This window comes from Lepidochelys olivacea (genome assembly GCF_965140295.1).
Source record: "Lepidochelys olivacea isolate rLepOli2 genome assembly, chromosome: 5".
In the NCBI taxonomy this organism is placed as follows: Eukaryota; Metazoa; Chordata; order Testudines; family Cheloniidae; genus Lepidochelys; species Lepidochelys olivacea.
Genome location: NC_140415.1, coordinates 84,162,858 through 84,274,390, shown reverse-complemented (window position 1 = coordinate 84,274,390; position 111,533 = coordinate 84,162,858). Strand labels below are relative to the sequence as shown.

General features: G+C 41.1%; 1 protein-coding gene across 1 annotated transcript; it reads right to left on the bottom strand.

Moving 5' to 3' along the window:
• Positions 1–35,359: 35,359 nt before the first annotated feature.
• Positions 35,360–88,118, bottom strand: SPTLC1 (serine palmitoyltransferase long chain base subunit 1). Its single transcript, XM_084627856.1, has 15 exons — positions 87,983–88,118; positions 81,829–81,936; positions 78,672–78,766; positions 73,789–73,882; positions 71,269–71,341; positions 60,116–60,248; positions 56,139–56,268; positions 52,848–52,937; positions 52,041–52,148; positions 48,282–48,377; positions 47,882–47,978; positions 46,923–46,977; positions 40,557–40,674; positions 38,499–38,572; positions 35,360–37,032 (listed from the first exon to the last, which is right to left on the bottom strand). Exons 1-15 carry the CDS (start codon positions 88,094–88,096, stop codon positions 36,939–36,941), a joined length of 1,479 nt encoding a protein of 492 aa, XP_084483982.1. The 5' UTR covers positions 88,097–88,118; the 3' UTR covers positions 35,360–36,938.
• Between the last annotated feature and the right edge of the window lie 23,415 nt (positions 88,119–111,533).

Here is a 111,533-nt window from a genome sequence, read left to right as displayed (position 1 = left end):
GGCAGAGGGGCATTGCTGGCACATGATGGCATATATCACATTGGTGGATGTGCAGGTGAACGAGCCTCTGATAGTGTGGCTGATGTTATTAGGCCCTGTGATGGTGTCCCCTGAATAGATATGTGGACACAGTTGGCAACGGGCTTTGTTGCAAGGATAAGTTCCTGGGTTAGTGGTTCTGTTGTGTGGTATGTGGTTGTTGGTGACTATTTGCTTCAGGTTGCGGGGCTGTCTGTAGGCAAGGACTGGCCTGTCTCCCAAGATTTGTGAGAGTGCTGGGTCATCCTTTAGGATAGGTTGTAGATCCTTAATAATGCGTTGGAGGGGTTTTAGTTGGGGGCTGAAGGTGACGGCGAGTGGCGTTCTGTTATTTTCTTTGTTAGGCCTGTCCTGTAGTAGGTGACTTCTGGGAACTCTTCTGGCTCTATCAATCTGTTTCTTTACTTCTGCAGGTGGGTATTGTAGTTGTAAGAAAGCTTGACAGAGATCTTGTAGGTGTTTGTCTCTGTCTGAGGGGTTGGAGCAAATGCAGTTGTATCGCAGAGCTTGGCTGTAGACGATGGATCGTGTGGTGTGGTCAGGGTGAAAGCTGGAGGCATGCAGGTAGGAATAGCGGTCAGTAGGTTTCCGGTATAGGGTGGTGTTTATGTGACCATTGTTTATTAGCACTGTAGTGTCCATGAAGTGGATCTCTTGTGTGGACTGGACCAGGCTGAGGTTGGTGGTGGGATGGAAATTGTTGAAATCATGGTGGAATTCCTCAAGGGCTTCTTTTCCATGGGTCCAGATGATGAAGATGTCATCAATATAGCGCAAGTTTTATATATAGCAATATAGCAATATTGCGCTATATTGATGACATCTTCATCATCTGGACCCATGGAAAAGAAGCCCTGAGGAGGGAGTCTACATAGCCAGACAATCCTGCTGTCAGGGTGCCAATGCCTGAGATGATGGGGAGTCCAGGATTTCCAGGTTCATGGATCTTGGGTAGCAGACAGAATACCCCAGGTCGGGGTTCCAGGGGTGTGTCTGTGAGGATTTGTTCTTGTGCTTTTTCAGGGAATTTCTTGAGCAAATGGCATAGTTTCTTTTGGTAGCCCTCTGTGGGATCAGAGGGTAATGGCTTGTAGAAAGTGGTGTTGGAGAGCTGCCTAGCAGCCTCTTGTTCATATTCTGACCTATTCATGATGACGACAGCACCTCCTTTGTCAGCCTTTTTGATTATGATGTCAGAGTTGTTTCTGAGGCTGTGGATGGCATTGTGTTCTGCACGGCTGAGGTTATGGGGCAAGTGATGCTGCTTTTCCACAATTTCAGCCCATGCACGTCAGCGGAAGCATTCTATGTAGAAGTCCAGTCTGTTGTTTCGACCTTCAGGAGGAGTCCACCCAGAATCCTTCTTTTTGTCGTGTTGGTAGGAAGGTCTCTGTGGATTAGTATGTTGTTCAGATGTGTGTTGGAAATATTCCTTGAGTCGGAGACGTCGAAAATAGGATTCTAGGTCACCACAGAACTGTATCATGTTTGTGGGGATGGAGGGGCAGAAGGAGAGGCCCCAAGATAGGACATATTCTTCTGCTGGGCTAAGAGTATAGTTGTATAGATTAACAATATTGCTGGGTAGGTTAAGTGAACCATTGCTGTGGCCCACCATCAACCTCAGCCTGGACCAATCCACTCAAGAGATCCACTTCCTGGACACTATGGTGCTAATAAGCGATGGTCACACAAACACCACCCTATACCAGAAACCTACTGACCGCTATGCCTACCTACATGCCTCCAGCTTTCACCCAGATCACACCACACGATCCATTGTCTACAGCCAAGCTCTACGATACAACCGCATTGGTCCAACCCCTCAGACACAGACAAACACCTACAAGATCTCTGTCAAGCATTCTTACAATTACAGTACTCACCTGCTGAAGTGAAGGAACAGACTGACAGAGCCAGAAGAGTATCCAGAGGCCACCTACTATAGGACAGGCCCAACAAAGAAAATAACAGAACACCACTCGCCGTCACCTTCAGCCCCCAACTAAAACCCCTCCAACGCATTATTAAGGATCTACAACCTATCCTAAAGGATGACCCAGCACTCTCACAAATCTTGGGAGACAGGCCAGTCCTTGCCTACAGACAGCCCCGCAACCTGAAGCAAATAGTCACCAACAACCACATACCACACAACAGAACCACTAACCCAGGAACTTATCCTTGCAACAAAGCCCGTTGCCAACTGTGTCCACATATCTATTCAGGGGACACCATCACAGGGCCTAATAACATCAGCCACACTATCAGAGGCTCGTTCACCTGCACATCCACCAATGTGATATATGCCATCATGTGCCAGCAATGCCCCTCTGCCATGTACATTGGTCAAACTGGACAGTCTCTACGTAAAAGAATAAATGGACACAAATCAGATGTCAAGAATTATAACATTCATAAACCAGTCGGAGAACACTTCAATCTCTCTGGTCACGCAATCACAGACATGAAGGTCGCTATCTTAAAACAAAAAAACTTCAAATCCAGACTCCAGCGAGAAACTGCTGAATTGGAATTCATTTGCAAATTGGATACTATTAATTTAGGCTTAAATAGAGACTGGGAGTGGCTAAGTCATTATGCAAGGTAGCCTGTGTCCTCTTGTTTTTTCCTACCCTCCCCCCCCCCCCAGATGTTCTGGTTTACTTGGATTTAAACTTGGAGAGTGGTCAGTTTGGATGAGCTATTACCAGCAGGAGAGTGAGTTTGTGTGTGTATGGGGGTGGGGGGGATGTGAGAAAACCTGGATTTGTGCAGGAAATAGCCCAACTTGATTGTCATGCACATTGTGTAAAGAGTTGTCACTTTGGATGGGCTATCACCAGCAGGAGAGTGAATTTGTGTGGGGGGGTGGAGGGTGAGAAAACCTGGATTTGTGCTGGAAATGGCCCACCTGATGATCACTTTAGATAAGCTATTACCAGCAGGAGAGTGGGGTGGGAGGAGGTATTGTTTCATATTCTCTGTGTATATATAAAGTCTGCTGCAGTTTCCACGGTATGCATCTGATGAAGTGAGCTGTAGCTCACAAAAGCTTATGCTCAAATAAATTGGTTAGTCTCTAAGGTGCCACAAGTACTCCTTTTCTTTTTGCGAATACAGACTAACACGGCTGCTACTCTGAAAACTGGTCCAAAGACTGTTAGACAAAACAATGTAGAAAAATTTCCTAAATGCATCCTAGCAGAGAGTTCTTTTCCCAGAACCTCCTCCCTGGGTAACTGCAGGAGAAGTTGATTTTTCCACACACATACCAATCCTCCCCTCCACCCCCCACGATTACACTTTACAGAATTAGATGCAGTGACTGTTCTGTAAAGAGCAATTATGGATAATATATTTACTGAATTTATCAATTAATTTATCAAGGGACAGTCAATACTGAGAATGAACTACTGTACCGCTAAAGAAAATTGCACCAGTTTAACTAAAAATTGTGTTTTAAACTGATTTTGTTAAACCAGTACAAAAGGCTGTGCGGACACCCTTATTTCAGTTTAAACCAAGAATATTTTGGTTTAATTTAATCTTTAAATTGATTAAGATTCAGTTTAAATTAAGTCACTCTTAAATGAAGAGTGTCTACGTAGGAATTTGAACTGGTTTAACTAAATCATTTTTAAACCCAATTAAAATTAAACAGTCAACTGACGGCCTATACATAAGACCTAACTCCCCCTATATTTTATCCTTATACAGCTGAGCTTTCTTTGTTATATACACTATGAAGCAGCAAATCCAAATGCATTTACTTTCATGTATAACTCGTTTTCATTATGCACATGTCCCCATAATAATAAATAAAATAATAACATAAATAAATACTTTGCCTTTATTCAGTGCTTTTCATCTGTGGATCTCAAAGCACCTTGCAAAGTAATTAGGATATTGGCCTGAAACAAGATCCTGTATCCAAATAACTCTGAATTTAGCGATTGATCAGATTCTGATGGAAATCTAAATGAAATATCATTATTCCCATCTCACATAGGAAACTGAAGAACAGGGAAACTTGACCAATTAATGCAACGAACATTTGTATTCAAAGGCATATACAACTAGGTCTCTTTGACTCCAAAGACATGGTTTCATAATATTCCACTTATGAGCATACTGCATGCTCTGGGAGAATCAGTTGGTAGAGCTAAGCATAAGAAACCACAGTATAAATTCCTTCTCTGTATAGCAAGAAATATGTGCTGCAAGCACAAAATGGTACATTTCTTCTGGGTTTGCTCACCCTACTAATTTAAAGTATTAGAGCATTCACTTGTGTTCTTTAGCATATGGTCCCAAACTGTTCTCTTGCTATTTGATTACGAAAGATCTGTGCATGGATTTATTTGAATGACCAAATGGTTTGAAAATGTGCCTGATAGGAGCAGTTTAAAGCAGTAGGTGGGGCTAGTTGGTGGATACTTATTTGAGAATCTGATAAAAAATTGAACAGATTCCTTTTACCATATTACTTCTATATCCCATATTAACTATGTTTTAAGGAGGCTTATGAGCTCTGGTGTGACTCGGGCTTCAGTTCATAAAGTTTCAATGATCCCATAATCACTTCCAAAATCCAGAGAAAATCTAATTCATGCACTAAATCTACTACATAAATCAACGCCTGGTTAGGGGCCCAATATTTATGCTCATGTAATTAGGCCCATGGAAGGCAATGAGACTACTTGCACAGGAAAGGATTGCTTCTATGCCTCAGGCTTGCTGAATCAACCCCTAGCTCTTCACGTGTAGTTTTCATTAAACAGTTGGCAAGTACCTGCCACATAATTCAACTAAATCAATGAAGTTTCACTAGAGATGAATTTGGCTCCTCATTCCTAAACACAACCTTTTCCCACCCCCACTAAGAATGTATGACCTCCACAATAAAAGTTATATTTTTATAGCTTTATACAATGGCAGTATTAATTACTAATATATTTTAAACATACACTACATACAAAAACAAAACTCTAGTTTTATGTTAAAGTTTTCAGAAGACTCTACTAGTGGTAATAAAACTCAGAGAGATGTGACCTTCTTACTACATTGGAAATGGAAATATTTTTAACTTTACAAACTTCAGGCTAACAAAATGGATGAAATTGTTCCCTGTGCAGAGGGTCAGCTCAAGGTCTAAGTACCAGTTAAGTGCCACGTAAGTCCTCAGCATAGGACTTGAATGCTACATAGGCCTTGTGCATTTCACCCACTGTGAATTATGCTCTATGTAATGTCCCTATTATTCAGAACAAATTTGCAGGTTTCCCACATTTTTTTAAAGAGACATAGAAATTACAAAAAAAAAAGGAGTACTTGTGGCACCTTAGAGACTAACAAATTTATTTGAGCATAAATAGTCTCTAAGGTGCCACAAGTACTCCTTTTCTTTTTGCGAATACAGACTAACATGGCTGCTACTCTGAAACCCATGGAAATTACAGTTCTCAATATCGACCAAAATATGAGACTGGACAAATTATGTTAATTAGAAAGCATTTTTCTTACAGAAGTGTAATAGTGATATATTTTTGTAGATAACTACATATTTTATAGCAGATTACACATAGTGTACATTAAATATTACACACACACACACTTGCACTAATTAGTAAGTTAGCACAAAAGAAATAAAGAAAAAAAATTGCAGGAATCTCTCGTCTCTCTCTCTTCTGCCCTCTCTCTCAAGTGCACACACAGGGCAACTGTCTCCATGTTTCTTTCACCTACATAAATATACCACACTGACCACAGATGTTGGTCAGTCTCATGCAGCCAACAGATGCTGACAGGCATTCATGTCATTATAAGTGATATGTTTAAAAGTGAACACATTATATCTCTAGAATTTCCCCTTCCTAAAAAATAAAATAAAATAAATACAACTTTTTATTATTTTTAAAGTATGCTCAAGAAATGTTCAAAGAGACAGAGCTTGCCCCCATAATTCATAGGTGATCTGGATTATGAAGCTCTGAGTAGTATTTTGCCATCTGAACCCTCTGACACTCATAAAACCAGAAAAATTGAAAAAGGGGGAAAAACTTCATTCCATCTCCTCAATGTCAGTTATTACTACAAACAATGCAACCAAAGAATTCCTTGCTGATGCTCAAAACTGAACACAGTGTAAGATCAAGCTTCTTTAATAAGGGCAAATAAAAAATTGAAGTGCCCCAACCTGGAAAAAAAATTTCCATTTAGGGCGAAAGTCATCCCTGGTACTCCTCTGATTTCACTGAAGAATGAGTTTGTCTGTTTTAATCCTCCTTTCCCCAAATAAAAATAACTTAAAAGAAAAGGAGTGCTTGTGGCACCTTAGAGACTAACACATTTATCTGAGCATAAGCTTTCGTGAGCTACAGCTCACTTCGCTTTCGTGAGCTACAGCTCACTATGAAGTGAGCTGTAGCTCACGAAAGCTTATGCTCAGATAAATGTGTTAGTCTCTAAGGTGCCACAAGCACTCCTTTTCTTTTTGCGAATACAGACTAACATGGCTGCTACTCTGAAAAATAACTAAGATACTCTTTTTAATGTGATTCCCACTATAATTAGTTGTTGATTGTACTGAAAGACTCCTATGAATCTTAGTGCAAGTTATCAATCTTAGATATTTCCATGGCCCCCATTACCATAGTATCTCAGTCTTTAGTGTATTTATCCTCACACTATCCCTGTGATGTAGGGGAGTGCTCTTTCTCCCCATTTTCCAGATGGGGAACTGAGGCACAAAGAGGCTATGTGACTTGCCCAAGGTTCCACAGGAAGGATATGTCAGAGCAGGAACTTGCTTCCCAAGTCCTAGGCTAGTGCCCTAATGATTGGATCATCTTGTTTCTCTCACCAAGAAAACTGAAATACAAAAAGAACTTTTGTTGTTCCTAACTTAGATGGGTACAGGGTCAGGACTATTACAGGTCTAGATACCATGGAACGATATACAAGAGAGATGGTAAAACTAACTAGAAGTGTATTGAAAAATATACAGGAGCTCTACAACTTAAAGAACACACAGAACCAGATTTTCAAAGGAGCTCACAGCCAGATTTTAAGTGCTCAGCACCCACAATTAGAGCCAGAGTTTCAAATGGATCTTCCCCATTGTGGGGTGACAGAACCTAGGCTCCAGACAGAGCCTGAATCTCTACATTGCAATTTTATAGTCCTGCAGCCCAAGACCCACCAGCCCAAGTCAGCTGATCTGGGCCAGCCACAGGTGTTTTATTGCAGTGCAGACCTACTCTTATTTTGGTGCCTAAATGAGACCTGAGCTCTTTTCAAAGTCTGGCATCAGTTATGGATGATGGGCACTTTTGAAAATCTGTTCCGGTCTCCGGACCACGTAAAACAGGAATAAGAAGTTGTCTACTCCCAGGAGTCAGAAAGAGGTCTCCATATGACAGAGCTAACATGACCAGCCTTGTAAAGGTGTATCAAAGTAGGCCACAGCTTTGGAAAAAATAGCTTGAGATATCTAGCTGACATTCCCAAAAAGTTGTACGAGTGGCAAAGTGCAGGAGAAAATAAAATAAAAAACAAGAATTGCAACCTAATATTTATCATGCCCAAGAAAGCAAGTTTGTAGTAACTTTTAATGGGTGTGGTGGCCAGGAAGTGATCAGAACATGTGACAAGCCCAGCCAAACAAAGAGAAATTAAATATGTGGATTTGTCAGTCAGAGATCAATTGGGTGGTAAAGCAGAATTTCCCCTGCTCCGTCGGGCACACATAAGACAGCAAAAGCAACCATGGATAAATATCAAAGACACAAAAGACATCGCTCGTGGGAACATCCACACAAACTAAAGCTGGCCGTAGTTGCTGCTTTCTGTGGCAGTTAAGTGCTGTTGGATCTGAGTCCATTTTCTGATGTGCTTTTTCTTGCATTTTGTGATGTTTTTGAGGAAGTCATGCCACATTTTCTTCCTCTCTCATCTTATTCCATCCACTTTTATTTAGCCCACAGCCTCCTCTATTCCTACTATTTATTGTTCAAATTTGATTTTTAGTTAAACAGCCCCTGAAATTGACAAGAATAGGTATGTGTGCAGAAATAAAGCTAACTAATCTTTTTTTCACTGTCCAAGGAGAAATGCAAAAAGTAAACAAACAGCATGAAAATAAATTGGGCAGCTGGTTAACCCCACTGACATCAGTGGGATTAGGACTTCCCTTAAGAGTCAATGGAAGTCAAGCGACTAACTACCATTTGTGCCTTTGAAAATCTCCCCTCTGAAGTGCTATATCTAACAGGTTTTTTTTTAAATAAATAAATATATTTGACATGTTTTTGGAAATGTTAAGGTTTTTATTGTATGTGGATCTGCTGGCTTCTAGTTCTCCTCTTGCAGTTTTACCTACAGCATATTATTTTGTCCATTTTCATCTGCTTTGTCTTACTATATTACTTTCCCCTTGTCTATGCACAATGCAATACACATAAGCATATGGCTCAGAGAGAACAGATATGTGAGAGGAAACCATAAATTTCAGTTCACTCTGTCTTCCTTCTTGTTTCCCTTCCCAATCGTGAAGTCAGAACAATCTGAACAGCTATTTTAAATTACTTTGTACAGACACTAAGGTGAAAGAGCAACTGCAGAAAAAAACAGTCAGCTTTATCCCTGCTGATATGCCATTGATTTTAATGGAAGTACACCAGCAATTAATTTAGTCCCAAATAGCTAAATATTATCATTTCTTGTATATTAAAATTATGCAGTTAATAAACATGCAGTTCTGTGCCAAGATCTCCCTTCTGTATGGATACCTCTGCCACTCACACTCCCTTCTATTGCTCCTTTTACATCTTTGCCCCTCTTTCATTCACTAAGTGGCAAGACCAGAAACAAGCAGCAGTTACAGAAATTATGTGTATTGTCTATCAGGGCTAAATTGTGACTTCACAATCTGCCCTGAGTAAGGGAAGGCAGCAGCTGCTCCATCCAGCAGATCAGACAATAAATTGTCACTCAGAGTCACAAACTGTCCCCTGCTGCCTCCTTTCTCTCCAAAGGGTGGGGCAAGAGTGGAGGGGAAGTATATTACTTCACCCCTTTTTGTCTTCCCTGAGACCTGACCAGCTGTGTGTGTGGAGTGGGGGCAAAGTTAGGGCTCCTCTCACTCTATTCCCCTCTGCGTCCTCTCTTTGGTCACAGCTGGAACTATTGGGAAAGTTGCTCCTGTTCTCCCATTACATCAAGAATCACAATCTGAGCAAGATCAAGGAAACCTGGCCTTATCCCTTTACTCTCTTCATGACTGAGTAAAGACTCTGACAACTAAACCCTCAGTGGTTTTAGTTGCTGCTGGTGAGACCCTAGTTAATGTTGTGAAAAGGTTTCCATTGTAACCCTCTTGTCACGGAGTCACCGGGCAATCCTTGGAACTACTCCATATGAATCCAGTCAGGACTCTGGGGGAGCGTGCCTCCTCTCTCTGAGCATACTGTCGCCAGGGCAAGAAGCTTACACAGCTTCGACCTTCCTGGATCTGACCTCAAAGCATTCAGCATCCCCTTCCACACCCTGCACTTCCTGCAGCAAGTCCACCTGGGCGGAGCTCCTGAGGAAGCCAGAGGGCCCTGCTCCCTAGCTCCGCAGTCAGACGTGACTCTCAGCCAGCCAGTAAAACAGAAGGTTTATTATTCAACAGGAACACAGTGTAGAATAGAACTAGTTAGCACAGAAATCAGTGACTTTCAGCCAAGTCAGGCCAGAAGCCCTGGACTCCACCTCCTCCACTCACCCCAAGCAGACTGCCAGCTTCCAGCGACCCAACCTCCGACACCCCCGTTGCTCCTTCGCCTTCTCTTGCTTCCCGGGCAAAGAGTCACCTGGTCATCACCAGGTTGCATCCTCCTCCTAGGTCTCAGGTTACGAAGGGCACCGGTCACAGCACACATGCAGGCAGCTGGAGCAGCCTCACATGCCCCAGAAGTCTCAGCCAAAGTCACACACCCCTATTCCCACCACTGAGGTACTGGTGCAGCACACAGGGAAACTGAGGCACACACAGTATCCACGCAAAACAATAAAACTCACATAGGCTCAACAGTAAGATGTGCATAGACTTACATACAACATAACAAGAGAAAACCCCCACTTCGTCACACCTCTCTTTCCACATGTTCATATCTTTCCTGAACTTCACCTTCTGTGTTGAATTTTTTTATGCTTGGCCACAGCCTCAGGGCTGGCTCTAGGTTTTTTGCCGCCCCAAGCAAAAAAATTGCCATCCAAACCTCCGAGAGCACAACTGCCCAAGCAAGAAAGAAAAAAAAAAAGGGAGTGGCCGGAATGCCACCCCTGGAATTGTGCCACCCCAAGCACGTGCTTGCTTTGCTGGTGCCTAGAGCCGGTCCTGCACAGCCTGAACATGGTATTTGTATGTATGGGAATACAAAGTTGAAGCAAGATACCATCATCTGTGTTTGACTAATAAGTGAATGGGGGAGAAAAAAATCACTTTTCCCATCAGAAAATAGATTTATATGCAGATGATGTAATATTATTTTAATCTGTACCAAATATTTCCCTAAAATTAGTATCTAAAGAAATCAATCACTTTGGGAAAGCATCTGGATTTAAAGTAAATTATGCCAAATCTAGCTATAAATTTACCAGACTCTGATAAGTAATTCCCCCAGAAAACTGTTGTCTAATGAGACAGGGTGACTTGCTCCCTTAAGGGGAATGGGACCTAGTGGTCAGCTCATAACTTTAGGATGGTAAGGGGCATGGCCCCTTTAAGAGTCTGTAAGTGAGCTGATGTACAAAGGCTGAGGGTATAGGGGGAGAGATGAACTGGTCCTGGGAATCAGTTGTGCTTGGAAGGAATCCTGCTACTGTATCTTTAAGGGCCTGGGACTAGGAACCTTGCAGAGTGAATGGGGCAAGGCTCCCTTCTCCCAACCAATTGGGATGAGCTTTGGGAAGAGGACCAGCATATACCCTGCGTCTTCCCTCATAGCAAGACAGACATCATCAGAAGAAGGTTCCAAGCTGGAGAATGAATTTGAAAAAGGGGCTCAGCTGGTTAAAACTCTGCAGCTGGCCTGAACCACTGATGGCCTATGGTGGAGGAAACTCCTGCCTTAAGGAGGAAAATTATAAGGACAGTTTGGACTATAGCCTAGTGTGTGCCAGAGAAGCTGAGGAAACACCAAGAGCAGAGACTCTCAGTAGTAACTGGCTGTGAGTAACCACCCAGAAAACCAGGATCTTGGAGGAGACAATTAGAGGATTGAATCAGAGGAACAGCCTGCAGGGCAAGCGTGGTAGGTAGCAGGCCAGGGACACATTAAAGGGTTAGGGGGAGACTACACCAATGACTTTATACAGGGTCTTGGCCTGGAACCAGAGAATGGGTGGGCATGGGTTCCCGTACCAAACCCAACAAGAGAATTTTCTTAAGGCCTTGAACAAGTGGACCACACATAAAGGGAACAGGGACTATATGCCACTCAACTAGTGCTACAGGTCTCCTGAATCATTGAACTCTTCAGTACCCTGAAAGAGGAAAGGAGTATCAATAATCCAGCCATAGGGCTATGGTCAGGACAAAAGACTAATACTAAGTGAGCTAGATGGCGAGGGGTCTATTGGAGGATGTAAAATGAAGCGGGCTTGCTGTGGTGCTTGGTTTTGCTGCAAGCGGGCACCCATGTCAGAAGCCAACCAGTTAATGGGTACAAATGAGCAACAAATTCTACAAGATATCTGGGAATTCAAATATCAAACAACCTAGAAGAGCTCTATGATTTAAATGTCAAACCACTACTTCATCAATTGAAAACAGATCTGGAGTGTTGGGGGAAGTATGTAATTTCTTGGTTGGGAAGAATAGCCACAGTCAAAATGAACACTTTGCCAAGGACATTTTTCTTGTTTCAAAATCTTTCTGTAATCACCCCAGATAATCCTCTAGCAGGAATACAGAGAATGTTGTTAGAATTTATACAGAATAAGGAAAGACTGAGTGAGTGCAGACGCTTTATACAGACCCATTAAACAGGATGGACTAGCTGTTCCAAATATTGTACGGTGCTATCAAGCCAGCCAGCTCAACATACCAGGGGACTGGGAGCACTCTAACCCACCCAAAGACTGGATCGTTGTTGAACAAGCAAACAATAGCAGTATAAACATGCATAGGTTACTATGGATTAGTAATAATTAAAAAAAACACTCCAGAAATGTATACACCACCTTTAGCACACAAAAATTCTGTATGTACAAAGAGGCTGAGTTAATGCCATTGGTGAAATTTTTTTTTTAACTGACACCTTAATTTTTCTTTAACATAACAAATAATAGCAACATACTTCTCTATAGTATACTTGAAGAATCCCAGTATTTACTATAGTACATATTGCATGACTAAAATGCAGACATCTCTATGTGCAAACTGGGATACAGAACACTTCCAAGCAGGAGTGAGGAAGAAGGAATTGTTGCCAGAAACTCTGGACCAAATCCCTTTAACAAAGAGTTATAAGATGTTCAGCATTCATAATAGTGCAGACAGGATAATGACATTTAAGGTCTTAGCCAAAAGACACCTCCACCTCCTGCCGTTTCCCTTCTCTCCCCATCATAAATGAAATGGGACTCATTTATTTGCCTTCAGTAGGATGAAAAGTCAATATGACCCTGCCAGGATTTGAACCTCTGGTTCCAGTAAGTCTGTTTAATACTAATGGGAGTTACATGCCTGTATCAATGGAAGGATATAGCCCCCAAAGAATCCATTTAAAATCAAGAAGCTGTTTTAAAGATGGAGATTTGTATCAGAGTATTCTACAATAACTATGCAAGGATTTCAACTTGAACCACACTTAATGGGGTGTGTCTTCATTCAAACCATGTGTTATCCGCTTGGCATGTAAGGTCTAACACTGTTGCTGTCTGCATTTATTTTAAACTCTGATGAAATATATTATAAAAAAGACTTGAACAATGACAACTAAAATTTGTTGGGAAGACTTGAAACAAAGAGTTGAATAAAGTTGAAAACTTATGGAAATAATATAAATCCGAAATGTTATAAAGAAAAATTTAGTATCCACATGGGAACTACCCTATAATCTTCTTGGCAGATCCTAATCGGACATGTCTAACAAAAGTAATATAACTAGCTTCTATATAAACAAAAACATGCATACCTTCCACCAAAAGGATTAAACATTGAAGTTAATGTACTGTTAGGAGTACCATATATAGAAATTTCATGGCAATGAGCTTTATAAAGAATGTGCAGAAGAAGAATGGAACTATTTCCAATACACATCTATTTAGATGGTCATCTTACTAACTTTATTTTCCGTGGTGGAGAATGTATTTATACTAATATTTGCAATGTAATTCTATCAGTTTTGCTCCATGCAGCAACTATTTTAGTCTTTTTAAACTTCAGGAGATACTTTTTTGTCCAAGACATATACTGACAACTATATAAGCCTCTCAAGAACCTGCCATATTTAAACTCCTATAAAGTTTTATTAGTAATGCCTACGTATTTTATCATAATTTCCTATTTAGACAGGCCTGTCAGAACCCAAGGAGGAGTTCAGATGAAGTAATTTATTTCCCAGAGTGATCTAAAGAGCAACTTAAATTACAAAGCACAGACAGTGCATGAAGGGCTAACTAAAGACACAAAACTTGGCAATAGAGTCCTCTTTCATAACAATAATTTGCACTTATATAGCTCTTTGCTTCTGAAGCTCTCATAGTGTTTTAGAAACATGTATGAATAAAACCTCAAAACATAGCCTATGATGTAAGGAAGCATTATTACAGTAGAGGAAACTGAGGTATAGGCATGTTTAAAAAAACTTGCCCAACCTCCCATAGAAAGGCTGTGGCAGATTCGGAAATAGAATCCACATCACCTGTCTTGTACCTTAATTGGAAGATCAGCTGTACTCTCTAGGAAAATCCTTCCTTCTTTCAGCAAAAGGTGAAGCCTCCTCCATGCCTTAGAACTATACCTGATCTCATTCTGATTAGCTTTAACATCTTGAGAGCCACAGTATGGGAGGGGGGAGGAAGGGAGAAATATATGGAACCAAGTAAGAGTTCAATGCCGTATATTTCATACAAACTGTATCCCAAAAATGCTTAATAGAATTAAATATAAGATAGGGAATACAGTTACTTTGCAAAACAGCTGTGTAAAGGCACTGGGTAAGATTCTGTGCTATGCTTCTTAGAGGGAGAGCGGGAGTTAAAGTGGTTTTAAATTATCTTTGCATAATCTCATCCCTGGGAAGCTGCTGGCATAATTTAGACAGTATTTAGGAGCTAAATTACAGCAGCCTCCCAGGCTGTCCTAGGGGTGGCAGAAGAACTGACTAGAATCTTTACAACACTGTATACTGTAGTGCCACCCTGCCTGCTATGCCAGGGCTTGCAAGGGAGAGCTTGGAGGTTAGCCTGGAGTTGTCTTCTGCAGCCCGTGCATTGGGGGAATCATTCCCAAATCAGAACTTGGGCTTTTAGGGCCCTTGAACTTGGTGAAAAAGGAGCAGAGCAGGGTAAGGATCTCACTCGTGTGATTAATTAAAACAAAACATTCATAAGGCCATTAGTGAGAGGCAAAGAAAAACAGAGAATGATGAGCAAGGAAGAACATATGTTTGGGAATAAAATCTGATAAAAAACAGAGATGAGATATAAGAAGACTGTTGCAGATGGTAGAATAGAACACTTTTGCATTAACTCTTCTGATAACCTCCCCACAAAGAAAGAAAGGGGACCAATGTTATAGGGACCTGACATAAATGTCACTGAAATCAGTAAAAGTCTTTCCATTGACTTCACTGATCTTTGGATCAAACCCTTTGTGAGTAGAAGGAATGGGAGGGGAATAGTACAGGAGTACTTCAACCTGCCAACTATCAAATCTGGGACACATTGTGATACAAAGACCCAACACACAAGATCTGTGTGGAATGTAAGTAACTTTCTGACTAACAGTAGGGACATAAGGGAGGTATGGGGACATGTTCTTTGGGATAGGTTGGAGCAAAGCCATGGAAAGGTTTGGAAACAAGGAAAGCAACTTTGGATCCTAAAATGAATGGGAAACCAGAAGAATAATATGAGGCTGGAGGTGATGTGGTCATGCTTCTTGTAAGTGTGAGAGGACAAGCAGTAGCAATCAGCACATGCTGGAGTCCAGAGAGCTGGCACTTCAGGAGGTCATAGTTTCAGTAATAATGAAAAAGAAAATGGAAAGTAAGGCATAGATTTCAGAAAATGTAGAAATGAAATTGTGGCACACAGGGGCAGTGATTTGAAATGTATGACAGCTGTATCTGAAGACAAAGGAGAGCGAAGGGAGGAGTGTTCTGGGTGACCGTTGGTATCCGGTTAAATGGTAATGGAGGCAAATAGGAGGTCTGCGTTGAGGAGTGATAGATGACATGGAGTGTTGACAGAAGATGCTTCTTCCCTCACTCCTGCGCTCCAAAAGAGGCACTTCTGTTTTCAAGACATCTAATTGAAAGAAGCTGAAACCAAGGACCTAATTCTGCCTCATTTAAATCAATGGCAAAAGTTCCATAGGTTTCAGTGGGAGCAGGATTTGATCCCAAGCCGTGAATATAGACACAAATAGTGACAGAGACATTCACAGTTGAGTGTGATCAGTATAAAACTGGTAGTTAAATGTAGAAATGAAATGAAGGAAGGGCTAAAGAACGAGAAAGGCTCAGAATTGAAGACTGGCGGCAGTGTTAGCATAGATATGGTGCTGTCATCATAGAAAGAGTGCTTTACTAGGCGGTAGTAGAACCACAACAAAGGAGAACAGAGGCTCCCAGTGGAGATATGGAGGAGAATGGAATGCTTCGTAGTGCAAAGGTTGCATAGACAATTAAGCAGAGTGAGGAAGAAATAGCATGCGATTGTCAGCAGGATTGAGGCTATTAATAGAGTGTTTGAATTTTTCAGTTGCATAGGCACAGGTATTGAACTATCCAAATCTGTGTATGAAAATGCATTCATACAATGGAAGCTGGGTTGAGAGCCTTCTGAAAATTGGGGTCAAAATTCCTTCTATTATATTTTATTGTGGTCTTTCTCTAGCTTTCATCACAAAGACCAAATATCCGATTTCCAGGCACGTACTAGTATCTAGACAAAGATAAAGCGTAGGGCAACAGTATGTTAATTTATCTTCATAGTTTCTAGGGGCAGGAGGACAATGCATGTGGGGCATGCCGTTATCACATTATAAACCACTCCTTGACATGCATTATTACTAATTTTTTCTTACTTGTCTTAGCTTCAACATCCATCGCTCTATTAATTGGCCAAATTCATCCCTAGTGTGCCAAATGGATTTGTACTCCAAGGCCTTATATCAGCAGTGAATTTAACCCAATTTTCCCTATCATAAGGGGATTTATATAGATTTTTACTTTGAAATTTTCTCCATTTCCTCATGTATCATTTCTGGGAAAGATAATCAAATAATAAATAACAATTAACAACAGTATAGTTTACCTGAGCTTTACCTAATGCTTTGTCTTCTGCTTGAGGAGTCTGGAGGGTAAAAGGACACCGACAAGCTTTCATGCGTTCTGGACTGCTGCATTCTTCCACCAGTCTCTTTGAAGAAACATTTCCCCTGTTTGCTGTATTTATACCATGTATACCACAATATGGTAATTCATTTTGGCACTCTAGTGCTGCAGCATAAGGATCCTTAAAGATCAGTTCAGTGGGGCTCTCTATCTAGCCACAAAGCACAGCACCTCCACACGTTGCCCCAGATTGGACATGTGCCAGAGCAGGATTAATGTGAACTAACATCTCCATGTTAGATGAAGACAGTGATACTGCTTTTGCATCAATGGATGTTGCATCATTCCTGGATAAAGGCCGTGGAGGGTTAGCTTCAAGGTACGGTAGCTGGCACTAAAATGTTAATATTTGCCAACAGACACCACACTGTTTTCATCATTACTTCCTGTTCCAAGTAACTGTTGGCCTCCACACTGAAATATAAAGCAATGTGTATTCCAGCCTGATCTTTTTCATACTTAGTTTAACATTCAAGAACAACCACTGACTCCAAAGAAAAATATTATAAACTGAAATGACTATTGCTGTTTAAAACTGTTCAAAATCCACAAGTGACACAGAGGAAAGAAACATCTGTACTACTGATTGGAAACGTAATGCCCCTAAACAATTGAAAAGTTGTGCTGTGCCTTCATAATCCATTAGGAACAAAGAGCTGATTTTTCTCATTTCCTAGGTTTCCTCATGTCGTTTCCTAGGCGACATGAGGGTCCCATGCCATATCCCAATGCTTTAAAGTCCTGATTATCATAATTTAGGAAAGCATCCTCCCCATTCATCATTATCTTCAGCACATCAATGTTTTAATTATCAGTTCCTGCAGTCTCAGGTCAAGAAGTTTCAAATGATACAACCTTGGCACTTACTGGATCCTGAATCTCATCCAGACACTTCTCAAAGTCCTCTTGAATCTTTCAGACACTGTTTGAGCCCGTGCTATAGACTGGGATGGAATGGATGGGAAACTAGGAGGCTTTGTGGAAGCTTGTGACAGACTTGCTGATCTCTTTAGCATGTCAGTGTTTTCTAGTCAGGCATTACACAGCACACCTCTGTCTCTCCAACTACGACCATCATCAACACAAATTGCTAACAAAGGCATCTTTTAAAAGCAGGAAAAATATCAGTTGCATGCCATCTACCAATATGGCCTACCTGTGTAACCTTCAGTCCCATACTTTCTTTTATGATCACAGACTTTCTTTCTATCCAGGACTTTTCAAAGTCTGCATGGGAGACTTTGGACCACACTGAACAGCATCTGAACAAACCATGGAAGATGCAGCTACTTGATGCACAAGTGGAAAATCAAAGGCTTTCATTTGTGCAACTGTGGTGAGCAAATCAAATACATCATAACACAGTGCCCCAAATATGGATTCTACAGTGAAATGGATGATATCCATAGCACCACAGAGGAGGCCTTGAAATGGCTTACGGACCTACAACTGCAGCTGCAGAATGTTGCTCTACAGATGCAATGCGTGCATGTGAGGACTTTTCAGAGTTTATTTTTCACCACAGGCATAGGAGGGAAAAGTACAATTGAAGACATAGTTTGGGTATGAATAATGACTTGTAGACAACTGTTTTTTATTTTCATTTTTGTTTTCACTGACTGAGAATGTAAATTGAACTTCAGTGCTATTGTGCTTTGTTCTCGCTCTCTGTGTAGAAATGTGTTCTGCATTACAGTGCATGGATAAACTAGAACAGTCCCAAATATCACCCCTCAGCTTTTGTATAGCACAAAAGCCAAGAAAAGATAGAGAATGTGGTTTTATGACCAACAGATGGTGTAATTGGTATCATAGATGTTTTTATGTTAAGGGGTCAGAGGTTCAGCCTCCATCTGGAGCCTTCTCAAATCCACTGTATATCTAAATGATTAAAGAAGTTACACTGGGTCAAAACATAACCATCTGCACACTGGGGAAAAATGTGGCTTTCTCCATTTTAGCTGTTAGACTAGTTAGGCTTTTTGTACTCCCTGTTGTACACTTTACACTGATCAATATACTGATGATATACTAGCCTTCTGTCTCGCAGAATCATCCAACATCCATTATTTCTCCATATCCTCAAAGACTAGTTATCCATGACACACCTTCTGAAGAATAAAAAGTGCAGCTTTCATTACCTTTATTCTGATCTGAACTAATGAATGAACAGAAAGAAACATTACAATTATATTTGCAATTGGATGTAGAAGTTAATTTTGATGTGCACCAGAGTCAGCCTCGTCTAGTGAACTAGATATGTGTCTAGGACCCAGCAACTTTCAGCTTTCTAAAGAAAGTCTTTTTCTCGGTCTTGGTTTTCTCATCTGTAAAGGAGATAGACCCCAGCTGTAAAGTCTGGCTTAGAATCAGAACATCCTCAAAGGTGATCAGATACTATAGAGGGGACAGGGCACACAATGACCTGGATGGATGGATAAATAAATCTGTGTCTAAAGTTCAGGCACAGCTCTTAATTTAGTTCTCTCTCAGGGGGCTTGTGAGGTTTAGTTTGTTAGCAAACTACTACAGGTTTGAAGATGTAAAACCCTACAAGGGCTAAGTACAGAAGGTGGGTGAATTTCTGGCCTCAGCAAAGTAAAGGGCAAAACTCTGATTCCAGTGGGCCAGGATTTCATCTGTTTTTCTTCATCTCTTGCCTTATACTGTTACGTAATTTTGCTGCATCACTAAATGGTTGTCACATTTACCCCAGTAGCAGCCGCATTTCAATGGTGATTGAAGTGATTCGTATATGTATAGCTTGTGGAATTATTTTGTAGGATCTTTAGGATCTCTTTGAATGAAAGATGCTGAATACACTTGACATTATTAATGCTAAATTACAAATTAAATGACCCCTTACTGTTTTTGATTTGTTGGTTTACAGTACACCAGTGATGCTATGTGTTGTTCCTAAGGAGGGTACATATACACACAGCTACTGTAGGAAAGCATCATTTGGAAATTTTATGTCCTGTTGTCCAGAAGTAGTAATAACTTGATGTATTTTTGGTGAAAAGGGACATGAACGCTTATCCTCCAGGAGAATGTTGTGAGGCAAGTAGTGGATGAATTTAAAAGGGCAGACTCCAGCACCTTTCAAATATAACTGCACTAGGTATTAGAAATGTATTAAAATGGAATTTATGTTATGAAAGCTTAGTGCTCACTTATTACTTGTTTTCTGCCTGAGTTAAAGGTGTAGACAGAATTTTCAAAACAACAGTTTACTCAGAAAACTACCTCTGAAGCAACAACAGACTAGGATTTATATTTTTTTCAGAATATTAACAAGAAATGTAAAGTTACCATCTCATAAAAATCCTGTGACTGGAATATGATGCACCTTCTTGATTTTAGTTTGCCCTGAATAAAACAAGAGATCCTACTCCATTTGGTGTCAATCAATTTTAATACAATAAGACTATATTAAGAAAGCCTTGAATAGGTATTTTAAAACTGACCAAAAAACTGGGCAAAGGGGTGTGGGAAATGGGAAACAAGGATCAGCTATTTCAAATTAAATGACAGAATTATGCCTACTGTATTGCTTTGTATCCAGCTGCTATCATTGAATGCCACCATTACTTAGATTTAGGTATGTTATGGGTGGAGGGGGGATGTGGATGTGCATATTTTTATCATAGTTCCAATTTTAAAGAAGGTTTCAGAGTAACAGCCGTGTTAGTCTGTATTCGCAAAAAGAAAAGGAGTACTTGTGGCACCTTAGAGACTAACCAATTTATTAGAGCATAAGCTTTCGTGAGCTACAGCTCGCTTATGCTCTAATAAATTGGTTAGTCTCTAAGGTGCCACAAGTACTCCTTTAATTTTAAAGAAGTGTGTGTGTGTGTGTGTGTACCATTATGCCGAATATAGTAAAATGGAAGCAGCAACTTTAGGTGTCCATATTTGAAAATCTTGGCCTTCAAATACATTTCTTTTTCTCTAGCTTTATTTTTATTTATTTATTTTAAAAGGCAACAAACATCCTGCACAAACATCTTTCTTTCCTTCCCCTTCTTTTGCTCTGTCTCTCCCTCTCTGTTCCCTCTGTGAAGAAGCTCATGCTCTATGGGCTGGGGAACATCCAGTGTTGTTTGGCTTCCTGGGCCAGATGGCATATGGTTTTGCAGCATAGCTAAGTGCCACAGAAACAGAGAAGAGAAGCTTAGGCCTGCAGGCTATTTCCCGAGACAGACTGTAGCCCAGTACGTGAGAGCTGTTTTTGTAACCAGTTGTAGTCAACTCTCCCAACCAACCCCCTAGGCTTAAGCTCAAGTGGCTCACCTGAGTCTCCACTCCGCAGCCACAACATCCATGCTATTTTTAGAGCGCTTGCTGGAGCCCCGTTATTGCAAGTCTGTCTACCTGAGCTGGGAGGTTCATTCTTGTGGAAGCAGGGACAGAAACTAGGTGCCTTTGAAGGAGCAACCCACTGCTTAATCTACACCAGCACATTTGCATAGGGTGATGACAGATCCAGATCCATGCAACTTTCTGCAATTCCACTGCTCCCCTTTGCTCCAGGCCACCCAGACAAATGTAGGCCCTGCCAAGGTGGCTGCCTTCAAAGTTAAGAAGGAGGGATATAATCACTGAATACCAATTTGAATATGTCTTAATGTCTTCCAAATATTTTTGTTTTGCTTAAAAAATGCTAAATGTCTAAAAGATGTTTAGTGCCTACTCTGGAAAGTTTTCAAAGGGAAGAGGGGGGAAAACTTTGAAAAGAGAAGAAGAAAAAAATAAGATTCAGAAAGATCTGAACACAATCAAATTGTGTATGCTGCGTAATGTGAAGGGAAAGTTCTGTTCAGGTGTGTGTATTTGCATGGGTTTACATGATATAATGTATTATAAATACAAAGACCTACACTTCCAAATTCATAAGAGTAGTTTGGGAAAAAAGTCCACAATCTACACAGCTGGAACTAAACTGCTGTAGTGTTCACAGATCTGTGTCTAATATGCATAAAATTAGAATGTTCAAACAATCAATACAGAATGACACAGAGGTAAGAAGCAGAAGAACAAAAATGAACAGACTTAGTTAACTTCTCTCAGATAATTTTTCACGCTGACATTTTAAAAATGCAAAGTAATAAACAAAAGAAACAAATTGCAACAAGAAGCACAAGAATTGACAAAACAGATTAGAACAGATTTCAAATCTACCATACAAATGCCTATTCAGAAAATTTTAAAACTTGGTATCATGAGAACCCATGTATGTATTTAGAGACTACTTACTAAAAACCTTTTTGAAAAGTAGCAGTATAGCTATGGGGGAATAATTTTCATAACATGGTTTCTTTGCTCACCTCTTTCTGTTCAAATATCTGAGAACAGCTCAGGAATTTGTTATTCAAAACTATTTTCTGAATAATTTCCAATAGTTTGTGATGTGTAGCTTGTCTGTGAACATTCTGAGGGTTTGCTATAAAAATCTGAGCTATTTTGATTGGACACAAGTCACATGGTATGTTTCTGTTCTCTGAAAATAACTCTTACAAATCAGAGTCCCCATGCAAATACTTAAGAATCTGAAGTTTGCTTTCTGTGAATATTCTCCAATATTCATGGTTTCCAAAGTTATTAGAATATTCACTGGGAGCAAAATTCACTGTCATGCAGAGGGCCAGCAGCAGGCTAAAAAGTCCTACGTACATCCAATTAAAACCCTCAAATTAGGGCTTAAATGAAATGTAAGTAAAGCATGGGCTTTGTGGTCACCCTCCACTCTGGGATGAATTTCACCCAAAATGAACACGAAGTACACACACAGCCAAAGCTAATTCATTTACAAATTATAACTTAAATCATGGCAGTATTTTTTTTTAAGCATTCATCCAGATCTTATGATGACTGACTGTACTTAGTAGACATTCCACCATCTTACCTCATCACACCCAAACCTAGCAAAATTATTAAAGGGAATCAAATCATTGAGACATTTGTCTCAGAGTAACCCTGCAGTCTTATAATTGTTGTCCTTGCCTTCCTCTCCTCTCCTCACACCCTTCAATGTCTGTCTGTCTGTCACATGTTTGTAGTCTCATGTTGAAGTTAGATTGTGTGTTTTTCAGACCGGGAACAATGTTTTCACTTTATAGCATGAGATAGCTAGCACATTTTTGGATGCTTGAATAATAGTAAAATACTTGATCTGATGGAAGACGTATTTTGAAATTGAAGCTGGTTTTGAAATACGCAAATAGGAAAAGCTCTTTTGGCCCAAGTGATTAGCCAATATTCAAGACCTTGCTGGGTTATTTTCATCAGGAATAGAAATTGGGGATACAAGGTAGGTATTTCTTTGGTGCAGTCTTGTTTACTTACAAACAATGCGCACAAAGTCCTGTTGCCCTGAATGCTGTAGGAACAAACAGCAGGCAGTTAAAATTCAAGTCTGCCTTTGCAGCAAGTGCTGTGTCCACAAGAAACTATCTTTCGTCTTCCTCCCAAGGCCACAGTCACCACTAGTTCATTTGCTTCATGCCTCACGGACTCACAGCTGCAAACAATGAACCCCCTAGCTCCTGCATTTTATGATCAAGCCCAGGGAAAGCCCTCAGCCTACACAGTTTAGCCTATGATTGGCCTTGTCATGTGACCTTTTGCCTTGGGCAGTGGCTCACTATTGTTTCCAGCTATCACTACATAATACATTTAATTGCTTCCATTTAGCCTCAAAGAAAAGTGCTTAGCACCCTCATCAACTTTAACAAAGTCTGAGATTGTCTATTGTTAGCCATTAACACCTCCCAGTCTAAAAAAAACCCAGCTTAAACTGACACTATTTAGAAATAGATTTTTGTTTCAGAGTAGCAGCCGTGTTAGTCTGTATTTGCAAAAAGAAAAGGAGTACTAGTGGCACCTTAGAGACTAACCAATTTATTTGAGCATAAGCTTTCATGAGCTACAGCTCACTTCATCTGATGCATTCAGTGGAAAATACATTAAGGAGATTTATATACACACAGAACATGAAAAAATGGGTGTTATCATACACACTGTAAGGAGAGTGATCACTTAAGATGAGCTATTACCAGCGAGGGAGGGGGGAGAGAAAACCTTTTGGAGTGATAATCAAGGTGGGCCATTTCCAGCAGTTAACAGGCACATCCGAGGAGCAGTGGCGGGGGGGAGGAGGGGGAAAGGGGGGAGGAAAGGGAAATAAACATGGGGAAATTGTTTTACTTTGTGTAATGACACATTCACTCCCAGTCTCTATTCAAGCCTAAGTTAATTGTATCCAGTTTGCAAATTAATTCCAATTCAGCAGTCTCTCGTTGGAGTCTGTTTTTGAAGTCTTTTTGTTGTAATATAGTGACCTTTAGGTCACAAATCGAGTGACCAGAGCGATTGAAGTGTTCTCCGATTGGTTTATGAATGTTATAATTCTTGACGTCTGATTTGTGTCCATTTTTTTTTTTACGTAGACACTGTCCAGTTTGACCAATGTACGTGGCAGAGGGGCATTGCTGGCACATGATGGCATATATCATATTGGTAGATGTGCAGGTGAACGAGCCTCTGATAGTGTGACTGATGTGATTAGGCCCTATGATGGTGTCTCCTGAATAGATATGTGGACACAGTTGGCAACGGGCTTTGTTGCAAGGATAGGTTCCTGGGTTAGTGCTTCTGTTGTGTGATGTGTGGTTACTGGTGAGTATTTGCTTCAGGTTGGGGGGCTGTCTGTAGGCAAGGACTGGCCTGTCTCCCAAGATTTGTGAGAGTGATGGGTCATCCTTCAGGATAGGTTGTAGATCCTTGATGATGCGTTGGAGGGGTTTTAGTTGGGGGCTGAAGGTGATGGCTAGTGGTGTTCTGTTATTTTCTTTGTTGGGCCTGTCCTGTAGTAGGTGACTTCTGGGTACTCCTCTGGCTCTGTCAATTTGTTTCTTCACTTCAGCCGGTGGGTATTGTAGTTGTAAGAATGCTTGTTTGTCTCTGTCTGAGGGGTTGGAGCAAATGCAGTTGTATCATAGAGCTTGGCTGTAGACGATGGATTGTGTGGTGTGGTCTGGGTGAAAGCTGGAGGCATGTAGGTAGGAATAGCGGTCAGTAGGTTTCTGGTATAGGGTGGTGTTAATGTGACCATCACTTATTAGCACTGTAGTGTCCAGGAAGTGGATCGGTCCAGGCTGAGGTTGATGGTAGGATGGAAATTGTTGAAATCATGGTGGAATTCCTTAAGGGCTTCTTTGCCATGGGTCCAGATGATGAAGATGTCATCAATGTAGCGCAAGTAGAGTAGGGGCATTAGGGTACGAGAGCTGAGGAAGCATTGTTCTAAGTCAGCCATAAAAATGTTGGCATACTGTGGGGCCATGCAGGTACCCATAGCAGTGCTGCTGATTTGAAAGTATACATTGTCCCCAAATGTGAAATAGTTATGGGTGAGGACAAAGTCACAAAGTTCAGCCACCAGGTTTGCCGTGACATTATCAGGGATACTGTTCCTGATGGCTTGTAGTCCATCTTTGTGTGGAATGTTGGTGTAGAGGGCTTCTGCATCCATAGTGGCCAGGATGGTGTTTTCAGGAAGATGACCTATGGACTGTAGTTTCCTCAGGAAGTCAGTGGTGTCTTGAAGATAGCTGGGAGTGCTGGTAGTGTAGGGCCTGAGGAGAGTGTTTGTTTGTGTAGGGGAAATCACTCAGATTCTGGGCCTTTGCATGCCAAATTTCAGCCTGCATTGAATGTGCATGTACTTTGGTAAATACTATGTCTAGTGGAAATATGCATCTGACCAAAACACTGGCAGTGTAATGAGACAGTATTATAATATGTTCTTTAGGTGCTAAGGGAGATATGTCTTCTAAGATGCAGTCTACTCCTACTGTGCTGGGTAATTGGAGGCCTCCAAACTTATTTTTCTTGTAGTCTTATTGTATAAATTGCAGAAGCATCTAGAAATCCCAGCTGAGATTGGGACCCATTGTGTTAGGCATCATGCATACATGTAGTAAGAGACAGTCTTTGCCTCCCAAGAGATTTTAATCTAAATAGGGTGGCAGTCACCCAGATCTAAATAGATCTCTTCAAGAGTTTATAATCTAAATGGATATCTTAAGTCTGAATTTTACCTCTTCCCAAGTTTTAGGCCCACACACCATCCAGATCTCCATGCTTGTGGTGGTTCTGTGTCCAATATCCACTCCAGGTGTCATAGTGTCATTCCAATTCCACCTCCTCATTTGGCTCCAACATCAGTGGGCTACAGCAGAAAAAACTGTCTTCCCTCATTGCCTTCCCCTGCTTGGAAGGGTGACTTCAGTTCTACCTCTTAGCTTCCCAGTGTACACATGTGCCTAAGTGGGGTGTATGAAGCCCCATAAACAGGTGAGGTGGGAAGGTTGTGTAACACCCTCATGAGTGTTGGACAGTGGATCATGAGTACAAGAAGATGGGGAGATGTGATCACAGCTGGCAAGAGAGTTGGGTGCAGGCCCATGCTACATTTTCAAAGGGCCCCTCAAAAGGTTGCTTTGTTACTGAGTATCTCTGATTTCTATATGCCTATTTTAGAGTGATTCTAGTATAGAGGCCAGGAAACTAATGTTTGAACAATCCGGTTAGTAGACCTATTTTTTATTAGCACAAAAACTGCCAATGAACATAAAACACAAGACATGTTCCCCCAAATGTTTCCTTTTATTGGGACACTGAAACAGTTTAATGCTCAAATGCTTTGGGTTAACCCTAAATATTCTCTTTTTTTAAGGAGCTTTTACAGCTCATGTACATTTCTTGTATCTTAGGATGCAAAATACTTTTGCAGTAGCAGCTTCATAGATCAGTGAATGCCAACACCCCGCAACCTAGTTTAAAATAATAAAGTCCAGATGGAGTGACAGAAAGGAGACAGTACACTATTCTCTGCAGTGACCTGGATCATATTTCAAAAGTGTAAAATCAAAGCTACTCAGCCATACCTTCACTTCATTCTTAATATTTTCCTTATGTATTTCACCTCCCATCCAAAAAATAATGATCTCTACCATAAACAGAAAAGGGAATTGCAGATTTCCTTAAAAAAATGAAACTAAATACAATCACTTATTTTCAAATGTTCAAGTAAATAATCTTCTTTGTGTTTATAATCTTTGAGAAACTGATGGCGTTAGGTAGCATGGAATTATGAATTTTATACTGTAAAGATAATTTTGCAAAAGGAAATTATCTGGTTGCCATCAAAAAATACCCAATCTATATTACTGATCACTGGCCACTTTAAGAGGACAACTTCAATAACTCACTATTGAATTAAGATTTTATTTTTTTCCCTAGAAACCAGATGCTAAATTTTACTAAAAGTGTTAATGCTCATTATTCTTGATCAGCTACTTTTAACCTATTTTTATGGCACATCAACCTGCTATCCCTATTGAGGTGAAACCCTCAGGGCCAGAACCTTAGCTGCTGTAAAAAAATCCAAGAATCTGGACCTTTAACTGCAAGAGAAGCATTGAAGTTTAGGATGAGGCTCACATGGATTTCATCTTAATCCCACCTGAATTTGATGAATGCTTTTCCATGTACTTTAATGGGAACAGGACCGGGTCCGATGTATGTTACTTGAAGAAATACGCCTTATGATGAAATACATGACCAAACTGATTTATGCAAATATAACAACAAAACACCTTTGCCCATAAAATTGTCTGTATATGGTTCATGCAAACCTAAAATACTGAAATATAAAGTGTCCCAACTAAATATTGCAATCTGTTAACTTCCTAGTGTGAAAAGCTTAAACAGATTCACCAACCATCATTATCACCATTCCCTTGCCCTGGCCTACATAAAGAAACAGGGCTAGATTCAAAAGAGGGACTTAAGAAGCCTGTTGCCTAATGGAATTCACAAGCCAAGTCAGGGGCCCAAGCATAGTATGGGGAGAGTTAGGCAGCTAAAAAGGGATTCATAGAAGCCATCTCACTGACTAGGGAGCTGCCTAACCTACCGAATAGGAACTGCCAAGAAGAGGGGTTGGTCTCACAATTAGTTATTTTTCTAAAAGATCTGCTCTAGGAATTATTTTTGGGAACTTCTATGGCTTGTGCTATACAGGAGATCAGACTAGAGGACAATGGTCCCTTCTGGCCTTAAAAATCTATGAGTCAAAGGGAATTAGGCACCTAAGTCTGGCCCAGAGGGAGTTGCCTCCCTCCCTTCAGGATTCACAAGTATCCTGAAGTTAGGTGCCTAAGCCAGGTCAGTCCTTTCTTATAGCCAGAGGTGGTGGTGGTACGGCTTCTGCCAGCAGTGCACCGCCCCTCACACCCAAGAGTCCCGTGGTTAGAGCATTCAGATAGAATGTGGGATACACAGGTTCAAATCTCCACTCTTCCTGATCCAGAGCAGGGACTTGAATCCAGGTCTCCCACATCCTGTGGGAGTGCCTTAACTACTGGGCTTTTGGGTGTGGGGAGGCACTGGTAGTAGCAGCAGGACCACCATCTCTGCCTGTAACAAAAAACGGATCCAGTGAACATTTAAGTGTTTCATACAAAGTGGAACAGCTTCAACAGGGGAGAGTCCCACACTAGAATACCCTCCATTAGGCCAATGGTCAGAGTTCATCTCAAAGGAAAAACGGGTAATGGAACGGACATGAGCAACACATCTCAAAGAACAACAGTTACGAAATGTAGGTACCCATTTTTTTCCTTCGAGTGCCTACTTTTGTCGATTCTATTCTAGGTGACTCACAAGCAGTATCCATGGAGGTGGGCTCGGAGTTCACGGCCGTGTGGCTTGCAACACTGCTCTAGTGAAGCCAGCATCATCATAGGCCTGCTGGGTAAGTGCGCAATGAGACGTAAACATGCAGATAGATGACCAGGTAGCAGCCCTGTAGATATCTTGAATCAGCACTTGGGCCAGGAAGGCCAATAACAACGCTTGTGCCTTAGTCGAGTGGGTGGTTACAATCGCCAGTGGAGACACTTTCGCCAGATCATAGCAGAAAAATGGATTAAGGCAGTGATCCAAGATGAAATTCTCTGGGCGGACACTGGAAGACCATTCATCCTGTCTGCCACTGTGACGAACAACTGCATCAACTTACGGACCGGCCTGGTCATTTTGATGTAAAAGGCTAGTGCTCTCCTGACGTCCAGAGAGTGTAATTTGCATTCCTCTTCTGACTTATGAGGTTTTGGAAAGAAGACAAGCAAGTATATGTCCTGCCTTGTATGAAACTGTGAAACCACCTTGGACAGGAAAGTCAGGTGTGGTCACAGTTGGACCTTGTCCTTGTAGAACACCGTATAGAGCGGCTCCGAGGTAAGCACTCTCATCTCAGAGACCCTGCGGGCAGACATTATTGCGACCAGGAAAGAAACCTTCCAGGAGAGGAGGAGAAGGGAATGGGAAGCCAGAGGCTCGAAGGGGAACCCATGAGCTGCAACAGCACAAGATTCACATCCCAAGGAGCGACGGGGTCCCAGACATGGGGATAGAGTCACTCCAGACCCTTAAAAAAATTAAACATCATATCGTGAGCAAAGACTGACCTGTCCTGAAACAGAGGGTGGAAAGCTGAAATAGAGGCCAAGTGGAACTTAACTGATGAAGGCCCTAGAGCTTGAGATGTGGAAGGTAGTCCAAGATCGACTGCAGCAAGGCCTGCTTAGACCAGATACCCTGATCCGAGGCCCAGCACGTGAACCTCTTCCATTTGGCCAGGTAGGTTGCCCCGGTGGAGGACTTTCTGCTACCCAACAGGACCTGCTGGACAAGGGTCGAGCATTCCTGCTCTTTCCTCATTCAACCATGCAGCAGCCAAGCCATCAGGTGCAGCGCTGCCGAATTCGGGTGTAGTAGACTGCCATGGTTCTGGAACAGCAGATCCAGCCAGAGAGGCAGCTGCAGCGGGGTGGCCACCAAAAGGTCTGGCAGCATGCCGAACCAGTGCTGATGAGGCCAAGTTGGGGCTATCAGGATTACCTTCACCTTGTCCTGTTTGACCTTCATGGGGACTCTGTGGATTAGTTGCACTGGCAGGAAGGCAGACGTTAGAGCCCCGACCACAGGAGCAAAAAGGCATCTGACAGGGAGCTTCTGTCAATCCCCTGAATCAAGCAGAACACATGGCACTTCCTGTTCTGTTGGGACACGAACAAGTCCACCCGAGGAGTCTTTCACCCCGCCTTTGGAAGATCACACTGACCATTCATGAAGAGAAGGACCTGCTGCGGTGATCCACTAACATGTTCCTGGCCCCGGGGAGGTGGCTAGTCATGAGATGAATGGCACACTGCACACACAAGTCCCAGAGATGGACAGCTTCTCAGCAAAGGGCTGATGACCTCGCTCTGTGCTGCTTGTTGATACATAACATTGCGGCCATGTTGTCTGTCAAGACCTGTACCACCTTGGCCTTCGGGTGGGGCAGGAAAGCCTGGCAGATCCAGCGAACCGCTTTGAGCTAACATTTATGTGGAGGGAACGATCGTCCCGTGACCACCAGCCTTGTGTGCTGAGATTGCCCAGGTGGACTCCCCAGCCCAGTCCGAGGTATCGGAGACCACAGTCAGCGACAGGGACGGGGCTGCAAAGAGGCCTCCTCACAACACCAATCAGGGATCCAACCACCATTCCAGGGACGACCGTATGTGATCCGGCACCCTGACTACTAGGTCTCGATTGTGCCTGTTGGGGATGTAGACCAACAACAACCACGCTTGCAGTGGTCTGAGATAGAGCTGGGCGTGATGGACCACTTAAGTACATGCTGCCATGTGGCCTAACAACCTCAGGCTGGTGCGAACAGTGGTGAGCAGGTGAGCCCTCACATGAGAGATCGGGTCTGACATGGCTTGGAAATGGGCCTCTGGAAGGAAGACTCTGGCCTGCATGGAGTCGAGGACTGCCCCATGAATTCTATCCATTGCACCAGTATTAGCGTCGATTTCTTTTTGTTTATTAACAGGCCCATATCGTGGGAGGTGGAACATACCAGATTGAGGCTCCTCTGCACTCGATCCTGAGATCTGCCCTTGATGAGCCAATCATTGAGGCAACAACAGAGAAGTGGTGTGAGAAGAGCAATGACATAACCAGCATGCCCCACACAGTTCAATATGGCTACTGGCCTTGCTGCCAGGTCAGCACTGTGAAAGCTGAGGTGGTCTCAGGCACCCACAAGGGACACTGCTGTTGTAGTGAGAGGCCGAAGTCCCGTTCCAATCCGGATGAGTCCCCTTCTGGTGGCCAGGGTGGAGCCAGAGAAGCTTTTGTCTGGCAGCTGACCGTAGCCAGGGGAGAGTGATGCCTCGAATAGGAAGACTGTTTTTCCAGAGACCAGTGCCGAGAGCAGGGAGATTGTTGCCATGCTGCTGATTGGTCCTGCAGTCAAAGGGAACGATGCACCAAAGGAGATCTAGGCCGAGGGATTGGCTGGATGATCAGTGCCAGAGGTATGGCAAGAGGTAGGCAAGCCATGCTGTGCTGATGGTGACCGCAAGCATGATGCCAGTGCCCTAGGTCATCTAACGAGCGACCTAGGCTTTGGAGACAGGGAACACCACCTCTTCTCTGATAACCGGATGGCGTTCAACTGCCCTCTGGGGCAGTCTCAGGGCTGGCTTACCCCCATGGGGAGCCTTAGCCGGATCCAATGCCATGAGCAGTACCAGCAGTGCCAGGAGAGCACTCTGATCCCTGGATGCCAGGAGAGCCTCAGATGTGGACAGCCGCGCCAAATGTCTGGGCCCCTACCACTCCCGGGAGTCGGATCCCAAGGGGGGTTGGGGAGTCTGGTCCGAGAGGTATTGTGGCTCTGGAGAGGTCAGGTGGCCCAAACTTGGTCCTTTGCCCAACACCCCTTTGATCTTTCTTGCTTGGTGCAAGGGAGTCTCGCTTCTTCAGCTGCTTCTTGGGCACCGGTGAAGGGGAGCAGTGCAGTGCACTGTGTACCAAGGCAAAGGTGCTGGGTGTAGAGTCAGAGTGGGAAGACTCCAACACCGGGCAAAGTGCGCCCTCCATGAGGAAGGCCCTTAGACGAATATCACGCTCCTTTGGAGTTCTAGGATGAAAGTTCTTGCAAATACAACACTTGTCCTTCATGTATGACTCCCCCAATCACTTTAGGCAGCTGCTATGGGAGTTGCTAACAGGCATAGGCCTATTACAGGCAGAACAAATCTTAAAACCCGGGGACCAGGGCATGCCTCCCCTCGGGGCTAAGTCCCTGCTGGAACTCTCCTTCACTGACTAACACTACTTAACACCTACTTACTAACTACCATAAACAACTATATACAAAGCTAACAATGATGAGAGTTGGAGAGAAAACAGGTATCCACTTGCAAGGCAAGGGGAAGGCGCTCCGACCATCATGGGTGGAAAGAAGGAACAGAGGGCATAGGACCAAGTAGCGCCGAATATACCGATGCATGAGCGTGCACTCCAGAGGGCACCACTGCCAAACCTACAGATACCATTTAGGCAAAAATCTCCAATGACTGTGTACATGGCTGCGCACACACCTAGAATGGAGTCAACATGAGCAAGAACTTGAAGATGAGCCATCATTACTGCACAAGGTGAGTAACTTCTTTCTTCCCTCACCAAAAAGAGAGGAACCCCTTATTGCTTTTTACCTCCCACATCCTGGATGAGCCCTCTAAACACTGGACTATCGAGAGCTCCTCCTCCACCACCACCACCACCACCTTTTGTGCATGTCACGCACACTCAGAGCATGCCTATGGATTGAGCCTCACAGGCAAGATAGGTAGGGGAATGCCTCGTTTGTAAATCCTATGGGGGCTAACGTGAATTTAGGTGCAAAGTAGTTGGGTAGTGTCAGGACTCAGGTGGCTTTGCGTATGCCCACTGCCTGGAATGTAAGCACCTATTCTATTAGATGGTAGCTGAGCAGTGGTTATGTGAATGCCAGTGGCATCTAAATGTTGGACTTAGATGCCTAAAGGAGGATTTAGGCACCTAAGTTCGCTTTGTGAATCTAGCCCATCATGCTTTTTAATAAATAAAATAAATAAATGCTAAGATGCAGCAGGCCACATCTGCCTAAACCAGCACAGGAACATCTATCCCTGTGCCAGCTAGCCCCCCTGTACCTCAGGGAAGAATTTACTTGAACGATAAGTGGCTTTTTAGCCTGGCTGTAGGAACATTCAGTACCAAATACCTGTTAATGCTAGCCGTAACAATTCTACTTTACATCAACTAACCTCAGGTTAACTCTATTAAGCACTATCATCACTGGAAAAAGGATTTTCTGTTGATCTCAAAAATAGTAAGGGCAGGTTTTCAGATGAGATGTAGAAGTTAGCAAAAATGGGACGGACTATAATGCACATTAAAAAGAGGGGAAAATAAGCCATGATTAAGTCCAGGTGTATTCCTGGACTTTGAATTTGTGGTGGAATTCTGTCACTTACTATCAAATGATGCTTCAGCATCTGAGCTTTAATTTTTAAAATGTTCCTAGCCCTTTTAATTGCAAAGAAAACCCTTCCAAGGGTAAACAGAACATAAATCATTAGTAACCTTTGAGCATGCAGATAGCCCGAAATAAAAAGTGAGAAGTGAATGTGGTATTGACTCAGATACCTAATATTTCAGTGTTGGTCAGTGTTATTACATGTTAATATGTTTATTATTCACTCCCAACCCATTTCCTACGCGGCCCTAGTGTCAAATGCTTGAGATGGCCCCCACCTACTGTCAAATGCTTAACTTTGCCCCAACAAGTTTAACAATTCAGTTGTGTTAATACAAAAATATGGCATACTGAAAGCCTAGTGGCAGGATAAAATTAACTTAAAGAATACTGTGTGCTTATTCATTTGCACATTTAAGTTAGGAATAGGTTCCCAGAATAGTATAGCATTTAGGTCTAGCTTGTTGCACAGTAGAAGGGCCTTTTATTCTGGTCCTCTGCCAGACAGATTTGGGAGTTAGGATGCTCATGTGATTTAGACAGAGTCTCAAGAGAGCTGGGTTCTATTCCCAGCTCTGTCACAGGCTTTTTCTGTGAGTCTGGCGTCTGTGCCTCAGCTCCCGTCTTGAAAGTGGGGATAATACTCCCTTCCTCACAGCCATGCCTATTCAGATTGTCATCTCTTCAGAGTCTTTTACTGTTTCTTCAGTCCCTAACAAAATGGGGTCTTCAGCAGTTAGAGATCTCTGGGGTGCTACTGTAATACAAATACTTAAGCCATCCCTTCACATTTGTGTGAAGGCCTCTCTGTGCAGTCAACTTCAGGTTACTATTCTTGTTGCCAGCAGCAAATAGTGTCAGTCATGAAGGTGTACTAAACCATACAGTGTACTAAAATGGATTGCCCTTGTAAAACACAATACAGTGGGATTCACTCTTTTGGGCCAATGGTTTTCTTTGAAAGGGTTGCATTAGAAGGGAATGTTGACCTAGCTACAAGATGTGCAGAAACAAATTCTCCCATATCTGACTGCACAACAGAAGGTAAAGCACCTGCACGGAGTTAAGAGGGAGCTGATGAGGGATAGTGAAGTTGCAAGCTTGTTTCCCAGTGGCTGGACACCTCTGATATATAATGGAAGCATGTATCCTGAATGATGTGGTGATACCTTAGAGAGAGCGCATTTGTGGGAGGATATTCTTGTGATGTTCGGCTACCTCTACAATGAGCTAAGTGAGTCATTCCCTGGCTTGTGTACACATGTTAACGGTAGCTCAAGTATAAATAACAATGTCGCCATGGCAGCATAGATAGCAGCAGCCCTGCTTAGGCACATCAAGTACAAGCCTGCCTGAAACGGGTGGGTACTAACTTAGGACAGCTAAGCCAGGCCTTTGCTTACCCCAACTACGCTACCATGGCTACGCTGGTATTTATACTTACGCTAGTTCTCACTGAGCTAGCGCATGTATACACGAGCAAGGGAAGCCTAGTCTGAGCTTGCAGTGAAGGCACAGCCATCAACTGAAGCCCAAATGTAATTACTGCACACAGAAACTGCTCCTATGACCACACCAAATGGCATATGAATTGCATAAGCAGAAATTCTCTAACCAGTTAACCCCTGCTTATTTGCAAGTCCTCCTCATTCAAAATGGTTTGTTTGGCAGTTGAAAAAGATAAGATGCAGGACCTGAGTATCACAAAGGTTTAGGAGTCTAACAGAGTAATTGACAAGCCGCATTTTTGGATGAAGTTTTTTTGCGGTTTTTAGCACAGTGTTTGCACCTTGTGCAAGTTTATTGTTGGCAGCACACAGGCACTGTTCTTAGAGCATGCTCCGCTAACATCCTTAAAAAAAAAATAAAAATTTCCTATGTGAGCTTCCTTTCCATGCTATCCTGACATAGAAAGGAGATGTCTTCACAGTTTCCTGTAGCCCAAGGCCTGCAGTCAAAAAGAGAGGAGGATCTGTCCTTGTTCTGAATCAGGATTTTGGCAGTACGTGCTGATAAAATATACTGTCAATACTTCCAGAAGTAGGGCTCTGAAGGAATATAAAATACTCCAAGCAGAACACAAACACCACACAACTTTGGTGGTGTATCTGAGTTCAAATATCTTGTTATACTTGGAAAGACAGCACACAGACAACCTCACTATGTACTGAAAAATTTGACTGAAGTGCTGATGTAGAACATTCCACAAAAATTTTAAAATTTGGTAGTAATTTTACTGTGACACATGACATTTTGAATCAAAGATGTTTAACTTTATTTAAACAAAGTTCTTTCCCAAATATAGCACTGTAATCTTTGTAGCAGCAACCAAAAAAGACATCATAAAACAACCCAGAATACAGAATAGGCAGAATACAAGAAGTGTTTTCAAACACAGTTAGCTTTTCTAAAAAGTCCTGGAGTACACAGTAATGGTTCATATGTTATAAAAGTCACAATAGATTATGTCACCCTCCCTCAGTTGTTGTTTTCCAAGTGATTGGTGTTATGTTTGTACCCTCATCTGTGTTTACTGCAAACCTGCACATGATTTTAAGGTGGAGATTTTCAAAAGTACATAAGTTCAGTTGTATCTCAGTGGGACTTGTACACCTAAAATCCTTTAAGCATTTCTGAAAATCGAAATCTAAATTATAGTTATTGATAAGTAAACCACAGCATAATTTAGAGATCATGTTTCAGAACTTTCACATTGTTATTGTTGGTATACAGTGGGGGGGGGGGGTGGTGTCAAAATTTTGGTTAGTCCCCCACCCCCCCGCCATTTAAAGTCTCTCCTAGATCTCTTCAAACTAGTAGTCTTTAGCCCAGTGGTGGGAAACCTGCGGCCCGTCAGGGTAATCCGCTGGTGGGCCGTGAGACAGTTTGTTTACATAACACATCCCTGAGGCCTGCGCTGCTTCCTGCAGCTCCCATTGGCCTGGAATGGTGAACCACGGCCAGCCGTGCCTGCAGACCTTCAGTATAAACAAACTGTCTCGTGGCCCACCAGCCAATTACCTTGACGGGCTGCAGGTTGCCCACCACTGCTTTAGCCCCTTGGCTGCATACAGTATATGAAAGGTAGCAAATTCTAAAACTAGATGTGAGTTAATCATAAGAAAAACCTCATCTATAACAGTCAAACCAACATATACTTACAGATCAAATGCATTAATCAAACTGTATTTGATGTGAATATCTCTTTTTGGAAAATGGACTATTATAGGGGCAATGATTAAGAACTGGTTTCAAGGAATGGTTAACCAAAGAAAGTTTTAGTTTATAAATATAGGATGTATATCATTTTAATAATAAAGTACTTACGTACTTAGTATAGCTCAAAACCAAGAATTCCTTAATACGTTAACTATTTAGCTTTTAAATATATTAGAAATATCTTGAAATAGGTAATATTTTAAACAAAATTAAATTTACTTTATCGAGATTATATTAAAAGTTCCTACATTCTCATAATGCTCATCAATCTTGAGAGAAATGGAGTGTTTAGATTTTCAGGGGACTGAGGAAAGTGTAAGGCCTTTACAAAAGGTGGGGGGAAATCAATATAAAATACTGCTGCACAATAATGATATTCAATTTAAAACAGTACTAGAAGTAGAGTTTGTACTCTTTACATATGGTGTATGTCATTTAGTAATTCCAAAATTCATCGTTTTTCCCCTCACCAGATCTACACGATTCTGGAACGGTCCCATTAATTATCAAGGTTTCAATTCTATCAATGGGTGAGCCACAAACAGCTGGAACCTTTGGAGCGGAAGCCAAGACACCATACAGTGGAAAACATTTTTTCATAATGTCAGGATACAAGTATCCAAATCAGCAGTTTAATTCAGTACAGACTCTGCAGCTTCCCTGATAATCGATGCAGCTTTATCCAATTCTTCTTCAGTTTGTTCCACTGTTATCACTACTCGAATACTGAAAAGACAAAACCAGAAGAGTTGGCTCTTGTAATGGCAATGACACTTATTCCTTGCTTTGTTTCTCCTGAACCAGTTTTAATTTATATCAGAATTGTTGGGTAAAAAACTTGGTTCACACCAACTTAACAAGCTTTATTAATTTTAAAGCTTTAATGTGAGAATTTTAGAATATACTACCACCTTAATTAAAACACAATATAAATGCGTAAATAAAACAAAGAAGAAAAGGGCAGTAATCAGTTATCTGATCAGGGGGTGCAGGAAGGCTGTTTCTTTCATTACCAGATCCAGACTGGTTTGATCTTGTGGTGGGGGTGGAGGGGAGGGTGTGTGTTCTGCATTGCTTTGATTATTTTTATTCTTACGTAAGCCGTACATTTCTGCATACTCATACCTAATCACTTATTTCCCTTGTCATATCGGATATATTTCATGCTATGTACAGGCTACATTTTTTTTTGTATAGAAAACACCCTTCTAATTGTTCCTTCATATCGATTACATGCAGATCATGCATAGCAACAGTGTCATTTTGCCCATTCACCCTATTCATATGTTTGCTATTTTTCCTCGACTTATCTACTTTGCTATCTGGAGTACTTGTTCCTGATGTTTGGGGTCTAAGGTACTTTGTTCTTCTCAAACCACCTGTTTAACTTTTAGCAAGAATCTGTTTTTCTTAACTTTTAGTTAAGACACAATCTGACAGTTTAGAACATTTGGTCTAATAAACAAGATTATGTTGAACTGAGCAACTACATTTTCCATTCTTAATAAACATTACATAGATTATTAAAGCTTGCTAAGGGTTTGGTTCATTTAATGATAAAGTCCTTAACTTAACAGGCCCCTTATCCTAATAATAAAGAGACTAAGGCCTAGCCTTAACTTAACTTAGTTATTTATGTAACTATGACCCTCACTCAATATTTTGATTCTCCAGCAGAGTGAAGGAATGGCTCCCTCACTCAAAGGCAATATTTGGGCCATAAACTCAGGCACAATGACAAGTAAGGTATACGGCAAGATAGAGAACTTGTGAAGCAATGGCTCTCTAGCAAAGCAAACAGACATAGTATCTCTTTCCAATTCGGCATTGAGCATGTCACTTGCCTACCACACACCATCTTATTCCCAGATTTAGATGTACTTTCAAGTTCAGTGGGCCTCTTATGAAAACCTGTGTGGTAAGCAGCCAAGGTAGTAGTGAAAACAATACAATGCTGGTACTGAAGATTCAGTTTATTTTGATACATTATCTTGTAAATAACCATTATAACATGCCATAATACCCATTTAAAGTTTATTGTAGACAGCATATTTCCCATTCCTCACCTGGCAAACTATTAAAAGGCCTAAAGCAAACAGCTTTTTTTTTTTTTTTTTTTTGGGTAAAAGTCAGGTGGTTTTCTTCATTCAAGACAGATAAAAAGAAACAGAGGTTTCTGAATTTCCACTCACCTCGGCGGCGGAAGACATTTCTCTTCCTTCTCCAGATAGCGGGCCTGAGTTAATGCAATACTTCTATTCATACACTGCAGACATATAAATAAGCAGTTATGCAACTGGGAACTTTGATACCACATTACCATTACATTCTATGAACAGTGGTTATTTAATGTCTGGAAGACAAACATGGCAGAATTTCATACAGCACAGTCAGAGCAGAAAGAAGTATACATCAAACCAACACCAAGTCCAGTATCAGAAGAGAATTATTAGCATCTCTCTAATTAGCTGCAGTAAGAAACATTCCTGCACACAATGCATCCTTTAAAAGTTTAAAATTTTAGAAACTCATTTGAGGCTTTTTTAAATATAGGTGGCTGGGTTATACAAGAAGAATAGAGATAAGGGGGTAGGTTTGACCTGTCCTTCTACAGCTTATGACCAGCTTTTGGGAGTGGTGAAGTTGTTTTTTAGAGAAGGAGGCCTGAAATGGAGTATGACGACTGCTCTCCTAGGTATTTCATAAGTCAGTTGAAGTTCTTACATATACATATACCAAACTGGGAAGACTAAGGATAGGCTTCTTTAATTTCACATTTGTCGAAGTTCAGCTCAAAAATGTTCCTTGAAATAGGATTAAATTGCCTATTTACAGAATAGTGATATTTAAAACAAAAAGGACTAAAGAAATCCAACTATGTCTGCTTTGCTTCTATGGACCAACATTTCTATCTATCCTAGGATGCTTCATAAATTGTTCACGTTGGTTAATATACGCTGACTACATGTCTGTATCTAGTAACCTTGTCTGTAGAAGTCGTTGCTGCTGGAAGTCAATACAACTACTGTGACTAGATTTAAGAGAGGACTGATTAACTTCATGACTTAACATTTGTAGCTATACTGGCAGAGAATAAGGTAACTGCAGTCTTTAAGGAATAAAAAGTTATTGTAGGTTATATACCATGAGTATTATCTTATTCTTTAATAAAGACTCCCATGGAAAAAAAGGAGAGATGTACAATGTAATGGCTGTACATTATTCAACTTGTACTAAAACCACCAAGGCAGGCAGTTACTGGGCATATATAGAAAACTGTTTAATATGAACGCTGACATTTAAAAGATCTCTTAAAACAGAAGAGCACCTCTTTCAAAGAGTTACATTCTTCGAATTTGGATAAGTTAGATGAGCTCAAGCACAAAACAAGTACTATCATCCTCCCCCCACCCCAAAATGCACAAGACACATCACTCATCTATAACATACTTATACACTTCTCAAATTGGGTGTCTTGAGAATTAGTTTCAGAGTAGCAGAGTGTTAGTCTGTATCCGCAAAAAGAAAAGGAGGACTTGTGGCACCTTAGTGTATAGTGATGATGGAAAGTGCTTTAAAGTGCTAAACATTATAAAAGTCTGCCAAATAATAATGTTCATGGACTCAAACGTAAAATTTCATCCTGTAAAAACAAACAGCTTTATAAAAAAATACAGCTGAATCACAAGTGGTTCAGTACAGCAACAGAACTCTGCTCAGAGAATAACCTGAATTTCTATAAATCTCAAAAGTTCTCTCCAATCTGTTCATACACATCCATTCTCTTAAAGTTAAAGAGAAACTTGTGTTTTGATGTGTCTATGACATGTATTAATGTTGTCCAGTACCAAGGTCAAATATTTTATTGATGATCAAAATCAAAGCGGGAGAGGGGAGGGAGACTACCACCATGGGGTGGATGATAAAGACGACTTTTGCAGCTGGGGAAGTGAGTTTTTGAGTGGATGTTTCCTCCCCTCTCAGGCTATTTTCCTAACCTCACCCCACTCCTGTGATTGTTTTTTTTTGTTTACACCATTTCCTCTACATTACCATCTCACTTACATTTTCAAGAAGTGAACACAGGCCTCTGCTGTTCTCTCTATCCAACTGCTATTTTCCCAATGGGATCTGGAACACTCCAGGTCATACAGTAATTCAACCAACTACATGCCATGACTTTGCACAAAATTATTGCTTTGCTAATAATTAAAGGGCAGCTATGCTTTAATTGCAAAAGCAACACTTACATAATCTGCAATTCTCTTGAGTAACTTCATATCATTCTCTCGAGATCCACTGGTCTCTTCTAACTGAAGGTGTAATGCTGGAGAAAATGACTCTCCCACAACTAGTAGACCAGAGATTCTGAAACAAATCAAATAAATAGTTTCAGTGTACATCTGATCAGAAGTGTATAAATAGACAGCGAAAAGATGCTATTTAAAGGCTTGCTCAGTTTTGGTGGTATTTCAGGAAAACTTTCTAAATTGTTTTACATTGGGAGTATTTGTTACAAAACAAATTCGGACGCAAACAAAGCTTTACACCTTTGAACTTCTGTATACCAGCAACCACAATACAAAATTTAAACTACGTAGCCATGAATTACTCATGAGAACATCTAATTATTGACCAAATCAAACAACCCACTCCACATTGTTTCTTTCACAAAGAATGCTTACTCCTGGTGAATCTGGGCAAGATAGAGGATTTATTTTAATTCAGTTTTATTGCTTTAAACAATTCCTATCCCGTATATTCTTCATCTGCTTTCTTCTGATTCCCCCCCCCCGCCGCAAAACTAATTAACTTCAATAGCTTGTCCTGCTCAAACAAAAAATTTACAAAACAAATGGGGAATCAGTTGTCTGCCATAGCTAATGTTAATTTTTAAAATAAGGTTTTATATCAATTGAATGCCCTTCCTTTAGAGTTCCTTAACGTTTGTAATACACGAACTTAACATAAAACTTATTCCGTGATTTTCAAGACTCTGATCCTTTCAAGAAAAAAAAACCAAAAAAAACCCCCACCAAAAACCAGAACACTTGAGGCAAGATGTTCACGTGCAATGTGTTTTACCAATAAAAAAAGAAGACACCTGGACACCGCAATCATAATTTAGAATCAGTAGTGGGAGAGAGGAAGAATCACCTTCTCTCATGCAGAGCTGTAAATTCCCTATCAAGAAAGGATGAAAAAAGCCAATCCTTTGCTCCCAAACATTAACAGCATATCACATATATGCACTATTTTGCTACTGTCAACCTTAACTTAGATTTTCTGACTTTGGTCAGTTTGTATTACACACAATGTGTTGTAAATGTATAAAGTATTTTTTATCCCCATATTAGTTTCCTATTAAAAAAAGCAGCAAGCAGTTAGGGTCTCTTCAGAAAACACAAGTTGTCAAATCCATGGGAAGAACAGAGTGCCACAGACACAATGAATAATCGAAAGAGATGTTTTAAGGTCTGAAATACGCTTTGTATTTCCACAAAGCTCTACTGATTTGGAGCCCAGTTTTGAAAGGGAACTTAAACTGGCCCTCAATTTTTGCAGCAACAAAACCGCACTCACAATTGGTGTCATGTAGATATAAAATCTGAAGTTGTTTCTAAAAAGAGAGTCATGCAGTTAAAGAGCAAATGTTCAAATACTGGCATATATCTTTAGAAATCCTGGGGAAGACAATAAGTGGCAACATACGGAGCCATGAGAAGCAGTCTGAGGCCATTCTGTAATGCAGAATCACAAATGGAATATATAGCATGACAGATGTCAGTCATTAGGTATGTTCTAGGATAGTGACCTGATGGTATAGAAGCACAATTCTAGAAATTAACAGATAGGCACTATAGTCAGACATGTTACTATACAGCTTAAATTAATAGATAAAAAGGTTTCCTTGCAGCAAATAATATTCTCTTAGTTTTAAGACAGAGTATATATCCGCTAGAACTTAATGAATACTTGCTACTAACAATGAGATTTTCTTTTTAAAGGCTGTGCATCAATATATTAATGATATCAGTAGCTAATTACATAATATGAAATTATTTTAATTTAAGCTAGGTAAAGCATTCATGAACAGCCTCAAAAAGAAAGGAGGGGAGGGCAGGAGAGGATGAGTAAGAGTTAACGTATTTTAAATCAGGAAACCGCCTTTGTATCACTGCCAATTCAAACTTTGAATCTCACTGACTCTGCCCAGACAACAATGCCTTGTATTAACTATACACACTTGACTTAGAGGCTGCTTTGCAAATCCCAAATTGATGTATAATTTGAAGTTCTGTCAGTTACAACTCTAGTTAATAAACCCTAATCCGACTCAAGCAGCTGTCTAACCAAGGATGAACAATAAGAAATGCAAAAAAGCCAGTTCAGCACAGTTTTATCAGAGAAAGGGACATTCAGTATGTGAAAGAAACAAAAGGTTGGCTGTGCTTTTCTTGCAAGCTTTGGTTAAGTGAAATAACATTTGCAAGTCCACAGCATGCACAGAGTAGAACATCCCACCCCGCCCCCAATCTTAACTTTTCCAGTGAAGCAGCTAAATTATGGAACCTTGCATAAAAGTGTTTCCCACCTCTAATCACTGCCATTCATCCATTTTTAAAATAGGATACAAATTCATACTATTTAAAGACAATATTGTATAGGAATCTCATCCAATGCCTTGTCTACTACCTCAAGAAAAGGCGAAAGAAACTTAAGAACAGAGAGTGATGGAATAACTTTACTATCGGGTTTAGGAAGAATTACATCCTCCCCCCACTCATAAGCTAATGGTTGGCTTGTGCCCTGAAGCATGAGGCCTTATATATACTTACCTCCTTATTTTAACATATATATGGGAAATGTGGATTTTCTCATTATCCTTATGAAGATCTAAACCTATTCTGAATTCTATTAAGCTCTTGGTATCAGTGGTATCTTGTGACACTGAATTTCAAAGTGCCTACTTGTGCACTGTGTAAAAAAGGATTTTTTGCTGGTTTTAAATTTGCTGCATTTCAATTTGCTTGTTTTTGTGTTATGAAGAGGAGGAAAATCACACACTCCTGTTTACCTTTCATTATTTTATACAGTTCTATTGTACTTTTCACCTCTAAAAACTTATATCCATTCTTTTTAATCTTAGTTAAACTGTATAGATATGTATATATGGGAGAGAGAGAAAAATCAGAAGTAAATACCGTATTCCAGACAAAGGCATACTACTGCTTTATATAATGGCACAATACATTCTGTATTTTCTATATACTTTTTTTTTTTTTAATACATCCTATTTCTCTCCCCTCCCCCGCTATTTTGGCAGTCACTGCACATTTTATAAAGCGATTATTAATTTAAAATCCAGCAATATGCAAAAGTAGTTCAAATTATTCCTTCTAACGTGTTTTTACGTTTGTCAGGGAATTTCATCTACCCTCGAGTGCCCACAACTAGCACCAGTCTTTTAGTCTTCTCTAATGCTGCCGAACTTAAATAATTGCGTCCTCTACAGTAACTCCTTGCTTAATGTTGTAGTTATGTTCCTGAAAAAATGCGACTTTAAGTGAAACGATGTTAAGCGAATCCAAATCCCCATAAGAATTAATTTAAATGGGGGGTGGGGTTGGGGTTTAGGTTCCAGGGAAATTTTTTTCACCAGACCAAAAAACTGTGTGTGTGTGTGTGTGTAATATATTTTAAAACAATTTAATACTGTACACAGCGATGATGATTGTGAAGCTTGGTTGAGGTGGTGAAGTTAGAAGGGTGGAAGAGAGTGGGATATTTCCCAGGGAATGCCTTACTGCTAAATGATGAACTAGCTTTTGGCTGAGCCCTCAAGGGTTCACATGTTGTTAATGTAGCCTCACACTCTACAAGGCAGCACAAATGGAGGGAGGGGAGACAGCATGGCAGACAGAGACCCACACCCTGTGTGTGTGGTGGGGGGTGGGGGGAGAGAGAGAGAGATGCGCATTGCCTCTTTAAGTACACTGACCCCACTCTTACGTGCACTGTCTTTTTAAGTCGATCAGGAAGTTGAGACAGCAGCTGCTGCCCCAAGCTCTCTCCCTCTGTGTCCCCAGCCTGTTCTATATGGACGAGGGGTAAGCGGGGTGCAGGAGCAGGGGGGAGGGGGACACCCTGACATTAGCACCCCCTTTCCCGCCCACACAGCAAGCAGGAGGCTCCCAGGAGCAGCTCCAGGGCAGAGGGCAGGAGCAGCACATGGCAGTGGGGGTAGGGACAGCTGAACTGCCAGCAACTGATAGCCTGCTGGGCAGCTGCTGCATAGGGAACTTAGGGGAGCAGGGAGCTGATGGGAGGGCTGCCAGTCCACCCTGGTTCCAAGCCCCCACCAGCTAGCTCTAATGGGCTTCTCTTCCTGCAAGCAGTGGACAAAGCAGGCGGCTGCCAACATAAGGGAGCACTGCACAACTTTAAAAGAGCACGTTCCCTAATTGATCAGCAACATAACAAAACAACGTTAACCGGGACGACTTTGAGTGAGGAGTTACTGTACAAGTTTTGCCATTATACAGTTGCTCAAGCCCTTATCAAGAAGAATGTAAAAAAGGCCATACTGAGTCAGACCAATGATCCATCTAGCCCAGTATCCTGTCTTCCATAAATGCCAGATGGTTCAGGCGGAATGAACAGAACAGGACAATTTCAAGTAATCTATTGCCCGTCATCCAGCCCCAGCTTCTGGCAGTTAGGGACACCCAGAGCATGGGATTGTGTCCCTGACCATCTTGGCTAATAGCCATTGATGGGCCTATCCTTCATAAACTTATTAAATTCTTTTTTGAACCCACTTCTACTTTTGGCCTTCACAACATCCCTTGGCAATGAGTTCCACAGCTTGACTGTGTGTTGTGTGAAGCAGTACTTCCTTGTGTTTGTTTTAAACCTGCTGCCTATTAATATCATTGGGTGAGCCCTGGTTCTTGTGTTATCTGAAGGGGTAAATAACACTCTCCTATTCCCTTTCTCTGCACCATTCATGTTTTTATAGACTATCATATACTGTCCCCTCAACCCACGCCGGTCATCTCTCTTTTCTGAAGTGAGCAGTCCCTGTCTTTTTTTAAAAAAATTTCATATGGAGGCGGTTCCATTCCCCTAATAATTTTTGTTGCCATTCTCTGTACTTTTTCCAATTTTATTATATTTTTTTGAGCTTGGGCGACCAGAATTACATGCAGTATTCAAGGTGTGGGTGTACCATGGATTTCTATAGTGACACACCCCCCACCCCCCAAGCCATATTCAAGGGGTGTGTGTGTGTATGCCACTATATTAAAAAAAATACACAGTTCCAAACATTGTTAGCTTTTTTGATAGTGATATTAAATACCAGTCCTAGTACCGAATCATGAGGTACCCCACTGTTAGCCATTTGTCAGATTGACACTTGACCATTTGTTAATCCTACTCATTTTCAATTTTGCCCAGTTCCTAAACCGTGACAGTACTTGTCTCACCCTGTGCTTAATTTTCCATAACCTCCTCTTGTGAGGATTTTGTCAAAGGCATTTTGATAGTTAAAATAAATTGACATCCAGCTCTTAGACACTTGTTGTAGACACCAAGAGTTCTAATAAATTAGAGGTGCACAATTTCTTCTTACACGCGGTTTGTCCCTATCACTTTCATCTACGTTTGTAAATATCTTTGTAACCAATTTTTCTCAATACTGAAGTAAGGCTCTTGTCTGTATTTCTCAAGATTATTACTAACAGCTTTTTAAAGGTAAATTCAAAGTTTCCAGTGTAGTAGCTGATTTTAATGAGATTGTTACTGACAGTTTATCTACGTGACATTCAAACTTCTAGTCTGTTCAGAGTGAATTTGTTTGAGTCTGCTATTGTTCCTCTAGCTACACTCATTAATTTCTTAAGAAAAAGTTTATATGGCTCCTATATAAATACCTACAAATATAACTACAGAAGAATAGCACAGTTACATATCTGCTATGACCATTTTACCTCAGTTACAAGTTTCAATCATCAATTGTTTAGTGCCCCCCATTACGGTTAGTTGTAAGAGAATTTAAGCTTATCAAGCAACATTGAAACCAAACAAACAGTTATTGGCACAGAAGCACAATTCAAGGAGACCAGACTGTTCTGGACTACTTACATCACCTTACAAGGAAAGCCTTAAGCAAAAACTGACTTTATTTCTTTATCAGAACCATTAGAAATTTTTTTTTCTAGATTACAAAACTAACCACTAAAAGACTATCAGAAAGAATACAGATAAAGCAAATACTGTTGTGAAATAAAAAGTAGAATATTGTAATTGCTTGACCACTGCTAAAAATCAGTGGTCATTAAAACTGGATTATAGATTACTGCAATAACTGACAGAATTTTAAGAAACTTTAATTGGATATAGAAATTGAATTGGAACTATAGAAGCAGGTAGGTATTTATTCTGAAAAATACATAAGGTATCAAATCTAGAATACTTACTGTATTATCAAAAATCTGTTGCCAGAAGAATTATATTAAACTAATGTAATCATAGAGGGTATTATATTCATGATACTTTGTGATCTATAAAATGCTGAGCAAGTTGACAGTAGTCAAGATCAAAGAGTTTACCTTTGCAAAGCTTTGTGAATCCGTTTGCATTTCTCTCGTAAAATCTGAAAAATGACTAGACAAAAAGAAAAAAGAGTCTCAGTCTCTTGCTGTATATTTCTATAAATCCCAAATAAATGTTTAAAATATTAAAGTTTAATACTAAAGTTTGAGCCTCTTTTCCTCTTCTTAAAAAGAAAAGGAGGACTTGTGGCACCTTAGAGACTAACCAATTTATTAGAGCATAAGCTTTCGTGAGCTACAGCTCACTTCCTCAGATGCATATCGTGGAAACTGATATGTATCCTCTTCTTGTCACTCCTAAGGGGTGACAAATGTGTTCTCTCCTCCTCACCCCACCACTGCTATTCCAGTGGAGTAATTTCTGTCTAACTTTTTTGTGTGAGCCAATTAAAGGACATCACATGGAGAATCAAGACACTATAGGCTGAAGGAATATACTTGGAAAGTAAGAGGGGGCTACAACCTTTGATAACTATGTCCCCCTTTTTTCCTTAACTTACCTTGAAAATTACCAAATATGTTCTGGTCAAATGGGAGGAGGGAAATCAGTAGGACATTTGTTCATAGTGAACAATAACAGTTTTTAATAAGTGTTCAGTGGCTCCCTTCTCTGGCTGTTTCCGTGTCCACTTCTCTTTTTCACTGTGTGTGAAAAAGGAAGGGGGTAGGAAAAAGATGTATGATGGGAAGAGAGAGTGGGAGGGAAAGTTGAGAGAATGAGTGAAAAGGAGATAATGACTGTAAGATGCAGAAAGAGAGTCAGTGGAAAGGGAGCAAAGAGAATGAACGAAAGAAATGGAAAAGTAAATGAGGAAGTGCTGGACTAAGAGGGTGAGGGATGGAAGTGGGGGAAATTATGCCCACAGGCTATAATCTTGAGCTCCAACAGTTAGTGTTCTCTCTGAACAGAATAACTTGTCACATTACAAAGTATTTGATTTTTCAGAATGAAATACCTGGATTTTCTTCCATGATATTGAGGGCCTCAATAGCAGCAGCAGCTAGTAGGGGAGGCAGAGAGGCTGAAAAGCAGTAACCCTGACCCGACAATCGCTGAGAAAGAAAATGAAAAGTCAAACAAAGCTGAAAAGCTTTTATATCAATTTTGCTTGTTCACGACAGTACAGAAAAAAAAAAATCTTTAAAGTCATTTGGTTTAAATTAAGGAAAAATCATAACTGAACATTGGTTCTCTAACTCATCCACACAATCTTTCTGAAGAAGTGGTCTTCTAAATGGAACAAACTCCTATGTAAATCATTTATATCAAGATGCAGCTTACAAACAGAAGTCAAGTCACTGTCATTTCTTAGAAATTCAGTCTGCTATTCCATTTAAAAATAAGAGGTGGCATACCTGATGGTCAATAACAAAAGATCTTCCACAGCAAAATCCTCCAATAGAAGCCAGGGAATTCTCCATGTTTGCACTAATCAGATCTATATCATCAATCTGCCATTCAATTAACAGAATATATTATGAGAGAGAAATGAGGTGGACAGAAGTGAAGTGATGCTTAATTAAATCAAGGTAATTTACAATACATAAACTATGCTTCAAATTAACATGTGTACTAGGGCAAAATATACCAGGCTACCTACCACGCACACACAGTTTCAAATTAAAATGGAGACAGTTCAGCCATAACTATGTTAAAATGACACAAACAAGGAGCTTTAAAACTATGTTTTTAAGGATTCATATTTATTTCACTTAAATGTTTTCAGGTATTGCAATATATGCAGCATGTAACAATAAAATTATGCATGTGTAGGCCCCGATCTAATGAAGTACTTTGATACCTGATCTATTTTAAGCATGTGAGTTGTCCCAATTAAGTCAATGGGACTGAATGTGATTTAAGTTACTTGTGGCGGGATTCTGCGCCAATGTGGAGGCGCAGAAGTCATGTGGCCTGCATTTTTCTGTGCCCCCCACGCAGAAAAATGCAAAACCTGCCAGGGGACACGCGCCTCTTCCCTGGCAACGCATCTGTTCCAGCATGCCTGGAGCAGCCTTAGAGATGGGGGCTGGGCAGGGGGAGGGAAGGGAAGGCTGAGCACACATGCATGCCAGTGACTGTACTCCTAGGGGGATTCTGCGGGTCTGAGCGCCCGCAGCAGAAAATGGCCCACCCTCCCCTCTCCCCCCACATTTCCTGCTTTTCCCTGCAGAAAATGGTAGGGAAGCCTCGTGGGGGCGCACGACCACACGTGCAGTTTTTTTGCGGGGGGCTGTCCCCCAAACAGAGGTGAGGCATGGGGGGTGGGCACACAGGGTTATGTGCCACTGCCCCCCTCGGAGGCCATCTCTGGTCTTGGGCTCCGCTGACTCTGCAGCTGAACGCAGCCTTCTGGGTCCCAGTACTAGTTCTTCTTCCATTTTGTGTTTTGGGAGCCTTATTTTTTTGTGGAACAGTGAGTTCCTATGGTGGGGTTGGGGGAAATGAGGGAAGGTGGGTGAGGAGGTGGGTGGAGAAGAAAAAGGGACAGGGGAATCGGGGGGAGGGGGGAGCAGAATCTCAGCAGGCAGTGTCCTCTTGGCAGCAGCTGGGGCTCCCCCATTAAGCAGGCCCATCAAACCCTCACCCTGAGGATCCCTACCCCCCTACACCTGGATCCCTCCGACAAGTCCCCCACACCCAGACCCCCACCCCACTGAGCCCCAACCAGCTGCACCTGGACTCCCACTACCCAGACCCCCCACACTGAACCTCCACACCCAGACCCTCCCACCAAGCCCTATCTACCCCCACCCGCTGAGCCCAACCACTATCACCTGAATCCCCTGCAGAGTCCTATTGCCCTTGCACCCAGAACCCACCAACCAGCCCTTGTGCATCCAAATCTTCCACTGAGCTACCCACACCCAGATTGCCCCCACAAAGAAACCTCTCGCCCCACACCTGGATCCCCCCACACTAAGCCTCTCCACACTTGGATCCTGCTGGGCTAACCCTTCCTACTCACACCTGGTGCACCTGGCACAGAGGGGCAGGGCCCTGAGGTGTTTCTGGGGCAGGCCCAGCTCTTGCACTCTGCAGGGTCAGGTGCAGCCTCACTGCCGAGTCCCTGTACTGGGGGAGGTGAGGGCTTCAGGGTGATCTCCTCCCACCTCAATGCAGCCAGTGGCCTGTGCTCCCCACTGCCATGCTGGAGCCACATTTATTGACAAATAAAATTTGCAGAATTTTGAAATATTGGGCACATAATTTTTTATTTTTTGGTGCATAATTCCCTCAGGAGTATTTAAGTACATGCTTAACTGGAGTTGGCTTTAAATCCGAGAAATACCTAATTGTCCCATTAACTCATTGGTTACAAACAAGTTCTCTTTTTGAGGTGTGCAATACAGCACATAGAAAGAAATGGTCTTTACCACAAAGAGCTTTAATTCTAAATAGACAAGACTGACAAAGACCGGGGATGGGCAAAGAGATTTTACAACAAGCCAAGCAATCAAATGATGCTTGGCAAACACCATGGTAGTCCCACTTGCACTGCGTTTCTTCAAATTGCTTTTTGATTTTTTTTCCCAAATATATTATGTGGGTTGGATGAGTTAGAGCAAATGAGCAGGAAACAAAGGCAGGAGAAGTGGAGAAGACATGGGAGTGCAATGTTGGGAGAGATCAGCAGAGAAGAAAGGATGCCAGAAGTCAGATAGAATTTGACATTACCAATGTTCAGAAGGTTGCAAAAGTCGCTTCTGCTGAGGAACCACTGCCTCCAATGTGCACTTTTCTTCCTTCCCCAGCTAACGGCTGATGACGAGACGGGCCCCTGGTGGCCTCACTATACAGGTCATGCCAAACCAGTGTTCCCAAGCATAGGGAACCCACTGAATTTACGAGCACAATGAGCAGGGCTATGGCTAGAACCTACCTATAGAAAGTCTGACTTCATATGCCAACCACCCTGTGCCCCACTGAAGGAGAGTCAGGAATGGGGGCAAAGTACAAAGAGAGGGACTTGTGACCTTCCCTACTAGAATATTTTTCTGTTAAATGTAAAATTTTGAGTTTGTGGTGGTGTAGGTGCGGGCAGTGAAAAAAATGCCTGGGCCCAATTTATAAACTGAATGGACTTAATTTATCTTGAAAAAATGGCAAGTATTTTTAGAGACTAAATTCAGTGAGCTGTCAAATAGAGAGAAGTTAATTATGCTTTCAGTGAAAAGCGGAATGCAACCTTAACAGTGGAGATACCTCCACAGTACCTTCCACTTTAGCTTTAAGATACCCTCTTTCAAGTCCATGTCTTGGTGTTCTGAAGTGTGCCATGCCCGAGTACAGGCTAAAACAGAGATATTGGTACCTAAACAAAGTATGATACAAATGTCTTTGGAGAAGTTACAATAAGTTGTGCCCATCTGTAGCATGGTGATATTTAATATTCATGCACTTTAAAAACATTCTTTCATGTAAGCAGGATTGATTATTTTTAAACAGCATTTCTTTCCCACTTAACATTTTGTTTAAGAGTAAAAATATTCTACTGCATTTAAAATTAAAACTCATCTCTACTATCACACATGCAGGCTCACATTACTATGTAAACTGATGAGTCTGTTGCCACACGTGTATGAGCAGAGTATTAGACTAAAGACTCCCCAGTGCCAAATGTATTCCACCTACAACCCCAAGTACAATGTCCTCATAAGACAAAAATAGCATATCACATTCACTAGTCCCCTCCATTCTAACAAGAGATTTTTATTCTAACAAGAGATAGTTTTTTTATTAAGACTTTTCCTAAAAGTAGTTCACTCTTCAGAGAACTCTGTGCAAAATTCAAATCCAAAGTGAATGTTAATGGCAGATGATAAAAGGGGTCTTTTAAAGGGGAACAGTGCCAACTCCACCTACCTCCAATGCTGCTATTTAAACTAAAAAAATAAGTGGTTGTATCTTCTATTAAACAAAAAGATCAGCATAGTAATTGGATAGACAGATTGACTTAAAATTCCTACCATACACAGATGAACACTTAAAATCTGTAGTACTGTCATTGCCAAAAATATACAAGAAAACCAGTATCAGAACTTGTTCTAGGCTACAACCTTCTTGCCAACACAAAATAGTCCCAATGGAAGAAAAAAGAGCCTGGCACTTACATTTATTCCAAAGTGTTCTGTAACACCTCGTCCATATTCTCCGAGGACTCCAAAGGAAAGGCTTTCCTCCAAAAAAATCCTCACTTTATATTTATATTTCAATTTTATCTGCAAATTTAATAGTACAAATGATACAAGACAGTCTGATATTACTGACATAATTTGCAAAGAAATAAGTACAACATACATGTACAAAAGATTGAAAATCACATGAAAGATCCTATCAAGTGAAACGGTTAATCCTACCAGAATACTCAGCCACTGTGTGCGTTTTAGAGTCCTACACACCAATACCACTGTTTAACACTTAAAAGAAGTATAGGAAATCTAAAATGCCCATAGTCATTTATGAGACCTAACTTGGATTTTCTTTTTAAGAAACAGGCTATAAAATACTTTAAAATATTACCTAAAATATGCACAGCACTCTCTCCATCATCAGGAACAGTGTTGTACACAAAATCTATGTTTAATAGAGAAGGTTGTACTCCCTGGAGACAAGCGTACTGTTTTCATTATTTAAGAGACCAACCTCAATTTTTAAACTAAAACAAAAATGTGATTTTAGTCTAAACCTATCATACAGGTATATACTCTGTAAAAACGGATCATTGCTATAGGATATGTACATTACAGAACTGCAAAATTCCAAACCTGATTATGAATACCTCAAAAATGTCAATTCCAACAATCCACTTTGTAGCTAACACTTACTCTTAAGGCTCAAACATGCAATATTAATATTTTATTAATAATGTGTGTATATAACATACCACAGCTTAAACAAACAAAACTGAAACCACTTACCAATTCTGGAAGAGGACAAATATCTCCAGTATTCATATATAGCCCTTCCACCAGAATAAACCTTCGAGTTACACAGGCCTTACGAGGATTCTTCAGAGAAAATGTATGTTTCAGTACATATGAATTGTTCAACAACAAAAAATACAAACTTCTATTAAGATAACTTTTTGTTTTGAAAAAAACTTTTATATCCCTAGTTGGACATTAGTATTTCAGCTCTTATAACCATATAAAGTGTCTTACAGTTGGCTATTTGGCTTTATTATTTTTAAAGTTGCTGTATTTAAGATTCTGTGCCTCTGTGTAACAAATCAGGGACTGAATACCACCGATTCAGCTAAACTGCATACTTACACTAAGGGAAAAAAATTCAGGACTGTATATTTTGAGACCAGGTCTCTACCACAGAGAGCAGAAATGCTCCTTTAGCTGTGAACAGCGTTCAGGGTGTACTTCCTCTTTGTCATGAAAAGATAAGTGGAAACAGTGCAATTTAAAGACTTGTAGGGCTTTTCAGCATAAGGTCACTGCAGTCAGTTTCAACTCAACAGAATCCTGTTACAAAGGCCCTTTTATAACATACCTCAAATATATTCTTATAGATTATGAGGCCAGAAGGAACCACTGTGATCATCTAGTCTGACCTCCTGAGTAACAAAGGCCCTAGGACTTCCCTGAATTAGTTCCTGTTTGAACTCTCTCTTTTAGAAAGACATCAATTCTTGATTTACAAATTTCCAATGATGGAAGAATCTCTCACAATGCTCAGTAAATTGCTCTAATGGTAGATATATCCTCACAGTTAATATGCACCTTACATCGAGACTGGATTTGTATACCTTTACCTATTAGGTTGAAGAGCCCTCTTATCAAAGTGCTGTTCCCTATGTAGGTACAGTAAAAGCTGTGTTATCTGGCCCTGTACCAACTGAAAAGATCTATAAACCGGCATTCCTAATCTTCATAGAAAGTCCGGTTTATAGTTTGGTTGGTGCAGGGCCAGCAGGCTCGCTACCGGGGTCCGTGTGGTTCCCCAGCTCTGTGTTTGGAGTGCGGGAGGGGGATCAGGAGGGGTTTCTGGGTGTTGGGGCACGGGAGGGACACTTACTTTGGGTAAGTCCCCGCAAGTGGCAAGACATCCCAGCTGCTCCTAGGCAGACGTGCGGCGGACAGCTCTGCATGCTGCCTCTGCTTACAGGCGCCGCCCCTGCAGCTCCCTTTGGCTGTGGTTCCCAGCCAATGGGATTTGCGGAGCCAGCGCTTACGGCAGGGGCAGCATTCAGAGCTGCCTGCTGTGCCTCCGCCTAGGAGCAGCAGGGACAGGTCGCTGCTTGCAGGGGGCCGCCTGAGGTAAGCGCCCCCTGGATCTGGCACCCTACATCTCCTCCCGTGCCCCAACCCCCTGCCCAGAGCACCCTCCCGCACGCAAACTCCCTCCCAGAGCCCATGCCCTGCACCCCCTCCTGTGACCCAACCCCTAGCCCCACACCCCCTTCCAGAGACTGTGCCCTGCACCCAAACTCCCTCCCTCCCTCTTAGTTAACTGGCATTTTTCACTTACCGGGACCCCCCATTTCCCCAACATGCCAGATTAAAAAAAGGTTTTACTGTACTTATAGACCCATCAAGTTACCCCTTACATTTCTCTTTGATAAGCTAAACAGATCAAACTCCTTGAGTCTTGCCTATAAGGCATGTTTTCCAATTCTTTAATCATTTTCCTGGCCCTTTTCTAAATCCTTTCCAATTTACCAACATCCTTCTGGAAGTGTGTACATCAGAACCAGACAGTATTCCAGCAGTGGTCACACCAGTGCCAAAAGCATACGCTACCTATCCTCTTTACTCCTACTCACAGTTCCCCTGTTTATACATCCAAGGATTGCATTCGCCCTTTTGGCTACAGCCTCACATTGGAAACTAACGTTCAGCTGATTATCCACAAGGACTCTCAAGTCTTTTCAGCGTCACTGCTTCTCAGGATAGAGTCCCTCATCCGGTAAGCATAGCCTGCATTTTTTTCCCCCTAGATGTAGGATGTTATATTTGGCTGTATTGAAACACACTGTTTGCTTTGGTCCAGCTTACACCAAGTGATCCATGTTGCCTCTGTATCAATGACCTATCCTCTTCATTATTTACTACTCCCCCAATCTAGGTATCATCCGCAAACTATCACTCAAAGCTATATTTTCTTCCAGATTATTGATAAAAACGTTACATAGCACAGGACCAAGAACTGATCCTTGTGGGACCTGACACACCTACTCAATGATTTCCCATTTACAGTTACCTGCTGAGACCTAATCAGCCATTTTTAAATCAAGTGTGTGTGCCATGTTAATTTTGCATAGTTCTAGTTTCTTAATCAAAATGTCATGCAGCCCAAGTCAAATGCTTTACAGAAGTGTTAGAATAGTCTATCAACACTATTTCCTCTATTAACTAAACATGTAACCCCAAAAAAGGTAAGACATTTTTTCATAAACCCATATTGATCAGTAATTAATTATATTACTCGCCTTTAATTCTTCAGGATTAATGTCACACTGACTGGCCTATAATTACCCAAGTCATCCTGTTTACCCTTTAATATTGGCACAACATTAACCTTCTTCCAGTCTTCTAGAATTTCATCAGTATTCCAAGACTTATTAAAAAAATAAATAAATAAAAAATAAAACCCAACATCAACAGTCTAAAGAGCCCTTTGGCCAGTTCTTTTAAAACTCTCAGATGAAAGTTAACTGGACCTGCTGATTTAAAGAGGTCTAGCTTTCGCAGCTGCTGTTTAATATCCTCCCAAGTTACTGCTTGAATGGAAGTATTTCATCATCATATTTGGCTCTAATGATAGTTTTTATAAAGAGGGAGCATGTGAAGAGTACATGAGGAAAACCATCTCACCTCTTCTATAGTTCTGGCCTATAATTATTTATTTATAAAGTTAGGTCTGTTCTAACAGTTTTGGTACGGATTTACTTATAGTGGTTTGGAAACTGATAGTTAATCAGTGTCACCCCTAGGATGGGGCAGTTACACAGATTTCAAAATAAAAGTGTATAGGTACAAAAAACTGCATTTAAAATCACAAGCCCTTAGTGACCACCTCCGTCACCTACTCTTAATACAATTATGGTAAGCGAACACAGCAGCCAAATCTATTTTAACTATATAAGCAAAATTAAGCATTCAGCAGGGATTTATATAAAACAAATAGACTACGAGTACTGGATCTATTCAAATATACAACCTACTTAAGAAGGGCAAAAGACTACAAAGAAATTTTACCTTTTGATCTTCAATCTCTTGTTCTTGCAGAAGTCGCTCAAGGTCAGCCATATCATTATGTTTAAATAACTTAACGTTACTTCGAGATGCCTGTAATCCTTTCTGAATAGCAAAGCAGGCAGCTTCATCTCTATAAACAGAGAATACTCTTTCATTTTGCACTTGGTTTGTTAATCACTTTTAAACAACAGCATAGGTCAATTACGTTTTTAGGCCTGCTTTACTTTTAAACTGCCTTGTATACTTATGTGTATAAATAAAATCTATGTTTTATTACACACAACTTTAAATAATTTAAAATTGGTTTCTAACACCTGTTATCCTCTGCGGATATGTGGAGACATCTTTACACTTTCTAAAATGTACATTTCACAACTAGTTTCTCTCTAAAGCAACGATCAGTGCACAGAAATCATACTAAAGTATTTTCTGGTTTCCAAATTATACTGAACTGTTCATATGAAATCACAACAAATATATGTAATTAACTATTTCCGTTGAGAAGCCATTTTACTGTCTCTGCATCTAGGATGACTATCCGGCTTATTCTGTAGTTACCTATTTTTCATTGTGGCAGTTAAGGCTGGCATAATTCCCAAGACCAACATTCCATCAATAGGGGTATTGTACTCCTACAATTATCCATTGATTCAAGTCTGAGGATGTGCCTGACCTCTCTTACCAGTCTTAAGAGTACTCATACTTCCTCTTTTATTTCACCCTATGGGGAGCATTTGTCCCAGTTTTCCAGGCCTGGTAAGCCATTTCTTCAGACTTAAAGATGAATATGTAATTCTTCCCCAACTAAGTTATGCTTTTTGGTAATTTCTTAATTGGATATACCCAGAATTCCTTTTGAAGTTGGAAATCCCTCCTTCTGCACATACTGAACAATAGTCATTTAAGTTTTCAAACATCAAATTCATAACATGATGCTATGAATACCCCTTTTTTGTCAGTGATAAATACTGTGTGCTACTGAAGCAGAGACTCTTAGGGTACATTTATACTTAAGGCAGCGTGCAAGGTACAGACACCACATTCCCAGGTAGCATAGGTACAAACAGCAATGTAGATAGTGAGACATCTTAGGCAAGTAGGGTGCCCTACCTTCCTGAAGCCTTAGGTCATATTTCCTACACAGGCTCTCTACATGCCCAAGCAGTGCCTCTTCCTTGCCAAAGCCTTTCCTGGCTACAGTGAAAGGCTTTGGCAGCTCTGCCGCACGTAGCTACATGCTGCAGTGACAAACAGGGATGCAGCCTGACTCACTGCAGCGTGCAGCTACACATATGGTGCCCATACTTTATACACCACAGTAAGTATAGATTATAGCCTTACTGCAAAAAGAATAAATATGCATGAATTCAGCATATCAAGCTTAAAATATTCTGGTCACTCAATGCAGTGCATTTTAATTTGCTTTAATTTAAAATGTGAATACACAAACTGCAGCTTTTATTAAAAAGTCAAGAGAAACAAGTTAGGGAATGCAGCCTTAACCATGAATCTACTGCTACTTATTGCATGGGTTTTTGTTCTCGCAGAATACAATCTAAGTTAAATACAGCCTATTTTCTCATCACAAAGTGGGATACATTTCTTTGGAGGAAAGAGGTTAGGTCTGAAGCTTTTCTGTTTATCCAGCAGAACCTTTCTATTGTAGCTTTGTGGTTGCAGAAGCATTTTGCATGATAGGAGAGGCAAGATTTACTAACTCCCAAAGAAAGCATTCAGCTAGTAAGCACTTTTTCTTCATTAACTTTGAAGTGTTTTGTTATTTTAGACATTTGATACCAATTTTGTCAACTGCTCTCCATACTATTGCAATAATTGCTTGTCAGATTGTCATCAACTCATTTTAATTGACAGTGTGAGTGAGGTAATTTGAAAGTAACCATAAGTTGTCAGCAGTATTTAATACAATAACTTCCAAAGATTTCTATAAACTAGTTATTTTTGCCCATAACAAGAACAAATGTAATCACTTATAAGCTTAGACTCTCTACACATCAACTTAATGCATTTTTAAGCATGCTAGAATCACAAAGATAGTACATTTGGGTCCTGACTTCTTATCAGATGCAGTTAGCTCTATAACTAAAGTTTCAAATTTTTTGCAATGTACCAGGTTTAAAGATTTAGGTTTTCTAGACCATCTACAGATTTTTTTCCTTTAAGCACTGTGTGCAAACCATTATGCATCAGGCATCACTGCTTCAAAGCAATGTTTAAAAAGCATACCCGAGTCTAAAGCACTGTTTTAAAGTAGTTTACCTAGTAAATGGGTTTTTTTCTAAAGTTGAGTATGTTTTAGGTAGAAATTAAGATAGGCAATTAGGCATGGAACTGGTTACTTTTTAAAAGTGTCAATCGATTTTTAGAGTAGAACTAGATGTTCAAAGTTAAAATTGAAGCAAGCTGATTTTGTTTTAGAAGATAAAGATTGCAAATTCCTTGAGGTAATGTACTCATCGTTCTATTTCTCTGTAAAACATCACATGCCACAATGGTGATCTGCAAATAATTTCGTAAGTTTCTATCAGAAGTGTAGTTTGTGGTACAACCCTTTTTTTTTTTTTTTTTGGGTAAAGAGGGAAAGTAAGTGATTGCCATAATGCAATATAGGTAAGTGTAGCTTGAAATGTCACAGGGAAACGAGAAGGCAGTAGAAATATTTCTGAAAGTTATTTTATTTTTATTTAATATTCAAGTCTCTTCGGAATGAGTTCAGTACCTCACAGAAGCTTGCCTTCAAGCTGCTCCATTCAGTCTTGCTTATGATTAAAATTCTTGCTCTGTCACAGTATTAGTTCTTTCAAAGATAATATTAGTCTTATGATAATTTTTGGCATGACAGAGCATCTGAATATCAAGTATAAAGTGACCTATAGCCCCACTATCTGAGAAAGCATGTACCTGAGTTCTCACCTTCCATAGACAATTCAGGATTTAGACTGGCATGAGTGTTGTCAGACTTAATTTGTCAATCTGGGCTGGCCTCTCTCTCCCCTGACCCTTCTAACAGTTATGAAGGCATCAGTGCCCTGCAGGCAAGACAGAAAAACCTGCCCATCTCAAATGAGTTGCCAACGACACTGCACAATGGCTAATAGAGGAAAATTAACCACTGCAACCTTGCTATTCCTTACATACATGGGGACATGTGTTCCCTCTTTAGGTGGCAATCATTGCCAAAGTCTGATTTTCTTGGGTAACAGCAACAACTGAAAGCTAGCAAATTTGGTCTGAAGAACAAATCAGAAGAGAGAGGAGTTTTAGGCCCACTGATCAGTTTACATGTTAAATATTGTTATACAAACAAGGTTAAATTGCTCTACAAAGTGGTTTTATTAAAGTTTTCCTTTTATTCTTAGGACATTTAAACTTTTTCATTTTAATCCTGTCTGACTTTCAACCTACTGATCAAGCCTAAACCATTTCATGACAGCTTCTATTCATTGTAGACATTCAACTTTAGAAATATGTTCCAGATTCTCCTCTCTGTTCAGGCTGCTTTGCAGTGTGCAGCTGACAAGAAGTGGCTCTCCTGCAGTTGGCTATGCCCTATTTAGGATCATCCCTGTGGGGCACAAAAGACTGTCTAGTGGCACAGAGTTGGTTTACAACTTCCCTACCATGACCCATTGAGTTCACCAGTAGGTGATGCCACTTAAAGTGAGTTTCAAAATGTTCTACTTTAAGCCAGGGGAATTGCTTAATACACAGCCAGCCCAAATAGCCATCTTTGCATCCCTCCTTCTAAACTGCACTGTACGCTTCTCAGGAACAACTGAACATTAAATGTACAAATCTACGTGGAGATGCAGTTATCTGGCTATAGAATACCAGAGACTTTTGAACACACACAATCAAGGAGTTCTTCAAGATCTGAGTAATATTCCCCCCTCCCGCAAGCCCCCCCTCCCCCAACAGAAATTTTACTCTGGGATCTCTGCAAGATAAGTGTTACTTACACAAACACTATGTCCCCTCGCTTTGAATATGCTGGAATAGCACTGGCAATTGTGGCAAATCCATATGAGTATATAATAGATTCCTCTGTCCTCATAAATTTTGCTAGTCGATCTTCCAATTCCAAGTGTACATCTGAGGGGAAAAAAATAAAATTCTTAGACAGTTAAATTGTTCTGCTTTTGTCGCAGAATGGCTTAACAGTTTGTACTCAGAAATGTAACACAGCCATGTATTGAAACAGAAATTTGCTAAGGAAGAGTGCAATTGTTTACCTCTAGTAACAGTGTCACAGTAAATGAATCACAAAACACCAAAGCTGATGAATCCATCCCTGATGGGCATTGAGTGGTGTTTGTCAAATTCAAGCATCAGAAGTTCTAATAGTTGTCAAACCATATACTGAAATATTTTTAAGTGTTACATATTTGTAGAGCTAATATGCTTGTGTACTCAGAATAGCAATGAGAATTTCCTTACACTTAGACTGTAAACACCATGGGGCACGGACTGCCTTTTTGTTCTGTTTGTACAGCGCCTAGCGCAATGAGGCCCTGGTCCATGACTGGGGTTCCTAGCTGCTACTGCAGTGCAAACAGTAATAAGCAACGCAATTTCCAGCAATTAACTTAATCCTGGCTGGCTGAACTTCTGTCCATCCTAACTCAGAAAAATCAACAAAACCCAATATACTTGCCCAACAATGCACTGAAGCTTATGCCTTATTGCTTTGTTTTTACATGAACAGAGAAAAAGTGAAAAAAGGTAGACCATTCAGTAGTCTACAAACATTCTACTGCCCCAAGACTGATGTGTCTGTTATGGTATCAATGTTAAAGATGCAGGTTTTCAGATTTAAGAAAAAAAGAAAAAAGAAAAAACCAAACAGGAATTGCAGCAAGATCCTGGATTTGACCCATAATCTCCACATCATGTGAACCACAAATATATACCATTTCCCAGAAGTGTATTTCTACTAGAGGCCTCATCTGGAGTACTGTGTCCAGTTTTGGGCCCCACATTACAAGAAGGATGTGGAAAAATTGGGAAGAGTCCAGCGGAGGGCAACAAAAATGATTAGGGGACTGGAACACATGACTTATGAGGAGAGGCTGAGGGAACTGGGGATGTTTAGTCTTCAGAAGAGAAGAATGAGGGGGGATTTGATAGCTGCTTTCAGCTACCTGAAAGGGGGTTCCAAAGAGGATGGATGTAGACTGTTCTCAGTAGAAGCAGATGACAGAACAAGGAGTAATGGTCTCAAGTTGCAGTGGGGGAGATTTAGGTTAGATATTAGGAAAAACTTTCACTAGAAGGGTGGTGAAACACTGGAATGCGTTACCTAGGGAGGTGGTGGAATCTCCTTCCTTAGAAGTTTTTAAGGTCAGGCTTGACAAAGCCCTGGCTGGGATGATTTAATTGGGGATCAGTCCTGCTTTGAGCAGGGGGTTGGACTAGGTGACCTCCTGAGGTCCCTTCCAACCCTGATATTCTATGATTCTAAGTATATGTACATATTACTCTTTGCATATCATAGGTCTTCCCACTATAACCCTCATCCACGTGATCTGGAGCCATTTTATCCAGTCCTTTCAATACTTTAGAAACTGGAAGCCTTGGTCTACCACACCTCAATTTGCCTAGAGTATCACTGGTGCAAATAACCGGCTTTTAGTCTAAAATTCAATTTTTAACCACAAACCCTTTGTCAAAAAAAGTTATTTCTGGCACTTAGAACCTACACTGATCAACATCTTCCAAATGGAGACAGCTGGAGTACCTCCCTAATGTAAGGGGACTGTTGTCCCCTTACTAAGGCTCAGTGGGGGTGTTTTGGTTGGCTAGCTCCCAGTATCAAAAGAAAGGGGAAGAGTCGATGGAAAATCAGGACCCTGAGACTAACAGTCCCCAGGAACGATGAGGAGAGGCCAATGCTCCTGGTCAGTCTGACTGACAGGGCGGTCAGGCTAATCAGGAAGTCAGGAGGCCAGGGTGGGTCCCATCCTCCGTGTGAGCTGGAATTGGCGGGGTCAAACAGAGAGCAGGGGCCCAAGCTGAGCTGTGCCAGCCACGAGGGCCAGAGATACAGCCCAGAGTGAGCAGATCCTGTGCTGGGAGCAGAGTTGCAGCCACAGAGCCAGAGAAGCAGTCCAGGAGGCTGGAGGCAGAGCAGCAGAATCAGTGCTGAGGAAGGGTGGAGCTAGGGCTGGAGCCAGGTGTGGTGAGCAACTGGGGCCAGCCAAGGAGGAACCCTGGGCAAAGGGCCCAGCACAGAAATACACCCCCAGCCAAGGATCCTTGCAGGCCAGACTGGGAAGGGGATTTTAACCTGATGGGGCGCTGACGCTAGGAAGAAGGGTCCAACCACCTAAAGCCCGGAGGTGTGTGGCCACCACCAGAGCAAGTGTCCAATCCACAGCATCCCTGCAGCACAGCCAGAACCTGAGAAGGCGGCCTGGGACCTGCAAGAAACAGACTGTGAACTGCCCTGACATCCCAGAGACACTGTTTGTGACGTTCCCTGCCACAGAGCTGGGTGATGTGTTTTCCTTTAATCTTTCCCATTTTTCCTTATTCTTTTTTTAATTAATTGTTGATTAAATAACTTGCATTTGCTTTAGATTGTATGTAATATCAGTGGGTCAGGGAAGTGCCCAGTGCAGAGACAGTACCCTGGAGTGGGGACACCCTTGCCCCTGTCCTAGGTGACCGCAGCAGGGTTGGGGGTCGAGCCCCCCAGGAATCCTGGGCCCAGCCTTGTTGGGGTTACGAGGACTCTTCCAGACAGAAGAGTGGAAGGGAAGTCCCCAAGGGCAGGGAGGCCTCTGGGTAAAGGAAGTAGAAGCAAGGACTCAGATCCTTTCACTAGCCCACCTCACTGGGGTTGTGCAGAAGCCAGGAAAGTTCCCCACAATACAAAGCATGTGCAACTTAATCTTGTGGGGGCCCCTGTGGCATGGGGCCCTGGGCTGTTGCTCTGCTTGCTATACCCTAATGCTGGTCCTGGCTTTTATATGCAGAAAAACAGTTGTTGTGGCACATGTGGGCTGTGGAGTTTTTAATAGCATGTTGGTGGGGGCCTCAGAAAGAGAAAGGTTGAAAACCCCTGGTCTAGAGGGGGAAAAAAAAAAGCTTTCTAGAGAGCTGTATGTGGATGACTTATGCCTTTCAATAAAAATACTTTATCCGAAAGCTCAGAACATCAGGCAGCTATCTGGGGAATGAGGGAGAGAAGACTACATCTATAGATTTACTAAGCTTTAATTGATAGATACAAACACCACACACACAGTGAAGGGGCTCTATATACAGAAAACATTGTTATTTGCAGCAACCAGGAAGTGAATATAATCAGTTTCTCATTTAAAACTTAATACTTGACAATCATGATAAGTTACAAAAGTGTTGCCAATATGTAAGAGTCCGAACACTCAGGTCTGCTAGAGGTGGGTAGTGAGACTACTGCAATGAGTAAGAAATCTGTAGCACACCCAAAGTATACACAGCACCAAAAAAGAAAATGAATTTTATATAATACAAACAGAATACGGCTTAACACAAAAAGTAAGACCAGCAGGACTCTATTCATGATCCTGAAAAGCTCAAGTCCAGAGAAAGCCAGGAACCTAGTCTGGGACCTAGCCAGAAAGTTGACTGAAAAGATGAAGCTGAAATTGAGAAGTCAGCGACTGTTCAATCTCCTTGCCTAGGTCTGAGATTGGGTGATAATGTGAAGGTATATCACGCACAAGCATTAATAGTGAAGGGACATCACAGATATATACCACTTTCCTTGAGAAACCAGGACATTCAGATCCCCAAAGAACCCAGAAGATCACAGACAGTGACCAAATCAAATGCAAAATATACAGCCACCAGTTAGAAGCCCATGATTCTCATATTGAAGAGGACTAGAGACACCAGCCTGGAGCCTCTCATTCACAAAACACCCCAACTTGTCTCCACAATCCATTTGAAGAAATTACTAAGAAGGTGAGAGAGACTGAAACAGACACTTAACTAACCAAGAGTTAGTCTGGCCTCAGCCATAAACAATGCAAAGAACATTAGCCCTGGTCTACACTAGGAGTTGAGGTCGAATTTAGCAGCGTTAAATCGATTTAACCCTGCACCCGTCCACACGACGAAGACCTTTTTTCGACTTAAACGGCTCTTAAAATCGATTTCTTTACTCCACCCCTGACAAGGGGATTAGTGCTGAAATCGGCCTTGCCGGGTCGAATTTGGGGTAGTGTGGATGCAATTCGACAGTATTGGCCTTCAGGAGCTATCCCAGAGTGCTCCATTGTGACTGCTCTGGACAGCACTCTCAACTCAGATGCACTGGCCAGGTAGACAGGAAAAGAACCGCGAACTTTTGAATCTCATTTCCTGTTTGGCCAGCGTGGCAAGCTGCAGGTGAGTGCACAGCTCATCAGCAGAGGTGACCATGATGGAGTCCCAGAATCACAAAAGAGCTCCAGCATGGACCAAACGGGAGGTACGGGATCTGATCGCTCTTTGGGGAGAGGAATCCGTGCTATCAGAACTCCATTCCCGGTTTCAAAATGCCAAAACATTTGTCAAAATCTCCCAGGGCATGAAGGACAGAGGCCATAACAGGGACCTGAAGCAGCGCCGCGTGAAACTTAAGGAGCTGAGGCAAGCCTACCAGAAAACCAGAGAGGCAAATGGCCGCTCCGGGTCAGAGCCCCAAACATGCCGCTTCTATGATGAGCTGCATGTCATTTTAGGGGGTTCAGTCACCACTACCCTAACAGTGTGCTTGGACTCAGTCAATGGAGAGGGAGGCAACATGGAAGCAAGTTTTGGGGACGAGGAAGATGATGATGATGAGGTTGTAGATAGCTCACAGCAAGCAAGCGGAGAAACCAGTTTTCTAGACAGCCAGGAACTGTTTCTCACCATGGACCTGGAGCCAGTACCCCCCCGAACCCACTCAAGGCTGTCTCCTGGATCCGCCAGGTGGAGAATGGACCTCTGGTGAGTGTACCTTTTTAACTAGTATACATGGTTTAAAAGCAAGCGTGTTTAATGATTAATTTGCCCTGGCATTCGCGGCCAGTACAGCTACTGGAAAAGTCTGTTAACATGTCTGGGGATGGAGTGGAAATCCTACAGGGACATCTCCATAAAGCTCTCCTGGATGTACTCCCAAAGCCTTTGCAAAAGGTTTCTGGGGAGGGCATCCTTATTCTGTCCACCATGGTAGGATACTTTACCACGCCAGGCCAGTAGCAAGTAGTCAGGAATCATTGCAAAACAAAGCATTGCAGCGTATGTTTGCTGGCGTTCAAACAACATCCATTCTTTATCTCTCTGTTTTATCCTCAGGAGAGTGATATCATTCATGGTCACCTGGTTGAAATAGGGTGCTTTTCTTAAGGGACATTCAGAGGTGCCTGTCCCTGCTGGGCTGTTTGCCTGTGGCTGAACAGAAATGTTCCCAGCTGTTAGCCACGCGGTGGTGGGAGGGGTTAGCCCACGTGGTGGGTAGAGGCAAAATGCGACCTTGTAATGAAAGCACATGTGCTATGTATGCAATGTTAACAGCAAGGTTCACCGTGAAAGAGTGTACCCATTGTTCTATAAAATGTGTCTTTTTAAATACCACTGTCCCTTTTTGTTTCCTCCACCAGTTGCATGTGTTTCAAGGATCACAGGACCTTCTCCTTCCCAGAGGCTAGCGAAGATTAGAAGGAGGAAAAAAAAAAAAAAGCACTTGCGATGAAATGTTCTCTGAGCTCATGCTGTCCTCCCACACTGACAGAGCACAGGAAAATACGCGGAGGCAGACAATGTCAGAGTGCAGGAAAGCACGAAATGAATGCGAGGAGAGGTGGCGGGCTGCAGAGAGTAAGTGGCGGGCTGAAGATGAAAGGTGGCAGCAGCGTGATGACAGGAGGCAGGATTCAATGCTGAGGCTGCTGGAGGATCAAACTAATATGCTCCAGTGTATGGCTGAGCTGCAGGAAAGGCAGCTGGAGCACAGACTGCCGCTACAGCCCCTGTGTAACAAATCGCCCTCCTCCCCAAGTTCTGTAGCCTTCTCACCCAGATGCCCAAGAACGTAGGGGGGGGGGGGCCCTCCAGCCACTCCACCACAGAGGATTGCCCAAGCAACAGAAGGCTGGCATTCAATAAGTTTTAAAATGCTGTGTGGCCTTGTCCTTCCCTCCTCCACCACCCCACTCGGTGCTTTCCTCCTCCACTACCCCTCCCGGGCTACTTTGGCAGTTATCCCCCATTTGGGTGACAAATTAATAAAGAATGCATGAATGTGAAGCAACGACTATTGCCTCTGCAAGCGGTGATCGAAGGGGGGATGGGAGGGTGGTTAGCTTACAGGGAAGTAGAGTGAACCGGGGGGGGGGGGGGGAGGGGAGGGTCATCAAGGAGAAACAAATAGAACTTTCACACCGTAGCCTGGCCAGTCATGAAACTGGTTTTCAAAGCTGCTCTGATGCGCACTGTGCCCTCCTGTGCTCTTCTAACCGCCCTGGTGTCTGGCTGCGCGTAACCAGCGGTCAGGCGATTTGCCTCAACCTCCCACCCCACCATAAACGTCTCCCCCTTACTCTCACAGATATTGTGGCGTGCACAGCAAGCAGCAATAACAGTGGGAATATTGGTCTCGCTGAGGTCTAAGCGAGTCAGTAAACAGCGCCAGTGCACTTTTAAACATCCAAATGCACATTCCACCACCTTTCTGCACTTGCTCAGCCTGTAGTTGAACAGCTCCTGACTACTCTCCAGGCTGCCTGTGTACGGCTTCATGAACCATGGCATTAAGGGGTAGGCTGGGTCCCCAAGGATACATATAGGCATTTCGACATCCCCAACAGTTATTTTCTGGTCTGGGAAGAAAGTCCCTTCCTGCAGCTTTTGAAACAGACCAGAGTTCCTGAAGATGCGAGCATCATGCACCTTTCCCGGCCATCCCACGTTGATGTTGGTGAAACGTCCCTTGTGATTCACCAGTGCTTGCAGCATTATTGAAAAGTACCCCTTGCGGTTTATGTACTCGGCGGCTTGGTGCTCCGGTGCCAAGATAGAGATATGGGTTCCGTCTATGGCCCCACCACAGTTAGGGAATCCCATTGCAGCAATGACCTGCACAATGACCTGCACATTTTCCAGGGTCACTACCCTTGGTATCAGCAGACCTTTGATTGCGTTGGCTACTTGCATCACAGCAGCCCCCACAGTAGATTTGCCCACTCCAAATTGATTCCCGACTGACCGGTAGCTGTCTGGCGTTGTAAGCTTCCACAGGGCTTATCATAAATATAAAGGGAAGGGTAAACCCCTTTAAAATCCCTCCTGGCCAGAGGAAAAATCCTCTTACCTGTAAAGGGTTAAGAAGCTAAAGGTAACCTCACTGGCACCTGACCAAAACGACCAATGAGGAGACAAGATACTTTCAAAAGCTGGGAGGAGGGAGAAAAACAAAGGGTCTGTGTGTCTGTCTGTATAATGCTTTTGCCGGGGACAGAACAGGAATGGAGTCTTAGAACTTAGTAGGTAATCTAGCTAGGTATGTGTTAGATTATGATTTCTTTAAATGGCTGAGAAAATAGCTGTGAATAGAATGAATATTCCTGTCTGTGTGTCTTTTTTGTAACTTAAGGTTTTGCCTAGAGGGGTTCTCTAGGTTTTGAATCTAATTACCCTGTAAGGTATTCACCATCCTGATTTTACAGAGGTGATTTTTTTTTTTATTTCTGTTAAAGTCTTCTTGTAAGGAAACTGAATGCTTTTTCATTGTTCTCAGATCCAAGGGTTTGGATCTGTGGTCACCTATGCAAATTGGTGAGGATTTTTACCAAACGTTCCCCAGGAAGTGGGGTGCAAGGGTTGGGAGGACTTTGGGGGGAAAGACTTTTCCAAACTACGTTTTTTCAGGAACCCAGATAAAGTTTGGTGGTGGCAGTGGAAGTCCAAGGGTAAAATAGTTTGTACCTTGGGGAAGGTTTAACCTAAGCTGGTAAAAGTAAGCTTAGGAGGTTTTCATGCAGGTCCCCACATCTGTACCCTACTGTTCAGAGTGGAGAAGGAACCTTGACAGGGCTATTGCCACTCGCTTCTCAACTGTGAGGGCTGCTCTCATCTTGGTATTCATGCGCCTCAGGGCAGGGGAAAGCAAGTCACAAAAGGTCCATGAAAGTGCCCTTACGTATGCGAAAGTTTTGCAGCCACTGGGAATCATCCCAGACCTGCAACACTATGCGGTCCCTCCAGTCTGTGCTTGTTTCCTGGGCCCAGAATCGGCGTTCCACGGCATGAACCTGCCCCATTACAGCACCATGATGCCCACATTGCCAGGGCCCGTGCTTTGAGAGAAGTCTGTGTCCATGTCCTCATCACTCTCGTCACCACGCTGATATTGCTTACTAGCCCGGTTTTGCTTTGGCAGGTTCTAGTGCTGCATATACTGCTGGATAATGCACGTGGGTTTAATGTGCTCCTAATTGCCAAAGTAATCTGAGTGGGCTCCATGCTTGCTGTGGTACGGCGTCTGCATGGAAAAAAGGCGCGGAACAATTGTCTGCCATTGCTCTGACGAAGAGAGGGGCAACTGACAACATGGCTTACAGGGAATTAAAATCAACGAAGGGGGTGGCTTTACATCAAGGAGAAACAAAAACAACTGTCACACAGAATGGCCCCCTCAAGGATTGAACTCAAAACCTTGGGTTTAGCAGGCCCATGCTCAACCTACTGAGCTATCCCTCCCGCCTGTATTCCAGGCGGGACTGACTCTCCATTAAACTTTTCAAGGTGCCCCTGATAAACCTCACCGAAACGATTGTTGGCCGTTGATTTCAAGGAAGGAGGATGAGGGGAGCAAATGAATACAAAACAAATCTGGTCTATTTCTTGTTTTGATCCATTCCATCTATCTTTTACATCTTTGGCTGGCAGCAGACGGTGCAGTAGGACTGCCAGCCATCCTCATCTCCTGGCTGCTCGGCAGAAGACGGTGCAATACGACTGCCGGCGGGACTAAAGAGAATGACCTGGTCGAGTCACTCCTATTTCAGTCCCTGGGCCCACGTCTGCCCAGGCGCTCCTGACCGATCTTACCGAGGCATCCAAGAGCACCTAGGACATGATGACGACGGTTATCAGGCCTATTGCACCGTCTGCTGCCACAAGGCAATGAGCTACTGCTGTGTAGCAATGCAGTACCGCATCTGCCAGCACCCAGGAGACGTACAGTGACAGTGAGCTGAGCGGGGTCCAGGCTTGCCATGGTATGGCGTCTGCACAGGTAACCCAGGAAAAAAGGCGCAAAACGATTGTCTGCCATTGCTTTCATGGAGGGAGTGAGGGAGGGCCTGACATGTACCCAGAACCACCCACGACAATGTTTTTGCCCCACTAGGCATTAGGACCTCAACCCAGAATTCCAATGGGTGGCAGACTGCGGGAACTGTGGGATAGCTACCCACAGTGCAACGCTCCGGAAGTCTATGCTAGCCTTGGTACTGTGGAAACATTCCGTTGAGTTAATGCACTTAGAGCATTTTGTGTGGGGATACACACAATCCACTATATAAAACGATTTCTAAAAAACTGACTTCTATAAATTCGACCTAATTTCGTAGCGTAGACATACCCTTAGACTCAATCATAGCTCGCCTGCATATCAGCACAAATTCCGCATACAAGGTATCACCTCTAAAGTCTTCGAGCAAGTTTTTTGAAGTCCCAGAAATCACCACTGAACTAGTGACTCCTGGACACAGGGCTGCCAATATATGGTGAGGAAGTCAAGGAATCAAAAGCATCCATAAATGCTCACTAGTAACTATTATTAGATGGCTATCACCTTGGTTGGAGAGGCAGATCAGATATGTTGTGACATTAATGAACAAAGTCTGCAAGATTAAGTCTCAAAGGCTGCAATACAACAATCTTGCTCTAGCAGATATGAAATATTTATCAAATTTAAACACAAAGTGATTGCCTGACCACTCAATAGGACTGACCTGACTAAATGAAATATCTAAACCAGCCTTCTGGAGAAATCAAACATATGGTTGACGCCAAGGGAGCTCTCTACAACCATCTCGGTTAACAAAAGAATCCATGACTCCCAGGGAGTGACATGAAAGCTCACAAGACAAGACAACATTTTAAGCCTGTAACTATCCTGCCCTTTATGTCTGAGTGGAGACAGCAAAGGAATAATAAATGCCATAATTCTGTAATGAAATATTAGAGAAGCTAGTTTCACAACTAAGCTGATTATAAATAAAAACCAAAAAAAAAACCAAAAAAAACAACCTTCACATTGAGATTTGTCACAACTAGAACTCTTCCCACCACAAAAAGTCTTAATGTTTCTTGTAGAGGATATTTCATTCTGAATACAGTATCATACAAATAAGACAAGTTTCATCATTAGAATTTTAAAATATACAGAAGTCAGACTGCCCTCTTGTGGTCTATTTAGCATTTAATGAAGGAGTTTAAAGTGCATTTCTACTTCAACCATTTTAAACACACTTCCCAGTATGGCAAATTCCACAGCATTATAAACAAGTGAAATTTTGAAACATAAGGAAGCGTCTAAAGAGAAAAAAAGTATAGTAACAATTTACTTGACAAGTAATTTCTATATATCCTGGCTGTTACTGACGTTATGTATTAGAAGACAGTTGGGTAGCTAGTAGTAATGAAAACAGTTACTTTATTACATCTTTTAAAAACACTTAAATATTTCTCAGTCTTGACTGGATTGTGCATATTCCCTCTTTTAGACTCAAACCCATCATCATTTAATTGTACTTATTTGGACTCTAGTTTATCCACATTCTCTCTATGGTGCCCTAAACTCAATACATCAAATTCAGCATTATGACTTGGCTAAAGGATCTGTTAGATGGACTACGTGAGAAGCGCCTTTTGTTTAAACACTTGTTTAATTTAATTTTAACAATGATAAGCATCACAGATCATTAGCAATCATACCAAAAAGTCTGTTGTGTGCCAGCCATTCCCTGCATTGAGAAACAGACAGCGTACAGAGTACCTATTTTGGAAATACCCAATACCTCAATATGAAAATCTTTAAAATAAGATGAATTAAAAGCATGTTAGTAATAGAAAGCAAAGTTATACTTACCAAAAGTGCCGTAAAACCCTCTAGGTCCACAAGTACCAACTCCGTACTTCCGCAAAGATGCCTGGGCTGCATTCTTTAGTGAAAACATTACATGAGAAACAACATTTAGCTTATTTCTACAATAATATATTCTGCACAATTCACATTGTCAATTTTACATAATTGTCAACATTGCTTTTCTTGTTCCATATAAGTTATATAGCCATAGAACCAAATGCAATTAAAATGTTGTACAACAACTAATTTTGTAAACTCATTTGCCAATGAGACTTTACTATTTTAATCAGGTATTTAGGCTTAGTTTACTGTATAACAATACTACACCGATGGTACACTGAGGAAAAAAGTACCTCGTAGGTACCAATAAGTTAACTTTAAAATCAAGCAACTATATACGATTCCATACCTACTGAAATATCAGCCATTTCAGTAGTACTGTTCTAGCTGAAGGATAAATTTATATTTCACAAAAAGGTAAAGATTATATTCTACTACCACCTCAGAAGTGTATTATTTACTTTGTCCTTTATTTCCTTCACACAAAGAAACTAAGGAAAGATTTTCAAAAACACCTTATGGAGTTACGCACCACTGCAAATTTCACTGAGACAACAGTTGCTTTGAGAGGTTTAATTTAATAATAATGTAACAGTCACCTACTAATTTAAGAACTTTCATTTTGATGACAACCTATAGTAAATGTCACCCTATCTACTTTGGTATTTCACATAAGTACACTATATTCCTTAAAACTTCAGGAGCATAAAGAGAACAAGCTAAACTCTCTCTCAAAATAAAGAAAAGGAGTACTTGTGGCACCTTAGAGACTAACCAATTTATTTGAGCTCACAAAAGCTTATGCTCAAATAAATTGGTTAGTCGCTAAGGTGCCACAAGTACTCCTTTTCTTTTTGTGAATACAGACTAACACGGCTGCTACTCTGAAACCTCTCAAAATAAAGTTTTCAAGCCGACACCATCCATCAATGACTGCACTTTACTCAGCTATAAACTAGTTATAGTCTTCTCTGTTTTTATCAATATCAGTTGGGGAGAGTGCCTCTTCAACACCTGAGGAGAAGGAGGAAGTCATTTCTATCAGATTACCTCCTTTACAGTAGAAAAGGAATATTAGATTAAACATTAATTGAAAAATTATTCAGCTCTTGCAACAAGATTATATATAGTTCTGAATACAACCTGAACAAGTTATAAAAACTGATTTGACTTTGTCTTCTTATACAGAAAGCAGTTTGAATGGAATACTCAGGGCCATGAAAAGATCAAAGTTTAAGCGCATCGCCCCCTTTCCTGCAAAGCATGGGCATGATCCTGTTAACACCTCAATATTTGGCACAATGCGTACTATTGTACCATGATTAGTCTCACTGAAGCCAGTGAGTGTACCGAGAGTAGCAAGCACTATGCCACAAAGAAAGATGTCCATAAACTCCTCTATCAGATGCCATTTAGAATCTCAAAGTTTTTCACTAAGTTTTTCTAGAAGATACTTCCTGAAGTGTTTTTAAACAATTCTCTGTAGTCTTTATTTTTGGTTACAAAATTTAAACTCTGTCACTTTTTCTAATCTGAAAGAACGACAGGGTAGATGAGGCTGTTTATTTCCCAAAGAATTCTGTTTGGTCGTGCTAAAATTGCTAGCCCATATAAAAGCAAGGATAATCAAGGAAGGGGAAAAAATTGATTATCTACCCAACTTTGGAAGAACTTACATATAGAGAATTGTCCTTTTCAAACCTATAAATGCCTCAGAATTGAACACAATTATGGATACAATTTTGTCACAGCAAAATTAGGTAAAATTCACGGAACAGTCATGGTAAAAACGGACAAAATCAGTGTATGGTCACTGCAGGGCTGAAGCCTGAGCCTGGGCACCCAGGGCTGAAGCCTGAGCCCCACCACCTGAGACTGAAGCCCCAGAAGTCACAGACATCTGTTAAAGTCACGGAATCTGTGACCAAACAGTATCTTATTTATAATACACAAACTACAATGATGCATATACTGCCATATTTAAATGTTGATTAAAGTTTTGCCATTTAAATTCCTAGCACTTTCACACTTCCAGTATACACTGGAAATAACTGAGGCATAACAAGTTATTACTATCCATTTATTTCATGTTGTTACCGGACTGCACTCATGTGGAAACACCTCACCCAAGAATACTTATTTAATATTTGCATATGGCTTTGAACATGTCTAAATATAAATGCTAAATGTTTTTAATTTTGGTAATTCCTATGAGGTAGGTATGTAAAGATCTTTTCTTTACAAATAAAGAAATGTAAGCAGAGGTGAAGTGACCTGCTCAAGGTGACATGGTAAGGCATCAGCAGAACCAGGCTTAGGATGTGATGTGGATGAAGACTACTACTATGCTAAGTGTTTGAGAGAGTCATATTTTGAAGTCATCCCCAAACTCAAGATAAAATGCAATAGCACATTTTTAAAAATCCCTTTGTATATAACTGTGCAATCATATAACCCACTCACCTTTACTCTTTCGTTATCCAGAAGTCCAAGAAAGTTAAAGGATGCAAAATTTATACATTCCTTGCCGTTCACTATAATTTTATGACTTGGGGGGCTACAAAAATATAAAAACAGTGCTATAGTTAAAGTTAAATATTTGTCCATTTCATAATGGTCAACCAGTACATGGATTTTTTTTTTAAAAACATAGTAAGATTAATTAAAATATGATTTTTCCCCCCCATTCTGCCATGTTTTCAAAGTCTTAATTTTACTCTGAACCTAATGCCATGTCTACACTACCACTTATGTCAGCAAAACCTTATGTTGCTCGGGGGGCGGGGGGGGGGGGAGAGAAGAGAAGAGAGGGAGGTTCACAACCTCGAGCAACACAAGTGGTAGTGTGTACACTGCTATGTCAGCAGGAGAGCTTCTCCCACCGACATAGCTACCGCCGCTTGTTGGGGGTGGTTTAATTATGTCGATGGGAGAGCTCTCTCCTGTTGCCATAGAGTGACCACACAAGATCTTACAACGGCACAGCTGCATCGGTACAGCTGAGGTGGTGTAAGCATTCTATGTAGACATAGCCTAAATACAATACAAACAGATATACTAACCACAGCATCTTGTCAAATTCCAGTTTGAAAATTATATTCTGCCTACCTAAAATCCCATCTCTTAAACTAAATGGAGTATTCTCTGAAGTTCTGTTCTGAACTGTTTAGGATTGCTGCTTGTTTAAATAATTGCTGGTTCATGTCACAAAGGTGATATATTTAAGTAATGGTTAAAACTTCTCCTTTGTATAATTTGCAAAATGCATTTGGGATCCTTTGGAATAAGAGATGCTATATATAAACAAACGATAAAAGTGGGATTTAAAAGTTCCCTCCCACTTCGCTAACAAGAGTTAACTAAAAAACAATAGTTTCATCATAAAGCAAGATCACCCTTGCAAACACATATGGAAAAAAGTTATAAAAATAAAAAAGCACCAAGTTTGTGCAGACACTGAACACAAGATGCTTTAGAATGCTTGGGAAATCTGACATGCTAGATTTCATTCTGTTTAATTCATAGAAGTTACAGTAATTCCAGGAACTGTTTTTGCTAGGAGTCAGCCAGCCAAAGAACCAGGATTTGGAAATAAAAATCAAGCAATGACGACAAAAAATAGTGCAGACAAAAATGTGACCAGAGCAAAATGTTCAGCAAAATCTAGAACGAGCAGCCTGTACCAGGAGAATAATGAAATCTTTTACACTGCAAGCATTTTACCAGACACCTTTACTGAAGCAATGAAAAAATCTGATTATTTAAGAGTTTGCATTAGCACTAGCTAACTCAGTTTGACTTGCTTTTCCTAAATTTAGGCATCAGGCCAGAAACCCCTAATGTCTAACCTACAGATTAATCAGACCTCGGTGTTCTATACTTTCTAACAGTGATTATAAATGCTAAAGACACTACTAACTCAACATTAAAGTTTTGTTTAATAACAAAGTAACAGGAAGTAAAGTACTAACGTAATGATTGAATACAAAAACCATTTCTCCAAGCTTGTCTAAGCAGGGAATAAACAATATTATGTGACCTATATATACACAATCAAAACCGACCAAGACTGCTCAAATATCAAACTTCCTCAGACAATTGCTTCAAAACTGTTTTCTGACCCTAGTTCACCAAACAATTTTTAATACATTTTGAATGAGTTAAGTTTGGAGAAAGTTTTAAGTTGAACAAACCATAAACAGAAAGAGGCTAAATTTGAATTCACTACAAATTGTAAGAAATGTTTCAGCTTACTGCACACAAGGGTTCATAACTTTGAAAAAACATGGATTCAGTTTTCTTCAAACTTGTTAATTCCGAAGATCAAACTAATGAGAAAAATCAGTAAAACAGTTTTGAAAAGCGTTCAATTAACTCGCTCTATGTCCTTCTGAAATGCATCTCTAAGGTCCTGGCCATTTAAACATGCCCACAAGTAACCAGACAGGTTAGTAGTCCCGTTGAGGTCAAAGGAGTTCTCATGTACATACGTTTTTGCAAGTTCAGGGCTGCTTATTGCAATGATCAGTACATTCCCAGATGCAATTTTTTAAACGCTATTAACTTTGGTAATTAAAATAATTCCCCATCACTCCCCAACCCCTTAGGCCCAGTAAAGACACACAGTGTTCACTGAGAGCTTGCCATGGACAGCCTCAAAACTGTAGCCCTACTTAAGGAAGGTATGGTCAGATTCCACTCTCATATTTCAGATTGATAAGATTTTGTTCAAGCTTCTAAAGAAGCATTATCCTTGGGCAAAGACCAAACATGGAAAACTTCAGTCCAAATGCAATTGCACTGGAAAGCTATAAGCATATGGAAACAAGATACTGAATTCTGTAAACAACTTTGCAACCTCAGTTATAGCAGGTGCTACAAGATGAAAACTTCACAAAGAAGCGTGGGAATGTGGAGCAGCCTTAAAGCATTAGTCTTTTTTTATGCTCCACAGTTCCTACAGTATCACCTATGGGACCACTAGTTATAATCAGACATTGTTTTTATATAAACTAAGAACGTGGGCCACTCAAAGAATTCCAAGTGATGTTCATGGAATCTACATGTGTATTGATTGGATAATGTCTTTTGGGGGTCCTAAGACTCCAAATCTGTGCTTGGGGCTTTCACTGATATCGGGAGTTGCAGACAGAGGCAAACACTGAATTTCATCTTCAACATAAAACACAAAGATATATCAAAAGTTATAAGAAAACAAGTAATAACGTTTTATTAAAGTTAGCATAGAACAAGTACTAATGTTTAGAAAGTTTTTTGGGGATTTTGTTGTTTCAGGAATACACTTCATTTTTAGCATTTACGTTTCCAACATTTCATTATTTTTCCCTTAAACATTAAGGTGCATATTTGCTGAATGAGAATTCAATATGATCCTGTCCAAATAGGCTATCTTGCAGATAGTTTCCCTAAAAAGAATAGGCTATTGTATTTCATGAATCAGTTAATTCAACATAGATGCTCTTCGAGTGGTCTTTACATAGCTTTTAACAGTAATTAACTTAAAATTGGTTGCTCTTTGTTAGGAAAATCGTCTGCATTGCTGGTTTTGCCACCATTAACAACATTAGCTGCTGGAACTTTTGGTTAAGTAACAAATTAATCTGTTTAGGTCAGACAAGAATCTATGTAAGCGAACTGAACATGAGGTATAGAACGGTCTTACACATTATGGTGGAGGTATTATTCTCCTTTGAAGGTTAGAATAAATCAAGAGTTTTCATTTTACTTTTAGCAGACAATATTTCATACTTCTTAAGGTGCTGTCAGCTACATATGCTTCAAATCCACAAGCTGTATTAAATATGGCAATAAAGAACCCCCACCACATACCACTATAATTAAGAGATGCATTACAGGCACTTTTGTGGAAGATTAACATCAAAATCACTGAAGGAAGACTGCCGTTACTGTCAACAGGATACCTGAAACACTAATTTAGCAGGGAACAAGATGGCTCTTGAACTGCCAATAGGATATGGAAATTTTCACTTGTATATTAATTCTAAGACATGAACTAGGCTGACAGCCCAAGTTACAATCCAATGGCTGTTCAATGGCCTATGGGAAGGTAGCTAGTTGGTGGTCTTAGTGTTACCAGCAAGGTGCCAGGGTTCTTCCTCCTCATCCCTTAACTATTAAGTGTAGCAGCCCTGAAAGGCTTTGAATAGTTTATTTGGGCATTTTTTAACTCAAATGAAAGATTTTCAAACACTGAATATTTTCCTTCATCCCATACCCACCGAGACATTTTGATTGTTTCCCCACACCCTTTCCCAACATCTTTGAAAACTGCTCTAGACAGGGAAAAAGTGACCAAAAGTATCCACATCATAGAAGCCACAATTAAACTTGGCCCCCATTTTTTTTTATTTTATTTATTTATTTATTTTTTAAAGCAGAGCTGCTTCCTCTTTGACAAGGTAGAGGCACATTGCCAGGCTAACATGCGAAAGCAATCACTGTGCTGCTTGTGCCACACTTGTTTCATGAGTGGATGATTTTAAAATTACTAGTGTTGTTAACCTGGCATCTTTCATGAGCACTAAAATATACTTTTATTTTTAAATGCTACCAACATAAAAGTTAAAACAAAAAATGTACCATTCCTGCAGTACTATGATGTACACTCTAGAAGAGTACTTATGTTTGAAATGCATCTGTGTTGCAACACGTATGGGAATTGTGGATCAGTATCACTCTTCTGAGAGCTTTTCTGTCTACACAGTGCATTAGTTTGCACCAGGGTGTCACACACTAATTGGCTAGTGCTCATTGGTGTAGTCCCATTTCAAATTTGTAGACAAGCCCTAAGATGTTATAGCCAAGATTTCAAATGACTCCACTTTTGAGAGCCCAGCTTGAGAAACCTTATAGTAGTGTAATTTACAAAAGTGCCAATCCTCTCAAAAATCAGGTCCCTCCAGTTGGAAACCCAAAAACACGAGTTGCTTTTGGAGATTTAGGCCTATACCTTTACAAAACTTGCTTCATTTTGGTTATTAATCATCAAACAGAAAAAGATCCTGAATAAGATACCAAGATGAAGCCCAATTACTTAATAGTTTACTATAGGTAATGAATAAAAGAATCAGATTCTCTATACTATCATATCTCCTCAGAATTTAATTCTGTTTCGACAAAGATATAATGAACTTTGATAGGAGACTTTAGCATCAGTGACAAACCCAGTCCTGTAATCCTAATATGCAACTCACTCACAAAGATATTCCAGGAACATTAAAATCCTCATACGTTTAAAAACAGAGAAATTTGAAAAAGAGATTTATATTGAAGTTGAACATAAGACTATTTTGTGCTAAATTTACCCTGAAACAATTTTGTAGTTGAGAGCTGGATGATCTTTTGATACAGGAGGAACAAGAGGTTCTGGTTGCCACTCTTCAATCAATTCTTCCTTTTCCTGAAAGGATCAGAAGTCAAAGTACCCAATGTTTAGTATCTTTCAAATATGATTTCCATTATAGCAGATTATGGTATGATAAGCAGATGGGTATAGTTCTAACCAAAAGAACTATATCAACATGTGGCACCCTTCCAAGTCAATGTTGAACTTTTACCCCCATATACTATACAGAGGGGCTCTGCACTGCTCAAAGTGACTTTGAATTAAAGATCTCATGGCATGTTTTGTAAAAGAAGAGGTGTTGATTCTGTGTCCTGGTCAAAATTTTAGCTAAGGAGATTTCTGATTACCAACTAGCAAAATCACCCTCTAATTTAATATTGGATACAGTTTCCTCACTTCCCGTCTTCAACCATTCTATAGCACTATTTAAGCAAACAGCTCTTGCATTAGAGTGCAAAGTGAAGTGACACAACAGAAGTAACAATTACTAATCAATTTATCGCAATCTACACATTGGGTAATATTGCATAGCATAGCATGTCATAACTACTAATCCTAGCAACACATGCAAGGTAGGCAATTGTTCCTGTCCATTTTTCAGATGGAGTAACAGAGGTTATGTCACTTGCCCAAGGATACACAGTGAATCAGAGTCAGAGCCAACATTAGATTTCAGGAGTTCCTTAGTTCCACCTATTCCTATGCTCTCTAACCCCTGAACTACATTGACACTAAGTAGGGCTATGATATAAGCATTAGCTATTAAAGGGATGTTAAGTTTGAAACTACTTTTAACTTATTTTAAAAGACTAACTAAATTTTTAGATACTGTGACTACCACTGACAACCTCCACTCTTTGGTTTTATAATTTAAGTAATTCTGTTGCACTGAACGAGCCCCATACATAGGATATGGGCAATTAACTAAGGTTACATTTACACTAGGATTGGTATTGCCAATATATCCTATTATTGTTCTTAGCACCAGTGTAGAAAAGGCTCCACTCCAGGAAGGCTTCTGACATTTTAAGTACCACTCTGTCTAGCCCAACTACACAACAACGTTTAAAATGTCACCAGTCACTATGACCATGAGTTCTAAAATGTAACACCTCCCTTAACACTGTTGAAGAGTAACATTTCCTAAGAGTTATTTACCAGGTATAACATCGTACCTATCCTTGCAAAAAGACAAAGAAGGCCAGACACTCCTGATGATCTATTCACAAATGCAAAAAAGCTTTATGATATTGGATTTTCACATCAATATTGTAATTAAATGTCAATATAAACTGTAAGGCTAATGGAATATTTAAAAACTATATGACCTACTTACTGATACTTATTACAGGATTACTTTAAGAAAATCCATTATTTTAGTAACTTCAATTTTTGTTTGAAGATTCTGATGCAGAAAGCTCATACTTATATTTAAAGAAAAAATTTCAAAGTCTAAATGACAAAAAAAGATTAGAAATAGGAAAGGGAAGCGTACATAACTATAAGTTTGTTCTGTTGTGGTTTCAATATTTTCCTTTTATTTAGATGAATGATTGTTTTTGAACTGTGACATATTTGAAGAGGATCAAAATATAAAAGGCCCTATGTTTCAGAAGAGATTTTCTTAAAATTGTTTTAAGAAAGTGTTTAGATAAAACATTTGATCTTTTACATGTTGTATTTCTTATTGGAACTATGCCCAATGGCCATATGTTTGAAAGGAAATAAAGTGACATGAATGTGTGCAACAACATTATATTTATATTATATTTGTTTAATATTTAGAAATAGCTACAATCATGTTCGAATGTGTGCTTGGCTACTACTGAGATTGAAAGCTAGTGTGCTCATGAATGTAATTATAGCACATGCATTAGATTTCTTCTCCCCCACCCCCATTTCTTAAGCAGTCTGCAAGGGGTTAAGAATTCTCATTAAGTTCCATCAAGTATTTAGCTAGTGTTAATGCTGCTAGCCTAGCATGTTGAGGGTGACATGCTATCGGTTTTTTTAACTAAATATTGTAGTTTTAATACTGATCTCTCTGTTCTCTATCAAACTGTCAATACAGTTTATTGCTGTGCAGCATTGTCCAGCAATATCCATATTCACCATTATCACATAAAGAGACCTGGGAGATGATGCCTGAAGAGTAAAGGCAGTGTCATACTGGTGGACAGAAGGTGAGTATTTAAAATTATAACATACAATTATATTGGTTAAAAATCTCAGGAACCCATGACCTGCAGTATGATAGCCTGCTGGTGGCAATACTTCTAGCCTAAGCAGATCCACTAAGGCCTCTCAGCCCCTTATTGACTACTAGATACCAGTACAGAGGAAGTCATGGGGGCTCCCCACCATCATCACTACTTTTTAGAATATAATGGCTCTGAGTACGAGGTGAAGTAGGAGAACCAAGAAAGAGAAAAATGAAGTACTGATGTTTAATTCTGATACTTACACGTGTAGTCCAACTGGAGTCAATGGGACTGCTAGAGTTAAACAAGAGTACAACTGTTTGCAGGAATAAGTTTAAAAGTTTAACAGAATTTTATCTCCCCCGATGTATAAAAGTTCTCAATCCTTTCTTAAAATTGCTAATATCTGAAGCGTTAAGTGCAGTATTTTATGCTGACATTCTATTTCCAGACTGATGATTTAGCAATTGCTTTCCAGGACAACAAAATTCAGCATGAATTTCAATTTCTCCAACAGATTTAAAAAAAAAAAAAAACAACAACTACCGGAAGTTTCCATTGTTAAAACAAATCCATTCAAAAGTAGAGCTGATACCAATTTCATCTCTCTAGAAATTTAACAATTAATCCAATTCCTTCAAATTTCTGATTTCTAACTTTCTAAAAATTAAATTTTCCTCTAATTGGTGTAATATTTATGATCAATCTTTTTTCCTGCCCAAAAACAAAACACATATTGAAAGATCTCTTACTCCATTTTGAAGTCACTAGAAATATCACCTTATCACAGTGGTTTCAATTTGTGAGGTGACCACACCACACTCCGACTGTCACAACAGACAAATGTATTAGTATTATAAATTGTTGCTATAAGGAAAAAATCTGCATATTGAGAAGAATGTTATTACAATATACCTTAGGTGTGAGGTCAGATCGTTCTTGAAGTTTATAGGTTTTAGAGAAAAGAAGTCTGATTATCCACAGTATTAGAATTCCTTCCAAAATAAGATGGTAAGCAGGAGCCTAGAAATTAAAATAAATAAATAAAAAGTCCATATAAGTTTTAATCAGCTGGTATTTTTCCTTTCCATTATTAGATTTCTAAAAAAAAAAACAATGTTGCCTTGCATCAACTAGAACTGTTCATACATACCTCCTTTATTTAAAAGAAAAAAAAAAAAGCATTTTTAGGGAAGTTCATGGCTTTGCAGATCCTGCCTACTGAGTGTTAAAGTGACCAGGTATGTGTTAGCAGAAGACATAATAAACTGCTCTCAAAGTCGATATGTTAGGCAGTTTCAGTTCTAGAAAGGTGCATGGGAGGATTAGCGAGTACACTGCAGGTTAGCCTAAATTACACTAGCAAAGATGTGGATAAGGAGTTTGTATGGAAATGAATTGCATACTTTATTGGCTCAGGGTCACTTTTAACTGCATTAAATTCATACTTAAAAAGTTACACAGAATCACTGCTAAACAGACTACATTTGATTAAATCTGCAGCCGAATTAATAGAAACTGCATAAGGCTAAACCCTGCCCACGTAAGGAACAAGTTCATGCTAGACATAAACCTAATTCTAAAACGTATCAACACTTTATAGCTCTTTCAGAACATGCATTTAGCTATGTTTAGCTGATGTTGTGAAGGCCAAGACTATAATAGGGTTCAAAAAAGATCTAGATAAATTCATGGAGGATAGATCCATCAATGGTTATTAGCCAGGATGGGCAGGGATGGCGTCCCTAGCCTCTGTTTGCCAGAAGCTGGGAATGGGCGACAAGGAATCGATCACTTGATGGTGACCTGTTCTGTTTATTCCCTCTGAAGCACCTAGTCTTGGACACTGTCAGAAGACAGGATACTGGGCTAGATGGACCTGTGGTCTGACCCAGTATGGCTGTTCTTATGTTCTATTCTATTTTAACAAGGGTCCAGTATACAAAATGGGCATCAGTTATTTTTCAAGAACCTGATAGAGACACCCTTCTACCCACTCCATATAGGAATAAAACTGTGAGAAGCTATTTCCAAAAACAGTTTAGTATTTTGCAGTTTAGTATTTTGTTAGTATAGGGCCTACAGAAATGGAGGAAGTGGAATGCAAATGCACTGAGAAACAAAAGTAATAACAATTACCAATACAGATATTTTGATAGCCACCATAAACGTAGTACTAAGGACATATGCAACACATCACTTCACGTGATGACAGAAGTTGGTATTTGAAGAGCACTTTTCTTTTAACTGACATGAAAACGAAGGCACAAATTTCCCTGAGGTCACATGTTAGCAGAAGAGTTGGAGACGTTTTGGAGAAGAGTTTACAGCTCCATATTTAACCTACAACACTCCTGTTCAGTTCCACCAGTAATAATAACTAGTGCCCTACCAAATTCACAGCCATGAAAAACATGTCACCGACCATGAAATCTGGTCTTTTGTGTGCTTTTACCCTATACTATACAGATTTCATGGGGAGACCAGCATTTCTCAAATTGGAGGTCCTGACCCAAAAGGGAGTTGCAGGGGAGGGGGTCACAAGGTTACTTTGGAGGGGGGTCACAGTATTGCCACACTTACTTCTGCGCTGACTTCAGAGCTGGGCATCTGGAGAGCGGCAGCTGTTGGCCAGGCACCAAGCTCTAAAGGCAGCGCTCTGCCAGCAGCAATACAGAAGTAAGGGTGGCATGGTATGGTATTACCACCTTTACTACTGCACTTCTGCCTGCTGTGCTGAGCCCTCAGTCAACAGCTGCCACTCTCCGGCTGCCCAGCTCTGAAGGCAGCAGTGCAGAAGTAAGGGTGGCAATACCATACCATGCCATCCTTACTTCTACGCTGCTTCTGGCTCTGCCTTCAGAGCTGGGCTCCAGGCCAGCACCCGTTGCTCTCCAACTGCTCAGCTCTGAAGGCAGCACCCCACCTGTAGTGCAGAAGTAAGGGTAGCAGTACCACAACCCTTCCTACAATAACCTTGCAACCCCCAACTCCTTTTTGGGTCAGGACCCCTACAATTACAACACTGAAATTTCAGATTTAAATAGCTGAAATCATGAAATTTACAATTTTTAAAATCCTATGACTGTGAAATTGATCAAAATGGACCAGGAATTTGGTTGGGCCCTAGTAATAATGGTAGAAGTGCTATAGTAGACAGGCATCCGGAGCCACCAGAATTTAGTAACTTTAGCATACAATTCCCAATGTATTGCTCATTTAAACTAGAATTTGCTCTAAACAATACAGTGGCTACCAAAGCCTTGTTCCACTGTGATCACCAGAGGAGAGGAACTGGTGGCATCAGTTAGATAATTTCAACATTAGATCATTTGAGGGAAATAAAAGAGTATAGTGACTCTCTCTGGCCTTGTTGTCATAGTACCATTGTGAGACCTCATGGTCTCCTTCTTTTGGGTTAGCACAAACAGGCAGAGTACCAGGAATGATACAGCCACAAGATCATAGTAGTAGTAACAGCAGAATGCGTTATATAAGAGGAGACAGAGGCAGCTCCCCTCCGGGTACTGCTGACTCCTGACACTTTTGCTTCACCCCACCAGGCAAGAAGCACCCCTGACCTTCTCTGACTACACTTCCTGGGGGATCCACGAGCAGTGAGCGACGCATTGGCAAGTGATTTAGCAGGTCTAGCGAAGACCCGCTAAAATCGACCGCAGATCACTCTCCTGTCGATTCCTGTACTCCACCAGATCGAGAAGAGGTGGGGGAGTCAACGGGAGAGTGTCTCCAGTCGACATCGTGTAGCGTGGATCCCGCAGTAAGTATATCTAAGTGATGTCAATTGAGTTACACTATTCACTTAACTCAAACCGCGTAGCTTAGATCGAATTTCCTCTGTAGTGTAGACATGGTCTTAGGAAACAGGGAACTGAGAAGAGAAAAATTCTGAAGATACTCTTTCACTGCTCAACCTCCCTATTAGCTCTGAAAGTGATCAAATGAAACCCAAAATCCACTAGCCAAGGGCAGGTTGTACTACCTAAACAATTACCTAACTTATTCTCAGGTTTCAGAGTAGCAGCAGTGTTAGTCTGTATTCGCAAAAGAAAAGGAGTACTTGTGGCACCTGAGAGACTAACAAATGTATTTGAGCATAAGCTTTCGTGAACTACAGCTCACTTCATCAATGCAGCTCTCGAAAGCTTATGCTCAAATTCATTTGTTAGTCTCTAAGGTGCCACAAGTACTCATTCACCTGCACATCTACCAATGTGATATATGCCATCATGTGCCAGCAATGCCCCTCTGCCATGTACATTGGTCAAACCGGACAGTCTCTATGTAAAAGAATAAATGGACACAAATCAGATGTCAAGAATTATAACATTCAAAAACCAGTCGGAGAACACTTCAATCTCTCCGGTCACTCGATTACAGACCTAAAAGTCGCAATATTACAACAAAAAGACTTCAGAAACAGACTCCAACGTGAGACTGCTGAATTGGAATTAATTTGCAAACTGGATACAATTAACTTAGGCTTGAATAAAGACTGGGAGTGGATGGGTCATTACACAAAATAAAACTATTTCCCCATGTTTATTTCCCCACTGTTCTTCAGACGTTCTTGTCAACTGCTGGAAATGGCCCACCTTGATTATCACTACAAAAGGTAGTCTCTTCTCCCCCACCGCGCTTTCCTGCTGGTAATAGCTCATCTTAAGTGATCACTCTCATTATAGTGTGTATGGTAACACCCATTGTTTCATGTTCTCTATGTATATAAATCTCCGCACTGTATTTTCCGCTGAATGCATCCGATGAAGTGAGCTCTAGCTCACGAAAGCTTATGCTCAAATAAATTTGTTAGTCTCTGAGGTGCCACAAGTACTCCTTTTATTAAGGTTAGAGTTGCTGCTTCTTCTGTGAGCAGTACTTTTCATTGCCTGACCTGCTAGGTAACTCAAACAAGATTCCAATACACGTAAGTAGGTCACCACCTGGATTGTATGTGGGATAGAAGAGATTAGAGCAACACCTTTACCTATGAAGTGGCAACCAGGTCATCAATTTGTTTCTAACACAGAAATGCCTGTTTCTAACAGTCTGGAAATAATTACCCATGCTATTCCATTAGCATAAAATGACAATAGAGTCCCTCTTAAGGGAAAATAAATTCAGAGTTTGAATTAATAAATCTTTGCCTTTCAATAATAGTACTAAAGGTGTAAACTAAAGTCTCCTCTTATTGCCTCCACTCTCTTACCAAAATGATATATTTCGACTCAGAAAATAAGTGTGGCAAAAACAGCATGTACCAAAATATAGCATAGAGTTTAACAGAAGTAACATCATAATATGGAACAAACTGCCTCCAAGTCAGAAGTGGCTCATAATGATGACGAGCACATGGCATAAATTCTCAAGGTGAATGTGAAGCCCCACCACAGATGGATACTAGATTTACCTTGAGACACACAAATGTCACCATATTTTAACTTTGACAAACATGCACAGCATCTGCCAATATAGGAACTGCTCTTCCGGACCGGACCCAGCGTCCTGTCTCTGATGCTTCAGAGAAAGGTGCAAGAACCTGACAATAAGCAGACAGGAAGTAATCTACCTCCCACATTAGGTCTCATCCTAGTCTCTAATAGTTGGAAGTTGGTTCATACATGATGCATAAGGTTTAATACCTCTTCCAAAACCTGATAATAAATTATGACAACTATGGATTCCCAGGGGTCACATAAATGTCCAATCTCTTTTTGAAACTTTTTTTTAATTCTTGGCCTCAATGACTTCCTATGGCAGCAAGTTCCACAGTCAAATGACAGGTCATGTAAAAAACTAAGTCCTTTTATCAACTGCAAATTTCCCACTTTTTAATTTGGCCAAACATCCCCTTGAACTTGGATTAAGTCACAGGAAGATACTCCCGCTCTACTGTCACTACTGCATTTGTTATTTTCTATACCGTGATCCCCTCCCCTCCTCTGCAAGGTCAGCAATCCCACTTCCTCACACCCTGAGTTTCTCCAGGCCACTCAGTCATGCTCCTGGCTCGTCTCTGAGCCCCACTCAGGTCTGCGAGAAGTGACCAGTGCTGCCTGCTCCAGTGGTCTTATCACAGAGGTTGGCAAACTATGGCCCGGCCTGCGGGACCCTCCTGTCCAGCCCCTCCCCCACAGCCTCAGCTCACTGCACTGCTGGTGCAATGCTCTGGGTGGCGAGCTCCTGGGGCGCAGAGCCCGGCCTGACCTGGTGCTCTGTGCTGCGCGGTGGTGTGGCTGGCTCCAGCGGAGCAGAGCGGCTGTAGCGCCACCAGCCATCGGTGCTCCAGGCAACACGGTAAGGGGGCAGGGAGCGGGGGGGGGGGGGTTGGATAGAGGGCAGGGGAGTTTGCAGGGATGGTTGGGGCGGGGGTGTGGATAGGGGTAGGGGCAGTCAGAGAGCAGGGGGGGTTGAATAGGGGCAGGGGTTCCGGGGGGCAGTCAGGAAGGAGGAGGAGTTGGATGGGGTGGCCGGGGGCAGTTACAGAGCAGGAGGTGGTGGATAGGGCGGGGTCCTGGGGGGGGGGGGCAGAGGACCATCAGGGGGCGAGAAGCAGGGGGAGGGGTAGAATCATACAATAACGGAGTTGGAAGGGACCTCTGGAGGCCATCTAGTCCAACCCCCTGCCCAGAGCAGGACCAATCCCCACTAAATCATTGGATAGGGGGTGGGCCACGCCCGGCTGTTTGGGGAGGCACAGCCCCCCCCCCCCCCCAACCGGCCCTCCACACAATTTTGGAAACCCGATGTGGCCCTCAGGCCAAAACGTTTGCCCGTCCCTGCCTTATCATCAGCTCTATCATACCCTGCCGCGCCGACTCACTGCCCCGCTCCCTGGGCGGCCAGTACAGCCTGGTGCTTGGCTCCTGCTGGAATCACCAAGGCCACCGGGTCCCCCCCCGCCAGGGCGACACAACACCCCTCCCCCGAGAGCTGGGGTCACCAGGCGGGACCGTCACCCAGCGCCCCGCTCCCTCAGGCTGAGCTCGCGGCCCCGCTGAAGGGGGATGCCGGACCCGGCTCCAGCGGGGGTGGGGAGAAGGCTCACCTCATAGAAGGCCTGCACCATCTCCACCAGCACCCACTGCTGCCCCATCCCCGCCGCAGCCGCCGCCGCCATGGCTTCCGGGCCCGCGGAGCGCGCACTGACGTCAGCCGGCATGGACGGGAGAGAGCGCGCGGCTGGTACGTCACCAGGCCGTGGCCACGCCCCTCCCCAGCCGCAGGATTCAGGGCTTCCTCTGACGGCTGCGGCGGGGCGGGGCGGGGCGGCGCGGGGCGGGGCCGAAGGGCGCGCTGAGCAGAAGAGGGCGGCGGGGGGCGTTGGCTTGGCCGGGGCCGCGAAGCGTTTGTAAATCAGCGGCTCCCTGCCCTGGGGAGCACCGGCCGCACGGGCCCGAATGATCGTGGGCCCAGTGCATAACTGGCACGTGGTCAAAGCAGGGAGGTCAGGGAGGCAGATGGGTTGGAAGCCTGTGATGAATAGTGACTAGAAACGCCTCAAGGAAGCACGCTTCATTATTAATTGCAAAGAGAAGGGCACAAAATAACTGGCCATTTTTGCTAACCTGTACTAGACATTGGCCCAGGTTCACACAGGGTATATTCCAGCCTGGACAGAGGGCCTGAGCGGGGGAAAGTTCCCCTGGGGGTGGGTGTAAATAGTTTTCCTGCCTATAAGGACAGTATTTTCCTCTTTTGGAATAGGTGAACATACACTGTGTACACTTGTGTTGTTTTTACTTAGTACATTGTTTTAAGCATTACAAATCGTAATACACCTCTTTTTAACTTCCATGTCCTTGAGACTGTTGATTTATACAATAATTATAAGGAATTATACACCGGGAGAAATTTAGTTTAACATTGGTTTACCACTTATTTTGATTTAATGGTGTCTTATGCTTGACAGAAGCAGAAGTGGATAATCAAGCTTGATCTAAAACTCTGCCAAACACAGAATTCCAACTTCTGCTGTAGATCATGAAAGGACAGCGTACAGGGGAGAGATACTGAGCAGAGATAAGGAAAATATTAAGCACTGAAAGAACAACTTTACACATTCCCTGATCCCAGAACTGGAGGAAAGCAAGAGTCATGCTTAAGTAACCTTTCCAGGATGAAAATATAAAATATGCTTATCTCGGGGTCATGGGAGAAGAATAAATGTACTTGTTTTTGCACACTGACCCTGTTAAAGTTGCTGGACAACACCACACCTAGTTGCTTCTAGAATCATAGGAGAAGAGCTCTAACACCCCTCAACTTCTTACTTAGGTTTTGAGATGCCAGTTTATAAGCCTGAACACTATTCATTTGTTTCTTTTTCATGATGTTGGGGCAACATGCTTGAAACTTGCTTTAAAACAGTCTCTGGGGTTAGTTTTGTTCATTGTCACCAATTTCTTTTATTTAGAAATTGGGCTTGGTCCTTGTATGAGTGACTTTATCCTAGAAATACCCTGTGTAGGTAATTACTAAACTTCCTAGAAAAGTTATATGAAATTATATGACTGGTTCTTGAGTACATTTATTTGGCATGATGGCTTGTAGGATGTTGCTGTGTAGAATCTTTCCATTTCTGTTTTTCTGTAACAGTTTTGATAAATGTATCAGCTGTTTCTAAACAAGCACTTACAAATCAAAATTTGCTTACTGCATCCTTTCACCTTTCCCATAAACCATGGACCGCCTCACAGTTCAACTTCTCTTTATCCCAACTTAACCAGTTCTGAATAGTAGAATGATTTTATTGTACTTTAAGATATTAAAGATACATATTACACTATGTATTCTCTAATGCCATCTTTGCTATTATAATAGTCTTTTAAAATTATATATTTATTTAAATTCTATATCTATATAGTTGGGTAATAATGCAACACCTGTTAAAAGTTTAATGACAAAGGTGAAATCAGGTGACAGTAGGAATAACTTCTAAAGGTGAATTGAGTAAACAGATAAAGAGACAAAATAACTTTAAATATAGGTATTTTGAACGTAAATGCCAGTAAAGGCTAACTGTTAAAGTCAACAAATGAATTTCACAATTTCAGGAAATTCGGAATGTGCTAGATTCTGGTCTTAATTATAGCTATGTTCTGGACTTTCCAAGGTAACATGGCAGCAAAAAAGGGGAATGATGTAGTTGTGGGCTGCATACACAAAGGCATCAGGAACAGGAAGGTAATTGTCCCCTCTCTGTGTACAGCTCTGATGCAACAGTATCTGGACTATTATGTTAATTTGTAGGTACCTTATTAACCAACAGATGATGACAAATTATAGGGTGTGAACCCACAAAAAAGAAAAATAATTAGTGAGTGGAAAGAAGGATGTGAGAAAAGATGAGAGAGAAATAAGTATAGCTTTTCTAAATGATGACTATGGTGGGACTATGATAAGAGTGTACACATATTGAAGGTTGTAAACACCATAGAAGGAGATGAGTTGTTTAGCATAATAAAAAAGGAGTGTAAATAGGGGAGGTTGATTATAATTAAGAAATGGATATTTTGTTATTTGGTTCAGGTTTTTAGGGACCTTTCCATGATACTATCTGAGCATCTCTTGTGAGTTAAAAGATGACATTGTTCCCCCTTCCCTGCCATCAAGAATCCAGCTTAAGTGGTGTGCTTTGGTTTGTTTTTAAATGTGTCTGGCAGAATGAGGGTACTATTTTGTGAAACATTGGATTAAAAGGCAGGTTTTGCTCTTAACTCTGATTGCAGCAAGATTATAGATGTTCTTAATGCTTCTGGCAGTGAATCCTACATCCTTGGTTCTGTCTCTCATAGTCATGTGCCTGTCCCTGTTGTTTGACAAAAAGAAAAGGAGTACTAGTGGCACTTTAGAGACTAACCAATTTAATTGAGCATAAGCTTTCGTGAGCTACAGCTCACTTCTGTAGCTCACGAAAGCTTATGCTGAAATAAATTGGTTAGTCTCTAAGGTGCCACTAGTACTCCTTTTCTTTTTGCGAATACAGACTAACACGGCTGCTACTCTGAAACCTGTTGTTTGACGGTTTCACTGTTCCAATGGAATACAGTTGCTATGGGAGGTCATGTTCACAGAAGCAGAGGCATCACTCTGGTATCTAGAACTAATTCCCTTTAGAATGAGTATCAGTTAAATCTTCCAGAGGGTGGGATTCATTGGGCCATATAAGAATGGCTATATTGGATCAGATCAATGGTCCATCTAGCCCAGTATCTTGTCTTCCGAAAGTGACCAGTGCCAGATGCTTCAGAGGGAATGAACAGAACAGGGCAATTATTGAAGTGATCCATCCCGTATTGTCCAGTTACAGCTTCTTCACCCAGAGCCTAGGGTTGCATCCCTTACCATCTTGGCTAACAGTCATTAATAGACCTATCCTCCACTAACTTATCTAATTCTTTTTTGAACGCAGTTATACATTTGACCTTCACAACATCCCCCAGCAATGAATTCCACAGGTTGACTGCATTGTATGAAGAAGTACTTCCTTATGTTTGTTTAAAACCTGCTGCCTATTATTTTCATTGGGTGACCCCTGGTTCTTGTGTCATGTGAAGAGGTAAATAACACTTCTGTATTCACTTTCTCCACACCATTCATAATTTCACATCTGCCTTTAGTTGTATCTTTTCTGAGATGAACAGTCCCAGTCCTTATACAGAAACTTATCCATATCCTTAAAAACTATTTTGCGTTTCTTTGTACCTTTTCCAATTCTATTATATCTTTTTTAAAATGGGGGCAATCAGAACTGCACCCAGCATTTAAGGTGTGGGTGTATCATGGATTTATAAAGTGGCATTATGATATCTATCCTTTTTGTAATAGCTCCTAACATTCTGTTAGAAGTCTCCGAGAAGTGGTAAAAGGCACATCAGATGTGACTTTTCGAACTAAACTAAATAAAGCACTAAAAGAACAGGGAACAATCCTGTACTGGAAGGGAGGAGGACTGGATGATCTAATTGATTCCTATAAATTCTATGACCAAGTTCAGCTGGGAGTTTGGCATTCAGCCAAGAAGATGTCAACATCAAGCACAGAAGGTGTCCTAACTCAGTTGAGAGCTTAGCCTCAAGTCAAGCAGGCATGCCCCAACACACAGTAATAATAGAAGGCTATTTTGTGGGAAGAACGTGTAAGCCTCAATAAGAGTACTAGAATCTCAAGTTCCACAACTCTTGCCTGATGATACCAGGAAGGAAAGGAAGGTGACTGTTCACATTGTTATGTAGACTGATCTAGCATGATCTGAGACTATAAGCTACTGCATATTATAGAAAAGAAGTACTTGTGGCACCTTAGAGACTAACAAATTTATTTGAATATAAGCTTTCGTGAGAGGCAGTTCACTTCATCGGATGCTTATAAGAACTGAGCCTACCCTCTTATAAAGCCACTTTGAGCTATTTCAGTGGCACAAAGCAACCTTAAAGAAAGCTGCCATAACCAGTCATCTGCATTTTTTCATAGCTCTACACCCCCTCTACCAGTCCCTCTGGTATTGGGGAAGTGTTGGGGCAGGAGGCATAGTAGTCACAATGTGCTGCATTCTAGTTATCCCTGACCAGTGTAATGGCTCCTTGGGGATAGTTGCAAACTGGCATAAATTAGAGCAGACTTGATCCTGTTCTAATTTATAATGGGGGGCTGAACTAACCCCCAGCTGCTTGCAGTGCTGAAGGAGTGCGATGGTTGTGTACACCTATCTTTGTCCCCTTCTAAGATTCTGCACTAACAAGAGCTTAGCTGGACCCAAAGATCAGGAACTAAGTGCTTATTTACAAGATGATATATTTTTAATAGATGTACTATAGACTATATTTACTTTATACTTCTGTTTGGATACAGTTGGTATTTTACATACTCTATCCTTCTGAACATTAAAAATAGTAATAGATCACTTTTTAATCCCAATAACTATTAACCAACAGTTATAAGGTTATGAGGAATCATAACTGAGGAAGGATTCATCCTCAAACCTATAAAATGCTAGTCTGTTGATTAAATATAGAGGTATCAAAAAGACAACCCTTTAGACTAAGTAATTTATTTGGAAAGCCTCTCCAAGCTGTGGGTCTTTGGCCTCTATGTAAATCAAGTGTTTGGTGTCCTGAGTTCAGTACCTAAAACTTGAAGCTTAAAAATTAGTGACCACTTTTGAAAATTTGTTCAGAAGCAATTTTGGTTTAAGTCATGCTTTTCTGATGCTAAGCCATCCCACAGCTGGTTTAGATAGGAAATGAGACACTACAAATCTTGCTGCCTTCTTTGGTTGTGACCGGAAGCAACATTGATAAAATATTCTGCATTGTAGGAAGTAAAAGAAAAAGAGTCAGAAAAATATTTTCCTTTTTTTGTTTAACAGATGTCTTTAACATTAATACATCTTTTATGCTTAAGAAGATATTTTTCCAAAAGCATCATCAATAATGCTCCCCATCCAGCAAAGGTATATAAAACTCAAACACTTCAAAAAAAATTTCATGCTCAGCTGGATTTATATCTCCATCATCTCCTGTCTTTTTTTTGATTTCTCTGAAGTGATGAGACTTGGAAGGAACTGATCATCTGATAACTGGCTTGGACCTTTGACATATCCCCTTTTTCCTTTTGATGTTTTCACTGCTTTAAAACAAGCTGTCAATGAAACTTGGGCAAAATCTGTTTTACAAATGCCTCTAATAAATCACATAACACAAGGAAGTTCAAATGGAAGGAGTTAGTTAACCCATTAATACCAGCTGTTGGAATTTCCTAAAGCTTGCAGTAAGGGTTGTAACGATAGTAGGTTTAATAGCGTCATGAGTGCTCAAGATTCACAGCTACTAGTATAAATGAAACAAAGGATGGTGATACAATCATGTTTATCATAACAAGCATGTGTAGGAATTTAGACTTGATGCCATCTCCAAGATAGCATAAAAGTTTCATAGTATTGCTTTGCTACTGTTAAAGTCCTTTCTGAACCTGATCTGTGATGTGCTGAGCCAGTTCAGCTTGCAATGAAATTAATGGGAGTCACAGAAGCTGAGCATTTGCAAGATCAAACCCTCAGAGAGCGAGATAGAGGCATTCTATGACATTACAGACAACTAGTCAAATTATACAGCAAAAAAAAGAGAAATTATCATATGCTCTTAGTCAAATTAGTATTCTAATATACTGTAAAAACACATTATAAGTGATTATTCACTTAGCTCTCTTTCACATGACACATGCCCAATGCAGTGGGCACATATATAACTATTAAACTATAAACAATTAGTACCCATGTCTGATTAACTGAAATCTACCCAAAAAAACTGTAAGATCCTTCCAGACTTAGAACTCTCCTACCATATCCATTAACAACAGGATATTTGAGTACTTCAGAATTTGATCAGGGGTGTCATGCCAGAAAACTTCAGAAAGAGGGGAGAAATCTATGGCACTTGTATATTTCTGAACTATTCCATCAGAAATCCTCTTTTAGAGGAAAGAATACTCAGCCTCCTGGAGTAAATGGATTAAAGTAGTATATCTTGGAATTAAAAAGAAGTGAACATGTTTTTCAGAGAAAGGAGCTTAAAGGGAATGAAAGGAGCTTTGACAGTGATCCATAACACTACAAACCATCCATATCCATTTAATGGCATTCCTGGAATCTACAGGGAAAACGTGTCCAGCTGTACAAAATTTATAAGAATGGGGCAACACTGGGAATAGTAAGTTTTCATTGGATTAAAGGATTCTATTTCATATTCCACAGTTTTTACAGCCTATGAAATTTCGCATTTGGTCCATGTCTCCCTTTTTTTTGCCCTACTTAGTGTAATCTGTGTCCTGAATCCCTTCTTCGTGTTTCAGTGCCAACACCAGTGTTGGGTGTGATGCAGACGAATAAGGAACAGAAAGGGACAGATTGCAGAAACCAAACGTCTCTACTGTGTTGTGCACTCACATAGCTACTCCCAGAATACCTTTCCCCCCACCACTACCCATCCCCAGTGATTACCTCTAAACACAAGGAGAAAAATTCTGCACTCCTGTATGCTGGTGCCTGTCTGAAGTAACTCCATTGATTTAGTGCCACAGTGGAAGCCAGTGTTCCTTCAGAACAAGTTTTGGCCCAAGGTACAATTCAGTTATTCAATGGACTAATATAGGGTAGTCAAGTACACCATCACTCTTTAAGCCAAGAGTTTCAAAAGTGACTAGTAATTTTGGATAGTAGTTTTAGGATGCCCAGCCTGAAACATCAAGAAGGGGTGTGTTTATTTGGGATTTAAGGTATTAACTCAGATCTGGTGTTACAGGCTCCTCTACATTCTTAAGAATAACTTCCCCTGTGCATTGTTAGTAAAGAGAGAGGTTAATGGGACCAAACCTAATATCATCACGATCGTTACAGTCAGACAGTACAGTAGTTGAAGATTACTAGTTACACTTTTAAAAAAATATTTCAATGACATGCTGTAGATTCAGTGATTTGCAATAACAGTGTGGGAAGCAAAAAGAAGAACTGCAAAAGTTGTAAATCTTATCTGATGGCCAGGAGCAAAACAAGCAGAAGCCCAGAAGGCTGGCTTTGTAGAATCAGAGATGCCACACCCTGCCTGGATTGCCATGCTGATTTAATTGCCTCACAAGAATGAAATTTTAAGGGGAGCAGTGAGGAAGTGTCATATGCACACCTTAAGCTGTGATCCCAAGAAACCCAGAGTCCTGCCCTTTTTCTCTCATCAACCAGGATTTTAGGTATGTTGCAGCCCTTGAGGGCTGGCTGATACATATGACAGATATTTATTATAGCTGACTGCTATACCAAGGATATAGATTTATCAGAGCTGTGCAAATCAGACAGAGTCTGGTTGCTGAGGTTGGCAGTGAACCAAGCTGTGATATTCACTTGAAGATTCAGGTAGTAAATTAAATCAAACCTCCAAAAGTCCCATTCCAAAAGTGTCTTTTGTACCCAGACTCCAGCGACACCCTCCTTGATACCACGGTGACTTTAGGGAGGGCTTCATGCCCTGTTTCCCTCCTGGAACTGAGTGGCCCTCCTCATTTTCTCCTGAATGTTGATGGGAGCCAGACATCCACTACCCTCCACAGAGTTTTCAGGGGCCACCTGGTCCAGGTCACTTCTATAGTGAATGCATTTAATTAGTATTATGGGGTGCAAGCAGACATGGTCCCTTCTCACGGAGCTTGCAATGAAGGTTAATTCTGGACAATTCTGAGCATGGTAAGTAAGGATATGCACTAGGGAAATGAAGCCCCATAATCACTAGAACAGTCATCGAGACCATAAATTTCAAAAGTGATCACTGATTTTGGATGCCTAACTTGAGACACTTGAGGCCTATTTTTTAGAGGTGTTCAGCACCCACCCAGAATGCCAATAGAAGTAAACAAACACTGAGGGTGCACAACACTTCTTAAAATTAGACTCAAGTTATGCACCCAAAAAATCCAAGCTATACAAAATCACTGGCGACTTGTAAAAATCTGGTCTGAATGTCTATGTATATAAATGATTGCAGATGGGAGTGGAGTACAAGGAAAAGGGAGACAAATGTGGGGCTTTCAAGCTTGATCATGTCTAACAAATAAAGATTGAAGCAATGTGAAAGAGAATTTAAAACATAATCTCTCTCTCTCTCTGCTTGTGGTCAAACATCTGTACAGGAAGGAAAACGTTCAGTGTTTTCTTTGGAGACTTGATCTTATGCACCTCTCTAATGGAATCATGAGTAAACTCTCCAGTATGCTGGTTGACAATTTCTGGAGTTTTGTTTTATTTAAGTTCACCCTAGAAATAAAACTCTTTTGACCTTTACATGGCTGGGAGGCCACATCATTATGATGACTCTCACTGCATTTACAGTAACATCATCCACTAGCTATTCATCGCAGACTCCAGTTTGTGTGCTCTAACCACAGCAGGTTCTAAGGCTAATATCTGGGAGGCTAAATTCAGCTCAGGGTCTGCTGCAAGGCCCCAAAGCATACTCTACAAGAGAATAAGGTCCCAGCAGCAGAAGCCAACCACAGCCTCCTCACTGCCAAGGACAGGGAAGCTGTGGGATGGCAGTGATGTCCAAAATGCATACGGCTATGGCCAGGGTGTAGTCTGGATGGATTGATGAGGGATGCTTTGAGACATCATCTCTGTGAAAAGCCTGTGCCTCTCTGGGGCTGCTAATGGATTTTAAAGTTGCTTTCTCCCAGTTAAAATACCAGGAGGTGAGAAGCAGCAGCAACACCGAGTGACCAAGCTGGTGCAAGGGAGTGGAAGTTATACCACCCTGCACCTAACTTTGTGAATTTGGACAATAAGCTGGTAGCACATACATTCATTTTCTATCCTTTCTGACTCAGCTTCACTGATTATGTGCGCAACATGCTTAGTGAGCTGCAATAAATTCCTTGTGTTGCTCAACCTGGACTTGCCTCCCCATACAGTCTGATTAGCTTGATTTTCCACAGTTTTTTCTTAAATTCCATTTCTTCACCATTCAGGTGGTTCCTTGTTTTAATGGTAACATATGGTCTGCAATGCATGCCTTTAAAATTCTTATTGACATGTTTGAACTTCAGAAATACTTACTCAGACAGATTTATCAGCACTGCCAGGGAAATATAAAAAGTCATAAAGACTATGGCATTTAAAAATATTACTTTCATCCTTGAGGAACTGAGGAGCAAGGCCTGTGGCCTATTCCCTTGAAAGACATGTATAATATAAAAAGGCAACCAAACTTCAGCTAGAAAAACCCTAAGTAACTAGTTGCCAATCTGTCAATCTTACCAATATACCTGAGTTCAGAAGGGCATTGCACTGTTTACAGGGCCATATAATGCAGACCAGAACACACCACACAACTTGGAATTCCTTGTGGTTATAGATAAAATGTGTATGAATGTGTTGGCAGAGCTATTCAAGACTGACAGGCAACACCTTGCATGTATTTGCTAGCCAGAGAACCACAATATAACAACTGCTGTGAATCTGGAACAGCTGGGGCTGAAGAATATTTTGAACATGGCTTTCCAATCTCTGAGATTCTTACTCAGTTTTCACTCAGGTAATAAGGCCACAAAAGGACCAAAGGAATCACAGGAACGTAGCAATCCACAAAGCCTGAGTTAGGTGTATAGGTTCACTGTATAATGCCTGGGGAGAGATAAGTGCCCTAGAATATGATCCATAAACCCAGCACACGCTAGGTAGCCATTAGGAGATGCTAATGTGGGGGTTTGTTCTAAGTTCCACCCCTCTTTCGGAGTTTGGCGTCAAGTTTGGGATGCAGGAAAGTACCTATCTCTGCTTGTGAGTCATGAAGCAGGGTAAGATAGGTGTTTGGCTGCCTACATTGCATGCAGGGCCTGATCCACTAGCCATCACCTTCAGCCCCCAACTAAAACCGCTCCAACACATCATCAAGGATCTACAACCTATCCTGAAGGACGACCCATCACTCTCACAAATCTTAGGAGACAGGTCAGTCCTTACCTACAGACAGCCCCCCAACTTGAAGCAAATACTCACCAGTAACCACACACCACACAACAGAACCACTAACCCAGGAACCTATCCTTGCAACAAAGCCCGTTGCCAACAGTGCCCACATATCTATTCAGGGGACACCATCATAGGGCCTAATCACATCAGCCACACTATCAGAGTCTCGTTCACCTGCACATCCACCAATGTGATATATGCCATCATGTGCCAGCAATGCCCCTCTGCCATGTACATTGGTCAAACTGGACAGTCTCTACGTAAAAGAATAAACGGACACAAATCAGATGTCAAGAATTATAACATTCATAAACCAATCGGAGAACACTTCAATCTTTATGGTCACTCGATTTCTGATCTCGAAGTGACTATCCTTCAACAAAAAAACTTGGAAAACAGACTCCAATGAGAGACTGCTGAATTGGAATTAATTTGCAAATTGGATACAGTTAACTTAGGCTTGAATAGAGACTGGGAGTGGTTGAGTCATTATACTAAGTGAAACTATTTCCTCTTGTTTGTTCCCCCCCCACACACCCCACTGTTCCTCAGACGTTCTTGTTAACTCCTGGAAATGGCCCACCTTGATTATCACTTCAAAAGGTTTTCTCTCCCCCCACTCCACTCTCCTGCTGCTAATAGCTCATCTTAAGTGATCACTCTCCTTACAATGTATATTTTTTCATGGTCTGTGTGTATATATAAAATCTCCTCACTGTACTTTCCACTTTATGCATCCGATGAAGTGAGCTGTAGCTCATGAAAGCTTATGCTCAAATAAATTGGTTAGTCTCTAAGGTGCCACAAGTACTCCTTTTCTTTTTAGGTGTGCTGAGAGGCTGCTACTGTATCTGGTCCTACAGGCAAGTTCACACAAAATAGCTAGGGGCAGAAGGTAAGGGGGCTCCTAGAGTGAGGGACTAGTGAGCATGCTCAGAGGCAGAAACATAGGCACCTAGGGAACTTTCACTGCAAAAACTTAGGCACCGAGCAACTTTAGTCTCCTGTAGGTTTAGGTGGCAGCTGAGTGGGAGTTTTGTGGATTGTAGTGGCTCCTAAAAACAGGACTTAGGGGCCTAAATACCCTTTTGGATTCCATGCTAGGAGTTTCTGAGCAAAAACCGAGTAATCTCCATTTCCACCACTGTGTTTGGGATCACCATCAATTAGTGAAACCCAAATTGAATGCTAATTATTATTATTTGTTAGGCATCAGCAGTTGTGCTGGGTACTGTACGAGATACAAAATTAAGACATTCACTGTCTAGAGCTTCCAAGACAAAAACGGACAGGATGCACTGAGAAGCTCAGAAGAAATGTTAACTTGGAAGCATCTTCTTAAAAAAATTTTTCCAGTGGGTGGTGCAGAATTCAATCTTTCATGATTTCAGAAGGACATGAATACAATAGGGTAGCTTGGCAAATTGAGACAGGAAGGGTATTCAGTTAAAGTTAGCACTTTAACAAAATCTGTCTTACTTTAGAACAAATGTCAGTAGGTCTAGCTAGATTCTGAACTTATTGACATCACTGTTGAAATCACTGTAACTCTATTGAAATCAAAGAAGAAAGAAAAGTGTCTCACGAAGCTTTTTCACAAAGGTCACATCTAAGCACTTTTCTCATTACTTTCTGCAGCAGCATAGAACATTTATTGTTTTTACAGCTTAGCTCCTGTGAGATGTTTGTGTTGGAAGACAAGTCTGCCACACGCATTTATTTATGTCATCCATTAATGTGAATGGGCAATTTTGACTGGCAAAGTTGGTGCATTGTGGCTTGTGCTCATTCTGCAACCTGCCCTCGAAATATCCTGATCATTTTTGTTCTCCTCTTCTGAGAAATAGGGAAGTGACTGCAGTCTTGTGGATGGTATGGTATGAGGTTTAGCATATAAGTGCCTATGTCGCCTGCATGCTGCTTCAATGCATAGCATACTGCTATTCTAATTACTTCCATCAAATTTACTTTATAGTTTACAGTAAAGATAAGAAATTCAATGTTTTAAATTATAACAAGCCAGCCTGCCTGAAATGAAGGAGCCCTGAAATTTGAGGTTTTTCGAGGTTTTTCTTTGTTTTTTTTTAAATCTAGTTTAAATTTCAGCTCATTTTTTTCTTTGTGATTTTATATGCCCTGAAAACTCATAATGTGACCTATTGTTTCAATACCTGGTACTGATCTTACATTTACTTAGCACCATTAAAGACCCCAAAGCACCTTAAGACCACTAAAAAGAAGCCACCTCTGTGATGAAACATAGCAACAGTACACACAGTACTTCACAGGTGCATAAGATTGGAGTTAAAATCCAGACCTCATGTCAGTGGGCTCAACCTGTGATTTTAGTGGAGGTGCACCTGGTTACACCTTCTCTAAGTTTGGCCCAAGGGGTAGAAAATACCATATGCAATTGAAATACATAATTATAGGGGTGCAGTTGCATTAGTACTGTTACTACTCCAGTTGCAGTCACTGAAGCAGGCCTATTAGTTACCATAAATGTTCTGTTTCACACATGTTCTTTGATGAGCTGCAAACACTGCCACACATGCAAAGAAACACATTTTGCTCAGTACCTACCATGCCCTTTATTCATATCCCACTGTTACAAAGACGCTGACAATTGTTTGCTGAAAGTAGCTCAGAGGTCACCCAGATCTAGACTTGATGGAATAATGGCCTGAGCCAATCCCACCTGAATATCTCTTCTACGTGAGTGGAGTTGGTGGCATTTTGCTGATTACCTTTGGGTTATTCCCAGTTGGATTTTCATAGGTGACACCTTCCAGCATTTGCATTTTTTTCTAGAAAGGAGGAAAGGACAGAAATATACAAATTCTCTTAGCAATCAGATTAATTGTTATAGTAGGGAAAACAGGAGGTTACATTCCCATTGCAGTATCGGTAACAGAGACCATTAGTTAAAGTAAACAGGAATTCACAATAACTTGACCTCTAGTCATTCTTTCCCATTGCCAGGGCTGAAAAGCACTAAAAAGTGTTGCAAAAAAAATCACAATTCTTTTCAAAATTTAATAGGTTTTTGCAAAATTTTTCATGTTTGACGAATGGGCATTTTTCAATGAGAAATGTTTAGCTTGAAAAATTTCAACCCCCTGTAATCCATTGTGCAAATCATTGTCTAGACTGAGTGATATATCTAGATTAATCTATTGGCATTCCCTTGGTTTGTTACTATTGGGATATAATAGCTAAAATAACATTTATAAATAATTCAGCCAAAAGAGTGATCTGCCCAGGACATCACATAAAGATAGCATCTAAAGATGTAGAAAAATCTAGCAAATTTTGATCCTTAAATCAAGACAGGTTTCCAAAGTTTTGGCTCAGGCTTTGGTTCAGGTAGGTGTCTGTGTTAAAGAGAAGAAAGAAGGAAAGTGTTAAGTGCAGACTCTGTTGTACTTTTATTCAATATTTCTACTTCCTTATCTTCTCTTGTGTTCTTCTCTCTGGATGTTGCAACATTACATGAGTTTTCTTCACATTCTGTGCACTGTTAAGAGCAGGAGACAAATAATGTCTTTTGAATTGTCCAGCAGCCTTACCTTGAGTTAAATGGTTTGAGCAACAGCAACACTGCAGTTGCTATGTTGTAGCTTTTTTGTGTAAGGATCTCATCAGGAAGTGAGTGAGTCAACAAGAATTTGGACTCACAGTCAACAACATTCCCAGACGCATTTTGTTACTTCATTTTGGGAAACAAATGTATAAAAATCATTACAAAATTACAATGCACTTTCTAAATGATTTGCTGATAAACATTTTGTAACTAAAATGGAACATATGTGGCTGGTTACAAAAATAGCAGGTATTTTTCTTAACCACACCAGCACACACAGTCATAAAGCAGTGAAAAAAAATCCAAGGAGCAGATCCCCCGCTGGTGTCAATTAGTGTCAATTTATACCAGCAGGGGATCTGCCCCTAGTATTTTTATCACTGCCTTAAGTGAAAGCAGGAGCAGGCCTTTTATTTGAGAGCGATAAAACTCCTTGGGGCAGATCCCCTACTGGAAGCCAGTGTCATGTATATTAAAGTAGAATGTTCCACTTTTTAAAGTTAAAAGACAAAACTGTGGAGCCAATATTCAAACTTGGATGTCTCGAGTTAGACACCCATTTATTTGGGTGCCATTTTATTTAGATCCCTTATATTTAGGTACATAAGGTGCCCAAATCAGCACAAAAGAGATTAACCTGGGTACTTAAGTATGTCTACTTAGGCATCCAACTTTGAAAATTGAGTTCTGTAATAAAACAGGGAAATAAATGAAATACAGAGGTGAAAGTAAGCCGGTCCGGTCGGGCATACCGCCAAGAGCCAATACACAGTCGACCATACCAGCAGGGGGAAGCTTCCCCAGGTGGGCAATTTAAAAGGGCCCTGGGCTACCGGCTGCAGCAGGAGCCCTGGGCCCTTTAAATCGCTGCCAGAGCTCCACTGCTGGAGCCCTGGGGTTGCCGTGATGGATCCCCGGGGCTCTGGCAACGATTTAAAGGTCCTCGGGCTCCTGGCAGTGGCTGGAGCCCCTGACCCTTTAAATCACCTCCGGAGCCCCAGGGCTCTCAGCCACCGCCATAGCTACAGCTACCATGGGGCTCCAGCGGCAATTTAAAGGGCCCAAGGATTTAAAGGCCCCACCCCTTCTGCCCAAAGGGCCCTCCCCCCCGCTCAGGACCCCGGCCCTGCAATCAATAAGTCCCTTAAATTACTTTCACCCTGGCTGAAATACTAGTCAAAACCTCATAAGACACTTTTCCATAGACGGACTCATGATTTGACAGGAAATAGGAAAAACGAATTTAAAAAAACCAGGCCAGTTTATTTCTTTACTTTTTGAAAGCCTGCAATGAAAAATAATACATTGAGTTGTAGGAGTTAACGTTCATGCCATTCTCCTTATTCCATCAGCCCCACATGTAAGCACAAAAAAGACAGGGCCAATATTTTGTGCTATATTTTGCAGAGCACAGCACCATGCACACTGGTACTGCTCAGTATATAAAAGTCGATCAATAAAAATTACATGAATGGATTTTGATGTCTGCTACAGGACATGAATCTGTGTTGGTGTGCGACTGGTAGCCTCTCATACAGTATTAAATGATCTGCACAAGGGGATACCTAGTGGTGAAGTAGTGGCACTGCACTCAGTTCTCTCCAACTAGTTCATTGTATGCTTACAGCGGGAAAGGCATAAAATCATAGAAGATCAGGGTTGGAAGGGACCTCAGGAGGTCATCTAGTCCAACCCCCTGCTCAAAGCAGGACCAATCCCTAACTAAATCATCCCAGCCAGGGCTTTGTCAAGCCTGACCTTCATCTTTAATTTTTCAGGTCAGTTCTGCAAGAGCTACTTATATGTTGTCACTTTGCATTGGAATCCTCTAAAATGCCATCGTGATACAACTTGATCTGGTGGTCTTGTGAAAAACCGATCAGATCATGCATGTCACATGATGCTGAAGATGACGACACGCCAAATATAATTACATTGTACTGCACCACACTGATACAACATCACAAGCATTGCTACAGCATGAGGGAGGAGTTTGCCCTATCAGGCAAAACTAACAAAGGCAGATCCATCACACCAAGATCCCTCAATTCTAAGGTAGAGAGAAAAAAAAAAACAGCTGCATCTCTCTACCATGGTTAAAGATCTAGTCTGCACTGTAACATATATAAGAGTATTATAAGCTACAGGAGAATTTGGGACCCTAATCCCGAAAGCAAACTAAAGATGAAGCTATTATTTCCCATTAATGCCTGCACTGTTCTTCATTCACCGAACCTATGCCAAAGTCTAGTCATATCCTCGGCAAGATGTTTCACAAGTTTACCACCCTTCCAGGTGATTTTTGCACAATTCTCCTTCATGGTGACATCTTAACTTTCAACTTTGTGCCACCATTTCTGTGGTTTAACTGGAGTTTAAAAAGCAAATGTATGTCCCTTTAAAATTTCAGTCAACTAAAGTGTCTGCTCCCCACTTTAATGTATGGAAAGCCAGAGATACTCAATTTGATTTTTTAAAAAAGTTTATTTTCTGACAGAACACCCTTTTAATCCAAGGTTTAAAAAAAAAAAAGTTTTTTCTGCCCCATCTACCTGTTGAGAAGGGTATTTTAGGCAGGCTCAAGAGCAACAAACATACATGCTCAGTGGGGAGCCCCTCGCCCTTTTCTTCAGAGCACACACTTGCAATCCTAATGTGCTCAGCTTGTAACTTAGTATTTGACACCAGGAAAGTCTGGTGAATTATTTTGATTTTGGAAAACCAAGATTGTATTTCTGTGCATGAACTTGGACACTTCTGATCAGGAATATGGTTCTGCTCACCTCCCAGTGAGTCCATTGGTGCCTGTGTGTTCTTGTATGGATAACAACAATGGTTAGGATTGGCAGGGCTGCAGCAGATCTACCAGGCAAACTGGGGGATTCATCATGAATTGTTTATCATCAGGAAACCCACAAACACTAGGAATTAATGTTTTAGGGGATTAATAATAGAAGGTTGGAAGCCCATTGCATGCATCTGATGAAGTGGGCTGTAGCTCACAAAAGCTTATGCTCAAATAAATTTGTTAGGCTCTAAGGTGCCACAAGTACTCCTGTTCTTTTTGCGGATACAGACTAACATGGCTGCTACTCTGAAACCTCACTGTTAGAGGTGATTTCAAATCAGGGATGAAGCATATGAATAGATCATGGGCATGTACTATTATGGCCTGTTCTCTGTCTTCTGTGTTTAATTAGAGGACTTTCAAAGGACTCAGAAAAGTTGAAAATCACTTTCCATATGACAATTCTGTATGTACATGTAACCCCTAAGATTTATCTTTTGGAAAGAGATTAGAAAAGTGGAAAGATGCATTTTTGTCTCTTTTTTCCTTGAGTTTGTTAATTTGTGCATTGGACAGCTCTTTGTGTGTAGATGCTTTCACTGCTTTGTTGATAGTGAATGTCCTTTCCCAGGCTCCACAAATGAGTGTTACCATCAATTAGGGCAGCAGCAGAGCTGAAACAAAGTCAACAGGCAGTCATATGCACAGATTAAAAGGGCAGGTGGGAAGAATAATGATGAAATTGTTCTCAATATGTAAGAGTCTTTCTGCTCCCTTGTATAACTGATTTTCAGTATGTTCTGAGTTATATATGTTTCCTTTACTGATTCAAACCTGGCGCTCAGGGACTGATTTTCTGGTCTAGCTGGCTGAAGCGAAATCCAGATAAGACTGAGGTAATATTTATAGAGTGGGGGAAACAGTGATAATTGTGGAAATTACATCAGCATCCCAGACTGCGTATGGCCTCCATTGGTCAAAGAGCTCTGCAGTTTGGGAGTACATTTGTCTCCAAGACTCCTGCTAGATGATCAGGTAGCAGCCACCGCTAAAAATGTATTTTCCATCTGTGCTTGGTGAGGCAAGTGTGACAATTTCTTTTGGAGGCAGGGTTGCACCGCTTAGAACCTGAAGTGGGTGCAGAATGTGGCAGCCTGCCTAGTAATCCAGACCTCCCCAAGAACATTTAACACTGATGCTCCATGGGCTTGCCTGGCTGCTTCTGGGTTTCTGTGTGAAATTCAAGACATTGTATTTTGAACTTCAAAGTCCATACTGGCATGGGACCAGGCTCTCAGAAAGACCACCTTTCTCCCATGCCATACCCTTGCAGTTGCAATCAGAGGAGGTGCTAGAGCTGTTCCTCTCTCCTTGAAACTGAGAGAGTGCTGCTGACAGGGTGTTGTCTTCTGGGAGCCCTTCAGTTCTGAATGATCCCCCCCGCCCCTTTAGTCAGCCAAAGCCCTGATTAGCTAACGTTCCAGGCATAGTGCATAGCTCCTCTTTTTTACAGGGCTTTTTGGGAGGGTGTTGTTGGGATGAATTGGAGGTTGCAGGGAGATTTTTGAACATGTAATGTTTTTAGATGGCTGTTATTTTAATGTTGAAAAAGCAGTCTGTCATCTGGTTTTATCATCCCAGCCATGGGATGCCCAGATCAGCCTTCATATGCTCTTTAATTAATCTAAATAAATAAGTACATAAAACTTAAATGTTTTAGGTATTTTTCCTGTTAGTACTGCAGAGCCAACACCAATCAGGAAAAGTGAATTGGATTCAATTATCATTCATCCATCAACAGACCTGCTAACTAAATTCTAGTTGCAAAATCTTTATTACTGGTAATGATGTGTGAACCAGAATGAAAGTCAAGCTGTGTTTCAATTCCAGACTGAGTTTTCAGGGCTTGCAGTTAGAAAAGCCATCTTTCCATTTGAAAGTGGAGCAAATTTGATATAGAAGCATGTAAGAGACAATAAACATGGAACCCCAGAAAGCCATTTTCCCATAGTCACTTTTCAAAAGTATACTTGCATTACAATTTAAAAATGAACAAAAAACAAGACAGAGACAGAAAATATCAGACTGCAAAGGGTTAACTGCTACAGTAACTTAAAGGAAGGTACTTCTTCCCAGTAACTGACAAAGTGTACTATATTTCTAATAATTCTTCCTGTGGTTAGTAATCCACTCCCTACCTTTCCGCTGTAAGGAATGTTGTCTTAACCACAAGCCTTTTTTCTCCCCTCCTAGTATTCAGTTATTTCTGTGTTTGATTCTGAAGATGAACATGAACATCTTATGGTTTTTGTAAGAAAAGACCTTCTGGGAGCCTTTTTTGCCTCTAAGATAAAAGCTTGGATTGCATCATTGTGACACCCCCGTATCCCCACCTCTATTCTGATTTCATGTGATACATTATTTCAGGGTGCTTTGAAAGAGTACTGCAGTGAGCCTTAGCAGTAAACAATATTGCTTTAATTCAGCTTTCCAGAGTGCTTTGGAAGGGCTGGCAATCGTATTTGACTTAAGACTTCACCAACACATCTGGTATGATCAGTACTGATCTCATTGCTTTTAGGAACTGCTGGTGCTATATATAAAGTAATGACTTACAGAACAATTTGTTTACACCAACAAGGCCAGCCCAAGGTTATCAGCTGACGTAGTTCATACAAACATTTTTCAACATAATATCTTGGGAATGGGTAATATGTGCTGACTCCGAAGTCTGTCTTGAGTAGGGATGGATGCCCCATGGAAATCTCATCTCTGCCCCTCTGAGATGTTTCCTGACCGCAGAAAATAATATCCCTTTGCTAGTGAAGACAAAAAAGGGGTTAAGGCTCTTCTGCCGAGCCTTGGAATATCTGCTTTTTAAATGTATTTTAAACAAATTAAATGCAAAACACCCACTAAAAGATTGTCTGTTTTTGTGTAACAGGGGTTAAACTGCTTCACTTTATGTAGCACAACTCCATAGAACAACATGGGGAATGAGCATATTGCATGGCACAGATGGTAAATCACCTGCACTTCTTATGGAACAGCTGGTGAGTCCATTTGCTGAAAACTGTAATTGTCGTCAGGTAATGCAGCACACTGATAGCTGGATGATTTCACCAGACCTTGTATATTTTGCTGCTTAGTCTCCATGACAAATATTAATTTATTTAAGAATGACTGAAGGTCAAATGCCCTAATAATTAAATTAAATTATGATTTCAGATTGTGGGATTGATCATGCATTCATTTATTATATAATACTTTTTGGAGATTTCTAATACTAATACTTAGTTCTACCTTAAGTGAAGGGGACTGGACTAGAAGACCTCTTGAGGGCTGTTGCAGTCCTATGATTCTAGGCTCAAGTCTGAATTTGGCTAACACTTCTTGGTGGCCTCACTCCAGTCCAGTTGTGGAGAGGTTCACATCAGAGAACTCTCTGATAATTTAACATAATCAGCACCCTTTCTTCAGGAGAGATTCAGATGTGGAGTAGCAGATGTTTTACAATAGGTTAGAATAAGGTGTATGGGTATTAATGCATTGGGCAGCTTGCAAAGCATCTTCCTAGAAAATGCCTGGCTCCACCAAGGTCTAGCAGTCATTTTCCAAAAGATTCATTCTCTCAAAATGAAGGGGGGGGGGGGGGAGAGAAGGGAAGAGATCAAGGTATTGCAATATTTGACAGATGCAAAATGCTCTGGGCCCATTTTTTTTAAAAACAGTGACCAGAGCTCTGTGTGCAACTACCAGCACAAATCAGGAAACTGCAAGTACAAATACAGGTAATTAAAAAAAAATGTGAGGAGCTCTCTATAAACATTCACAAAGCCACCTCATTGTTCTCCTTTAAAGCTTTCATTAAGATTTTCCACTCCTGTGATGTCTGCAAATTTTTTTGCAGAGGCTAGGTAGCTGCTGTGCTGTGACTCTTGCTTATCATAATGATGATAGACCAGTAGCCAAATGCAAGTTCTTTGGCAGTACCTGATTTTAATGGTGTCCATATAACGTTTTTTGGATTCTAATGTTTGTGGATTCTAAATTTCAAGATGAGAGAACCACACACAGAACTGGAGTACTTGTGGCACCTTAGAGACTAACCAATTTCTTAGAGTAGCTCACGAAAGCTTATGCTCTAATAAATTGGTTAGTCTCTAAGGTGCCACAAGTACTCCTTTTCTTTTTGCGAATACAGACTAACACGGCTGCTACTCTGAAACACACAGAACTGTTTGTCACTGCAAACTGGAAACCAGCAAAATGTGTGATAATCTGTTGTGTGAATAACACCCCCTTCTATATACTGATATTTACAAAAGATTGTCTTTGTTGTAAGCCACGGAAAATCTATTCAACAAGGTTAACTCAGTTTGTTATGGTTTTCTTCATATTCAGTATCATAAATGTAATGAGAAACAGTTGTACGGCGGCTATACAATGTGCTAATCTCTATAAGTTTGTCTTCAATTATAGGGTTTACAGGTCCCAAATGTGAAATGATTAGACCATAGAAAAGTTCAATTGTCCAATATTGTATCCTGGCTGTTGAACAATAAGCCTTTAGATCTGATTATATTGCTCAATGCCTTTTAAATCTTTCAATTTGGCATTTAATAATTATAGAAAGGGTATATTCTTTACTGATTTTCTTAGTTTCTCTGACTTTTGCAAGCAAAACTACAATGCGTATTACAAACAAAACATGACATATTTTAGCAATTTTAGAGACCTTTAAAACTAGACTGGTAAAGAACTAAAAAATATATTTAAGGAAACAAACCTCTCAAGGGAATGGTTTGAATGTCCCAATACAGCATTCCAATCTCCAATTTCTATAATTATGTATGAGTTAAAAGGGGAAGAAACTTTACTGACTAGTAGCAATCTGCACTTTTGAGCATTCCAGCTTTCAGGCAATCATTTAAGCCCATTTACACCAGCAGTGAATTTAGCTCCTAATCTGTCAAGATAACTGATAATCACCAAAAACACATACTAGTCCCCATGAAGTACAGGTATATGAACTAAGCTGTACTGCAGAGATCAATTCTGCACTGTCAGGGAGCTAGGCTAAATGAACTAATCGAACTATTCTATCTCACTTTCCTGCAGCGCAATCCTGAAGTCTTTACAGTGTTTTTACTCACTCCTTATTCCAGCAAAATTGTTCAGTTATCCAGACTGGGTAAGGATTTGGCTTAAAGATGATTCTATGATCAATCTGCAGTGATAAGTCTCTACCATTAGAGGGCAGTTTTGCATTATGTAGAACAAAACATCACAGGATTTGAAAAGGCTTCAGTAAATCACACCTTTCAAGTTTTAGCCTCCCACTACATATGTGCCGCTCACTTTTTCGCATCAGAGACCCAACAGGGCCTTGAGCTATTGATTTTTTATTACTGTAAACTATTTCCCTCAGAAAGGATAATGTTGAAATAAATAAAGAACTTTCCCATTATTTTTAGGACACTTAACCTAGCTGAAAGTCTGAACATACAGAGAAAATCAGAACGTTCAAGAAAGATGAGGTAAACCTGCTATATTAATAAGCCTAATAATGTAGCAGTTAAGAATATTTTTGCATAATGTAGCCATAAGCTGGCTGGAAGCTGATCAGTTCTTGTAATTAATTTGTATCTAGTTCTTATAATGGGTTTCTTTTCCGTAAAATCAACCTTTCTTTATGGAAGTTTCCTACCTCGCTTGAAAAATCAAATCTTCCACTAAAGCCACTTAGAAGCACCCTGAACAAATCACTTGCCTGCTTTGGGAATTGATTTTTACAGCATTTGGATGGTCATAATTTACTGAACAATATGGCCAATGTGAGCAGTGACAAATATTATCCGCTATCTGACATCTGCACCTTGGCAGGGTGCAGTGGCCCAACCCCATAACTCCCTGCTCAGACCTCATACATGGAGTCAAGAAAAAAAGGACTAAGTGTCCATTTAGAAAACCTTTGTAAGATCTACCTACCTAACAAGTGTCATGGGGATAAACCCCCTGAGAAAGGAGGAGGTGTTTCCAGTGCTATGCAGTACTTCCCTTGAATGTTCTCAGCATGTACCCAATAGCAACTCAGATGTATCTGTTTTCTTGGGGTGAAATCCTGGGCCCATTAAAGTCAGTGGCACTCCTGATGCTTTACTCTAGTTAGCAGTGGTGCTGGAACGCTTTTAACAGTGGGGGTGCTGAAAGCCAGCCTCCTTACCCCTGTTCGCCTCCCCCTCCCCAGAGCTGGGGCTGGGAGCAGGGCCATGTCTCCAGGAAGGGGGGACCTGGACAAGGATAAGGGGACCCCCCGTAAAACCTGCAGCACCCCCCACACTCCTAGTTCCCGCACCTATGCTAGTTAGTGGCAAACACAAACTTTGCTGTCAGACAGTTTCCCCTGACCTGGATGTATCTGCCATATCATATAATTAAAATTAACATTATTTGAAGCACATTTATGTACTGTAAATCCAGTGCCACAGCTATTCCTTCAAGAGATTGTTTTATGGTGGATCATATCAGACAATTGTTTCCAAAAATACTGCATATCACAACAACACCACTTTGTATTTATAAGTGAGTGCCTTTCTTTCAAAGATCTCAAAGCATTTCCCAAAGTTAAGTAAGTATTATTATCTTCATTTTATGGAGGAACTGAAGTATATAGACCTGCGAGACCACAGTCAGCCAGTGAGTTAGAGACAAGA

Bases quoted from the DNA above. Each gene is read 5' to 3' on its own strand.
- SPTLC1 (XM_084627856.1), bottom strand. From the start codon at position 88,096: ATGCCGGCTGACGTCAGTGCGCGCTCCGCGGGCCCGGAAGCCATGGCG. The intron at 60,249-71,268 runs GTAAGTATAACT...TTTTCCCCTCAG, and splicing joins AGGGTTTTACGGCACTTTTG to ATGTACACTTGGAATTGGAA. The intron at 47,979-48,281 runs GTATGCCACCTC...TTTCTTTCTCAG, and splicing joins CTTTTGTTATTGACCATCAG to CGATTGTCGGGTCAGGGTTA.